At 49.5% G+C, this 143578-nt stretch overlaps 5 protein-coding genes and 1 non-coding gene across 6 annotated transcripts in view; 2 read left to right on the plus strand and 4 right to left on the minus strand.

Moving 5' to 3' along the window:
* The window catches only part of dcaf7 (ddb1 and cul4 associated factor 7), an 11017-nt gene extending 5682 nt beyond the window's left edge, over window positions 1–5335 (minus strand). Inside the window, exons 1-2 of the mRNA XM_042343296.1 lie at window positions 5036–5335; window positions 1132–1243 (exon numbers count right to left, since the gene is read on the minus strand). Of these exons, the coding sequence (XP_042199230.1) occupies window positions 1132–1243; window positions 5036–5332 (409 nt within the window). The 5' untranslated portion in view covers window positions 5333–5335. The remainder of the gene's footprint in view (window positions 1–1131; window positions 1244–5035) is intronic.
* A 1882-nt stretch (window positions 5336–7217) lies between these two features.
* Window positions 7218–11299, minus strand: LOC103171587 (translational activator of cytochrome c oxidase 1). Its single transcript, XM_042343235.1, has 6 exons — window positions 11280–11299; window positions 10088–10408; window positions 9595–9701; window positions 9117–9250; window positions 8311–8488; window positions 7218–7897 (listed from the first exon to the last, which is right to left on the minus strand). The coding sequence occupies exons 2-6, from the start codon at window positions 10398–10400 to the stop codon at window positions 7688–7690; spliced, it is 942 nt and encodes a 313-aa protein (XP_042199169.1). The 5' UTR covers window positions 10401–10408; window positions 11280–11299; the 3' UTR covers window positions 7218–7687.
* A 4403-nt stretch (window positions 11300–15702) lies between these two features.
* dnajc7 (DnaJ (Hsp40) homolog, subfamily C, member 7) lies at window positions 15703–29311 on the minus strand. Its single transcript, XM_042343229.1, has 14 exons — window positions 29185–29311; window positions 25399–25487; window positions 25024–25148; window positions 23338–23451; window positions 22990–23064; window positions 22153–22271; window positions 21613–21766; window positions 21100–21264; window positions 20579–20670; window positions 19426–19499; window positions 18772–18918; window positions 17957–18109; window positions 17777–17839; window positions 15703–16915 (listed from the first exon to the last, which is right to left on the minus strand). The coding sequence occupies exons 1-14, from the start codon at window positions 29253–29255 to the stop codon at window positions 16878–16880; spliced, it is 1479 nt and encodes a 492-aa protein (XP_042199163.1). The 5' UTR covers window positions 29256–29311; the 3' UTR covers window positions 15703–16877.
* A 1741-nt stretch (window positions 29312–31052) lies between these two features.
* On the plus strand, window positions 31053–35840 carry nkiras2 (NF-kappa-B inhibitor-interacting Ras-like protein 2). The gene is given in 4 exon segments (NM_001292986.1): window positions 31053–31117; window positions 33264–33408; window positions 34428–34669; window positions 35275–35840. Coding segments are annotated over 3 exon segments (573 nt in total). The 5' UTR covers window positions 31053–31117; window positions 33264–33314; the 3' UTR covers window positions 35512–35840.
* On the plus strand, window positions 33614–33682 carry trnav-uac. The gene has a single exon. It is a non-coding gene; the product is annotated as a tRNA-Val (tRNA).
* A 10063-nt stretch (window positions 35841–45903) lies between the features above and the next one.
* On the minus strand, window positions 45904–81048 carry LOC103191532 (zinc finger protein 385D-like). Its single transcript, XM_042343450.1, has 8 exons — window positions 81001–81048; window positions 63087–63229; window positions 55800–55910; window positions 51985–52141; window positions 49624–49962; window positions 48735–48922; window positions 47166–47264; window positions 45904–46574 (listed from the first exon to the last, which is right to left on the minus strand). Exons 2-8 carry the CDS (start codon window positions 63171–63173, stop codon window positions 46356–46358), a joined length of 1200 nt encoding a protein of 399 aa, XP_042199384.1. The 5' UTR covers window positions 63174–63229; window positions 81001–81048; the 3' UTR covers window positions 45904–46355.
* Window positions 81049–143578: the final 62530 nt, after the last annotated feature.

Raw genomic sequence — 143578 nt, forward strand, 5'->3', positions numbered from 1 at the left:
ACTAGCCTTAAATGAGCATAGCCTGAAACCCATCTCGTACAGGGCCTCTTACTCAAGAGTCTGGAAGATACAGTTGGAACAGAAGGTACATTTCCTTCTCACCAGTCTTCACATGAGCGCACAACACACAAAATTGGTTTAATTCAGTGAATTCTAATCTGAGGGCTTGGATATCGGCTGCTATTCCTGAAACATTCTGTATTTGCAATAACGTTGACTCTTTAATGCAGATATATACTCTCGCTGGATTTGCACTGGTAATCCCAATGAGATCAGCAGTCTCTACATGGTTTACACAATGATAATCCGCCTCAAGGTCCAAAGGAGTGTGTTGTGGTTCGGGTGGGAGGGGGTGGGGGTTAAAAACACAGGGAATATAGCACCTGGCATTCGTCACAAACTTACATGTGCTTCAAAGCACTTTAAAAATAGATAATAATAATTTGGTCACTCAATCCACGACTGTTTGTGGGACACTGCTGTGCGTAATTGGCTGCCACAAGTACCATTTATTATCAGGATTGTGTGGGGATGGCTGATCTTCAGAGAGTTTGGTGCTGTGGTGCTGATACCGTACAACTCCTGAGTGATTCACTCACATTGGGTTAACAGTAACCCTTTGAGGCAGTCAACAAGGACAGAACAGTAACAAGACTAGATTGCTGGCAGTTGCTTCTGGGAGCTATTGGCTCGTCTGTTACAAGAGGTAGGAGGGTGAAACCCCCAACCCCTTCCCCCCCCCAAATAGCACCACTCCGACACACTAAGCCTTTGCTTGAACAAACCAACTTATCCATTTCTCATTGTTCATTCCTGCACAGTCATATTTGCTTTTCTTAAGCCGGTCAGTTTGCCATAAGCTAATAAACTAACACTCATACAAAGTGACTTCCCCCCTCCCCAGTGAGCCACTCTTTCCACGCTGCCAACGCAACTTGGCATCGTTACAAGTCTCAAACAGAAAATATTTGCATCCAGGTATCCTGGGGGAAGGGGGGGGGGGGGGGGGGGCGGGAGAGACAATTGAGGAATCATCTGCATGGAATAGGATCTGAATATTTGTTTCTGCAAATAACATGGTAATTAGCCCAGAGAGCCAGCGGCTGCCTGAGGCTGAGAGCTCCTCCTCACCCAAGAGATTTGGATCCACTTCGTTCCAGTCAAAGGAAGTAAGAGGGGCACAGAAGTCGGAGTTCTTGTTATTGTTCAGCAGGCACTCAAGCCGGGTTTCTGTATCGCTGACCTGCACCAGGACGCAAAGGAGTTTTGTTAGTAACGTGCAGAAAAATTGTTATCGCTCCCACTTTCCTTTCACGCCCGCTTTGTCCCCCCCTCGCCTACCAGAGAGACAAGCAGCGCCCGCCCGCTATCCGCTGATTAAGTGCCTCTCTTCACAGATGCTCCAGTCAGTTCAATCGAAACCAAATAAAGGAAAATAAATCCTTCAAACTTTCACATCAACAAATTGCAAATTTCTGAAGTCGGTCTCGTTACTGTCGGGAATAAAGGTCAGGCAGGCACGTGACTTCACACCCAGGTTAACAACAACAACTTGCATTTATATAGCGCCCCTCGCGCAGGGTAGCATCCCAGAGCGCGGTGCACGATGCCAAGTCGGGGGGAGGTGACCGAAAGCAGGGTCGAAGTATAATCGAGCAGTAAGAGGTTTTTGCCTGCAGCAGGTCCAGACGACAGGCCTTGGGATTGAAATCCGCTCCCCCAGTAGGTTTACACAATTTCCGATCCCAGACATCCTGCTCCAGTACAGGGCTGGAGCTGAGTAGCACTTTGTTCAGGTAAATTTAATTGCAATGCCTCAACAAGGCTTAGCCATTCACTGTCAGATTAAAGCATTCTGCAATCTGTTCTCAAGAACTAAACAGAAATATGTACTCTTGCTCCAGGAGAGGCAGGCTCTGTACCTTAAACAGCTAAATTAAGATGGGAATTCAAATTGTTCTTCTGGGAACATCGAAGACCTTTTAAGCTTAAACTCTCCCAAGTGGCCGCTGCTATGTACACAAATGCCACAACACGTCACTTGCTAACTCGCCGGGAAGAGAAAATGATGACTTGAATAGGAACAAAATATGAGTGACCCACTGGGTGAAAAATGTTTAAACTTTAAAGAACGAGGACTCCAATGACTTTATGGCTCATTTAAAAGCAATTTCCTCTCTTCTCGGGCTCCCTAATGGAGGCACACACAGCTGCTGCTGTCACAGTCTCTGATAGTACCCCTGGCGTCTCTGTAGATAATTGGGGGGTGGGAGAAATTTTCCTTTTCTCATTTATCAGTTGCTTATCTATGCGTGCAAGTACATACAATACACAGATGAGGGACTGATGAATAAGAAAAAGCCATTTGGCCTATTAAGTCCACTAGTGGACAGACAGTCAGCCAACAACCAACCCATTATAGACTTGACCTATGGGATCTCCTGGGAAAAAGGATTGTACAGACAAGAGACTCCCTGAAGCTTAAAAGTAATCAACCAAAACCTACGGAATATTCCCCTACATCAACTATTCAGCAGCGATCCCCTTCTCTCCATAGACATACGTTCCGCTCCAGTTCTGTTCCCCACTAGATGGTTCTCAGCTACAGCTTAATGCTGCTAATCAACACATCATCCAATGCTTTTCTTTCCACAGATCAATAGGTTAGAGTAACTTTCTTCCAACTGACAGCCAAATGTCAAAATGTAACATTGTACTTGATCAGGCTCATTGATAACAGCTTGATATTGATTAGAAACTCTCAGTGGAATGATCGATCAATAATCCCACGCCAATCCCTCAGCTCGGTCGACATTCGTCGCATGCGTTTTAACAGTTTGTTTGGTTAAATTAGGTATCCACTTACATGAATTAACCCTTCATATTTCCAAGGGGAATAGACAAGCACATCTTTGATGTGTGCGTGGTACGTGTGTAGGGGATGGGGGGGGGAAGAAAGAGGAGGAACTGGAAAATACGTAAAGTGCTCGCCGTACTTGGACACTCCTGGCTTTCAGCCACCGAAAAAAGGTCAACAACAACCATTCCCAATAGTCATTTCTGCTTACTGGAGACTAACCTCGACACTGGGGCTGTTATTCTTACCACCTGCTCCATTTTTCCAGAGGTCCCGGAACACTATTTAATTTTGCTTAAAAATATCCACACCGGGAGAAACAGTGACCAGACTGCCGAGAAGCAACAGGCAGACAGACGGGTGAATTCATCAGCGGCTCAAACATTAGTCTAAATTAGTGACAATCCCAAACACGTTTCAGAAGCTAAGCGCCTGCAGGCATTGTAAACGGTCATGGCGGTGAATCTGGGACATCTTGCACCAGAGACTCAGCGTTGCAATGAGGACAGACTGGTTTGTGAACATTGATCATGACTATTATCAGTATAAGCAAGCAACAACAACAACACAGCGCCCCTCACACAGGGTAGCGTCCCAGAGAGCTTGACAGTGGCGGAGCATGACGCCGAGCCACAGGAAGAGGGGGGGAGGTGACCGCATGCATGGTCAAAGAGGAAGGTTTCCAGACGAATACTTCAACCCACTGGACTCGGAGATCGAAGAATAAAGAGGCAAATAAGCAAATCCTCAGTGAAGCCGTTCCATTAGACTGAGCTCTTCCCATCACGAACTCACTTAAGACCTACTGCCGAAAATAAATGATCTGTTCTCGATTCAAGCTTTCCAACCTTGCAAAAAAAAGTGTGCATCAAGGATATGGGGCGAGAGCGGGTAATTGGAGTTGGGGTACAGATCAGTCGTGATCTCATAGAATGGCAGAACAGGCTCGAGGGGCTGAAATGGCCTATCTCTGTTTCTATGGGATTTGTGGTTCAAGCTTCGGCGACTTCGGACTATTTTAGTTCCTATCCCGGAGAATTCCTCTTTTCACGCGTGGCAATGAACAACCAGAATAGTCGAGACTTGCAAACATTCCTGGACATTCAGTACGGAATTCTGGATTTCCGACATTTGTGCTTTGATGCGGTTGGGCATTGAGAGGGTATCAGTTGAACAGACGTGAAATTATCCTTGGAGGTTCATTTACAGGTCTACTTCCTGCAAAGGGGGGAGGGGGTGGAAACAGTTAATTAAAGGAAAAATGTGTGAAAAACATCCCAAGGGAAAATAATATAAATCACTATCAACATCAGGCACTGTTTTGACGCAAATACTTGTGGGCGTGAATGAGGGGGGGGGGGGGGGGGTTGGGGGGGGGGAATTAACCACTTGTGGAAAAAAAAAGCCTTCTACAATCAAGTAAAAATTCCTTCACTGACAGAATTTCCATTCACATCGCCCGTTTACAGACAGAAAGAAAGAAATAACCCGAGACAGCAGAATCATAACGTACCGTAACGCTACCCCTACCCCCCCCTACCCCCCCACCACCCCCCTACCACCCCCCCCCCCTCACCCCCTCCCCTCCCTAAACCTTCAATGGTGTGTTTTCACGGTCTGCATTCTGCACCGAGCAATTAGTTTTCCGCACTCTCTGGACTTCCTTTGCTGTTATTGTCTCGCGGATCATTCGGTTTTGCAAACCCCAGTCACCAGTCAGATTTAATCACCACACACACACACACACACACACACACCTCGTGAGTGTGCGATCTGTACCCCCTCTCTATGCCACTACCACTGCCCCCTCTTCTCGTGCCGTTCCCAGGGCCCTGACGCCGCTCACTCCCCCCCATCACTCCCGCGGTCTCTCACTCCCTCCCCCCCCCCAACCCTTTTCCACCCCTCCTCACAACTGCTGCCAGTCTCCGGGCCCCCCCGGTGCCAGTCTCCACCCCCCCCGGTGCCAGTCTCTGCCCCCCCCCCGGTGCCAGTCTCCCCCCCCCGGTGCCAGTCTCCCCCCCCGTGCCAGTCTCCGGATCCCCGGTGCCAGTCTCCGCCCCCCCCCGGTGCCAGTCTCTCTCCCTCCCTCACACCAGAGAGGCTGGAAAGCCCCCCCTCCCATACCTTTTTTTCCCGCCCCCCCCCCCAGGCCCCAGGCCCCGGGCCCCGGCTCACCCTCCAGACGCGCAGGTAGTCCCCGGAGGTGGCGAGCAGGTCCGGGTAGACGCCCTTGGTGTCGGGGATCCACATGATCTTGGTGGTGGGGTACGGGTGGTCGAAGGTGTTCCGGGAGATGAACTCGGAGCTCTCCTCGTCCAGGCCCACCAGCTGCACCTTGTTGTTGTACTCCTCCACGAAGCTGCCGAGGGCCAGGCGGAACCGCTTGTCGGGCCTCACGCTCCAGTTCATGGCGTAGACCGTCCATGGCGCCTCGTACTTGTAGATCTCCTTCCTCTTGCCGTGCATGCTCATGTTTGAGGGGAGGACGGGGGGGGAGGGAGGGAGGGAAGGCCGTGGGTGTGTGGGTGGGTGTGTGTGTGTGTGTGTGGGTGTGTGAGGCGACCCCCCCGCCACCACCACCTCAAAGCCGGCGGCTCGAGCTCGAGCGGACAACAATACCCGCCGCTCGAAGCGCCAACCGGAAACCGGCCGCCCGCCCGCCGACTGAGCGACAGGGACGGCTCGGCCAATCGGGCCGCGGCCGGCCGCGGATGGACGGCGCCCGCAGCCAATGGCGGGCCGCGCTTTGGGAGGGAAGGGGGCGGGATGATGGCGCGCCACCCACCCCGTCCAATGGGAAGTGACGTATTCTCCCCTCCCCTTCCTCCGAGAGGGCGGGACTCCTGCCAACTGCTCGCTCCCAACTGACAAGCGAGAACGGGCGGAGTGAGGAGGCGGGGCTGCTGCCGATGACGGTGATGATCGACAGATCCCTCGGCCAATCGGCGAGGAGAGGCCTGGGAAAGGGTGGGCGGGAGCTTAGCGACCTGGGAGCCCGGTGATTGACAGCTGTTTGCATCTAATAATAATAATAATAATAATCCTCGCATTTGATATAGCGCTTTTCACGTCGGGAGGACGTCCCAAAGCGCTTCACAGAACACACTGTAAAGTGAATTGACTGTATATATTTGTGGGCGAACGCGGCGGCCAATTGCGCACAGCAATGTCCCACAAAGTGTCGTAGATTGAAAATGACCAATTTATTATTGTTTTTGGTTTTGGAGGAATTATTATTAGGGCTCTGTGTGGAGTAAGGAAACTTACAATCGTTAGGTATTTAACTGTGTTCACATAACATAACATGTAGGAGCAGGAGGAGGCCATTCGGCCCTTCGAGCCTCTGCCCCGCCATTCAATCATGGCTGATCTTCTAATCTAACTCCAGCTAATAATCTAACCCTGCCTTATCCCCATATCCCTTAATCCCTTTTGCAATAAGAAATTATCTGTCTTGAATATGTTCAAAGACTGAACGTCAACAGCCCTTTGGGGTAGCGAGTTCCATACATTCACTGCCCTTTGAGTGAAGAAGTTCAGTGCGAAAGGGCTGCCTCTGATTTTAAGGTTGTGACCCCTGGTTTTAGCTTCTCCAACCAGGGGAAACCATCTCCTACTATCTACTGTATCATACCCTTTGATGATCTTATAGGCTTCTATAAGATCCCCTCTAATTCTTCTCTATTCTAGAGAATATAGGCCCAAATTGGTCAGCCTATCCTCGTAACTCAACCCTTTCATCCCTGGTACTAACCGAGAAAATCTACGCTGCACCCCCTCCAAGTACATCCTTCCTTAAATAAGGAGACCAAAACTGCACACAGTATTCCAGGTGTGGTCTCACCAGGGCCCTATACTACTACTAATAATAATAATTCTTGCGTTCGATACAGGGTTTCCATCACGTGGTCACGAAGTCTCAGAGCGCTTCACAGACCAGGCTGTAAAGTGGATCGACTAGTATATTTTGGTGGGTGAAACGCGCAGCCAATTGCGCACAGCGCGGCGTCCCACACGAACGGGCGTGGATCGAGTATAGAAAATTTACATCGTGTTTTGAGTTGGTCAGATTCCCAAGGAGCTGAAGGTACACATACATTATTATTTGTTTTATAATTAAATGTTGCATTTGATGCAGCACCTGCAAGGGCATTAAACAGGGAACGTCTCTCAAGCCATTTGTAGCGCAGCAGCCCTTTTTCCCACAGCATTATATTCTACAAACCATCATGAAGTGAATGACCAGCTGGTTCAGAGAAATGTTTGCCAAGATACTGGAGGAAAGTATTTTTCAAATAGCATCACTGTTTTTTTTATCTACTTGAACAGGCAGATGAGAACTCTGACAAAGCCCCAATTTAAGGGAAAAATTGTTTTATTTGTACTATAATATGTACTATTCCCCAAGTCAGCTTTCATCTGATGTTCTTACATAATTTGAGATGTCAACCATGTACGTGAAATATTATAACTTTATCTACCAACCACAATGATCACACACAGGGAGGGTGGAGGTGTTCAGGTTATATTTTACAGTTGGTTTCGAGCAGTGCATTTCTGAAGATCCAGGAATCGCTCAAATGATCACAGTTCATGATTTTATGATTTGGCTGAGATGGGGGGCAGCAATAAAATGTATTGACACAGCTCACTTAATCCCAACCAGACCTTTTGGTTGGTGAATGACTTCTGCCAGTTTCATCCGAGTTCGGCAGACTTACTTGCATGGTATACATCCTCTCCGATAGCAGATAATTCTCCACAAAGTCCAGCTAGCCCGCCAGGCTCTCTCTCTCTCTCTCTCTGTGTCTCTGTCCCACAGCGATGTCAGCTCTGTGACTCAATGTTGTCGTACACTCTAACCACAGAGTTATTGCTGTTCAGCACTTGAATTAACTTAAACGCTGTTTCCAGATCAGCGTCAGCCAGCTGGACAATCCTAGTAGCGATGAATTCGGGACCGGCAGAGAGCGTCAGCAGTCCCATCGCACTCAACCTCTCCCGCACCTCCCGCAGAGAGGCTAGATCAGAGATGAACTGGGAAAGAATTTGACAAAGAACTTTAGACAGTATATGTTGCACTTAAATCGAGGGGTTTATTTCAAGCGATTGCAAACATGCATGTGCCCCGATTGTGGGATGTTTTATGGTGCAGATGAGCTGCCATGTTTGCCTGCATAACAAGTCACTATTCTTCAAACAAACAAACAACTTAACTTGCATATATATATATTATACGGCTGATCTAATCAACCGCCTTTGCCCCATATCATTGATACCCTATGTCGCTCTGTGAAGCGTTTTGAGAACAAGGGAGTGAGTGAGCGCATTCCTGATGTCACCCCCGACATATCCTCTCTATCCGCAATATTGCTGATGGATGGGCTTGAAACCAGGATTATCCCATCGCCCACCTTGGGAACTATACAGAGCTGAGGATGGCTACTCACCTTAAGGATCACCTTGTCCTCTTCATCCACAGAATGCTGAATGTCTTCTGCCCCAGCTTCGATTGCCAACTCGAGAGCCTGCTCCAGCTCAATCTCACAGTTGTCCTTATCCAGACCGTTGACAGTCACCACTCCTTTCCTCTCGAAGCAATGCCGTGCTCCGTCACTCAGCAACCCCCTGACAACAAAATAACCAACAAGTAAAACCCACCAGAAAACAGGCAGATTTCAGGCTTGTAGAGCTTGTCATGACGTTCACATTTGTTGTTCACTAGGTATAGAGAGGGAGGGATTAGGGCACCAGCTTGTCTCAGCTGGTAACACTCTCGCCTCAGGATCAGAAGCTTGTGAGTTCAGTAACACATCCAGACTTCACATCAGAATCTAGGATGACATTTCAGAGTAATGTGGGGTGGGGGGGGAGAGGGGAGAAGCCCTGCATTGTCAGAGGTGCCATCCTTTGGATGAGATGCTACGAGGACCTGCCTGCCGGTTTCTGTGAACGTTAAAAATGCCCAAGACCCCACTCGAAAAGAGAAAAAAGGAGTTTCTTCCAATATCCTGGCCAAAAAGTCCCCCAGGTAAATTGGTCAGTCTCTTAACGGCTGTACGCAGGATCCTGCTGTGTGCAAACTGGCTGCCAGGTTTGGCAACAAATAGTCACAGCACATGATAGCTATTACCTGTGAAGGACTTTTGTGACATTTGGACTTTATAATCAGAAGCAAAGTTCCTCAGCGCTCACTGCTCCACTATCCCGCAAGTTATTGTTGTATCATTCATTTTGTGCCCCCACTGATGCGTACCCATTTTTATTCATGATGCTCTTTAGTTCCTGATGGGACCGGGTGTTGTTGTCTGTGAGAAGTTCAATGAGTAAAAATGATCCTCCGGGGCCTCTGGCTTCATACAGGCAATAAGATGTGGCTTTTCCTTTCTCCTGTAAAAGCAGATACGGCATAGGGTCAACGTAGGGGCAGCATTTCCAATTAAATGCACGACAGTGGAGACATCTGACCCAGAATCACAAAGCGCCCAGGGACTGGGGAAGGTCTACAAGCCTGAGAGCAGGATTACCACAAACTCTCTCCGCTCCAGGAGGTACGTGACTCAGGCAGACCTCCGAGGGGAAAGGATACAAAACATGTAGTCGTATGGCAAAAATGCATCAAGCGGTGCGCTGCACTTTAATCCACCGTCATGTGCAAATCTGCCAAACCATCACCCACGCCCCACCAACAATTCCACACACTTTGCAGAGATCAAGGAAGTTCCCACACTTACTGCGCCTTTGATGGCAGCTTCGATGGACATTTTGGGCATGTTCTTAGCTCGGCACTGCTCTATGAGGTTTGCCAGCTGAGTGTTACCTTCGGGGTTGGAGCCTCCCTCTGCAGAAAGAAAAGTAGGAGCGAGAACAATCAGCTGATAAGACTGCTCGCTAGGTACCGATCAGCAGCATGAACCATGACTAATTTTTACCTGGGATATTAAAACATCTTCAAGTGCTTTTGCAGTACACAAAATATACGTTTCCCCCCCCCCCCCCACCCACCCCTCCCGGCAAAACATACAGTCAATTCACTTTACAGTCTATTCTGTGAAGCGCTTTGAGACGTCTCGAAGACGTGATGAGGCGCCGTATCAAACGCAAGGATTATTATTATTACAGTAACTGTCAAACACAGCGTATTTTTACAGGCAAAGACTGAAATGGAGCCCCCCCCCCCCCCCACCCCACCCCACCACACAAACTCCCCCCATCTCCCTGCGGTACCTTTCACGGCGTATCTGATCATAGCTGCAAACTTGGCAAACATTGTACTCTTTTCCGCATCTTTTGGTCCTTTAATGTGCTTGACTTTCGACCACTTGTTGTGACCTGCCCAGCGAGCCGCGGACGTGTGGACGCCGGCGCCCTGCGGGCAGCGAGGGGGGAGCCGGGCCCCGGCCGGGAGAGCCGGGCCGTTCGCCGACGCTGGCACCGCGGCTCCGGGCCAGCCCGTCAGCTCCGCGCGACTCCGCAACCAGGGCAGGAGGCGGCTCCTGTTCCACGAGCCAGCGCTTCGGACTGCCCCGGCGACAGCCATCCCGCAACCTGGAGAGAGAAGGAAGGAGGGCCCAGGGTGGAGGGGAGTGAGGGGGGGGGCGGTGGGGGGGGGGGGGAGAGGGCAGGGGAGGAAGGGGGAATAACCCGTAAAGTAGGTACAGTGAGCGTCTGTAGAGCAACAGAACGAGGAGGAAACTCTCGACGCTTAGACCAACCGACAACTTGCGTCCACACGGCGCCCCCTCCTCCCGCGGTGGGGGGGTCCCAGGACCGCGGCGGAGCACGACACCCAGCGCGGGGGGGGGGGGGGAATGGGGGGGAGGGGGGGGGGTGTGACCATAGGCACGGGGTCGAACAGGATGGTCTTCAGGCGCGACCTGAAGATAGGGAGGGAGAGAGGGAGGAAAGACCCTCTCCCCTCCCACTACTTCTCCCCACCGCCTCCCTCCCTCCTCTCCCTTCTCCCCCCTTCCCCCTCCCTCCCCTCTCTCCTTTCTCCCCCTCAACTCCCTCTCTCCCCCTTCTCCCCCCCTCTCCCTCTCTCCCCCCCTCCCCCCCTCCCTCTCTCCCCCCCTCCCCCCTTCTCTCCCCTCTCTCCCCCCTCTCTCCTCCCCCCTCTCCCCCCTCCCCCTTCTCTCCCCTCTCTCCTCCCTCCCCCCCCTCCCCCCTTCTCTCTCCCTCTCTCCCCCTCTCTCTCCCTCTCTCCCCCCTCTCTCCTCCCTCCCCCCCTCTCCCTTCTCCCCCCTCCCCCTTCTCTCTCCCCCTTCTCTCCCCTCTCTCCTCCCTCCCCCCCTTCTCTCCCCCCCTCCCCCTTCTCTCTCCCCCCTCTCCCCCTCTCTCCCCCCCTCTCTCCTCCCTCCCCCCTCTCCCTGGTTGCTCTCCCCCTCCCCCCCCCCCCACTCCTTTACCCCCCACTCACCTGCAGCTCCGTCCGCCCGCCCACCCACACCGTTTCCGGTTGAGCCGTGACCGCCTTCCGGTCCCGCCGTAGACCCGCCCCCCCCGGGGCTCCCTCCCTGCGCGTGCGCACAGGGCATCAGCCTGGACCACACCACAGAGAGATGATAATAATAATAATAATAATAATAATAATCTTTGCATTTGATATAGCGCTTTTCACGTCGGGAGGACGTCCCAAAGCGCTTCACAGAACACACTGTAGAGTGAATTGACTGTATATTTGTGGGCGGACGCGGCAGCCAATTGCGCACAGCAATGTCCCACAAACAGTCGTAGATTGAAAATGACCAATTTATTTTTGTTTTTTTTGGAGGGATCATTATTAGGCTCTGTGTGGAGTAAGGAAACTTGCCCGAGGTTTCGCCCTCTGCCTGGAATTGAACTCAGGTCTCTCACTTGCAAAGCGAGTGCTCTAACCACTGAGCTACAGGACTCCAAAGAGATAGACAGAGAGAGGGAGAGATACCGAGAGGGATGGATGGAGGGAGGGAGAGAGAGAGAGAGATAGATAGATATAGAGAGAGAGTGTTAAAGGAAAGTTAAAGGGAGAATGAAGAAAAAGAGAGTTAAAGGGAGAATAATAATAATAATAATAATAATCCTTGCATTTGATACAATAATGTATCAATAATGTATTCTTGCTCTCGGGACAGCTACAGAGCTATCGTTTTGTTTGACGCTTGCAATATTTCTGCTCAGGCTTTTGTTTCAATACTAAGTGTGGGATAAAGCTCAGCGGGGAAGAAAGGGGGGGATGATCAGTGGGAGTTACTGAACCAAACCATTGTGGAGTCCTGTAGCTCAGTGGTTAGAGCATTCGCTTTGCGAGTGAGACCTGAGTTCAATTCCAGGCAGAGGGCGAAACCTCGGGCAAGTTTCCTTACTCCACACAGAGCCTAATAATAATCCCTCCAAAACCAAAAATAATAATAAATTGGTCATTTTCAATCTATGACTGTTTGTGGGACATTGCTGTGCGCAATTGGCTGCCGCGTTCGCCCACAAATATATACAGTCAATTCACTTTACAGTGTGTTCTGTGAAGCGCGTTGGGACGTCCTCCCGACGTGAAAAGCGCTATATCAAATGCGAGGATTATTATTATTATTAGGTGTGTGATGAGCGAGAGAAGTTTAATTCGCGTCAGATGCTGGCTTGATCTCAGCTCCTCCGAATGAGATTAGTTCAAATCGCTCCCACTTTACCTTATAGCTTCAGTAATTCCTCCTATTTAAGCAAAAACGTTGTGAAAGTAAACCATTGCCACGGGAAAAATACACTTCGTTTCAAGGGTACCGTTTTTTTTTATTATGCCGATTTTTTAAGCAATAAAGAGAAGCAACGGAGAATTAAAAACAGGCAATCCTACGCATTAGCAATTTAAGAATGTATTTCGCAAAGCAGGTTCTGCGTAAAGCTATATGCAGAGCCATTCTATCTCCTTCCCCCCCCCTACCACCACCATAATTATTGTTGGTCCTGCAGCAAATAATTCTGATGATCCACCGCAAAGGCAGGCAGCCAGACAGACTTGCCTGCATCAGTGAAACTATCGCGCACTACTCATTACATTAGATATGGACATACTTTAATCCTCTTCTTTTCCACAAATATATAGTCAATTCACTTTACAGTGTGTTCTGTGAAGGGCTTCGGGACGTCCTCCCGACGTGAAAAGCGCTATATCAAATGCGAGGATTATTATTATCATTATTATTAGCTGAACGGAAGCCAATACTTTTTTGTGAAACTTGGCATTTCAGTTGCAAAAGATAATCCCCGTCTACGCATTTCACCCGACCTTTTTTTTTCCAAAAGCTTTGCATTCATTATTGACGTAACTCAAAAGTGTTTACTTTTTCTCTTTTGGTAATCCCCCCCACGCCCTCCGCAATCGCAAAATAAAAGATTGGTTTATCACCAGAGCAGCAGAAATTAAGTTTTCTCTCTCTCTCCCCCGTGTTCCCCCCCACCCAGTAGTAATTATTCTGATCCCAATTGCTCAATGGGTAACTGCATGGTGGGGGAACAGGCAATAAAATCACAAGGGTCCCAGGTTTAATTCCCAATTTGTGTTGGATTTCAATAGGGACAGCAAATAAATGCAGCGTTTAAATCTCTATGCAGTACTCCCTACTGGAAGCGCACGTGTAGACATCAAACCACACAGAATTGGGTCCAACCGCAACGCACAGCCCTCGCATTCAAACTGCGTGTTAATCAAAAAGGTTCGACTTGCTTTGAGATTTAAGCGAATTGTCTTTTTTTTCCTTCTTCCTTTCGCAAGTGATGGGAAAAATGGAATTACTCCTTAATATTTTCTCAGAAGTCGTGGTCGTTTTTTTTATTTCACACACACACACACACACACAGGGGAGAGGGACAAAATTGAACACTCGTGGACAGAATACTAAACCTTATTCGGGTCAAGTCGATCTGCCGAGCTTTTAAAAGCATTAATTCTTAGGCATAAACTTAAAAGTGAGCAATACAGGCTGCACCTCGAATAGCTTTTGCATCATTTTGACCCATATTTTCTTTAAAAAAAGGTCAATTTTTGATCCTTTTTACTTGTTTTTATTAATAAAGTTACACACACACACACCTCATCAATTTTCCTAGATTTTTGGGGGTATCTTTTTTTATCAGTGCTTCTCTGCAATATTCTCTGCAGAAGTTAATTTCGATGCAATTTATGACTCCCAGTGCCAAAGTGACGTTCCCCTAAACACAGAACCTTACACTCCCCCCCACCCCCCCCCCCCACACACACACAAGAAAACAGTAAGTAATACATGACAACCATCTTTATTAAGCCAAGTGTGGACTTGAAAATATACAAAGCATGGGTGCAAGGGATGCAACCATCAGGCCAGGGAGAGTAATGCATTGCTTTAAGTGTACGTTATAAATATTTACTCAATGCCATTATCCAAACGTCAATGATAAAAGGACAATTCATTTGGAATCCTGCATCTCTGGATGGGAAACCAGATTTGACGTTTTGTTTGGAACGATGCTGCTGAAATATAAGCATCCAGAAAGCAAAAAGGTACAATACAGTCGCCCAGGTATCTTACCTCCCGCCCCCCTCCCCCCCACCCACCCCCCACCCCGCTTTCCCCCTCCCCATGCAAATAATTCCTAAAAGACATTCAACCAAAATGTTTCTTACAATGTTGTATTGATACTACCCACCTCCCTCCCTCCCTCCCAAACCTTAAAAATGCCTCACTTTCTTTTAATATTTTTAATAATAATAATAATCCCGGCGTTTGACACAGCGCCTTATCACGTCTTCGAGACGTCTCAAAGAGCTTCACAGCATATACCTGTGAAGCGAATTGACTGTATATGGTGTGGGTGATAATTTTTGGGTATTTAACAGATGGGAATCTGCAAGAATGCTACCCTGTTGCAACAACGGTGGAATGGACAAAAGCAGGCAGTTTTAAGCAAGCCGAAGGATACCTCCCCATTCCCGACAGACTCGTATAACTGTACTCGACATTCATTCACATCACTTTAAATGGGAGTTGTCCATCTAAAGATGTTTCGAGGGAGCAGAAACTAACAATGTGCTTGGTTGTGAACTTGTGGGAAATGTCTATGTCTCCTCCTTCCTGTCGGAGTCATGACTTCCTTCACTGAAATGAGGTAAATAGGAATTGGAGTGGTTTTAAAACCACAGGACAAACAGAAAGCTGGATCGAGTTAGAGAGAGAGAGAGCGTTCAGCGCTAAAGAGACTCAAAAGTTTGTTCCGATTTTTTTTTTTTGCCGCACAGAATCAGTCGTGAAGCAACGAGTCAGTGGTCAGAATGTGGACGTAATCCTATTACGTACATTACTGTACAGTGTGGTTTAAACTAACGATATGAAATCTATCACTAACTGATCAGTCTAACTTTGGGCATTGTTCCACATGTTTACCAAAGTAATGATTTAAAAAACAAAAGGCTTCACAAGCTTAAATACAAAATACTTTTGGCCAGGCAAAACAAGACTAGTTTCCTTCAGATTTGTTTTAAATCTACTGTACAATACACACAAAGGCCAATACTTATTCTAAAGCTTCCCCTAGCATCCTTAACCCCTCGCCAAACGGACAACAGCTCAATCAAGCACATTTAAACAGAAAGGATGCGATCGGCCTGGAAATACACCTGTACAATTTCACTTAAAAGATTTAAATTCCTCCCTTCAGCCCATCCCCTTTAACCGGTTTCTCCAGCTCGGGAACCTTTCTCTGGGTGCGAGACCCCTCTCTCAGCAACGGACTGCTAAAGTGGTGCCCAAAGAGAACCAGTCCGGAGTAACCTCCCTAATTGTCCTCCGATAAACTGCCTGGTAAAGTTCATGTGACAAGCTTCCTTCCGCACGACAGAGATAATAGCACCCAATCCTGTCTCCAGGGTCTGCACAGAATGCAGTTTCCCAAATCCATTCCCACAGATTGTTGGTGCGTTTCCAAAGTACTTATTTACCCAAAGGGACATCGACAACAACTTACTGTTGAGCAGAAAATAAAATCCACTGCGCCCAGTTACCCGAACTTCACCAGTCAGTCCTGCTCCTGCGATCAGAAGGACTGACGTCACAGAGCTAATGTCGCTGTGATAGTCGAGGGGGGGGGAAAACAAGAGAAGGGAAAGAGTACAAGAAGAGGCCACGGAATGGCTCGACAGCAAATCACATCACCAATATGAAGTTTGCTGAGTGTCGCATTTACAAAGCACCGTCCTTATCTTCTATCTACAATGTGGCAGTCAATGCTTCCCCTCCCACCCCCCCACCCCTTTCCCACTCACAATCATTTAGTAACTTTTAACGGGTGCCTGTAACTAACATCATATAGTTGTGTAATAACCCCACATGTACACTGAAACTGCCGTGAGTTTCTTGAAAGCCTGGATTTTACGAGAGGTCTTGGATCTTTCTCTCTCTTTCTCTCCGCCTCCCCCCCCCTCCCAATCCACTCGTAAGTTAACCCTAGCAGCCGGTAACTGCCAGTACGCAGTACGTGCTCTTATTGTTCCAACTAGGAATTCAAAGCGGGAGTTATCACTCCAAAGAATATTGAACGGTGCGGAGAGGGTAGTTTGCGTAACTCTCCATGGAACATCTGGAAGTGGTTGGAACTCGTTTTATAAGCCTATTGATATTACGTACGGCTCTGCTGAGCAGCGCAGTACATCATTTGGGGAACAATAAACTAAGCAGTGTGGTGGGTTTACGTGTATGGTCCAAACGTTTCCGTTACCTCACTGAAGCTTGAGGGACTATATAGTTCAAAACAAAGTGATTGGTTTCATTTTAATATGATTATAAAACAAAGGTTCGACAGGCTTGCTTCACGTCCTGTGATAACGGCTGCTTTTTTTCCAACAAAACATACAAGTACATGAGGACAAGAGGTATTCAACTGAAACATGAAAGGTTCCCCCCCCCCCCCCCCGACCCCTCTAAATAGGTTAAACACAATAGGGAAACGAGGGCTTATTTCTTATTTTTTTTGCTTGAATTATACCCAATGACACTGAACAAAAGGTTGCAGGTTAGCCAAACTGGAAGAAAAAGTTGCCGGGACCAGAAGCTGAAAAACAAAAGAGTCAAATGTTACAACAGCAACAACAAACCTATTTATCCAGCGCTTCTCATGTAAAGCAAACACATCAAACCACTTTTGCAGAATGAGATTCTTTGGCAATTGATGCGCATGTAACAGAAGAGGGAATAGAGATGTACAGGAGAGGAGATGAGGAGAGGTGGAGGCTTGTGTGAAGCATAAACACTGGCACAGACCAGTTGAGCCAAATGGCCTGTTTCATGGGAACAGGAGGAGGCCATTCAGTCCCTCGAGCCTGTTCCGCCATTCTATGAGCTCATGGCTGATCTGTACCTCAACTCCAATTACCCGCCCTTGCCTCAATTCCCTTGATAGCCCTTCCTGTGCTGTATCACGCTGTGTAAATGAAGTGAATGCTATTATACAGGCAATCACAGCAGCTGTTAATACCAACAGCCACTTGTAAACTTGTACAAGTGGGTTCTGCACAATTTCTGCTTGCGATAAGAGACAATTTTACCAACAACTGATTTATTCTCCCTGCTGAGCTTTTTCCCACCCTCCTCCTCTCCTAATGCCTTTAAGGCTCATTTCCCTACTCTTCGGGTACAATTCCACAGGTGCCCCTCCCTGCATGTCGCTGTGTGGGGTTCGACAGGGAAATGTCAGCAGGGTATTTGACAGGTATCACAGCTGAGCCAAATCCTGCCCACATGACCTTCGGGGGAAGCTAGAAAATATCCGTACTTGTCCCATTACATAGCGAAAAGCGTTTTACAAATGTAATTTTGTATTGTGTTGAAAAGAAAAGCTTTGTTCGCTAAATTGCACGCTTCAGATTACCAATCAAAAATTTGTTTAAAAGCATTTCCATTCACTTCCACCTACCTTCGAAACTGAAGCTACCCGGACTACCAAAAAATGCCTTGAAAATATTATTAGCATCAAAATCTGCAAGGAGAAAGAAAACAAGGTTATTAAAGAGTTTTGAAAGAGAAATCGTGACCAGCCTCACACTCTTTACCCAGCGCAGCAAAGATACTGACGTACACCGAGAGAAACACTTACCACCAAAATTCATGCCATCATCTTCCAAATCTTGACCGCTATCGTAGCGTGCCTTCTTCTTCTGATCTGACAGGATGCTGAAAGCTTCTCCGACCTCTTTAAATTTCTTCTCCTCTTCTTTCTGCATCTCTGGACTGGAGCTACTGTGACGATCTATGCACGGGGGGGAGATGGGTTAACAGTCTGGGAGCTTATCAGGATATTGAAAGGCAGACTTGCTGTTTATTTCCCCACTTTAAGCAGAAGCTGCTAAACACACCTACCAACCAACAGTGCACGTACAAGCGGCTGTGTACTGCAGTAGTTAACTTCAACACTGAAGTGGTTAGTCCTATAGTGTCTGACAGTTGAATATGTCTATAAAATACTTATGTATTTATTATGTGGTCTGCAGCGTATTGGTTAGAGCACTCGCCTCGCAAGCAAGAGGACCTGGGTTCGATTCCCGGGCAGGACGAAACACTAGGCAAGTTTGCTTGCTCCACACGCCTCTGTTTACCTAGCATCAAATAGGAACCCGGTTGTTAGTCGATCGGCGGATCGCTTTTCCGAGGGAAACAATCCCTTCAATAAAATAATAATTCGGTCACTCAATCCACATGTTTGAGGGGACGCTGCTGTGCGCAACTGGCTGCCGAGTATCAACCCCAAAATATACAGTCAATTCACTTTCCTGTGAAGCGTTTTGAGATGTCTCGAAGACGTGATAAGGCGCTATATCAAATGCAAGCATAATTATTTGGTTACAGTAAGCTGCTGGCAGGAGAATAAACAGAGACTGCTGTACCCATGAGCCAACGGTGCCTTGTCTGTACCTGGATGATGCATCAGTGCCCTCTTCCTATAAGCTTTTTTAATCTCATCCTCTGAGGCATTTTTGTCCACGCCGAGAACTTTGTAATAATCTTTTCGTTTGCTCTTCTTCAGCTCCAACTGCGCATTCTTAAGCAGCTGTTTGTGTTCTAGTAACGGAAAGAAAGAAAGCAAGGCAGAAATAAAGACTGATATACTCACTGAACAAGACTGCCAAATAGCTCATCAACTCATTTACCCAAAAAGCATGCAGTGGAACTTCATTGAAGCCAGTGACCGGACATGATATTATTAGCAACATAGGGTAACAGGAACCCAGCGAGTAGATTGCACCCAACACACAAAAACACAAGTCACTCCACTTTGCAGCAGATCCGTGAAGCGCTTTTGAGACGTCTTCCCAATGTGAAAGACGCTAGACCAAATGTAAGGATTATTATTACGTCTTCGCAGAATTTTTTTTATCCCAATGCCCTGTCCTTTCACCATATCTAATATAATACTATTTGTAGTATTATATAGGATATGACAGACAATAATACAATAGGCTAAAAATATGCAATACTGGTTTACTGCTAAAACATTTATTCGAGTTGGTGGATTTTTGAAACATGACACATTAAGACAGTCTTATCCATTGAAAGCTCTTTTTTCACCTTTTGTTTTTTCCGCCTGGTAAATTTTTTCATAATCCCTTGCGGCTTCCTCGTACTGTTCTGTATCCATATAACTGTGGGACAGAGAGGGGAAAAGTAATTACTACTTCTCAACTAAGTCATCCTGCTGCCCATCAGGGCCATGTGTGGGCCAAGGGTTTCCATAAAGAATCCATTCTTTACACTGCAAGGCATTGCAATGCTAGCCAAAGACAGGCACAGACTTGGCACTGTATCTCCTAGGAATTGGCTGCCATGTTTCCCCCACAAAATATTCAGTCAATTTACTTCACAGTATATCCCGTGACCCGCTTTGAGATGTCTTAAAGACGTATGAGGCGCTATATCAAAGACAAGGATTATTATCATATACTAAAAAGAACAGTACAGAGCAGAAGGCTACAAAGTGTTTTCCACTAGTTGTTGGCTTTATCTCCCTTCTCATGTTAAAGGATTGCATTGTCATACACAGCCACAGCCAAATGTTGATCCCATGAAGTAAAGTCCATGTTTTTTTTTAGAAAGCCTAAATAAAAGGCGGTATAAAGACTGAATGATGTAATGGGTTAGTAAATAGCATCCTTTCACCTCTGGAGCTGCCTTTGAAGTTAGTCAGCCTGGTAGGTCCTTGAATGATCCCATCTGAATTAAGTCTCAACTTAGTAGATGTGAACACGCACTCAAATGGCCCTATATGCCAATATTCTCAAAGTACAATACAATAGGCTAAAAATAACATCACTCCCAACAGTGAGTCACTAACTATAACCATAAGAACACAAGAATTTGTTGGCGAAAGAGGAACAAGGTCCATCTACTTCCCTTCCACCATCCTGGCAGTCGCTTGACATATCGACAGACTATATACTGTATCCTCAGATATTATTTTCTAGCAGAAATCTATCTAATTAGTTCTTGAAACAAACGTCACTTTCTCCTTCCACTGTCTCTCAAGGGAGCCTGCTCCAAAAGTTTACTACTCGCTCCCTGAAGTAGTGTTTACTGAGATTTGTTCAGAATTTATCCCCCCCACCCTTCAATCGCACGCCGTATCCTCTGGTGCTACTGTTCAGTACGTGATGAAACAGCTTACCAATGGTCTACATTATCCAAACCCTTCAAAATCTTAAATCTATAACCCAGCATTACTCACCACTGTGCTCGCCTCATGTACGCTTTGATATACGTCTCATCGAGTTTTATTGCATTCGTGCAGTCCTCTATTGCTTGTGGCATCTTATTAAGCTGGAAAATAGTTGCCGACATTACTGGCGTGGTCATCGAATAATTAGCTCCGAGAAACCTTTTCTCCCAATATTTGACTTGCCACCGCGTGAAGCTCCCCGATGGCAAGCTGTAATAACGTTAGCACGACTGAAGATGATTACTGCACTTCTATCTTCTCTGAACCGTGTGCATTCGACATTCACTCCCACGTTTTATATTAAAGGTCTAATTTGAAATGGTTTTAATTTAAAACAGATTTCTGACATCAGAAACGTGCAACCCTCATATTTGTAAGACACCAATAACTCCATCAGTAACTTATTATTAAATCGGTTCAAATCACCACAAATCAGACCCCCCCCTTCCCCCCCCACACCAACCCTATGTTTTCTGAAAATCATATTGAAATCTAAAATGATCAACAGTCACAAATTTCCGATGACTTGCCTTGGATCCAACCGTTCCACGATTACAGTACAATTTTGCGTTGGTTTTAATGTTATTCTGGTCTATTTTCAGGGCCTCTGTATAAAGTCCGTATGCCTTATCGAAGGAACCTTCTTTAAACGCGCTGTTGCCCTCTTCCTTTTTGGCTCGCAAAGCTTTGGCATTCTAATTGCAGGGAGACAAAACACACAAGCTATTATCCAGGACCGTGAAACTCCAGCCAGAAAGCAATACGATTCGGGGGCCGCTCAATTAAGCCCGAGAAATTTTCCTTCACATCGAAACCACCATTGTGTACAATTGAGGCAAGACTTTGCTGAAACGTAATCTGTGTAAAAAAAAAAGCATCGCCTCCTTTGTTGGGTTGAGTCTCCAAGTGCAATTCTCCAGCTTTGCTAAGTGCTTCCTGGGAAACATTCCAAGGTGACGAGACCTCTCCTCTCTCTCTCGCTCCAGTGTGGAAGAACTGCCCACTGTGCAACTCATCCTCATGCAAAGGGACAGGAGACTTACCCTACAAGCGAGCCGAGCCTTTTCGTGATCAGGTGCCATCCTCAAAGCCTGGACAAAGAACTGCACGGCCTTCTCGATACAGTCCTCGTAGTAAAGGCACAGACCCCTCACGTACAGGGCATCGGCATTAGTCGAGTCCATACGTAAAATATCACTGGTAGAAAATACAGAGAAATTAATAGCTGGAAGGATTGGAAATGATTTCAACCGCTAATAGCCTAGATAACTACTGTTAGCTGAGGCGGTGAAACACACACAAGGTATAATTACACAGCATACTTGTGATGTGGACAAGCTGTTCTCGTCAACATCACCGCTGAAATAGAAACCAGGGGGTGAGATCCTTGCATCGTCAGTAAGTTACAACGACGACTTGCATTTACACAGCGCCCCTCAGGCTGGGGAGGCATCCCAGGGCGCTTGACAGTGGCGGAGCATGACACTGAGCCGGTGGGGGGGAGTGACCATAGAGGAAGAGTGGCTGAAAGCGCTATTACTTAACACTCTCGCTATTGAAATGACAAAGGAATGAATATGTACCTGGCTACAGACTGGGCATCAGGATAGCGACCCAGCAGTGCTAAGCACTCAGCCTTCAGCATTTTGAAACGGTGGCAGGCGGGAGCAAACTCAAGGGCACGATCCATACAAAATACAACCTGGGAGGAGAAGAGGAATTTTTCTTTTTTTAAAAAAAAACCACAGGACAGTCAACGCTGTCCCATTCATCCGCAGGACAATTACCTCCCAGCCAGAAACGCTCTCAACGACTGAGATAATCACCCAAGATATCGCAAATTCATTCCATAGTCCTCGTAGTTTAAGCAAAATAAATGGACAACGCTAATTATTTATGATGTACTCTATATTGCAGTGGATAAAATATCACAGGAAGCAGGTTAGAGACTAATTCTCAATGGGGTCTATTGTGATCCAGGTGTAAACTCAAGTTGCAGTTGTCCTTAATTATGTAATTAACAATCTTTTTTTTATTAGTTGCGCATTACATGATTCAGAGAACCTCGCATATATTCTGTTAACCTAGAACCTTATACTTCCAACACCAACAACTTGTATTTATACAGCGCCCTTCAAGTTGGGTAAACATCCCGGAGCACTTGACAGTAGTGAAGTCTGACACCGAGCCAGGGGGGGAAGAGGGAGGTGACCGCAAGCACGATCAAAAAAAGGAAGGTCTTTAGGCGGGATTTGAAAGTGGGGAGGGAGGGGGGCAAGGCGGAGGGATGGATTACATATCTGATATTAGCTGCACTGGTACGGAGAGTCAGCGAGAGATGTTGCAAATTAATTGTTCTTTTAAAAAAAAAACTCCCGACGACGATTGATTTTGAAAGCGGCCCTCAGCGACCTCATTACCTTCCTGAAATCCCGCTTCTCAAAGTCAACCTCGGCCATTCTTTCATATTCTAGCAAAGCCTCTGCGTTCTTCAGCTGCCAAAAAAAAAATGAACAGGACGACAATTTAATACAATCTGTACATTTGATGCATTATCATGTCATCGAGACATCTCAAAGTGCTTCAGGATTTGCCTATAAAATGTAGCGACTGCGTATTTGTAGGGAAATGCAGCAGACGATCTAATGATAAAGAATGGCTGGAGGGGCTGAATGGCCTGCTCCTGTTCCTATGTGCTTTATCTGGAGGGGATTGTTGGCCAGGATTTAACGACGTGGGGTACGGTGGTGTCACTCACTGCTCCTTACCTCGTGAACTGCCTGAGTACTGCTGGGTTCCAGCTCCAGAACTCGTTGAAAGCAACGGCCAGCAGCCATGGCGTTTCCTAAAGAAAGGTGGCACTTCCCCTCTCGCAGGTGGCCCTGAAATTAAAACATATCAACATTATTTGCCAGTTGTTTCCCACCCCCACCCTCTATCAATTTCTTCCCCTCCAAATGTCACCCCAGCTCTCCTGTAGCTGTCTGATGAATCCAGATGCCCTCGCCTGTATTTCGCCGAGGTGGTTAAGACTGATGTGTGACCACCCCGCTATAATAAATAATCCTTTACATTTGATGCAGCGCATTATCACATCTTCAAGACGTCTCAAAGCGTTTCACAGGACATACTGTAAAGTGAATCGACTGTACAGTTTAGTGGGCAAAACATGGCAGCCAACCGCGCACAGCGGCGTCCCTACAAACAGTCACGGTCAAGTGTTGGGAGACGACGCTTAACATCAAGGGTGGGATGCTTGGATTCAACCTGAAGTCCACACATTCGAGCTGGAGGTCTCTGGATTGTGATCTGGAGCGGGAACACTCGCTGTTCTTTGCCTTCCCAAGCTAAGGGCTATTTATAGCATTCCAACTCCTGACCAAGCTGAGATAGTTAGCTCAGAACAATCTTGGATTCAAACCCGCAGCTTTGCAGCCTATATCCATTAAGGCTGCATACCAAGCCAATTAGAAGCATCACTTGATCAGATTTTTGTTTCACTTCGGCCTTCGCTGGTTTTATTATTTTCTAGAAAAGCACTGAAGTTGCAAATGGAAGAAGCGCAGGAAGCCACTAACTCACAGAGAGGGAACAGCAGAAGGAGATAATAAAAGGCAGCTACAGAGAGAGAGGGGGGAAGTACACAGCCAAAGGCAAACAGCAGCTAGTTTCTAGAAGGTGGTGTAACCCGCGATCCATTATCCAGCACTGACAGCTGAGCCTTTTTCACAGCTCCAAACACACAACAAAAGCTGAATGTTCTCTAAACCAGAGATTGTTTGCAATGATCAGCTACGACAGAATATGTCAGGTGCCTCTTTGGGCAGAAGTTAAAGGTTACTGCCGATCTCCTAAAGCAACCTCGGATTCACAACAGATCACGGACTTCTGCTCTACAGATCCACACATTCCCTGTCAATTGCATATTCAAAACGCCAGGATCTGAGGAGAGGACGATAATAATCGTTGCATTTGATACAGCGCCTTGTCACATCGTCAGGACATCTCAAAGCGCCTCACGGGATATACTGTAAAGTGAAGTGACTGTATATTTTGCGGGGCGAAACGCGGCAGCCAATTGCGCTCAGCAGGGTCCCGCTTGAGAGCAGTGGAGACAAACCATGCGAGATATCAAAGAACTCCTAAAGAGCGCTCGAGGGGCTGAATGGCCTCCTCCTGTTCCTGTGTTCCTACGCATGTTCCACTACCACTATTCGAGTTGATTTAAGAAAATGAGTGTCCTGGTAAGTCACGCTGCTTTTTATCTCGCGTTCTTTTAGAAGCAAACGAATCAAACGTGACCACAGCATAAAGAAGGATAAAGGGAGAGCGCCAGGGAAGCATTGATGGGGACAGGCTTTTGTTTGACAAACCCCCCCTCCCCCCGTCGTCCACCCATTGATAAAACTCAGGCTCAAGGCATAGCAAGATGGAGCGCCTCGCAAGCCACGTACCCTCATGAAGGTGTCGTCCAGCCTCACTGCTTGCTGTGCGTCTTCGAGAGCCTCCCGGAACCTGCACAGCATCATAAGAGTGGCTGCCCGGTTACCGTAGTAACTGGCACTTTTAGGGCACATATCTGAAAGAGTAAGAAATGGGCTGATTAGACGAAACACCGGGATATTCCATAAATTCAACCGCTTAAAATGAGAAAAACTATAGGTACGAGGCCCGAAAGGCAAGCGAAGCACCACTCATTCCCCACTCTCCCCCCAAACACGCTTAAAGCCACCCCCGACCACACCCGTGAGATTCTCTCTCTGCGTCCCACACAGCCAGCATCACCGCGAACTGGCATTTTGTTGAAACTCTTGCTGTCTGCTTCTTACCTATGGCTTTTGTGTAATAATTATATGCTTCATTGTAGTCCTTCTTGGCATAAAATGCGTTGCCTTGTTCCTTGAATAATTCAGCCTCTCTGTAGAATTGAAAAACAGTGTTATTGCTTCTGCAACCAATTACATCAATCCTTTATTTCTAATATATATATAGTCTTGAATTTTTTTTCAGTCTATTTAAAGAATTCGAAATGATAAGATTGCGGTGAAATGACGCAAGAGAAAAAAAAAGTACAGTGCATTTCAGTGTTGGCACTTTCTCGACGTACAGAGGAGTACATCACAAGAGACTGAATGAAGAAGGCTCTTTGGTCTATTATATCCAACGTTTCCAATCCTAGTGACTTTCCATTACAATATCAAAATGATTCCTGATCTGTCAACTTAGCTTTACGATCAAAAATAATAATAATCCTTGCATTTGACATAGCGCCTTATCTAGTTAATTGAAAGAGGGCAACTTCAAGTCAACTGTGGATTTTGTATTCCAGATCAAACGCAACCGAAAATTAGAAATCTTCTCCAGCTCACACACATTCCAGTTCAATTCAATCCACATGATCTTCCTACTGATACCGATTCAACCATGGATTAGTTAACTGCAAAAGTGAAAGATTGCTGCCATGCCCGAAACATTTACTATCAAGTAAGATTAGCCACCGTATTTTGCTTAGTTTTTGAAAGAAATTACCGGTTCTGCAGTCGACATGGCAACATAATAAGGATTTCAATAAACATTTGAAGAATGATGAATAAAATGACTTGGTAAAATAAACAAGGGGCAGATGGAGGGGAGAAACACTGAACGCTGGAGTTCCCACAGCAGTGTATGAATCAAAACTCAGGCTAATATTGTAGGGATGACCCCCAGGAGCAGTGACCCATCCTTCCCTTTCAGACACTGATCGCCCATCTATGGATCGCCAACTATTTCTGGTTTTATTTCAACGATGGAAAGGGATTTGAGAAGGAATTAAACCAACTAGAGAAGGCTTCGTGCGTATGAAGACGTAACTTTGCTGTCATACTGGGAACCCGCTGAAAGGTCCTCTTGAAATGCTACTGAATGCCACTGGCTCACAGCCTGCACTGACACTTTGCAGTCAAGTGAACAGAGCTTTAAACAAATACTATTACGTATGACTATCACTGACAAGCGCATGAAATATCGAAATGCTTAGATCTATACATAGGCACAGTAACTGTAGATCACAGTATTGCTGAAGCCACCACGAGTCACGGATTCCCAAAAGAAACTGCAGATGTTAAGAGCGTAAGCCAGACTGTCAGCGAAGGTTCTGAGAGCAAAAAGTACTATTCCTAGAAGCCTCAACATAATGTGGGAGCAACTGCGAGTCCAAAAATATTCCTGGATATCTAATTCAATTTTAGACATAGTTTCTTAAAAGGGCAAAAGGGCACTCAATTTTAATTTGCTTTCCAATTGCTGTAGCCAGTTAAACTCACAAGATGGCAGGACTGAAGAAGATTCGGAACCTCATCAGAAGAGGTTATACAATTTACACTCCATAATCCCAAGGTACCAGATTCAATTTAAATTTAGTACTGCCTCAGGTTTTTCTAACTCTATTACTGTATGTCACACTTTTTTTTTTTTACCAGTTACTTACAATAAGGTCCATGTATTTTCTGTAAAATTTCACCAATATTATGTGAGCGGTTGCCTTCCTTTCGAGGTGCCACCTGCCTGTTTGATGGGGACGTTAAAAGATCCCACGGAGCTATTGGAAAAGAAAAGGGAATTTCTCCCAGTGTCCTGGCCTACAATCCGCCAAATAAATTTATCACAGCCGAGCTACACCTGGCCTGAGAAGACTTACTGAAAAACACAAAGTATCTCAACGATTGTGATGAGACGCTATATCAAATGCGAGGATTTTTATTATTAAATTGCAAAACAAATTCATTGAACAGAACCAATTTGGACTCAAAAAAAATCCACCGAAACATTCCAGATGCGAGAAATTCAAAGTAATAGCTCCAACGACCGAATGCAGTGCGCTGAGCGTCAGGTTTGCTACAACAACGTAGTGACGGAGCTAAGATTTTCAAAACAATCACCGCGATTTTAACAGGGTACGCAAATTATTCTTCCAACGGACACTACGTTTTTAGTTGATGTTCACTAAAGCAAATTATTCTTCTGTAAAATGCATTGAAAAAGCAGGAGCTGAGTCGGTGCGAAATAGTAACGCAACCATATATCCGCCTTCAGAATCTATTTCCCCTCAGCAGTGCCCTTATTACGAGAAACTGGGGCCTCGAACTCGCATGGCAATTAACAGTCTACTTTGATCTGAAAAATGTGGGGTCAAAACTCGAGGATTTACAGATCGCGAAAGGCGGAAAAACAAAACAAAAAAGCTCTGCCAAACGAACTGCAAAGCCACCGAAACTTGTCGGCCAACACGAAAGCTGCACAGGAAACCCAAAGCATTTCAAGGCCTCGATTCAAGGGACGATGCAGTCAAACCCGGCGCAATTATTTCTTTGGATTGGGGGGGGGGGTGGGTAAGCTTTTATGAAGCGAAGCGGAGGAGTGAGGGCAAAGCTTTGAGGCCAGGATGGAAAGGGGAGGGGGGGGTAAAGTCCTGCGTGGAAGGTTCTAGATCTCAAATAGCGAGAGAGAGAGAGAGAGAGAGGGGAGAGAGACTTTTTTTGGCTCTTCCACCAACACATGTGAGGCTGGGAGTTTCTGGGGGAACTCGATACTCGACTGAAGACAATTTAAACAAATGCCTTCAGTGTATATATATATATGTATATTATATAATAATATATATTATTTACAGCTCAGGGCTAAATAATCCTTCTAGACATCAAATAAAACACCTAAAACCCACATGGTAGACACTTAACAGCCCCGATGGGCCTCATCCACCAACACCAAACACAACTGAGACAACCCTGGGAGATGCTGCCCCCCCCTCCTCACCCCCCACCCCCCCCCCCCACCCCCCCCCCCCCCCCCCCTCCTCACCCCCCACCCCCACCCCACCCTCCTCACCCCCACCACCAACCCACCCCTCATCCCCACCCAACGACAGAGAGAGTGAAAGGAGGGAAGGAAATCGAAGTTGAATTGAACAGAGAACCGATTTTTTTTAAAAAAAAGAAAACATATATTTACTGTTTAATCAAATGGATTTTTTTTGAATCAAACGAATTCTAACCCCCCGAACCCCCCCCCCCAACCCCCACCTCACAACCCCCAACTCCCCCCACAACCCCACCTCACAACCCCCGACTCCCCCCCACAACCCCCAACCCCCACCTCACAACCCCCGACCCCCACCTCACAACCCCCCCCCCCCCCCCACCCCCCGGGATATGCTGTAGTGAGAGTATATATACAAACAAACAAATGGATAAATAGTTTGGTTTGATGTTAAGATTCGAACCTTTGTTCGGCCTCTTTGTCCGAGAGCCGTGGACTAACAGTCGTCGTCCTCTCCCCCCCCCTCAGCCCCCACCACACACCCCCCACCACCACCGCCACCACCGGGTGGGGATCAAACTCCTACCTCGAGGCTTCATTTAAGGCCTCAAAGCCTAACTCTCCCCTCCCCCCCGCGCTCTCCCTCCCTCTCTCTCTCTACCCGCCTTTGTCTGCCCTCAGCCCGGCCTGAGCTGCTACTCGAGCCCGAGGCTTTGCGGCCTAGGGCTGAGGTGTCGGTGTGAGGCCGCCCCGCTCCCTCCCTCCCTCCGGGACCGACTCCCCCTCTCCTCTCCTCTCCCTCAGCCCCGGGTACCGACCTCTCCATGTCCGCCTCCTCCTCCGAGCTCACTTCTGGGGCCATCGTCACGTCGCAATCACCGGCCGCCATTTCCCGCCACCTGCAGCAGCTCCGGCGCCGACGCCGCTTCCGGTGCCCGCGGCCGCCAGAGGGGGCGCCAGAGAGTCACTGGCACCGACACCCACTGCCTCCTACACTGGCACCTACAGCCACTGGCACCTACACTGCCTCCTACAGCCACTGGCACCTACACTGCCACCTACACTGGCACCTACAGCCACTGCCTCCTACACTGGCACCTACAGCCACTGGCACCTACACTGGCACCTACAGCCACTGGCACCTACACTGGCAACTACAGCCACTGGCACCTACAGCCACTGGCACCTACAGCCACTGGCACCTACACTGCCACCTACAGCCACTGGCACCTACACTGCCACCTACAGCCACTGGCACCTACAGCCACTGGCACCTACACTGGCACCTACAGCCACTGGCACCTACACTGGCACCTACAGCCACTGGCACCTACACTGCCACCTACACTGGCACCTACAGCCACTGGCACCTACAGCCACTGGCACCTACACTGGCACCTACAGCCACTGGCACCTACAGCCACTGGCACCTACACTGGCACCTACAGCCACTGGCACCTACACTGGCACCTACAGCCACTGGCATCTACAGCAACTGGCACCTACACTGCCACCTACAGCCACTGGCACCTACACTGCCACCTACACTGGCACCTACAGCCACTGGCACCTACAGCCACTGGCACCTACACTGCCACCTACACCCACTGGCATCTACAACAACCAACAAATTGTTGGGGTCAGGATGGGTGGAGGGCATGGGAGGGTGGCCGAAAGCAAGGTCGAAGAGGAAGGTCTTTAGACTGGACTTGAGAGGGTGTGGCGGGGGGTGGGGAGGTGGGGGCGAGGCAGAGGGACTGAGGGATGGAGTTCCAGAGGGTGGGGGCAGAGCTACTGGCACATACACTGATACCCAAAGCCTGAGACCCTCACTGGCACTGACTGAGCCCGGGCAGCAGGGTTGGGAGGGGTGGAGACTGGCACTGGCTCCAATTCAGGTTTATTCGGTGACCTTATCTGCAGTTTAACTGCCACTGGTTGTCTTGAATCCAAAGGCAATAATGGTGCAGCGGATTGTCACAGTGGAAGCCGCGTACGAGAGGCTGCGATGGTGGGTCCTCCCCAAGTATTTCTCTCTTAAGTATTTCAATTTACGCGTCTCTGTGCCTGTCCCTCTGTACCTGTGTGTGTGTCACTGTATGTGTCCCTGTGCCTGTCCCTCTGTACCTGTGTGTCACTGTATGTGTCCCTGTGCCTGTCCCTCTGTACCTGTGTGTCACTGTATGTGTCCCTGTGCCTGTCCCTCTGTACCTGTGTGTGTCACTGTATGTGTCCCTGTGCCTGTGTCCCTGTGCGTGTGTCCCTGTGTGTGTGTGTGTGTCCCTGTGTGTGTGCGTGTGTGTGTCCCTGTGTGTGTGTGTGTGTCCCTGTGTGTGTCCCTGTGCGTGTGTCCCTGTGCGTGTCCCTGTGTGTGTGTGTGTCCCTGTGTGTGTGTGACCCTGTGTGTGTGTCCCTGTGTGTGTGTGTCCCTGTGTGTGTGTCCCTGTGTGTGTGTGTGTCCCTGTGTGTGTGTGTGTCCCTGTGTGTGTGTCCCTGTGTGTGTGTGTGTCCCTGTGTGTGTGTGTGTGTCCCTGTGTGGGTCTGTCTGTCGATGGTCTATGTGTCATGTGTTTGTCTGACTGTCCCTGTGTCTGTGTGTGTGACTGTGAGGGCCTCCGGGCTGTGGGGGGCGCTGTCTGAGGAGGACACACACTCACACACACACACGGAGCGGCTGCGGTGTGGTATTGCCGCGGGTCGGACCAGTTTAGAGCGGAGACACAGACACAGACAGTCTCCCTGTCCCCTGAGGTGGGGAACCGGGGGGGGAGGAGGGTGTGGGGGGGGGTTCAGGGTGTGTGTGTGTGGGGGGGGGTTCAGGGGTGTGTGGGGGGGTTCAGGGTGTGTGTGTGTGGGGGGGGGGTTCAGGGGGTGTGTGGGGGGGTTCAGGGTGTGTGTGTGGGGGGGTTCAGGGTGTGTGTGGGGGGTTCAGGGTGTGTGGGGGGGGTTCAGTGTGTGTGTGGGGGGTTCAGTGTGTGTGGGGGGGGGTTCAGTGTGTGTGTGGGGGGTTCAGTGTGTGTGGGGGGGGGTTCAGTGTGTGTGTGGGGGGTTCAGTGTGTGTGGGGGGGGGGTTCAGTGTGTGTGTGGGGGGTGGTTCAGTGTGTGTGTGGGGGGGGGGTTCAGTGTGTGTGTGGGGGGTTCAGTGTGTGTGGGGGGGGGGTTCAGTGTGTGTGGGGGGGGGGTTCAGTGTGTGTGTGGGGGGGTGGTTCAGTGTGTGTGTGGGGGGGGGTTCAGTGTGTGTGTGTGTGGGGGGGGGGTTCAGTGTGTGTGTGTGGGGGGGGGGTTCAGTGTGTGTGGGGGAGGGGTTCAGTGTGTGTGGGGGGGGGGGTTCAGTGTGTGTGTGTGTGGGGGGGTTCAGTGTGTGTGTGTGGGGGGGGGGGGTTCAGTGTGTGTGTGTGGGGGGGGCTCAGTGTGTGTGTGTGTGTGGGGAGGGGTTCAGTGTGTGTGTGTGGGGGGGGTTCAGTGTGTGTGTGGGGGGGGGGTTCAGTGTGTGTGTGTGTGTGGGGGAGGGGTTCAGTGTGTGTGTGGGGGGGGGGGTCGCCTCAGCCCCACATTAACCAGAGAGATGGCGGCCTGGTTTGTGTGTGTGGGGGGGGGGGGGGGGGGGGGGGGTGAGGCCTAAAGGCTCTGGGGGTTTGGTGGCTGTGAACTATTATTATTATTATTGTTGTTGTTATTGTTGTTGTTGTTGTTATTATTACTGTTCTCCGCCGCCGCCCCTTCCTGTCCAGTTGTGGGCGTTAAAAGAGCCCTCACAAGGCATTCGGCAAAGGAGAAAGAGTTTCTATCTCTCTCCTCTCTCTCTCTCACTCCTTCTCTCTCTTTCTCTCACACTCTCTCTCTCCCTCCTCTATCTCTCCCTCCTTCTCTATCTCTCTCCTATCTCTCTCCCTCCTTCTTTCTCTCTCTCCCTCCTTCTCTCTCTCTCCCTCCTTCTCTCTCTCTCTCTCCCTCCTTCTCTCTCTCTCTCTCACTCACTCCTCTCTCTGGGTGTCCAGGCTGTCTCTCTTCCTCCTTCTATCTCTCACCCTCCTTCTCTCTATTTCTCTCCCTCCTTCTCTCTATCTCCCTCCTCTCTCTCACTCCTCTCTCTCTCTCTCACTCACTCCTCTCTCTCTGGGTGTCCAGGCTGCCTCTCTTCCTCCTTCTATCTCTCACCCTCTCTCTGGGTGTGAAGGCTGTCTCTCTCTATCTCTCTCTCTCCCCCTCTCTCTCTCCCTCCCCCCCCCCAACACCAACAGTTGTGTCCGTCTTGTCCCCTCTTCCTTCCCCATCTTCAGGTCGGGCATTGAGACCTTCCTCTTCGACTGTGCTTACGGTCACCTCCCACCTTCTCTACCCCCCCCCCGCCCCCCACCCACCCACACTCTCCCCCCCAGTTCAGCATCGTTCTCCACCACTGTCGAGCTTCATCCAATTGAGCGCTTTTTAAGACACTACCGTCTGCAAGTAACTTTATCACGTTGTTGTTCTTGTGGCGATGCTGTTTCGATCCACCGCCGGGCAAACGTCACTTCATTATTTTGACGTGCACGAGGCCGGGCAAAGGTTGTACAAAACCGTTACGATTTACGGGATCCAATGTTTCTCTTCTTTAAACCTTTCAAAGTCCGGCTGAGCCCCAATAACAACAGCAGCAGCAACAGCAACTTGCATTTATATAGCAACTTATATAGCCCCCTCACGCAGGGTTGCGTCCCAGAGCACTTGAGCGCATTCATTAATTGATTGATTGATTGATTGATTAAACAATCAAACAAAATAAACAAACAAATAAGAAAAAGGAATCCAACTGCTTTGGGTGGGGATAAGATCTCACTGCCTTCTGTTAGTTCGCTTTGTGCGATGGTCTTTCAGTTGCTGTGCGCTCACACCTCGTCTTGTTTGCGTCCTCAAGGCAGTCCTCCGGCGTTGGGATTCTCTTGGCCTGCGTTAGCACCGGCTTCAGATGGGCAAGAGCTGCAAAGTGGTGGTTTGCGGCCTGGCGTCCGTTGGGAAAACCGCCATTCTGGAACAGCTCCTGTACGGAAACCACTCCGTCGGTAGGTGTTTCGCCCACAAAATACGCAGTCACTCCACTTTACAATATATTCCGTGAAGCGCTTTGAGACGTCGCGACGACGTGATGAGGAGCTGTATCAAAGGCAAGGATTATTATTATTGTAACTGTTAAAGCACGAGCTCGGTTTTCCTCCTCTGCTCTGCCACAGCTCGTTGGTTTTGTGCACAAGATGGTACATATGGAATCCCGTAGCTCAGTGGTTAGAGCACTCGCCTTACAAGCGAGACACCTGGGTTCGATTCCCGGCAGAGGGCGAAACCTCGGGCAAGTTTCCTTACTGCACACAGAGCCTAATAATAATCCCTCCAAAACAAAACAATGCTCATTTTCAATCCACGACTGTCTGTGGGACGCTGCTGTGCGCAATTGGCTGCCGCCTTTCGCCCACAAACGTATGGTCAATTCACTTTACAGTCTATTCTGTGATGCGCTTTGAGACGTCGAGAAGACGTGAAAAGCGCTATATCAAAATGAAAGGATTACTACTACATTAAGTGCTTCACCTGTCAGTGATACGGGAGCCAAGCGTTCTCTTAGTCTCGTTCTCAACGGTGACGTCTGTGAATCCTGGCCTGACATAATGTACGTTTCAGTCAATGGGACTCTTCCCTGTAGGTTACAAGGTTGTGGGTTCAAATCTCAAGCCACGCCCTGATCTCATAATACTGGGCGGGGGGGTGGGGGGGAACCACTATATTTTGAGAGGTGCCGTCTTTTGAATGAAACGTAAAACCGAGACCCAGTCTGCTTATTCAGGCGGATGTTTTAAGCTCCCTGGCACCCTGAGTGAGGGGGTGCTACATAAAGGTAAGTTGCTCTTGTTTAAAATTCCCGCAGCACTAATTGAAAACAGAAGGGGCGGTCCCCCCTCCTGACCAACAGTCGCTCCAGATACATTGGGTCCATCGTGGAGTATTTATCACTAAAAACACAAAATGGTGTTGCTTTCACCAAGCTCCGACTGATGCGACTGTGAACCTTTCTGCTCCGTCCCTGAAGGCTCTGAAACAAATGAAACGCTGGAGGATATTTACGTGGGCTCCGTAGAGACGGACCGCGGTGTCCGGGAGCAGGTGCGTTTCTACGACACCAGAGGCCTGAGGGAAGGCTCGGAGCTTCCCAAGCATTACTACTCCTTCGCTGACGGCTTCGTGCTGGTGTACAGCATCGACAGTCGGGAATCCTTCAAGCGAGTCGAAGCCCTCAAGAAGGAGATCGACCGATCCCGGGACAAGAAAGAGGTAGCGTATCCGACACTGCGCGCACGCTGCGTACGGTAACCCGTCGAGCGTAATGTACGTTTGACCCGAACCGATGAGATTAGTTGGGTCAACCATCTATCGTGCAAGAACTGCCTGAGCCCCTGATCTGACCCACTTTGGAATCAAGCTCACAAATTGTACAGTCAATTCAATTTACAGCGTATCCCGTGAAGCGCTTTGAGACGTCTCGAAGACGTGATGAGGAGCCGTATCTATCAAATGCAAGGATTATTGATGGTTGTTGTTACGATAACTGAGTTCAACCCAGTGAGGACCATTGTGCACCACAAATGCTGTGCTGCGGGGTAGATGGTGTCACTCCCCGAGCCAGGGGGAGAGGGAGTGGGCTGGGGTGGTGACCGTAAGCACGATCACAAGGGAGGTCGTTTGGCGGGAGTTGAAAGTGGGGAGTGAGGGAGGTGGGGGGCGAGGCGGAGGAGGGATTGAGGGAAGGAATTCCAGAGCTGGACGTCTCGGAAGACGTGATAACAAGGCGTCGGTATCAAATGCAAGGAGCGTTGCTTCTGGGCTGAACGAGCTCCCTGAGGTTTTACCCTCCCCCCCCCCCCCCCTCCTCCTCACAGGTGACGATCGTGGTCCTGGGGAACAAGTGTGACCTTCAGGAGCAGCGGAGGGTGGATCAAGAAGTGGCCCAGCACTGGGCCAAGACGGAGAAGGTGAAACTGTGGGAGAGCTCGGTGGCAGAACGCAAGACTCTGATCGAGCCCTTCGTGCACCTGGCCAGCAAGATGACACAACCTCAGAGCAAGTCCACCTTCCCTCTCAGCCGCAAGAAGGGCAGCGGCTCGATCGACACCTGAAGCCTGAGTTTTGAGACCTCCCGACGTCGCAAAGCCGTAGCCATTCCTCTACATCCTTTCTCCCTCTGAGGGCTTTGTACGTTCTACACATGTGCTGTGTATATATATACCCGTTTGTTTCGCCCACAAGATGTACAGCCACTTCACTTGACAGCGTATTTCTGTGAAGCACTTTGAGACGTCTCGAAGACATGATAGGGCTCTGTAGCAAATGCAAGGATTATTATTATTTATTATTGATACCCTCCGCACAGCTCCCAGGAACTGGGCGAAGTTCCGGGGGCTTGCGGCTGAGGAATTTCCTGAATGTTATTAAACCCGTCGACGTTAAACGTTTAAGCTTCTTTCTGTACGGAATACGTCTTTACCCCAAGAGGGAATTCCGTGGCTGAGCGCAGTATCGGTACAGCACTTTGTAAAGTGGTGGGGGGGTGGGAGGGCGGTGAAGTACGTGTTTAATCCACAAGTGGGCAATATTGCTCTGTGTTTGGCTGCTTAAAGATCGTTGCTAACAGCTTCGGAGAGGGCTCAGAGCTCCTCCATCACTTGCCGCTCCACTTAAAAGCAAGTTACTGACAGCTTTAATCATGCACGGCTGCTAATGTCAGTAAGAATCCAGCACAGGGGCCAGCGGAGAGATTAGACTGATGTGCGCATTACTGTCAGTCTTACACATCCAGGTGCAGCCTCAAGGAGAACGTTGACTCTTCCGATTAAGCCCGAGTGGCCTGTGCATATAAAGCGATCTGTCTTTACCAAGGAAGCAGCGAAGAGATTCCCCGCCTGCGATGACCTAGTTAGTAAAGACGTCACCTTGTTTAGTGCTGGTCTATACAGGCCGCCGGTTAGACTCCCCGCGGGGCTCTGTGCTCAATTAGGAGATCGCACTGAGGGTATGGGGTAGCCCCCAACCCCAGGGAATGGGATTAGGAGCTATATTACCCTCTGCCCCCCACCCCCAACCCCACCACCTACCTATTTTAGGGAAGGGAAAAAGAACCAGGATCCTGCCCTGCTCTGCATCTAAATACTCCCCGCGGGAAGGAGCAGGAATCTGGTCGTTGAGTAAGAACAACGACAACATAAACTATATTTGTGTATCGCCTTTCTCGTCATCAGGCGTTCGATTTGGTTTGGCCTTTTTGGCAACACTCACCATCCAGGCTCCCACACGAACAAAGGCCACTTGATGTCCACTGTGCCAAGTGACAGTCCATCCACTAGTACAGTACATATAATATACAATATATACAGTCAATCCACTTCACAATATTTCCTGTGAAGCACCTCGAGATGTTCCAGTGCATCGAAACGCAAGTATTATTACCAATCAATGCTACAGGTGTCACTAGACCCTGGGCACTGCCCAGATCGTGTTGAGACAACTACAACAACTCGCACTCACATAGCGCCCCTCAAGCAGGTTGGCGTTTCAGAGAGCTCGACGTGGCGGAGCCCGGCGAGTGCTTTATCGGTCGATTTAAATGCTGAACGTGCTGCTGTCCCTGGGATTTGTATGTTGGAAAAGGGAATGACTTTTATTTTACACACATTCACACACACACACACACACACCAGGTTTACAGAGCAAAAGTTCAGCTTTTAATTCCACACGACACAGATCGTGGGTTTGACGGGTTTGGAAGCTAAAAGCGAGAGCAGGAAGAAATATGACAAAAATGTCATCGTGTGGGTTTAAATATACTCCTGGTACCTTTCACGGGCAATGCAGTATTGACTGTTTTACAACCTTTCACTCTCGTTTTATTTATGAAGGTATAACAACTTTAATAGCATTTTCTGTTGCTCCCACAAAATGCTCAAGTCACTCCGCTTTACAGTGTATCCTGTGAAGTGCTTTGAGACGTCTCGAAGACCTGATAAGGCACTGTATCAAATGGCATTGTTATTATTAACACAGAGAAGCAGCACTGGTGAAAACTGTTCAGACCCACTCACTCACTGTGAAATATCGACACTGTAAACTACATTTTACTGAAATGATTTTCGTTTAAAGGTTTATGAAAAAGGAGGTTCCCAATGTTTCTTAATAATAATGACAATAATAATGATGCAAGGATTATTATCAGGCAGATAAATAATAAGAGTATCTCTAATTGTGAGCCAAGACTTTCATTAATAAAGGTGAACGAGCTTCTTAATGAAGGTGGTATTTCATCAATGGGGACACAGCAGTCCCAGCTCGCTGTCTGCCCGCAACAACAACTTGCATTTATATAGCACGCTTCATACGAGGTAATGTCTCGGAGCACTTAAAGCAAACCCCAGGGATATAAGGCAGTCCCTTAAAAGAGGATGGGGTGGGGAATAGCAAGGGGTGGGGGATAGCAAGGGGTGGGGGATAGCAAGCTAGCAGTCACGCAGGGGCCACTGGCAAACTTTACAGGACTTGGAAAAGTTTGATTTTGATCCTGTTTGCTAGCAATCAGAGCCTGAATGTAGGCAACACTAATGCTAGTGTACAGCGCCTGTAAACATCTCAACTCTTCACAGATAATTTCTCTGTCATGTGAAGTGACGTACTGCTAATAGTGTAGTGCAGAACGCAGTGATGATGATGTGGATTGAGCATAGGGTGCGTGGGGTGGAGTTGGGGGGGGGGGCAAGAGATTATAGTCTGAATAGGGCATTATAAAGCAAAGAACAGCCGGGATTAAATAAATAATAATTATGATAATCCTTGCATTGAACAGCCTGGGATTACGTGGATCTATTGAGCACTCAGGGCTTAGCTCAGTTGGTTGACTTTGGAAAGCTCTGGTTCAAAGCTTAACCAGTCAGTGTAACTCTTCCCCCTTTTATTGATCGATCAAACGCCACGTCTACGTTAGCAGATTCCTTCAACACATGGATCCCACCCACCTTAACCATCCCAAAATCCAAAGCCTTGTTGACGGGTGACCAGCCATTTTAAGGTGGTGACATATCTCGTAGAGTCATAGAATCCCACAGCGCAGGAGGACATTCGGACCATTGTGCCCGTGTCGGCGCTTTGGGAAGAGTTATCCAATTAGTCCCGCTCCATCGCTCTCTCCCCCGTAGCCTTGCAGATCATGGCTCTGTGAGCTGAAGGTCGGAGGGAGTGGGCAAGGTGGGCCGAGCTGGACACAGGCAGTCAAAGGTTCATAGCGTAAGGTGCGTGGCTACAAATCGTGAGATGCGGAGCAGGATTAGGGCTACTTGTGGCTAAACAGCTTTTAATTGTAAGGGCATAAATCCTGACCAGGGAGTGGTTGACGCTCACTCTTGTCAGGAAGATTGAGAGGAAAATTTTGTTTCGAACCAATTAAAAGGTCCGCGGTGAGCAAACAGCTGCCAATTAATCGTCCGACGAATACTGTTTAAGAGGAGCTTCCAGGCTATCGACTAGAGGCAGCTGGAACTGGGTGATTACTGCCCTCTCCTACGTGTCAATTGGCATAAATCAGCACGAATGTAATGTTCAAAAGCAAATACGTTGCCGGGGAGAGAAAAAAAAAGGCTTCCCTTGGTTCTGCCCCAGAGAGACGGGACTTCTGAACTTCTGAACTTATCTCAGCCACCTCTTTCGTCGAGCGCAAATTAAAAGATTCAGGAGAATTCACGGCAAAATAAAAAAGCTGCGATAGTGATTGTCACCTGTGTGCATCTGTGAAGTCTTAAAATAATTAAACCCCGTAGAAAGAATCACCTCATCCGTACCCTCGTGTCGAACGGTTTGCGAAAGGGAGTGCTGGTGGGACACTGAATGCCGCGTTTCGCCCACAAACATACACGGTCGGTTCACTTTGCAGTACATTCTGTGAAGCGCTTTGAGACGGCTCGAAGACGTGATCACGACCACAACAAATGACATTGCTATTAAGCTATTCCCCACCTCCAAATGTTCTTGTCTGTCACTGAACGGTTCCTATTAAATAAAGACTGGGGAACACAATTGCAAATGTCTCTGCTTTCTCCACCCATGACTTATTTCTGGGCAGATCACCAACGTTTAAGCACACACTGTCACTTGCTCTCGAGATGTCAGCTGGGAGATACAATATTGACATAAAGATGTACAGGGCCGAAAAAAAAACCTATCATGGTCCATCTGGCTGGCTGGCCCCAAAAGTTAAACCAGAATCATATATTTCTCAATCTCCGCAATCCTCTGCTTCCCCTATTAATTTCTCTGCCAAATCGCTATCTAATTGCCTCTCAAATTTGCTGACACATTTCTTGCCTCCTTCCCTGTGTCTTCCACCCACTGTCCTCTGTGTAAATCTGCTTCTGAGGCTAAAGGCCATGTCCACTTGGTGTTGAGACTGCGAACGTTAAACATTGATATAAATTGAATTTATCCATATTTTGTACCGTTTAAGATCTTGAATGTTCGAACAAGAATCTCCCGGAGTCTTCTCTTCTCCGGGGAAACCATTCCCTTGTCCTTGCGATCCAAATGCCTAACTCCAATAATAAAAAAAGAAAAAATAATAATAATTCGGTCGCTCAATCCACGACCGTTTGTGGGGGACGCTGCCGTGCGCAATCGGCTGCCGCGTTCCGCCCACAAAATACGCAGTCACTCCACTTTACGATACATCCTGTGGAGCGCTTTGAGACTTCTCGACGACGTCTTAAGGCGCTGCATCGAACCCAAGGGTTATTATTATTATTTTAAAAGGCCGAACGGCTTTTGCCCTGTCGAGGGACGTCTCGACCTTCGGGGAAACGCTAACGTGGCGACAAGCTAGTAACAAGCAGGGAAAGAGTTACACAAAAACAAGACCTTGTTGGTTGCCTTTTGTGTGAGGAAGGCAAAGCCTTTAATTCCCAGGGGTTGCGGGCAAGCCATTCAGAGCTCTCCTCTTTCTTCTTTCGACATTTAATTACAGCCATTGCCTCCCACTTATTTGCCTCTTAAACCCTCTGGTCACACCGTTCTTTGCTCACTTATTTAAGGCACCTGGGTTGCCATGGAACCATCCATCCCAAGCATTATGGGGTTAAAGCACACCGTTTGACTGAACGGTTTCCTCATAATTCGCGGACGGGAAACAATGCCATGACAACCATCACACCAGCCTGTCCTCGTGTCCGGCCGTGTACAAAGCTGTCCCGAAATGTCTAAATATTGTTTAAAAGTTGGACAGCGAAAACGTCCATTTTCAAGTGAGACGAGAGATTTTCTTCGAATGTATTTTGTAGGGAGCGCGCAGGATTAGAAAGGCCTGCACTGTCAGAGTCCTTTCTCCTCTGCGAGATACTTGCGCTATTTTCCATTAAATGCCCTCCACGATCTCCCTGGTGATTTATTCTGACAACCCTTCGGGAGACGTTCTTCTGAACCTCACCTTTCCGTCAGTCCCTTTCGCGAACCTCGCAAATCAGAGCGGTGCATTAACAATTTCTCAATGGATTCCCGAACGCACGCGAGGTTTAAAATCTCCCCCCAACGTTCAACCCGACTCCCACCAGGAGTGCCTTCAGGGCAGGAACTCGAGATTCGAGCACAGAGGACAGAGCGAGAAAAAGGGCAGGGATTAAGTAAGAACCGACAACACAATGAGAGGAATGGCCCTGGAGCTAAATCCAGTTTTGTTTGTCATAGGTGAGGGATTAAATTGCCACAGGATTCAGAAAAAAACTTGTCTTGGACTGACTTTTGACTCTTAATCAGATAATGCCGGTATAAAAGGATAGGCACGCAACGTATAAGAAACTTGCTTCAAATCAAACAAGATCTATTATTATCTTTCTTTTAAAAAAAAGTGCTGATTCAATTGCATTAGATCGAATGGAAGCATAATTATGAGTAGTATTATTCAGTAAAAAAGACGCACATCAGAAAGAAGGGATGTGGGTGGATCCTTTGAAGGAAGGGAGGATTATTGAGAGATTCTTTTGAGGGAAACCTGGAGAGAATTGCTTTGTAAGAGAATGAAAAGACACAGGAAAGATTCTGTGGAGATACCTGATTGTTACTTAGGGTGAAATTACCCGACTCCACCCTCAAGGGACAAAGCTTCTTTGAAAGCTCTGGTTACTTTTGACTAGTTTTAAGCAGTCTGTTGACCTGGCAGTAAGTAGGAACCCGGTCGTTAGTCAATTGGTGGATCCGGGGGTAAGAATTCCCCCCCCCACTCCCCAAAAATTAATTCCACGACTGTTTGTGGGACACTGTCGATGAGACGTCTCAAAGCGCTTCCCAGAATAAACTGCAAAGTGAGCGTATGTTTTGAGGGCGAAACCCGGCAAGCGATCGCACACAGCGGTTGACCGACAACCGGGTTCCTATTTACTGCTCGGTAAACAGAGGCGGGCGGGAGCAAGGGAAGAAGCGTAGGGCGCTTTCAAACACTCCGCCACCATGAAAGGGCGCTGCGTCAACTGCAAGTTGTACTCGAGAGCACTTGAACATCTTGTTGCCCGGCTCGTCTTCCACTGGGTTCACATCAAAGCGAAGGAATAAGCACAGGGCCTGATCGACAGCGATGGGTGGTGAATAAAGCGAGCACTCACGACCCTTTGCGTGGCATCTGAAGGGAACAGATTCGCCTCTGTAAACAAAGGGCATCCATTTCATGGGCCATTAAAGAACACCAGATCTCTGTCAGGCTCATCTAACTATAAAAGCCAATTCGCAATTTCTAGAGGTTCATCGACCTTTATTTACCCTCTCCAAATAATAGGTTTCATAATGTTTGACAGGGAGTACGTGTGTGTGTCGGGTGTGTGTGTGGGGGGGGAACATTTCTCACAATATATTCACATCCTCTCTTGACTGACAAAGGGATTTTTTTTTATATATAGCTCTCTGTGAGAATTGCTGTGAAAGTCTGCATGGTATTCGGGCTCACAGCTTCACACAAATAGCACCAGCAGCGGTCGTCAAACAGAAAGAGGTTCGAGAAACACTTTTCGTGACAGGCGTTTGAACGCCAAAGATGTTTTTTCGACTAAAGACCTCGTTTCAAAATTGTTTCGCTTCAAATGCCTCCAAAGGCTTGAAATTCTGTCCCCGACTCTTAAGAGTATGATTGTCTCGAGTTGAAACCACTCAATCCACGGCTGTTCGAGGGGACGCTGCTGCGCGCCATTGGCTGCTGTGTTTCGCCCACAAGACAGACATTTTACGGTTCACTTTACAGTATATTCAGTGAAAATCCTTGAATCCAGCGAAGCCAAAACATTTCACTTTGGTCGAAAAAAAAAAAAAACGCGTGCGTGTTCCTTTCGACCCGTTGCGATGGCACCGTGAATGAAACATCTTGCGATGGATTGCAATCGGAAGTGCGTGGAATTGGGATTGGAGTCCGGAGTTCCTCCAGCAAAGGAAACGTGAGAACTGCCACCCGAGCCCGGGTTTGACTGGCTTTTCCTCCGTGCTAATAATTGCTATCGTAATAGGCTTGACATTGATAACTGCTCATCGTTTAGATCACAGCATGTGCGGGCGCGCGCGCGTGGGTGTGCTTTTGAGTGCTGCAAAAAAAGGACAGTGTTAACTAACGGATGCTTCCGACGAGTGCGTTTCTGGCCCCAACGCAAAAAAATAACGGCGATTTGATTGGTTTTGTGGAAGACCAGCATTTGATTTATTAAATTTGAAATATTATACATTTTTTTTAATCCAAGTGCTTGCTCACCCGTCCCCCCGCCACCCTGTTTTTTTTTTCCACGAGGGAGATGGGGGTCACTGGTGACAAAAAATAGCTATTATCAAAATACTTTTCAACACTTATTCCGTGTGTTGTTTTTTTTCTCTCTCTCTCTCTCTCTCTCTCTCTCGAGATATAATGTCAACGACTACCCTTAAGGGAGATATGTCACCCTTTCGATTCCCGATACCTGGCTTGTTATTTGAACCGTGTGGATGTAAGTGGTCACACAACACCATTACGTAACCACAGCCACACATGAAAAACTACTATATGACCTCCTGACGGTAACATCGCGAGGTCCCGGAGGTCAACAAGATGATATTCACAGTGTTTTATTTCAATCTCACGTTAAGGAAGGAAGCGACTGGTACATCTGGAGCTGCGGAAGGGAGTTTTGGTTAAAAAAGTCACTAAAGATCATAAAGAAGTGCTTTGAAGGGTGGTGGGGTGGGTGGGCGAAGGGGTTGGGTAGGTGGGGGGGGTTCGGGAGGGCCCATTTTATTTTGGTCAGCCGGGTGTCTGACACACACACGGAAACCCATCACCGTGCTTAAGAGTCTCCGTGGCAAACAGAGTCACGCACATGTGTGCGTGTGGGGGATGCGTGGGACTCCGTTTGGAAAATTCCCGTGTATTGGAATGGAATACGCACTCACTCTCTCTCTCTCTCTTTCTCTCGCTCCCAAGAGGAATGCACCCTGCTCACCTGGTTCCAGAGGTTCCAGGGTGCAGGCTGACAAAGGGTCTCTATCGACACAGTCGCGTGGTATAATATATTCCTTTCGCTCGAATGTTATCGACAAAACTAAAACAGACTCGCACGAGAACCGTGGCTGCACAGGGAGAGGGTTTGTGTAGAACCAACGGCCGGGTTAACTTCACAACATATTTAGACGAGTGTGGGGAAGAAACTAAACGCAGCAACAATTTAGCTTTCTAGCGTTCCACTAGCGACGAGACAGACCCAACGTTTTAGTACTTTTTCTTAGCAGAGGGGAAGAAAAAAAAAGGCCCCGATGAGGACACCAAAAAAACACCTTCGAAACACAACAGCGCAAGTAAGACTTGGTCGTGAATTTCTGCGTATTTTTCCCTGTTCTCGCCTCTGAATTTTTCTCCTCTCATTCCCTGTGGTACAGCTCCGAGCACTAGGTACCTGCCCCCCACCCCACCCCACCCCTCCCCAACCAGGAGGGCCTCTTTTCACTCGCTAGCCTAGAAAGTAAGTCGTCAGTAGGACGGGAATCGAAGCCAAGCCTTGACCTGACCTCCTCCGCACCCCTTGCATCTTCCACCGCTGGTGCCTTCCCCATCCTCCTGATCCCAGCCACCAGCTCGGGTGCAGATCCAGCGCCTTGGGACGTCCTCCTGAGGTGAAAGGCGTTGTGCGTAAATGTCATTTGTTGTTGTTGTTGTTGTTGCTTGGCTCAACTGTAGCTCCAATTGGGCTTAGACAAGGCTGTGACCTGCTGGTCTGCTTGTTCCAGTGTTTCCTTTACCCAAGATGTCCAGAAGGGCTCCTGTAGCAATACCTTCCTCCAGGTTTTTGTCCTCTCGAGGCCCACGTGTAAGTGCAGATCTGGCCGAATGACTCTCGTGTCACATCAGAGGCCTGTGATACCCTCGTGGCAAAGTGGGCACAGTAAGACAAGTCAAAGCCCTGTAGCTTTGCCCCGCGCCTTAAACCTCCATCCAGTAGAGAAGCCAAGTGTTGAAACGGATCCAGTTGAAAGACATTGGAACGATTATAAAAAAGTAGAATGCATATAGTATTTGTGGCCTTAGACACTCGTATTGCTTGGAACAGGAGGAGGCCATTCAGCCCCTCGAGCCTGTCCTGATAGTCTTAGATCACAACAGAAGATCTTTTAATCCCATTTATTCCCTGCTTTTTTACCCCGAACGCTTTTAATCCCCGCGCTCCCCCCACCCCCTCACCCCCCTCCCACCACCCCAAAACTCCCTTTTAAACACCCCGATTGATTCCGTCGACTCAACCTTCGGACGGAGCAAAAATAACAGTGAAGGGAAGAAAAGTGTACAGCCACGAGCTGAGGTACGAAACATCGCTCTGCGATGGAGGCTTTCAGAAGTTTGTAAATGAATCCAACGTCAAAGCACACACAGGCCCCTGAACAATAATGGGCTGAACATATTTAACTATGTTTTAACCGAACCAAACGATTAGCTTTGAAAGTTATTCCAGATCAAATGTATCCGAGAACCTGTTAGTATTATCTCTCCCCCCACGACCCCCTCCCTTTCCCCCCAATCTAAATCCAAGGAGCCGGTTTGGTCGTGCGGTAAAGTAACCCAATGTATTTGAGAGGAGACGGCAGAACCAACTCCATACAAAGAGTCCCTCGAAATTGGTTTTAATATTTCTTTCAATAGTTTTTCCTTTTTATTTCTCGGGAACTTCTCGTTATTTTGTTTAATCAGTCTGGTGAAGCGGGGCAGGTTGTGGTGGTGGTGGTGGTGGGTGGGGGGGTGGGGTATGTGTGGGGGGGGTATGTGGGGGAGAAGGAGGTGGGAGGGTGGGCTGGTAAGGGAGAAGAAGGGGGCGCCTTTGTGTCCTGTTCTACGCTCAGCATTTGTCTCATCCCGGCTCACCGCAAAGCCGATATTTTTTCCCCGTCACCGCGGCAAAAACATTTGGGTTTTAAAAATACTTTTCCTTAGTTTTTTTCTTTGATATTTCCCCCCTTTCTGTTCTTTCCCCCCACCCCCACCCTCTCCTTCTCTCTCTCTCTCTCTCTCTCTATATATATATATAGATATAAACACCTCTCACACAGAATACCTCGCCCAGCCAGTGACTGACGCACATTAAAGATATCACAAAAATATTGTGCAAAAAAAAGAGACTGGGGGTCTCTTATGGTTCTACTGCAAATCTAAGTATGTCTACATCAGTTCTGTAACAGTGTCTTTTCTTCTCTTCACTGAAACCATATTGTTATAATACAAGGTTCGTCTAAATAGATCCGCAGTATAAAAACTGCTAAATAATAATAATACCATTTTTTTTCTTTTATATAAGCGAGGAGGCAGAATTCTCTGCCCTGCATAACTTAGAGATGTTCTCGTGAACAACTGCATAGTTCCCTTTCCTGTAGCTGTTGCTTGTATTTTTTGTGTCTCTCTCCCCAGAAAAAATGTCTCAACGAACTGAACCCTGAAAATCAGAGAGATGAGTCAATACGGCGCGAACAGGAAGGAGGTGGGAGCGGTCCTCAGAGGTCCTGGGGCGGCTCTGAAGAAGGCTGGTCCCAGGATGGGGGTCTGGAAGAGGGTGGTGGTTGGCCTGAGCGTGAGGCCGTTTGGCAAAGCGCAGACCGCGGCGGCCGTCAGAGGGTTCGGTAAGAAACCGGTGGCCATCGGCTTTGCCAGGTGTTTCTGAAAAGCCAGCTTCGTCTGAAAGCAAAGAGGGAGAGAGAGATAGAGAGAGAGAGAGAGATAGAGAGAGAGAGAGAGAGTGAGAAAAAAGCAGCGTTAGGGTTTTGCAGGTCGTGTGGTGGAGCTCAAGGGAACCTTTGCCTCAATGGCAATGGCAATGGTAAGCCGTGAGGGTTTAGCTGGTTGAATTTCAGCAGTTATTCCGCCCCCCGGCCCCCCCCCACCCCCCCCACCCCACACTCTGGGAGTCTGCACACCTTGTTGGCTCTACACGCACTCGCACACCCACTCTCTGACTCTCACTCTCTCTCTCACACTCACGCACTCTCACACGCGCACTCTCACACACCTACACTCACACACACGTACTCTCATACACACACTCTCTCTCACACACACACTCTCTCACACACACACACACACACACTCCCTCACACACTCCCTCTCTCTCACACACTCTCACACACACATTCTCTCACACACACTCACACAGACACTCACACACACTCCCTCATACACACACACACTCTCTCTCTCACACACACACATACCCTCCCAGTTACACGAAGGACGTTTACACGTGAACGACGCCCGGACCAGAGGACTCACCACCAATGCCGCTGTCTGCTGGAGCTTTGTGTAGGGACTAAACTTGGGTTTGGATGGCCTCCCAGTCAGCCTCTCCTTGTGTCGCCTACTGGTCATGTGCTGAGGATCAAACACAACTGATTATAAACTTGAAGGAAGGGTAGCTCTCGGTTGGGTAATGCTCTCGCCTCTGAGGCAGAAAGTTGGGGGTCAACGCCTCCATCCCCAATGACGATATAAGCTCAAATAATAATAATAATAATCCTGGCATTTGATACAGCGCCTTATCACGTCTTTGAGAGAAGTCTCAAAGCGCTTCACGGGAATATACCGTCAAGTGAATTGACTGTATATGTCGTGGGCGAAACACGGCAGCCATTTTGTTGTTGTTGTTGTCGTCGTCGTTGTTATAAACGAGGATGAAGCTCCAGGGCAAACCAGAGTGAACTCCGGATTATTGGAAGTAGAGGTTTAAGATCCAATGGAGGTAATTGTGAAGAGAGGCAAATTTCTCCAGATTAACTCTCCAGATTAATTAATTAACGTGCGAGATTAACGTCAACTGGTTCACACCTCCTTTGGGGGCGCGGGGGCGGCGGCGGGGGGGAGCTTAACGTGCGTAAAACGGCTGTTGCGTCTATGTTAACAAAAAAGCCACTTTGGACCACTTGAAGTGGTATCAACGTCAGGCACATCCAAGCCATCCACCTGCGTTCTATCAAAGAGCATTGTCAATGATGACCTGTAAGAGGTTTGTGTGTCCCAGAAGTATTGCACATTGATCTTTCTTTGACATATATTACTGCGCTTTGGGAACAATCCGACAGAACAGAACATCAATGCCTCAGAGACCTTAACGGTTCACTTTACATACCCCCACTTCCCGCCTCCCGCCCCCCCCCCCCCCCCACCCCAGCCCACGCTCTTGGGGTCCCCACCCCTTGTGGCTCTCTAGAGAGACTGCTCAATCCATTCCAGACACAGGGAAGAGTGGCAAACACACCTGGGAACTCTCGGTCAGGTAGGTTCAGGTAGGTTCGGAAACCCTCAAACGCAGGGAAGATCGCACAAGAAAAAAAGCTCAGAGGGGTCGGGTTGCAAGTCTTCGGACGTAAGAAACACCATTCGGGCTAAACCCACCAATTAGCACCTATCAGGAGGGTGTGAGGAGACTCTTAACCTTCTCACGGCTCAAAGTGCTTCACGGTGCAAAACAGCAAGGGTTGCATTCCTACAAACAGCTGTGGTGAGATCACTGAGGGATCAGCCTGGATTGCTGTCCGGGGCATCAGGAAGAACGTGCTATCTTGTCCCCCCTCAACCCTACCCCCACCCCCACAATGGTGTCACGGGTGCATTAATATCCCTTCCGAACGGGCGAAGGGTCAAACCCCTCATCTAAGCAATATCAGCGAGCTGGGGTGGGGGGGGGGGGGGGGAGGGGGAGGTGACCGTAGGCACGGTCGAATGGACGGTGGGGGTCGGGGAAAGGAGGGGCAAGGCGGAGGCGAGAGAGGGAGAGGGTAGCAGAGTTTCGGGGCGCAGTGGCTGATGGTGGAACGGAGGGCACGAGGGACAAGCGAGACTCACCTGTTTGAGTTGGGTTTCGGAGTTGACGTATATCTCACAGATGTTACAGTGGAAGGCTTTGCTCTGCAACCCGACGCTCCCTTTATTGCCAATGCGTTTGGTTTTGTACAAAGTCCGAGGGAACAGTTTCAAGCGGTTCCTTCGGTGGTGACTGTTCTGACCCTCGAGCATCGACTTGTGTTTGGACCCTGGAATGCAGGCGCAGGAGCAAATCAGTAACACTGACACAGGCGGAAACCGGGTGTCTGAGAACACCCGGAACCCCAACACCGCGATCGGTGGGGTGTCTTGACAACAACCACCACCACCACAACAACAAGAGACTCTATTTACACAGCGCCCTTTCACGTCGGGAGGACTTCCCAACGGCGTTGGACTGCCAGGGATTTGGACCTGGACTGGGGGTTGGGACCGGGAAGGGGTGGAGGACACGGAGGGTATCAAGGGGTAGGACACACGTGGAAACCCGTCGCCGTGATCGGCCGGGTGTCAGACACACACACGCGCGCCCAGAAACCCATCGCCACGATCGGCCGGGCTGAAACGGGTCCGTTCTCTCGTGAAAACGTCTGAGATTGGTGGGGGCGGTTTTTAGGTCCAGCTCGCAGGCTCTCCTCTTTGTTTGGTTGCCTGCTTCCGTACAGTCGTTCCCTTCTTTCCCCTGCACTCACATGTGTGTGTGTGTGGGTGTGGGTGTGCATGTGTAGTAAGGAAACACGCCTAAGGGGTTTCGCCCGAGAATCAAAGCCGGGGATGGGGTGGTGGGGGGTGGGTGGGGGGAGGGTTATAACCTTCTCGCTTGCGAGGCGAGAGCGCGCTGACCACTTGGCCACGGGAGCCCCCGCGATCGGCCAGCGACCGGCGTAAAGCCACGAGGGCCGGGACCTACCGTTGTTGTGCGCTTCGAGCTGCGAGACGGAATTGACGGTCACTTTGCAGACCCCGCAGTAGAGCTGCCGCTTGGGTTTGTCACCCTCCTTCTCGCCCTCGGGGGGCGAAGCCACTCCCACCTCGCCGCTTTCGCCCGCGGCGGTCTCCGCGACGGCCGGAACCGCGGCCGGGAGCTCCGGCCCCCCGTCCTCCGGAGCCCCGCAGGCGGCTTCCGAGCGGGAGGAGGCCGAGGACGAGGAAGGGGCGGCGGGCTCCTCCGTCGACACCTCGGAGCCCGGTCTCGGGGACGGAGAGCCGCCCGTCGTTTCGTCCGTGGCTTTCCCCGCCGGGCAATCGTCTGCGGAGATCGGCGAGCGTCAGTCACTCGGCCGCGCGGTGGTTAACCGGAACAACGGGAGACGCCTCGAAGAGCTTCCCCGTAAAGCGCAGCGACTGTATGTTTGGCGGGCAAGTCCGTTAACAACCGGCTCTGAGTTTGTACCGGTGTAATTGGCCCCGAGCTCCTTCCTTTACTCTCTCTCTCTCTCTCTTCTTTATTTCAATCGACTTAACCCACCACGCGATAAACAGAGAACGTGGAGGGGGTTGAGTGGAGGTTGGTGGTGGGCGAGGGAAATAAACACAAGCCTGGGTTTAAACCCCCTCTCCCCCCCCCCCCCCCCCCGCCACCACCTCCTCGCTGTTATCCAGTCCCCTCTCGCACAGGGCAGAGTCCCAATCCAATCGGGACTGTCCTATCCTGGAGTGTCCGGGCGTAGCGATCGTTAGCGCGCATCAGGCCCGGCTTCACCACGTGTCGGGAGCAACTGAGGCAAGAAGCCCCACGCGTTCCCACGTCAGTGAAAATGGATGGGGTCGGGTTTAGTTTCCAATGTAAAGCAGCTGTCCACTGTTCTAACGTGACGCTGTAATTGCACTTGCAGATTAGCATCTCGCCTTAATACCTGCGGTATTTGCTCGTCGTTCTGAGTTGGACCCCCCCCCCCCACCCCTCCACCACCCCGAGAAGGAGCGAGGCCAGCAACGACTCGCATTTATATCGCGTTCCCAAAGCACTCGATGTCACCCAATAACCCCAGCGGTATCAGGCGGTCACCCCCTCACCCGTGGCAGCTGCCCTGACAAGAGTTTGGAGAAACCTTCGGCAAAGCCTCCAGTGACACTGCGCTCCTGGTCCTCCGGGGCCAAAGGGATATCTTTCTGATCTTATTTGCTGACGTTGAATTTCCAGAGATCGTTCCCTTGATTTGGATCCCGTAACTGGCTGCCGCATTTCAAACAAATATGGGGTGATAATCTCTCCGCACACACCCCCCTCCACCACCACCACCACCACCACCCCTCAATCCCCGCTCCGCCCACCAAAAAATGTGGTCGCTCGATCCACGGCTGTTTGCGGGGGCCGCCGCTGCGCGCAATCGGCTGCCGCGTTTCACCCACAAAATATACAGTCAATTCACTTAACGGTGTATCCGGTGGAAGCGCTTTGAGACGTCTCGAGGACGCGATGAGGCGCTGTGTCAAACGTGAGGATTATTATTATTGTTGTTATTATTATTCTAACGCGAAGCCAACTTCGCAGCTGAATTCCTGCCGGCGTGGATATAAACTCTGACAAGGAAATGCTGGCTGAGCGGAGAGGCAAACATGCACGATTGCCTGGTTGTGTAGGAGTGAAGGACCTCGACACCTTTCACTGTGATTTCCCTGAAATCCTGAGTCAGGGAAAAAGTGACAGCAAAGGTCACCCTCCCACCAAACTGGGTGAGCCACAGCGAGACACGACGGACAAGGGCCGCGGGGAGACTCTGGCCCGTGCACTCGCGCTCGTCCAATTGCCGGAAGGTTTTTGTGGAGGTGAGAGGGACGCAGGGAGAGAGAGAGAGAGAGAGAGAGAGAGGCGAGTGATTTGTGACGCTTAAAAAAATTGCCGCGTTGTGAATCGGGCTGCTCAACCTACTACAAGCACGGTCACTTCAGCTTACACTAAACCCTGTGAATCACTTTGTATTCCACCGTGCAGATTTACAGCACCGAAGTAGGTCATTCAGCCCATCGTGTTTTGTATGCGGGATCTGTGTAAGGTCTCAACGATTAGTCCCATTCTCCTGCTTTCCCTCTCCGATTCACTTTACGGTGTATCCGGTGGAAGCGCTTTGAGACGTCTCGAAGACGTGATAAGGCGCTGTATCAAATGTAAGGAGTATTATTATTATTATTATTGGATACCCTGCCTCAGCATGTTGTCGAGTATCTCGGGCTGCGACTGTGTGTTTACGGCAATTCTACCCACCCGCCCCCGCCCCCCCCCTCTCCGCGCTGACAGAGCCAGTACAGGCACGAAGGCTAACGCGCTCACCTGTCTTCTCTGGATCGCTCATAGCGTCCTCGAGACTGTGGTCGGGTTGAGTGGCTGTGTCCTCTTTGGCCGACGCTTTCTGCTTGTTTTTCAACGCCTCCAGTGCTTTGAGCTTCCGGGCGTGCTTATGGCCTCTATAGTGAGCCTCCGCTTGGTTCTACGGAAAGGAAAACAAGGCAAACAGATCAGTCAAAGGACAGAAGCCGCGGTCGTCCTAACCGGCGTATAACATCACCACGCACTCGTCTGTTTCAACTTCGTATGTGTTGTCTATTTTTCCTGATAATAATAATAATAAGAATAATAATAATCCTGGCATTTGATGCAGCGCCTCATCGCGTCCTTCGAGAGACGTCTCAAAGCGCTTCGCGGGATATAGCGTCAAGTGGAACGACTGTGTATTTTGCGCGGGAGAACGGCCGCAGCCTAATCGCGCCCGCAAACAGTCGGGGATCGAAGCGGCCAAATTATCCTCACCGACTCGCACGCAGGGAACACGTAATAAAGTACGGGAGCATTCACCACAAACAGCAAGAACCTCCTCTCCGCCCCCTCTCCCCACCCCCCCCCCCCCCGCCACCGTCCCCCAATCTCCCAGCTTCACCATCCCAGCGAATCGCATTCGAACCTAAATATTGCTCCCGAAGAAAAATAATAAAACCCTCCGTTTTGCACAAGCATCGAAACTCTACAATTCCACCGACGACACAGCGTTGGTGGAATTGTAGAGTGATATAACAGAGGACTGGGGATGATCCGCTACACACAACCCGTCGGTGGGGATGTTTTTACAGTCGGCGCTCAGCCTTTGCCAGAACCCGCAATGGATCGCTGACGTGTGAAAAATAATTGAACTGACATTTTATCCCACGGACTGTAGCCCCTGAGTGTGATTTGTATGCAAGGGGCCATGCTGGTCGATCGAGAGAGAAAGAGAAAGAGAAAGAGAAAGAGAAAGAGAGGCAGAACTCACTGCGAGTAGAAAGGGATGGTTTAAAAACCCCGCTGTAATGTTTTGAGGGCAGACTGCGTATTACTCAAGCAAACAACAACAGCAACTTGTGTTGCACGGTCGAAGAGGGAGGTCTTCGGGCACGACCTGAAGATGGGGAAGGAAGGAAAGAAGGAAGGAAGGAAGGGGGGGGGCAAGGCAGAGGAAAAAAACCAGAGCAAAGCACCCAATGAAGAGGGTACGGGGGGAAAGGCACAGCAGTGGGTCTCCACGCACAGCTCTTAGTGGAGGGCAGGACAGTCAGAATTAGCCAAATAGCCTTCTTCTGCACCAAATTAGTCACTGATTCTTTCTGCTGTTGGCTACATTATGTAATATAGATATATAAACCATTTTGGTGGTGGGGGTGTGTGTGTGTAAGTGGGTGTGTGGGGGCTCACAGTGGACTTGCACCCCATAATAACCCTTGCATTTGATAAAGAGTCTTATCGCGTCGTTTCGAGACGTCTCGGAACGTGTCACGGGATGTACCGCGGAGCGGATCGACTGATTTGTGTTTGGCGGCCGAAACATTCCTCAAGTGCTTGGCCCCGGGGCCCGTTAAGCTTCGGGAAAAACCCCATAACATGCTCCTCCCGGTGTTTTAGGTCCCGTTGGCCTTTCCGTGCACCTGACCATCAGAGGGTTACAGCAGGAGCGGGTTCCGCTGGGGAGCAAGAATAAACCTTGGTAGACTGACAAGGATTACGTACAAAAGGCTCCCCCCGAGGTATTTATTTTCAAGCCCCCGATCGTGATTTGGAACTGTTTTTGCGGAAGCGAACGTGTTATTAGTCGCAGCGTATGACAGTCGCTGGGGATGGGTTATTTATCACCGGACGCTGAGGGTTTTGGGGGGGGGTCGGGATTCCCCTTTTGGGATTTCCCAGCGATGCTCAAGAGATTCCATTATCCCGGGGTGTGTGGCTGAGTGTTGGTCCCACACCACCCAGACATCGCTCAAATCATCTGCAACAGAGACATGTAGAAGGTCGTGTGTGTGTGTGTGTGTGTGTGTGTTTCTCCACCCCCCCCCACCCCCCCACCCCACCCCACCACCACCCCGACCCTCAGCTCGGATCCGTAACTCTGTCTGTCCAGTGCCTTGGGACGTCCTCCCGACTTGAAAGGCGCTTTACAAATGTAATGTTGTTGTTGTTGTTTGTGTGTGTGTGTGTGTGTGGGAGTGTAGGGAAAGGGAAGGCTTAAGAACCAACACAGCCGCGATGGCTCACGCAACCTCCTCCTCTTCGACCGCACCTTCTGTCACCCTCCTACCCCCTAACCCCCTAACCCCCCAACCCCTACCCTCCCTGCCCCCCACCTCTCCTGATCCCAACCCCCTGCTCGGGTCCAAATCCCTGACTGTCCAGCTCGACGTGGAAGACGCTGTGTAAGAGTAATTGGCATTACCCTGAAGTTTCCACGCTGTTAGGACCGGATCAAAAGTTGAAAGAAATCGGGGGTAATAATTGCTCCCCCCCACCTCCTCCCCCCACCCCCCCAAAAAAAAGAATCACGTGGTCACTCAATTCCACGACTGCTTGTGGGGACGCTGCTGTGCCGCCGCGTTTCGCCCGCAAAATACACAGTCAGTTCGCTTCACAATATATTCCCGTGAAGCGCTTTGAGACGTTTCAACCACGTGATGAGGAGCTACATCAAGTGCGAGAATTATTATTATTACTATTATTATTAATAATTGCTCACATATCAGGTCTGGTTGGTCTGCGTTGGCTTTTTGGACTCAGAAATGTCGGATTGCTGACCGTAAAATGATGAGGCGATTCTCTTAGGCCACATCATTCAGCCGTTAAAAGCTTAAATCGCCACCTTTAGGAAATCAGTGGACTCCTGTCCCTCCTCTGACTGAGAGACGGAATCTATTAATGCCTTTCTCATCATTCATTGTCATTAAATTGGCTTCGGTTTCAACGAAACAGATCTCTGGCGTTTTTTTATTGCATCAGTCGCTGATTCCTTTATCATGGAGCTCCTTCACAGTTCATTAGGACGCCATAAAATACCATTCCGGCCATAAAAATGCTAATTATCTGGCGGGTTTAACCGTGGAAATTCAACGAGGAGGGAAAGACAGAAAAAAAAGGATTGAGCGATACGAGGATATTTCCGCCGCGTTGCTGTTCCGAAGGTGATTTCAGTGAATGAATGAAATTAGCTGCAGAGAAAGCGTTAACGTAAATTCGATCTGTGATCACTCTACGTCAAGTACCGAAGTTACGACGCTTTCCGATGAGAACAGAGAGAGAGAGAGAGAGAGAGAGAGAGAGAGAAAGGAATGGCTGTTCAAACAAAAAGCGAGAGGACCCGGGTTCGATTCCTGAGCGTGTGGGGGCGAAATGTTGGGCAAGTTTCCTTACTCCACACACACACACACACACACACACACGCGTGCGCGCCTCTTTTTACCGAGCAGGAACCCGGTTGTCAGTCGATTGGGGAATCGCTTTTCCGGGGGTAATAATCCCTCCAAAAAAAGATAATTATAATAATTTGCTCGCTTCGATCCACGGCTGTTTGTGTGTGTGTGGGGGGGGGACGCCGCTGTGCGCAATTGGCTGCCGCGTTTCGCCCACCAAATATACAGTCACTCCGCTTTACGGTGTATCCTGCGAAGCGCTTTGAGAACGTCTCGAAGATGTGATAAGGCGCTGGAACAAAATGCAAGGATTATTATTGTTTATTGTCGCCTGCTATTGATATCCGATGGATTTGGTCCCGGGGTGGGTGGGAGGGTGGGTGGGTGGGTGGGTGGGTGGGTGGGGGGGGGAAGAGATGGTCCCGAGAGAATGGAAGACCTCACCTCGGAGTTGAACCTCAAGTGGCAGACATTGCAAGAGATGACCTGTTTCTTTTTCGGAGGTAACGCCATGCCGAAGGTGTGATTTATTACGGCCTTTTGCACCGGATCCATCTGCAGTGAAAGGGGGAGCAAATAGAATAACACAACACCGTTCCACAAGTGCAATCGAGCGCAACTTTACTAAATTGCCAGAGACGGATGGAAAACGTATTATAATAATAATAATAATAATAATAATCCTTGCCTCTGATATAAGCGCTTCGCGGGACACGCTGCGAATTGAATTGACCGTGCGTTTCGTGGGTGAAACGCGGCAGCCGACTGCGCACAGCGGCGTACCCGACAACAGTCGTGGTGTCGACCTTATTAGCCTCCCGTGGAAAAACTGGAAATGTCAACGATTCGGATCGAGGAGGTTTGTTCCCGTGTCTCATCCGTGCGTTGCGAGTATCTCTCCGTCCCCCCCATCCCCCCCCTCTCTCTCTCTCTCTCTCTCCCTTTCAACGTCGGGTCCAAATGAGTTAAATTGGACGGTTAGGCGTAAGGTGGAAGAATCGCGGCGGGAGTTTACGTGTCACTGTTGAGGTTTTTGTCTGTTTGACCTTTTTTTTCAGGTGAGGGAGGAATTGTTTCTCTATTGACTATCTCTAACCTTCCCTCCCTTCCTCCTCCAGCCCCCCACCCATCCTCAGTCGCGCCCGAAGACCCTCAACAACAACTTGCATTCACCCAGCGCCCTTCACGTGGCTCAGCGTCCTACGCGTCGCTGTGTAAACGCGAGCTGTGGTCGGCTGTGCATCTTTTTAAGAGCCACAGGTTGGAGGGGAGAGTGAGCTGCGGGTCTTCGTACAGGGCTCGAAATGTTGCGGCGCAGAGGGTGAGAGCGCGAGCGACTGAACCAGGCCAACAGCGGCAAAACAGGGAAGCAAAAACATCAAAAGCTGTAGGATAGGAGGGCAGAGAATTAGCATTATCTGGCTCTGAGCACTACTGGTGCTTTGCTTTGCAGAGCTCAGCATATACTCAGGGCACAAAAGCCATTTAACGCCTCATAAATTCGCTGCCGCTCTTAAAATTTATCTCCGAATTAATCTTTCCGCTCTCGCTTAATCTAAAGCACTGCGAGTATCAGGGCCAGGGCTCTCAGCTGTCAAACACCCCGGCCTGGCAATATGTAAACGCCGAGAGATGTTCGGAGGGTTTCACTGGTGAACTCAAGAGACGCTGCAAAAACAGCCCTATCCGTCCTTCAAACACGTCAGCTCACGTCCACCGTACTGGCTTTGTGTTTCCAGCTATCGGTGCGCGGCGATTGAGTTATTAACGCCTAATTAGTGGGACCTTTGGTTACCGATGATGATCTGAGGGCAAATTTTTAACCCTTTCTTCGCCCGACATTAGCTAATTGTTTGGGGCGAGAGCTCGGGGGAGTGGGATTGATTTGGGTAGTTCTTCTCAGAGAGGGCCGAATGGCCTCATTCTGTGCTGTGTAATCCTATGATTCCTCAAGCGCCTTAACCCCCTCCCCCCCCCCCCCAACCACACCCCCCACCACCAGAGCCCATTCCGGCTTCAAGTCTTTTGCCTTCGGAAGAGAGTCGGCCTTTCGCGAAAGTTCTTCAAAAAAAAAGAATTAACCGGATTCTCAATTAAGATTGGATGACTGAAGAATTTTTGCACAGCGATGATAATAATCCTGGCATTTGCCGCAGCGCCTCGGCACGTGGTTGAGAACGTCTCAAAGCCCTTCACAGCTGTAAAGCGGAGTGACTGTGTATTTCGTGGGCGGAAACGACAGCTGTGAAGTGAGTGGCCAGTTTTATTGGGAGGGGTGGTGACAGAGACTGGGAGAAAGAGAGAGAGAGAGAGAGACAAAATGATCTTACAAAAAGCAAGAGACCATGAGGGATTTGAGCTCGAGAGATCTTTGTGAAGGTTTCTCATTAACCATCAAAGTGCAGCCGCCCTCCGCCCTCTGGCCTCCTACAACCTGACCCTTTCATCTGTCATCAAATTATGGAACCGCTAATCCTGACCTTGTCACGAATGATCTATTCGAAGCTCCAAGGCGAAGGGAATCAGGAGAACGGGGAAGGCTAATCCTGGAGGCAAGCAGCAAGAAACCACATGACGTTCACCAAATGTTTCGCCCACAAAATACACAGTCGATTCGCTTTGCAGGATATTCTGTGAAGCGCTTTGAGACGTTTCAACAACGTGATAAGGCGCTAAATCAAATGCAAGGATTATCAGCATTATTATTATTATTATTCAGTCTCTCCCTTTCCTCTCCTACCAGACACACTATGTCCCTTAAGACGTAACCACATGAGTAAACACAGGAAAGGGATTAAAATAATATAGCATTTCCAATGAAAATAAATCATCTGCGTTTGACACACAAACTCATCGCACCGAAGCGTCTCAAATCGCTCCATGGGGTAAAGCGAAAAACGTGGCAGACAATTTCACAGAAACTTTTTCTGAGAGGAGAATAACAGTAATAACCCTGGCATTTGATACGGGGCCTGATCACGTCTTCGAGACGTCTCAAAGCGCTTCGCGGGATACGCTGCAAGGTGAATCGACTGTGTGTTTTGTGGGCGAAACACGGCGGCGTCCCCCACCAACAGCTGTGGATTGAGTGACCAAGTTATTATTCTTATTATTTATTGAAGGGATTATTAGCCCCCGGAAAAGCCATCCGCCAATCGACTGACGACCGGGTTCCTACTCGCTGCTGGGAAAACAGAGACGTGCGGAGTGAGGAAACTCAAGTTTCGCCCTGACCCGCCCGGGAATCGAACCCAGGTCCTCTCGCTTGCGAGCCGAGCGCTCTAAGCAACTGAGCTACAGAAATCCACTGAAGGTCACCGGCGATCAAAGCTCGGGTTCTGTTACTAACCCCATCCTGCGTGTGGTCACCCTGCGAGCCTCAGCCAAAGGGAGTTTACAGAGAGCACAAAGGCAGCCTTCACCCCCAGTGGCAATTGCCAGTCACAATGCAGTCAGTATCTTGTTCTCGTTAGGAACACTGGAGGTATCTGTCTGTATTTCACTCCCCTCCTCACCTCCTCCTCCCCCCCCCCTTCGCGTTCCCCTGAACACGAGCGCACAGTATCAAATGGCTTTGAGGTTGGTATTTAATTCTAAAGGTAGATGGGTCGGTTTCTTAGACACACATCTGCCCTTTGGTGGTGGTGGTGGTAGTGGGGGAAGGAGGGAGGGGGCGGGGGGGGTTAGAAGCCCCATTGTTAAACCTCTATAATCCTTCGCTGGACCGAGCAGATGGATGACCGCAGAATTATCAACTCACATTCTGTCCGAGTCCCAAACCTCCCCACTCCCCGGCCTTCCTTTCTGACGCTCAAGAGGGAACAGCAAAGGCCAACGCAAACTAATCCCACCGCCCCTCTCCACCTCTGGCACTCTCCCTCAATCAATTTCTTCACTAAGTACAGCGGCTATCAGATTCCCACGTGAATTTGCTGAGCTAATCTGCCTCCATCGCTCGCCACGTTAACTGCATAAAGGAACCCAATTCAGTCTCAACTCTCTGTGCGCCTTCCCTCGTCTCGGTCCAAGTCTGTACCTTGTCGGTCACAGAAGCAGAATCCCTTTAACCTCGGTCACTTTCTCCTGTGTGTTTCTCTCTCTCTCTCTTGGCTTTGGTCAACTGAGGCCAACCCATATATTCTTAGCTGGAGCGTTCTGGGACGCAATCCTGGGTGAAGGGCTCTACGTAAATGCAAGTTGTTGTTGGGATTTGATACGGTAGCTACAGAGAAACTATTTCCTCTGGTGGGTGGGTGGGCGGGTGGGTGCCGGGGTGGGGGGGGGCAAGTATTAAAATCAGAGCCGGGCCATATAGGAGTGAAATCAGGAAGCCGTTTTTTTCACAACGTAGGGTCGTGGAGATATGGAACTCTCTCCTTTTACCCCCAAAAGGTTGTGGATTATGGGCTGGATCCGTCTATTCACATTTTCAAGACTGAGGTGGATGGACGTTGGTCAGATCAGGGCATCAAGGGATATGGTGCAAAGGCGGGTATTTGGAGTTGAGCTCCAAATCGGCCAGGAATGGCGGAACAGGCCCGAGGGGCTGAATGGCCTCTTCCTGGACCTTGTTCCACGTTACTTCCGTGTCAAGGAACTTCCGAGCGCCGCACTCACGCAAACAAGCCTTGCTCTGTTTCCCCCTGGGCCTGATTGCTTCTGGTGATGCCTCAGTCTCTCCTCCCGACTCTCCACCAGCCTGGAGCCCAGCGCTGTGTACGACACCGTGTTATTAATTTGAATACATTAGAGTGACATTTGCATGCAATTTAAATACCATTTGCGATCAGTCAGTGCGAGAGGAAAAAAAAACCGCCTCAACACAGGGAGCAGAATATCTCTACTGAGGCAGCACCGAGATGCTGTGGGGGGAAAAAAAAATAATAATGCATCATTGCACAAGTGAACGCTGAGATTAATGCCATGGAAATGAAGGAGGTTTTAAGCCCAAGACTGCACGAGCAGGGTCTAGCCTCGTTGGATTTCTGCCGCTGAGCGGCCTTGCCAGGAAAAAAAAAAGGTCATTCCGAGAATTTGCTCCTGATCTGGAACGCGTTCAGTCAGAAATCTCGGAGTCCAAATTGGAATGCAAATGCGGGAAGGATTTTATCAAGATCACTGGGATTTGGACAAATTGGGATTTCTGTTTGCACCTCATGGTTTTTCCCCACACCGCGCACCCCCCCCCCCACCCTCCTACACCCCCACCCACCACCGATTAATTTTTCTCTCAGGCTCACTGGTTTTGCTGGAACTCGATGCACAATTTTAACCCTCAGCGGCTCTCAGTGAGGAGAAAACACGGCAAAACCTCCAAAAGCAAGTAATTACTGTCAGGTGCAGTGACTGTCATTCTTGTGAGGGGAAAGGGAGTCCCACCAACATCCATAAGGTCCACGACCAAATGAATCGGGAGGATCACTGATAATAACATTAGTAATAATAATCCTTGCATTTGATACAGCGCCTGATTCGCGACCACAGCTGTTTCAGGCTACTTGTGTTTCCCGTTCCTGTTCACTTGCGCCCCAGTCCCTTTGAAGTTCTGAGGCTGCAAAGTCAGATATCAGGAGATCAAAGGCACGATCGGAATTCGACCGCCCGGCGGCGCCTGTGCTGAAACGGCCTTTGTGCGCGGGTCTACTACCGCGAAGGGGTTGATTAGAAGGATTCCAAGGCATTAGCGCCACATTAAACTGTGCTCTCGCTCAGCGTCGGCTTTTAAAGCTAAGTGCCGGGAGCGTTCGCTCCAGATCGGAACAGTTTGGTCATCAGTTTTCTCCGATTGAGTTTGGGTTTCCGCGTTCTAAAAATACAGGACGTGCGGTAATTTGCTTCGCAGGGAGCAACCTCGTTCCGCTGCATTGCCCGTGAACAGATGGCTGAGCCACAGACTCAAAAAATAGTCCTCTCTCCCAGTGCCGAACCGAGCAACCAAACAGGATTTTTTTTTTTACCAGTAACGATAACAATGCTTGGATTTGATATAGTACCTTATCACGTCGTCGACACATCTCACAGGATGTACTGTAAAGTGAATTGACTGTATATTTTGCGGGCGAAACGCGACAGCCAATTGCGCACAGCAGCGTCCCCCACAAACAGCCGTGGATTGAGTGACCAAATTATTATTATTTATTTTTTTGGAGGGATTATTGCCCCCGGAAAGCATTGCGCCAATCGACTAACAACCGGGTTCCTACTCACTGCCGGGTAAACAGAGGCGCGCACGCGCGTGTGTGTGTGTGGAGTAAGGAAACTTGCCCAACATTTCGCCCTACCTGCCCGGGCATCGGACCCTTGCGAGGCGAGTGCTCTAACTGCTGAGCTACAGGACACCACTTAGCACTTGGAGAGCATCTGGTACTCGGGCAGACTACTGCGGTCAAGAGATAAGGACAAAGCGCTTTGACCCTCTGGATAACGCAGGTGGACAGGGAGGAATATGTCCAGGAAATGTCCATCGAAAGGTTGTACAGGTAACAGCACTGAGTGGACAGGGAACAGTGTTGCAGTACCAGGCAGTGCAAAGCTGGGTAGTGAATGAATTGGAAAGGGTGGGGGGGGGAACGGGGACGGGGGGACGGGGGGACGGGGGGAGGGGGTGGGGAACGAGCACTGAATTTCGTCAATAGCCTCGCTGATGATTGACAGATCGGATCTAAAGTAATAACCTCGGGTGAAGCCACCGTTTCAATCAGACCCTTATTTCAAAGCTTTGGCTTTCTGTGCCCCCACCGCCTAACCCGTTCTGACCCTCCTCAGTAACCTCAGTAACAGTAACTGTTCCTTGTGAAGTTCCCCCATTGCCGTCGCCTTTGAGCGAGAGGTCGGCCTATTGTGCAGTCAGATCGGAGACTGAAGATGGTCCAACACAGAGGCAACTATACAACTGCGCGTTTCGCCCACAAGGAATATTAAGCTGAAAGGAATTCGAGTGATGGGCGATTAGCACCTGGTCAAACGCAGCGCATTCTGAGAGGGCGCGAAGGCGTGATGAGGCGACCATATCACATGCAAGGATTATTATTATTATCATCATCCTCCTCCTCCTGCTCAGCAGCAGCAGCAGTTTGCAAGCCGAGATAGAGAGAGAGAGGAAATAGTTAACTAGCGACTGGAATAAGTGACTTCGATGGAAAAACAATGGCAGATGTGTTCCAGGACACGGACACAGCCCCTGGGTTGAATGTGCATTCGCTTGGCATAAATGCGCCGAAAAATGAGCGCATCTTCTCACCTCCTCCCCATTGCCCCGCTGGTTTAGATTAGTTTGACATCGCTCATGCCTATTGAGGAGCAAGGAATCAGACCCGCTCAGAGCTTGGTCGTCAGAGAGCGACTGGCGAGAGCTGCTACTCGACTCGCTCGAGACTCAGCCGGGTGCCCCGCAGATCGACGAGGGAGAACTTTGCCATCCCTCGAAATGAGCGAACCTGGCGTTTGACGCCGCGCTCTCTCATTTTGGGACGACTTCTCGAAGCGCTTCGCGGGATTTTAACTGTGAAGCCCGGTGACTGTGCGTTCGGTAGATGTTCAGGGCTGTCAGTCAACGTCGCCGAGAACGGCCGCAAAGCAAATGACCGATGTTATTTGGGGGGAATTGTGTCGTCCAACCCAATCAGGCCGAGAGCAAACCAATGGATCTAGTCTTTTTGTCGCTTTATACAGTTTCTACTCCGCACATCCGTCAACAGTGGAACAACAGCAAACAGATAGCAGAGCACTTACTGTGTTGAAGTTGGGGAATAATCCAATGGGCGAAGGTGTGTTTAGTCGATAGGGCAGAAAGTGTTTGATATCAAGTGCTGGCTGCATAACTCTTCCCGGCAGCTGAAGAGATGCTAAAAGGCTGCTGGTTTGGCCCAGGGAACCTGCGGAAGCACAGAAGGAATGCACAGTGATTAAACCAGTGATTAACTAGTGGGTAACTAGTGATTAACCAGCGGTGCCAGCCTTCCAAAGACACCCAGAGCCCGGCCGCCCTCTGACGGCTGCAGCTCTTTTATTTGGCGCGACAGCTCTCGTCAAAAGGAAACCCCAGAATGGGTCAGAAATGGGTCGACAACAACAACAAGAACTGCAACTATACAGCATTTTCCACGTGGGGAACAGTGGTGGAGTCTGACAAGGAGCCAGTGGGGGATCAGGGAGGTGGTTGGGGGGTGGGTGGGGGGGGGTGGGGCGGTGGAGATGATCTTAAGGTCTTAAGAAGATCCTCTTAAAGCTGGTGCCTCTTGAAGTAGAGGACGGTCAACAGCTGGAAGGAGTCAGCAGGAAGAGGGTTCGAGGATGAGGGATTGGGGAGGTGCAACAGCAACAGCAACAGCAACAACGACAACAAAACCCAAGTTGTCGCCGTCCCAATGGATTGGACCCTTTCCGCGCTCGCGGTGGATCTTTCACTCGATTGCCCGCCACCGAAAAAAACAGTCAAACCCCTTTACAACGTATTCCGCGAAGCGCTTTGATACGTCTCAACGGCGCGATAAGGCGCTGTATCGGAAGCAAGGATTATTATTATTATTATTATCTAATTCCCGTGGCTGGGTGGGTAGCTTGTCCTCAAAGTCTCTGACGTTCTTCCCCTCCCCTGCCACCCCCCCCCACCCTCCCCAAAGCTTGACTGGCTGTGTGCGTTAGGCGGGATGGGAAGAAGCAGCCCCTCTAGGGTTTGCGTTGGTGTAAAGCCAGCTCAGCATAATAGGATTGCGAGCCTTCACACTGAGCACTTGTGCTGTACAATGCGCTCCCAATCTAAAAAGCCTACACTGTGGCAGCAAGCTTCGAACTGTCATAAAGGCTTTAGAAAACACGAGCAACTTAAAAGGCCCTTAGAAAACCGGCGCTATAAAATTAATTCCCTGCCTTCGCCCCACACCCCCCACCCCCTCCACCCTCCATCCACCTCAGGCTTGAAAATTGGGGGGTGTCGATCGTGCGATCAGAACAGAACAGACCAGGACAATGGTAATAATAATAATAATAATAATAATATTCATTTTAATAGACCCTGGCATTTGACACAGCGCCTTATCACGTCGTCGAGACGTCTCAAAGCTCTTCACCTTAAAGCGAATTGACAGCGTATTCTGTGGGCGAAACGCGGCAGCCGACTGCGCGCGCAGCAGCGTCCCCCACAAACAGTGGTGGGTTGAGCGCTCGCATTTTTTTTTATAAGGGTTTATTACTTCCGGAAAGTGATCCGTCAATCGACTCGCAACCGGGTTCCTGCTTACTGCTGGGTAAACAGAGGCGTGCGGAGGTAGGTAAGGTTTCGCCCGGCTCGGGAATCGCGAGGCGAGGGCTCTAACCACCTCACAATAAATGCTTGTTCTGAATTAAAATGTTGGCAAGAAAGAATCGGCCACACACACACTCACGGCCACACACACACACATGCACCTGCATGAACTCACTCACTCACGCACGCACGCAAGCGCGCTCGCACACAAGCACGTTACATACCCAGACAGACACACCCGCGCACAAACGCACACACACACACACATGAACACACGCTCTCGCACATACACACACACACACACACAAGCACACACACACACAAGCACGTACATACACAGACAGACACACGCGCGCACAAACACACACACACACACACGCGCACGAACACACGCTCTCGCACACACACAAGCGCACACACACAAGCACGTACATACACAGAGACACACGCGCGCACAAACACACACACACACGCGCACGAACACACGCTCTCGCACACACACACAAGCGCACACACACAAGCGCGTACATACCCAGCCAGACACACGCGCGCACAAACACACACACATACAAGCACACACACACACACCTCTACTGAGGCTCTCTGAGACACTGCCGTGCTTGTGGGTCCGCTGGATTAGACGAACATTATTTATGGACCCCAAACGTCTCCCCGGGAACTCAAGTTCAACACAGCTGTCATGTTGTGTGAGTGAGATCCGCTGTGTGCTGAACATGTTGCCTTCCCCTATAATCTGCGTGAGAGGAATTGTTGAATAAGCTCGAAGAGTGCGGTGTAGCAATTTATTTCGAGCTATATTTAAACCCAGCGGCGCGTTTCCCCACAAGCCACAAGTTCGCCTGCGGAATACGCAATCGCTCACACGTTGAGGCGTGTCCGGCGAAGCGTTCCGAGAGGCCAGGTGAAAAATCCCCGTGCCGGACGCAAGGATTGCTATTCACGTTTTTTTTAAAGACCCCACTGTGGCGGAGGTGGGGGGTGGGTGGGTGGGTGGGGGGGCTTCGAATTTTGTCTTAAAACCGTGCGGGATTTCGGCCAGAAAACACATCAGTCAATTCGCTTCGCAGCGTTACCCGCGATAAGGCGCGACGTGAAATGCGAGGGTACCCCAGCAATGCATAGCACTGCAATTGACACCCCCACCCCTCCCCCCACCCCCCCGCGCACACACCCACCCACCCACAACAACCCTGTGCGACGTTTGTAAGGGACGTTACATTTGTAAGGCTCCCCGCCATACGACTGGTTTGCACGCCGGATCTTTTTGCTTTGTTTCACCGAGGACAACTATTTCGCTCCTTATTAACGCGAAACAGTTATCGAGATTGACCCTCAGGACTGAGGAGCGGGCAAAAAAAAAAAAGAAAAAGCAAAACAACTGATATAATGCGAAGGAATAGGGCCTGATCTGAACATCCTTAAGACCGCCGCCTCATGGAATCAGAGAGATCACAGCCCAGAAAGCTCATTCGGGCTAAGTAGACGTCAACTCCCACTCCCGTGCGGCTAACTCCATTATCGTCCCCCCATTAAAACAATAATAATCCTTGCTTTTGACTCGTGCTGTCGAGATGCCTCAAAGCCCTCTGCAGGATTTTGACGACCAAGTGTAGTGACTGAGTGTCGGGAGCGTTTGCACACGGCAACGTCCGACTACAAACTCCCTGCTCTTTCCCCATTACCCTGCAATAAGGTTCCCCTTCAAACGCTCATCCAATTCCCTTCAGACGCTCAGCTTTGCAATGGTCCCTTGAAGTTCCAAGTTCTTGGGCAAAGAGGTTCCAAGTCCCAACCCCCTCTTGCCTACAGGTACCCCAGCAATGCATAGCACTGCAATTGCACCCCCCCCCCCCAACCCCACACACATCCCCCCCCCCCCACACACACACACACACCCACACACACCCTCCGCTGACCTTTATCTCGGTGATCCCAAAGCAAATCAAATGAGGAAAAAAGATATAAAGTGAATCCTACGCCTGTTTTCATCACTCACTCCACTCCGTTGAAACCTTTGTACAAAGGAAACGACACGGTCGCAGCACTTTGCAGTAAATCCCGCGAAGCGCTTTATAATCCTTGTATTGGATACAGCGCCTTCTCACGTCATCGAGACGTCTCAAAGCGCTTCACAGGCTGCGCTGTGAAGTGTAGCGACTGTGTATTTTATGGGCGAAAGGCAGCAGCCAAAGTTTTGCTCGTAATTGTTTTTTTACGGGGCTGGTGGTGGGGGGGGGAGTATAGGGGGAATTTTTTTCGGCGCAATAGTTTGGGAACTTACCTCATTCCTTCTGAAAAACAAACATTCGCCCCCCCAACCCCAACCAACCCCCCTCCCCCCCACCCCCTTCCTCCACCCCCTCCCCGAGCAAGGACTTTCCGAATCCGAATCCCATCGCGCCCGGTCAAGGGAATTTAGTATTCCAGACGTATTTTCTCATCCCTTCCCTTCGAGTTTACTGCGTGAATCGCTTAACGATTCGGGAAGATCAGCCAAGGACCATATTCACAAAAGGCATTTGTGCAAATAGTTGTGTGTGTGACGGCCAAAGCCCTCCCTACCCCCACACACCCCACGGAATTGGGTCTTATTCACAGCTTGCGACCTCCGCCAGGCTTTACGAGTACCAGAGAGAGAGAGAGAGAGAGAGAGAGAGAGCATGATTCTCCGCGCTACCCTCTACCCAGTCCTCCGCCAGTTTCCCGGCATTCCCTTGTTTATTGTTCGACGCAGGGAATCCGAAGCCGCGACAGATCGTAACGGTCGTTTGCAAGGCTTTCCGTTCGCCCGGACATCCGGGCAAAGAGTTTTCGAAGTCAGATAAAGAAAAAAAAAAGAAAAACCCGAAAGAAAAACAAAAGGGACTTTTTTTCTTTGTTTCTCGACTGATTGGCGCGAGAGCGATGGAATGAGGAGCCATTCGTTCCGGGCGGGAAATGACTTATGTTTCTCCGTGATGCTCGGAGTTTTCTAAGCAGAGGCTTATTCTACGTTCGTCCTCTCCCTGGGGGTGGGCAGGATTCTTTCGTCACGTGTTTTCTCGACACGTACGACACCAAAATCGTGCGCTGTGTCCCCCGAAAGCCACGCGGTTTTGCGTGGGCGACTGTGGGCCCCAGGACACTCATTCCCTTCTCTTTTCGAGTGCTGCCGCAAGGAATCCTTTGACCTCCACTTGAACGGGTATCTCCTCTGAAGGAAGGCACCTCCAGCAATTAGATTGTGTCCGCTGTTCCCCTTTCCCACCCCCCCCCCCCCCGTCACTGCGCCACCCCCCCACCGCCCGCCACCACCACCCCCTGCACTGTTGAGTCTCCCTCACACAGGGGCTTGAACCCACAACCTTCTGACTCCGATTCAACCCTCCGCCAACCGCCGATTTTCTCCGCCTGGCCGCGGCCAGAGACTGGGAGGGAGCGGTGGACGCTTCTAAGACCGGACCGTGATCACGATCCCAAGCGCCCGCGCCCCGACAATCTTTTTTTTTAAGGGCGGTTTCTCCGCCCCCATTTTGGTGGCGGCTATTTCGTTCCCCGAAAGCAGCAGATGCTGATGCTTTGGCAGGAGTTCTGCCGAGTTTCTCAGCCCAGCGCCCGAGCCTACTGATCCGTGAACGCTCTTTCCCTGGCAGCTGCCGGACAGAATCAATGGTTTTGCTGAAATTAAACCCCCCCACCCCCCCCCCCGCCCCCACCCCGCAACCTTTAACCATTTCGCTGCCGCTAACGTGGATTAAGTCCCGGCTCAACAAGCTTCCGGAGGTTATTGGTCACTCAACGCACTCCTGTCTGCGGGATCTTTTGTTGCGCGGAAAGTGGCTGTGGCATCGTTATTTCCATCCGTGATCATAACCCAACGGGCGATGGCAAGACGGTTAAGACTCCGGCAGTTGCTCCAACGCACACTCTGGGCTCCCCCCCCCCACCCCACCACCACCCTCCCCCCAAACCCTCGGCTCTCGCCAACCTGCGCCTAGTACTGTCCGGAATTGGGTAACGCAGGGTGCGTCCCTCCAGGGAGATGGAGAGAAAGAGAGAGAGAGAGAGAGAGCGCATTCCATTCCAACCACCTACCTCTGGGATTTCCGTGCGCAGGCGGGAGGTGGGAGGCGCGGAACGCTCAGTGTGGTGTCGATGCTCTTAAGCAACTGTGATGGGGTTTCCGCGTGTGACCCCCTCTCCCCCCGCCGCCGCGCCCCCGCCCCCCAAAAAAACACACACACAGCGGGAAACGCGGGAACGCCCGGGAGGTGACGTTCTTTAACGAGTGTACGTCTCTGCAAGCGGTGGGATCTTTCCGCACCGAATTCGCCGCCGCGGTCTGCGGCTGAGAACCCTCTCCAGTTATTATAATTTTTTTTTTAGCAGGGGTTCGACGTGGGTCACAGGTGAGTTGGGTCAGGTTACAGCGAGCACATTCCTCTCGCTGTGCGCCAGCTTCGAAAAGAACCGTTCGTTTCACTGCTTTCTCTCCCCTCCCCTGACCCCCCCTTCTTGTTTTCTCGGCGCAGGGATAAAGTTACATGGATCAGGAAGAATTTGCTTCATGGTCAGTCGTTAAAGGGCTTGACCGGACTGGACTCGGCTCGACGTTTACCTGGAGTCAGTCGCTTTTTCCAAGCATTAAATGCTCAGCAAATGGCGACTTTCATTCCTTACACACACACACCACACAAACACCACACACACACACGCGTCACCCAGACACATCTCACACACACACACACCACACACACACATGTCACCCAGACACATCTCACACACACACACATATACACACACACACACACAACATACACATACATTACACACACCACACACACCACACACACACACACAACATACACATACATTACACACACCACACACACCACACACACACACACACACAACATACACATACATTACACACACCACACACACACACACAACATACACATACATTACACACACCACACACACACACACACAACATACACATACATTACACACACACACACACACACACAACATACACATTACACACACCACACACACACACCACACAAACATCTATCTACCTCTTGAAGCAAAAGTAATTCTCACTAGATGTTTTCGCAAACTGTTTACGTTGACGTCAACATCCCTGGTTGTAATAATAATAATAATATAATAATATAATATTAATCCTGGCATCCGACACAGCGCCTTATCACGTCCTCACGACGTCTCAAAGCGCTTCGCGGGACACACCGTGGCACGAATCAGGCTGCACGTTTGGTGGGCGACATTCCGCGCCGAAAAGAAGATTAAAAACGTCCTGAGATCAGGGAATCGGACGCAATATCTCGAGTTTGTCTCACAGGCAAAAATGACCTCTTTCAGGGAGAATGCACAAATTCTTGCGGGAAGCGTCCTACAGACAGATAAATCCACAGGGGGACGGGGGGGGGGGGGGGGGTGAAAAATCACAGCACGCTTCATCCAGCATGTGACAATCAAATTAGTTTTGAACACCCCAGAGGGCACGGGCAGAAATGTGAAAATAGTGAAAACTCCATAAATTTTGAAATAATATATAATTAACCTTCTGCGAGCTACATCGCAAGGCTCTGCCTCGAATCATTAAATATGACAAGGTTACCAATGGAAAGCAAATTCAGCCCCTCGGGGGGGGAAATAAATGCCTCGGACTCGCCTTGCAATTACAACGCTGTCATCGTCGCAACAACTGAAACAAGACAAGTTATTTGCCATTTGCTCAAATCGCTGAACGTTTCGGACGTCGTCGCGGCTGACGAGACACTCGGCCACGCGGCAGGATCCACCCGACACGGTTCGAAACGCAACCTATCTCTCGCGTACACGTCGGGGCTTGAACCCACATAGTCTAAGCTGATGCTCCAACGTAACGCAGGGGGCAGGGGGCAGGGGGCAGGGAGAGGACTTTGTGAAGAGCCTTGGCTGCGAACCGAATGGCTGAAACGCGACACGGTGAGGGACCTGGATTCTCCCCTTGCGAGGTCTGGTGGAGCCTGGGGAGCGAGCCGGGTGTGAGCAGCGAAGGGGGTCTGCAAGGTCAGGCTGTGCGTCAGCACCTCACCTGCGGGCAAAGGCAGAGGCAGAGCCAAACCAAACCGTTCGACGCATTCGCTGGCAACATCACGAGGCTGGGAGAGAATGGCATTTGCTGTAACCTTTTGCTGCCTTCATTACGTTCTGCTAAAGGGCGGAAACACGGGTCAGCGGCTTTCCCTTCGCACAAGGAAATAAAAGATTGCGCAACTCCCTCCCCCCCCCCCCCCTTCCTCTGCGCGTGACTCGTGTTCAGCATCCAGACGGGGAGAACGGCACTCGCATACATCGACCTTCCACAAATCATTCAGCCTTAAACCACCATGTAATTCCCCGGCAGCGAAGGCAACAGTGGTTTTGATGAAAACCCAAAGAGATGTACGGCAATGATTACACTTTTCCGCACGTGGAACAGAGCGAAATGTTGCTCCGAGGTGCTGGACAGTCAGGGATTTGGACCCGAGTGGGGGTGGGGGGGGGGGTGGTGGGGGGGGTTGGTTAGGAGGGAGGTTCGAAAATTGCATCTTATTCAACTATTATTATTATTATTATTATTCATCCATCACCTCCTGGCTTCCCGGACAAGGGCTTGAACGAACGACCTCAACTGCAATCGTCCGGGAAACAGTGGCTTTCAGTCTTTAAAGGGATGTGGGGGGAAGTGGGGGTGGTGGGGGGGGGGGGGCGGGGGAGAGCAAAGGGTAGTGATGGGATTTGAGCAGAGGCAGCGGGATTGGTACCCAATCTTTCCAGCCCCGCACGTGACCGACGAGACCACCTGGATCCGTCTTAAGCATCGGCGCGCCAAACCCCCGCAGTGAACCCCTTGTTGGGGGGGGGGAAACGCGCATCTTTGCAGAGTCTCTGAATGACGCCAGCGTCTAAAGCTGCTAACTGCTCCCCAGCGAGCTGCGCACGAGAGAGATTAGACATGAAACCATGAGCCCTCGAGGGAACGCTCTGAAGTGCGAGTTGACAGGCACGTGATAGCCGGCTGATAGATGGGTACGTCCACAGGGGAATATTTGCGCCGATTCTAACAGTTTAATGAGAGTAAAGCAAAGGGGTGGATTTACGCCCTCTTCCTTCCTCCACCCCACCCCACCCCACCCCGTCCAACAACACCTCCCCACCTGCTTCCACCCCCAAAGCCCCCCCCCCCCACCACCAAACACCCCACCACCACCCACCCACCCCCAGGGGGAGTGGATTTAATTAAAAAAAAGAGGGAATTTCTTTTTTGTTTTCGCCCTCCACACAGTTTTCTTCCATTTAAGTGTAACGTCGAGACCCATTTTTTTTTTTTTTGCATTAAGAGCCCGAGTTTGATCTCCGCGCCTCCCGCCACATCTACTTTGGGTTCCCATCAGCCGCTGGTGGATCCATACTTAACCCAATTCAAGCCACTCTCCCTCGATCCCTCTCCGCCTTGACACCCCCCCCCCACCCCACCCCACCCCCCACTCTCTCCCCTTCTTCAAGTCCCGCCTGAAAACCTTCCTGTTTAGACCGTGCTTGGGGTTATCCTCCCTCTCCCACCCGCTCGGAGTCTTTCAAGATCGCTCAACAGCTTGAGAGAGTTTGGTCGCGTGCTGGTGTGTGCCTCTGTTTAATGTTTATTGCGACGCTGCGCCGAAATTGCTGCGAGGGTTTAAAATGTTAATAATAACGCAATTTGCTCTCAACACAGCAGCACTCAGGAGCAGAAAGCTAACAATCTGGTAGCGGTTGCAGTCTTAAACGCTATTCATTAGTCATTTAGTGAATATTTGTGCCTTTTGCAGTTCAAATGTGTAAAAACGCTGCTCTTTCCCCATCGCTCTCAGTGGTGAGTAATAATCTTCCCACGGCTTAAACGACAGGGTTAAACACTGGAGGTTTATTTTGGGATTTTAAGCTACATTAACATGTCGTTCACTCTGCGTCCCAACCAAATCCTTTGAGGAATTGGGGCAGAGGGATCCAGACAATCCGTGGAACGATTTACATCGATGCGCTTCGAGCTACTGAAGGCCGGACTAATCCGCTCTTGTGAGTTGATCAGTCAGAATAGCAATTCCAAAGCAAAAAAAAAAAAATAATAATTGTGAAACGTTCCCACCAAGAAAGGAGGCGGGATTATGGCTCGTTCTGACACTAGGATTTGAAATACCGAAGGCACTGCTGATGCGGTTTAACCCGGGCTGTAATTTGCCAAAAGAAAATTAGCATTTGAGAACTATAATTGCGTCATTGGTTTTTTTTTTTGCTCTGCGTTTTTGCTCTGGATCACGGTTGACTTTCAAGCGAACATCTCAAAGCTTTTGATGCTGACACGCAGCAGAAGTCTCAGTTGATAATAACAATAATAATGACAATAACAATAATAATAATAATAATCCTTGCATTTGATGCAGCGCCTTTTCACGTCGTTGAGACGTCTCAAAGCGCTTCGCAGGGTACACCGTGAAGTGTACTGACTGTCCGTTTTGATCCGGTTTGGGAGTAAGACCGCACTTCGCGGAAACGCACGGGATCAGGAAGATTAAGTCGGTTCACACGTCTCTGCGCGAAGGGGCGTGACATAAGTACAAGTTGTCGCTGCCGTTGTTGGTATCAGGAATTCGGAAAGCAAAGTTGCAGAGCTTTGCGAATGTCGTCGGTAGCCCTGAGATTGCCTTACGCCCATGAAAGTCATGTCCTTTCTGTCCTCGTTGAGAGAGCTCGTGACATTTCTTGCTCGCTGCCGTTACGTTTCCACTGGGCTCTCTCGTGCCTGGAGGCCAAAGTGGAGGAAGGGGATCGAGGAATATGCTTCGCAAGAGCTGTCGTCGATGGATTTTTTCTGCAGATCTGGTTCCTCTGCTCTCTCTCTCTCTTTCTCCCTCTCTCTCTCTCTCTCTCTCTCGTTGGCAACTGTGATAAAACTGGGATGACAGACTCTCAGATCTTCTTTGTCTCCTCTTCTGGCGTGCAATGTTTTGCTCATCAGTGACCTCCTGGACTCCTTATATTGTAGGACGTTTCCATTCCCTTATTTATTCAAGTCCATCCTTCATTGCTCTCTCCCCCAGAATGGCAGAACAGGTTCAAGGGGCTGAATGGCCTCCTCCTGTTCCTAGGTTCCTTGCTCAAGTTACGGCGCTATATCAAATGCAAGGGTTATCATTATCATTATTATCATTATTATTATTATTAACTGAACACCATCTGTCAGTAATTCCTCGCGCAAGTTGGTTTGATGTGAAAAAACAAGAGGAATTAAACCAAGTAGGTGTTTACCTATTGAAAGAGGTGAATATTTAGGAGCTGTGTGGACGTTACCGACTTCTCCCTTGTTTAAAATCCGGTGGAATGTCCCGAGCGGATCATTGTAAATCTAGAAGCTGTATCGAGGGAAAGTGGCACGCACATACACACACACGCACACACACACAACACACAACACACGCGCACACTCAACACACGCACGCACACACACACACACACGCTCACACGGAGATTTTTAGGCTCCCGTCCAAGGATATAAAGCTTTATAAAAATTACCCGAACTGTTCCAATGCCACGCAGGCTAATGTGTTTGCCTCGTAATGAAGTGTTCATAAGTTTCCTCTTGGCAGCATTACGCTCCCTGCCTGACGTGTAATGAATGGTTTCTGTTGTCCTGCCAGATTGGGGGGGGGGGAGAGGAATGGGGGAGAGGGATGGGGGGGAGAGGTGTGGGCGGGCGGGGGTGGGGGAGAGACATCATTCTGCACTTGATCCATTTCCAACTGTGTGCGGATAGCAACAGGGGCTGAGTTTGGGCCATTTGTACCACAGACGCCTTATCTCAACAGCCAGGTTCGACCGTAAGGTTTGTTCATCAATTGCGCACCAATTTTCTTTTTTTTCGAAGGAATTATTCCTAATGGAACGGCTATGTTTTCTGGGGGGGAGGGGGGGAGGGGGGGTACCTGTCAATAAAAAAACCTGACCTCGCCACTGCCTCTTACGTTCATTACCTCCAAAAGACGAACACAATAATAAATTGGTCATTTTCAATCCACGGCTGTTTGTGGGCGACGCTGCTGTGCGCAATCGGCCGCCGCGTTTCGCCCACAACTATACGGTCAATTCACTTGACAGCGTATTCCGCGAAGCGCTTTGAGACGTCGAGAAGACTTGAGAAGCGCTATACCAAATGCAAGGATTATTATTATTAATATTATCATTATTATCATTATTATTATTACCAGAGATGTAGAGTAATAACAGGCCATTATCTGCGGGGATGTTCGTGGAGTCCTGAGTTGGACTCCACCATCACGTATCGTGAAAATTCAGGTCGCGGCCAGCAGAGAAAAAAGCGCCAGTATTTTCAATCAATTTTTATTCCCCAGTAAAATGGGTCTCTTCGAGAGAAAAGTGCGCCTGCCCACCGAGCAGCTGCCAAATGAAATGCAGTGAGGCTGAGTTATTGATCCAACACCAGAATACATTATTCTAATCACACTCTCTGTCTTACTTCGCTCTCGCGTCCTATTAACAGTAAGTGAATTTGGATTGATTCTGTACCCGATGAACTTGGTTCCCAGCAGAGGAACAACAGTTGTAAAACTTAGCAATCAACCAGGACAAGTAGTCAATAGACGGTCAATTTATTGCAATTTCTATTGCATTTCTTTTGATTATTGGTCCTCTGTTTTATGCGCTGGGTGTTTTGTCGGTGAGGTCAAACCGCCAGAGTAAATCTTTCACTCCTCTTCAATCAGCCGCAGTCCAGAAATACAGAACTTCACTCCTAATTGCTCCTTTATAGGAAACCGTGTCCCAGGAACACACACTGTGCTCTCCAGTTACTTTATGGTTTCAAGGTGGTTAAAGTGGAGATAATGATACTACTAATAACAATAATCTTTGCATTTGATGCAGAGACCTATCGCGTCTTCGAGACGTCTCAAAACGTTTCACAGGATATACTGTAAAGTCAGTCAGTGGTATATTTTGTGGGCGAAACGCGGCAGCCAATTGCGCACAGCAGCGTCCCCACAAACAGCCGTGGATTGAGTGACCAATTTGTTGTTGTCATAATTTTTTTTTGAAGGGATTATTACCCCCGGAAAAGCGATCCGCCAACCGACTAACAACCGCGTTCCTGCGTACTGCTAGTTTAACAGAGGCGTGTGGAGTAAGGAAAGCTTGCTCAAGGTCTCGCCCTGCCCGGGAATCGAACCCAAGTCCTCTCGCTTGCGAGGCGAGTGCTCCAACCACTGAGCTACAGGACTCCAGATACCTGGCTCTTGAGGCCAACCTCTGATACGTGTCTGGCACGCGTAGAAACCCATCGTCGTGCTAAACGTTATCCCAACCAGGCTGAGATTTCCACACACGTGGAACACGGCTGCCAAAGAACAGCGTGACTGGTGACGCCCTGAGGACATGACTACCTTCCGCCAAAGTGTCATTTCGTCCGCATTTTGTGCCTGCAAAGCTACACCTCGTTAGGGGCGCCGTATAAACCCGAGTTCTCGTTGGCGGTGCTCCTCACAATATGACTGAAGATCGATAGCGAGCATCAGACCGCTGGTTAGGGTAACACACAAAGGCTGCACAGTATTAGGATTCCACAGCCATGCCGTTGCCAGCAAAATCCTGGAAGATTACCTGATACATTATCCCTTCGCTCTTGCAAGAAAATCAAACAGGGCCCCAAAACAGAGTGGCTGCAAAGACAATTTCTGCCGTTGCGAAGGTACAACGGGGTCGAATTTGGCGGCACTTCTTAATTAGATCCCTTAATAGGCAATCTAAGACTTGCAGATAGTTCTCTGAAAGCACAGCCCACGCGGGAACAGAAAGCTGGAGAGGTGGAATCAATAGGGGTATTTCAAGGAGACACAGACAGATACTTAGTGGGGGAGGTATTAAAGGACGCCGTGAAACAGCAAAGCGCCAGGATTAAAAGATCTGCCAAGATATGTAACTGGGACGCAACCCTGCGTGAGGGGTGCTATGCAAATGCAAGTTGTCGTTGTTGTTGGAACAGGCTCGACGGTGGGGGGGGGGTGGTGGGGGTTGGCGGGGGGGGCGGGAAGGGGGGATGTAGAGAAGAGAGGAATAACGAATGGGATTCCTTATCAAAGGACCCTTAAAAGCTATTTACACACCTGCGAGGCAAGCAATCATTCCCGTACAATTACTTCACGGATCGCACAGACGTGTGAGGACTGGCGCACACTCACCCCAAACATGGCAACTGGACGCCAAAAGTCTCACCATTCTTCGCACGGTCTCAGGTTCACTCAGTAATTTTGGTTGTGGGGAAACCAACACTCTCCCGTCGGCGCCTCCGAACTGTTTCAAAAACGTGAACCCATAATGGGGTCAGCGCAGAGCCCGGAGGACACGTACGTAGAGAGCAAAGGTACTTGCAGGAGAAGGGGAGCGCCATCAGAGCTCCAGATGCGTGTGGACTCCTGCGGCGTAGTGATTAAGAGCGCTCTAAACTTGCAAGCGAGAGGACCCGGGTTCGATTCCCGGTTAGGGCGAAACTTTTTCTTATCAATAATTCCCCCGCAGACCCCCCCACCCCCACCGCCCCACCTCCCCAAAAAAATGATAAAAGATGTTGTGATCGCTCTATCCTTGCGTTTGACACCGCGCCTTAGCTCATCGTTGAGACGTCCCAAAGCGGTCCACAGGATACAGCGTAAAGTGAATTGATCGTACATTCTGTAGGTGACACGCGGCAGCCAATTGCGCACAAACAATCTGACAGGCTATGGTCGAGGTCAGTTTACGAGCCTACTTTTCCCAAACTGGTCATCGTATGAATGAATGCGTCAATATCCGAGCTGGATGACGCAGACAAGAGACGTTGGGCTCAACAATTGGAAGATTTAACGGCCTCGTTTCTTTTTTCTAACATCCAAACATCGCAGCGAGGGACATCGCAACGTGATTTACAATACAGTTCGCATATATACAGGGCCTTTCATTCACGTCGGGAGGACATGACCCTTAGCAATACACATTGAACCCCCCCCCCATTCCCCTCCGCTCCAAAAAAGAACAAACACCTCTAATCTAAAAGGCACAGAGCTCTGTACCCCCTATTGCTCGGGAAAGAGTAACAATCCTTACGTCTACTACAGTCAGCCCAATTGTCCTATAATGTTGAAACATCGCACAAGTAATTGCTGAGAATTGTGTGTTTTATTGGCAAACGTGCCAACAACCGTGTGGTGAGTCACTAATTGGTCTGGAGGGTTGTTGGCCTGGACGCCGGGGGGGGGGGACTCTGTTCTCTCGTTGAATGGATGGAGCCGTGGGATCTTAAACACACACCCGACGAGATGGACGGACGGACGGACGGATCGTCCGGTTTAACGTTTCATCCCCAAAGGAAGACAATTCTGAAACAAACCAGTGCGTTTCCGCTGCCCCAGAACCTGGACCTCGAGCTCAAATTCCAACGTCGACTCGAATTGACTTGAACCCGTAACCTTCTAACCCGGAGGCGAGGGCGCTACCAAATACAGCCACACGAAGGAATCTAACCCGCAGTACCTCTTAACCACGGATGACGTTTAAATTTCCTCCAAACGTGCGCCACCCCCCCACCCCCCCCCCCTCCCTAAAATCAGTCCGTAGCTAACGCAGCGATTTGGAGTCGGGGGCGGAGGTGGTGTGCGAAAGAGTTAATGAAGTTTCCTAAAGAAATATATATAGTTCATTGTTTCCAATGAAATCCCTGCCATTGAAAACTTGCTCCGCAACACAAACCCCCCCCCACCCCCAACCCCCACCGCCCCCCCCTACAAACAGCCACAGTTCAGTAACTCAACCTTCTTGTCTGAGAGACATGTGCCTTGCAGCTATGCGACTTGAGACCTCGCTGCGATGCCTGACTCAGCTCAGTCGGACATTAATCGCAGATCGTGTGTCAATGAAGATCGCAGCCCCAACCATTCGAGTGAAAAGCTCATTCGGTATCGGGGGTATTTTTTTTTGTTTTGTTTTGTTCTGTTCGTGGACCGAGACTTTTTTAGTCCGTGCCTTTGGGTGTCACGTCAGCGGAACTCAAAGCCGTCACGTCACGACCCGCGGCGATGCCTTGAGATGCAAAGATGACAATACTAATACCTTGCGTTTCGCGCGGCGCCTGATCGCGCCTGAAAGCGCTTCGCGGGATACGGCTGTCAAGTGGAGTGACTGTGCGTTTTACAAATAAAAATAAAAATGTTAAGGCGAGGTTTTCACAGGATGGGCCGCGTCAGTAAAGCTCTTTTCGGAGGACGCCTTAAACCAAGATTCCTGGCTGACAATTCCCCCCACCGCCGCCGCCGCTAATTCCCCCACCCCCCGTAAAAAAAAAAACCATGGCCGTTTGCGGGCTACGTCTGCGTGCAAATTGGCCGTCACAAGCGCACAGTAACCCCTGACGTGAAAGACACACTACAAATGTAATTTTGTTGTTGTTGTTTGACCACACGATCGAAGGCGCAGTAACAAACACAAGCGTCAGTGTCGTATCGTGTACCGGTGCGGGAGGCGAATTACATTCGCACAGCGCCTTCCACGTCGGGAGGATGTCCCAAAGCTCCGGGCACTCAGAAGACAGATCACCACCCCCCCCATCCCTCCTCCCTCCCCACCCCACCCCACCCCTTACTAACTCCCTCCACCCCACACATAAAAACCCCCACTCCCCACCCCACCACCGCCACCATCTCCCTCCGCCCGGGTCCAGTCGGTCTACCAACAGCATTAAAAACATCCTATTTAAAAAAAAAGGAAGCATGCAGCAGAATTTCAGAGGTGATTGAACAGCTACTTTAAGTGATTATCACATATTTCATGCACCATTAACCACAGCACTCTTAACAGTCAGCAGCCGGCTTATATATTGCGGCGCGTTAAAAAAACACACACACACACACACATTCTCGGTGTGACGTTATCCTAACAAGTAGTTGAGATAACTGCTTCAGCTCCTGCCCAGATATCTGCCCACAACAAAATGCCTCTGGCAAAAAAAAAAAGAGAGAGGGAGGGATTCCGAGCTGCCGTGAAATATCACAGAGGCAAAACAAAATAAAAATAAAAGGTATTTCGCACCGGACGAGGTTGTGCTCGAAACCCTTTTGGCAAAGCAATCTTCTTTGCGCTCCTGCTGACCGGAACAAAGACGATGATGATAATAATAATAATCCTCGCATTTGATACGTACGGCGCCTCATCCCGTCTTCGAGACGTCTCAAAGCGCTTCGCGGGGATACACGGTAAAGCGAATTGACTGCGTATTTTGTGGGCGAAACGCGGCAGCCGATTGCGCGCAGCGGAGTCCCCCCCCCCCCCCCACCCCCCACACACACAGTCGTGGGTCGAGTGACCAATTTATTATCTTTTTTGAAGGACTATATACCATATATTGACGCGATAAGGCACGGTATCAAAAAAATGCAAGGATTATTATTATACCGTCCACAGTATTGGTGGACGGTATAATAATTGCTATCGCCTTTGGGACTGACAAGCCGGAGGGAGAGGGGGTGGAGAGTGGGAGGGGAGGGAGAGGAAAGGAGGGAGGAGGTGAGGAGGGGGGTTTGAGAGGTTGGGGGTGGTGGGGGGGGGGGGGGTGGAAAGGAGAGAAGAAATTCCGAAACACTTGCTTTAAAGTTCTCTCTCTCTCTTTCTCTCTCTGTCTCTCTGCAACACACTTACCCAGCAACATCTTTGCAAAAAAAAGACCGAGGCCGTTTATAATCCGCTCTGGTTCTGGTTCTGGTTCGGTTCGGTTCGGTTAGAGAGCGACGTGGGGGGGGGGGGGGTGGGGATGGGGGGGAAACCGGCCAAAAAAAAAAAGGACAAAGACTTTGCTGAGAGAGGAATACCAACTTAATTCCGAGCCTCCTCCGAATTACACCTTAAACCCTCAGCTCGGCGCTCCAGTGCTTGTGTGTGTGTGTGTTTTTTTTTTGCCTTCAGGGAAAAGTGTCGTCCCCCCCCTCCGCAAATCCTCCTTGTTTAACCCAATCGCACGAAGGAAAGCGGCATTAACAGCCGTAGCCTTTTCCAGCAAAGGTCCCGCAGACAAAAGACGGTGATGATGGTGGTGGTGGAGGGTGGAGGGTGGTGGTGGGGGGGGGGGGGGGATTAGCTCGGGGGCTGGCGTGGGAATTAGCATGAGAATCGGTAGGGGAGGGGACACAAAGTGACTGAAGTTGGGCTATCTTTCTTCGCGAAGCGTTAAAAAGCACAGCGCAAGCAATTACACACACACACTCGCTCGCTCCCTCCTCTCTCCCCCCACCCCCCGCCCCCCGCCCCCCGCACACCCCCCCCCCCGACTGGCTTGCTCACCGCTGCTACCTCTCCTCCTCACACAAGGAGCTCGCAGTAGTAAGTCATCTTTGGAGATGCCGGGGGTGGGTGGTGGGGGGGGGGGGGGGTTTGGGGCGCAGATGAGAAGCCTCCAGAATGAGACAGGGAGGAGGTAGAGGTGGGGAGTGGGAGGTGGTAGAGATGAGGAGGGTGTGGGGTGTGTGGGGGTGGTGGGGAAGGGGGGAAAGAAACCACCGCAGCATTAATCACAGCTCGAGAAGACCCTCTGCCTTTTCTTTTCTTTCCCTCTCCCCCACCCCACCCCATCCCACCCCACCCCCAGCCCCCCCGTGTCCGCGTTAATATGTGAGACAACACCTTCGGAAACCAGGAACTTAAATAGAGTTATTCATCTTTTCCGTATCAGACAGATGGCATCTCTCGTTTCGACTCTCTACCCCCTCCTCGCTCCCTCCCTTCCCTCCCCTCACCCTGACCATTTCCCCCCTCCTCGCTCCCTCCCTTCCCTCCCCTCTCGCTGACCATTTCCCCCCTGTGCTCGGGTCTTGACCCAACTGTACAGCGCCTTGGGACGTCCTCGCGATGTGAAAGGCGCTCTATAAATGGAGTTGTTGTTGTTGTTGTTCCTCCAGTTCCGTGCGCCCAGGCTGGGGAGGGAGGTCACAGGATGGGTGACGGGGAGGTTGAAAGAAACATGAACAGAAACTCGTCAATTTATATTTCTCTCTCTCTCTCTCTCTCTCTCTCTGTGCGAGACCCAAAACGTAACGTTCCTCCCAAAATGAAAGATTTTTGTGTGTGTGTTTGCGTGTGTGGTATGTATGTGCTTGTGTATGTGCGTGCTGTGCGCGTGTGTATGTGTGTGGTTATACATGTGTGGTGTGTGTGTGTGTGTGGTGTATGCGTGTGTGTATGTACGGTGTGTGGTGGTGTGTGTGTGGTGCGCGCGTGCGTGGGTATATGTATGCGTGTGTGGTGTGTGTGTGTGTGTGTGTGTGTTGTGTGGTGTGTGTATACGTATGTGTGTGGTGTGTGTGTAGGTGTGTAGTGTGGTAGGTGTGTGGTGTGTATGTATGTGTGTGGTGTGTGCGCGTCTGTGTGGTATATGTGTGTGGGTTGCATGTATGTGTGCGCGTGCGTGTGCCGCTCTATGTGCACGCGGACTGAGTTACCGCGTGTCTGCAGGTTTCCAGTGCTGTTGTGCCATCGCTCACGGAGCTTCCCTGACTTGACTCAGTGTGTTTCACTGAATGGATCTCAGTGCTGGACCGGTTTGTCCTCTCGAGCCTGTGTGAGCGTCCGGGTGAAGAAAGCTCCCGTCTTATTGACCGGGCAACTGTTACAAGTCACTTGCTGGGAGGGCAGGGAGGGTGGTGGCGGCGGGGGGTGGGGGGGCGTGGGGTTGGGTGGGGGAGGTTTAGGAAGGTGACCTAAGGCGCGGTCGAAGAGGAACGAGGGGCCTTGGAGGGCTTTGAAAGCGATGACGAGGATTTTGAACTGTATCCTCTGGGGAGATGGGGAGCTAGTGGAGCCGGGCGAGTGGTGGGTGGGTGGTGGTGGGGGGTGGGTGGGTGGCGGTGGCGGTGGGGGGGTGGGGAGGTTGGTGGTGGTGATTGGGTCATAGACAGGAAGGAAGATGAAGGAAAACCCAGACGTAATGATTGTCCAAGGAGGGAAGGTCAGTGAGTGAAGAGACAATAATCAAAGTGAACAGCAACGAGACTGACCCCAGCGTTAGAGGGATTGAGCCCTGAGGATAAACTTGGGCTCTTCAGCCTCGAAAAGAAATCCCAGCAGGATCCTTATATATATATATCTCTTTGTGTTTGATATAGCGCCTTATCACATCCTCGAGGCGTCTCAAAGCGCTTCACGGAATACACCGTAAAGTGAATCGTCCGTATATTTTGTGGGCGAAACGAGTATATAATAATAATAATAATAATCCTCGCATTTGATATAGCGCTTTTCACGTCGGGAGGACGTCCCAAAGCGCTTCACAGAACACACTGTAAAGTGAATTGACTGTATATTTGTGGGCGAACGCGGCAGCCAATTGCGCACAGCAATGTCCCACAAAGTGTCGTAGATTGAAAATGACCAATTTAATTATTGTTTTGTTTTGGAGGGATTATTATTAGGCTCTGTGTGGAGTAAGGAAACTTGCCCGAGGTTTCGCCCTCTGCCTGGAATTGAACTCAGGTCTCTCACTTGCAAAGCGAGTGCTCTAACCACTGAGCTACAGGACTCCATATATATATATATATATAGAGAGAGAGAGAGAGAGAGAGAGACGCACATTTAGTTAAACGGGACAGAGAAAGTGAACTCAGAACAATACCCGCGACCGCGATAATTTGGTCACTCAATCCACAACTGTTTGTGGGTGGGTGGGGGGGGAACGCTGCTGTGCGCAATTGGCCACCGCGTTTCGCCCACAGAAAGCACAGTCACTCCACTTCGCAACGCGTTATCTGTGAAGCGCTGTGAGACGTCTCAAGGGGGGCGCGATAAGGCTCAAATGCAAGGATTATTATCATCATCGTGTCATGGCTTCCACGAGTAACGTCGTCTCAATAGGAAAGGCAGAATTCTTGTGAAACGGTTTCTATTTGACCCTTTTTTTTTTATCCCTCTCCTGTGAAAACACAACCTTTAGCCCGACTTCGCTGCGTCCTGTGTACATGCCTCACCCTCGTGCCGAAAAAAAAAAGGCTCCGAAGGTCTCGCACACCCGTGCGACTCAAACCCAGATGGTCAGCCCTTCCGTAGCTGCTTCAGAAGAGGTCAACCAAAGCGCACGGCCTCCAGTCAACGCGTTTTAGCTCCGAGTACACGTGTAACAAGAGCCGGTTACGGGCATATTCACGAACACCCCCTTGAAAAAAATAATAATAGTAAATTGGTCGCTCAATCCACGGCTGTTTGGGGGGGGGGGGGAGGACGCTGCTGTGCGCAATTGGCTGCCGAGTTTCGCCCACAAACTATCCAGTCGATTCACTTTGCAGCGTATCCCGTGAAGCGCTTTGAGACGTCATCTGAGTCCCCCACCCACACCCCTTCCCCCCCCCCCCCCCACGCCGCCTTCCCCCACCTCACCCACGAAGAAATGATCATCATTATTTTCTCAACGGGGTTCGCACTCTTCGTAAACAGCTGCCGCAGGAGCTCTGATGTGGCACAAATCAGCAGGCCACTCCTCACTCCCAAAGCTTGACCCAGTTTCCTTGACAAGCATCAGTTCCCTCCGTCAAACCTGCTCGACTGAACGACTTGTGATAAACCTGACCTTGGCAACAGCGCTCACCGGCAAGGCTGTAACCCTAATATAACCGGGAGAAAGTAATAAATCCTATTATGGGTTTGAAGTTTCTCTCTCTCTGTCTCTCTTTCCACTACCTATCCACCCACCTACACACCCACCTACCCACCCACCTACCCACCCATCTACCCACCCATCTACACAGCCACCTACCCACCCACCTACCCAACTATCTTCCCACCCACCTACCCACCCATCTACCACCCATCTACACAGCCACCTACCCACCCATCTACACACCCACCTACCCACCCACCTACCCACCCATCTACCCACCCATCTACCCACCCATCTACCCACCCATCTACCCACCCATCTACCCACCCACCTACACACCCACCTACCCACCCACCTACCTATCTATCCCTGTCCCGAAGACGTGATAAGGCGCTATATCAAATGTAAGGATTATAACCCAAACTATCCCCTTCCCCCACCAAAAAAAGACATTTCATGAATAAGGCTCACGAATTTGGCCCCCGTGCTTTGATCGAGGCATTCCATAGAGATATGGGTGCGGAGGTCAAACTGCACCCTGGGCCACTTGTGTGTATGTGCGTAGGCGTGTGCGCGCGTGTGTGTGTGGGGGGGGGGCGCGTGCGCGTGTGTATGTGCACGTGTGTCTTCTCATGCCTTAAAACCTTCCGACATTTCGTGCCGCCGTTTACCCGCGGCCCGGTAAAACGAAATGCCAACGGGAAACCAAACCTCGAGCGCGCCCGCAAGTCACAGTTAAATCACGCCGCGCAGAAACCTTTCCCCTGACGCTGTATCCCCTTTCCAGCTCTGTCCCAGTCCAAACAACCTACTGCGTCCTTTAGCGAACACTCAGGAGATGGATCGGTCAGTAAAACGGGAAGAGATCGGTAATGGCACCATTACGACAATTGGAAGAAAGTTAATCCGCCTGAAACTGCTTTCTACGCACATCAGAAGAGATAAAACTGCATCCTCAGCTGAATATATTCCCCCTGTGTTCACCTCTCGCGCGTTTGGCAGCGAATCTGGAACAAGGAGGGGTGAGTAAAATAAAACCATTCCAAGGTCGTTACTCCGGTTGAGGGTTTGGTAATTCATACGGATACACGACTCTTACACGTGACACAGCAGCTTCCGCTTCCCAAACGGGATTCACAACTAAAAGAGCGACAACAGCTCCGCGTTCAAATAACGCCCTTCACGTCCGCGAGCGAGAGCGAGAGAGAGAGCGAGAGAGAGAGAGTAAGAGAGTGAGAAAGAGAGAGTGTGTGAGCGAGAGCGAGTGAGAGAGAGAGAGAGAGAGAGGGAGAGAGAGAGATTGGACACGTGTTGGAAGCGGAGAAGATGAAAGGGTAAAAATGATCTCTTCTCGATAGGAATCTCCCCAGATTGTTAATATGTTAATCCGCGTAAGCAACATTTTTACAGATTGTACCCTGGGGACCGCAGACAAATGAACCGTCAGACTGTTGATATTTTTGTGTCGCAGCCAACAAAGTAGGACTGGATTTTAACATCTGTTCCTATCTTTGCGGTTTTCCTGAAACCCTTAGATCCGAAGCCTCTGAGCGCAGTCGTTGGAGCCAGATTGACACGTGGGGGGGGGGGGGGGGGGATCTTGAATATTTTAAAGCTGTTGTATTTTAAAACGCTTAGCCTAACTTTTATTTTATTTTTCCACGATAAAAGGCACAGAATAAATACCCAGACACCTCGTCGGGAAATAAGTGATGCTTTCAAGGTCTAACGAGTCTAGAAGACGTCAGAAGGCACGATATCAAATGCAAGGATTATTATTATGGTTGTTGTTGTGATTATATTGGAACAATCCTTGACTTGTGCCAGGAGGGTGTCTCAAAACGATTGCTGGCAAAGTGTCGTGACTTGTGTATGTATTCCGCGGGGGGGGAAATAGAACAATAATAATATTAATAACAATCCTTGCGTTTGATGAGAGTGCCATTGAGACGTCTCAAAGCGCTTGACGGGACACACTGTAAGGGGAATCGACTGCGTGTTCCGCGAAGCGCTTTGAGGCGACTGGGAGAGGCGTCGAGGCTCCCGATCCGAGCGCGAGGGTTAATATTATTCCTACCCACCACGCCGACACTCGCCCCCTCCAGTAACGTCTCGTAACTTGACAGCTCCGATGTCGAGCCGGCCCCGATTCAACTGAGACCTGGCTGTGAGCGCAATCGTCGCTTTAAACTGTTGTGTCACCTTGTCCCCTTGGTTCAGGCGAAGACGGACACAAATAAAGACCAATATTGCAGCCCCCCCCCCCCCCACCCCCCGTGCTGCTAACCCAGCTCGCGACAATCTGGGCGACTAACACCGCCACATGCCCCCGGGGCGACGGGAAGAAAATATTCCCATTGATACACCGGGACATCTCCGTCTGCGGCTCTCTTGTCATCGGGCTTTAGGTTTCCTCGCACATAGGATAACAGGCAACGCGCAAACACCGCAGCTCTGCGGGACCGATGCCGTCTCACACAGAGACAACGGTGAGGTCACTGGTTTCGGCTTTGTGGAGTCCTGTAGCTCAGTGGTTAGAGCACTCGCTTTGCAAGTGAGAGACCTGAGTTCAATTCCAGGCAGAGGGCGAAACCTTGGGCAAGTTTCCTTACTCCACACAGAGCCTAATAATAATCCTCCAAAACCCAAAACAATAATAAATTGGTCATTTTCAATCTACGACTGTTTGTGGGACATTGCTGTGCGCAATTGGCTGCCGCGTTCGCCCACAAATATACAGTCCATTCACTTTACAGTGTGTTCTGTGAAGCGCTTTGGGACGTCCTCCCGACGTGAAAAGCGCTATATCAAATGCGAGGATTTATTATTATTATTATTATCAGAGACACAGAGTCTTAAGGAGCGCGAGTGGGGACCATCGATTGCAGGTTCGCGGTTGCCGCTTCCCCTTAACTATTCAATGTGGGGGATTTAACCCTCTTCAACCCTCACTTCAGAACAAAAAGGCCAAACACCGCAGCGGCCGGGAATCTGCAAGAAAAGCGGAAGTCGCTGGGAACACCGCAGCAGGTCGGGACGGGACGGGACGGGACGAAACATTAACTCGCTTTCTTCTCTCTCCGCAGAGGTGCTGCCTGACCCGCCGAGTGTTCCCCGGCGACGTTTCTATCACCTCGAGAACCAAGCTCCCTCTCCGATGCATTTAAGGCTAAGAGCGGCAAAGAGAACGTTAAACTCTTAAAATGATTACGACCTTCCGTTAGTTTTAGCCGTTCGAAAATAAAAGGTAACTGCAAAAGGGGTTTGGTTGGAGGAACATAAATATTCAATCCATAATAATAATAAATCGGTCACTTCAATCCGCGACGGTTTTGTGGAGACGCCGCCGGGCGCAATTGGCTGCCGCGTTTCGCCCGCACAATACACAGTCACTACGCTTTGAAGTATGCCCCGCGAAGCGCTTCGAGACGTCCCAGCGACGTGATAAGGCGCTGCATCAAACGCCAGGATTGTTAGTGAGCTCGTGCTCGGTATTTGCGTGCAGAAAGCGTATCCCTGGATTCCCAGGCGTGTAAACACAAGCACACTCGGGCGCGCGGGCGCGCGCACGGGCGCACACGCCCTCAGGCGAGCGCGCGCACAAGATGCGAGGCTCCTTCTGGTTGACGCGCGGACAATGCAGGGCTCCCTTATTCGGAGCTGCTGAGCTCGTCGGGGACCATTCTCAACGCCACGTTAATCCGGGACGGCTCAACCATCCCGGGTCCCGTTTAACAAGCGCGGGCGACGGAACTGCGCCCGGCGCAGGCGGTCGGATTTGATCGCGGTCCGCAGTCGGCGAAAATAACCCATTTGCCCCCACCCACGGCCGAATTTCCATGTCGGCTTCACACTCCACTACGCGCTCTGTCACATTAACTGAATCACCCGCTCCATTTCTCCAGACTCTTCAGGGTCCGTCGTGCAGAGGTCGAGGAATAAACAACATTTGGGGCGGGGGGGTGATGAGTGGTGGTGGGGGGGTGGGGGGTTGGGGCGGGGTTTGGGGGAAAAGACCCTGTAAAGATTTATCCAGTTTTTAACTTCTGTTTTTGTTTAAAATAAATCACAAATGAAAACGAAACACTCAAAAGTCTTCAGATTGTTTCGAATTAATTTTTTTCTGCGTATATTCTGCGCCCGGATGACGTGATGAGGCTCTATATCAAATGCAAGTGTTATTATTATTGTTATTATTAATATTAACAGCATTGTAACACTCCCTCCGCCGGCCCAGGAATGTACTCTCCCTAAAGTGCTGCTTTCGCCGTCGAAACCTCGGATCCCCGCAGTTACACGTTGGAGCAAAAAGGGTGTGTTTGTCATTCCCATTCATTTTTATTGGTTTTATTCCATATGTATCGGACTCTATCGTGTGAACACACGACGAGCAATTTTTCACGGGATTTCGTGATAATAATAACAACATTAATACTAATAATAATCCTTGCATTTGATGCAGCGCCTTATCACGTCTTCGAGCCGTCTCAAAGCGCTTCGCGGGAGTCGAGTGAATTGACTGCGTGACTTTGTGGGCGACGCGGAGCGGGTGTGCGTTCAGCCAGCCTTCGCGAGCAAAGCGCAGCGGACGGTTGGATCGCTCGCGCGCAAGACTCCTGCTGAGGTTTCCTGATCGGAGAACAAGGGATCCCTTCAATTATTGACGTCCTTGACGCTCAGAGGCCCCGTTGCGTTTAGCTCAGCGCTTGCCACGGCTGGCACGTCAACAGCTTCCCGTCAGAGATCAGATACTGCCTAACAAACCGTTTCAATTTGGCTTCAGTTTGCATCCCTGGACCCCGGCTGCAAGGTGTGGGGGGGGGGGGGGGGAGTGTGGGGGAGGGAAGGGAGAGGAAAATATGACCGAAGGCGTGGGCGAAGGAGGAGGGTCTTTACACGGACCTAAACCTAAATTTGAAACGCATTAAACCCCCCCCCCCCCCCCACCCCGCACCCACCAAAATGTTCAGCAATAAATCCTGCAGGACACGGACGCGAGAGAGGTATCGATTGGCAATCCAGTCACCGGTTTATTAAGTCGTACGTGAACCAGAGGCAAAAAAACCATAAAACAGGCTCCGCTTTCGACGACACGGCAAATAAAACGGGGAGAGACAATTTCAACCGTGAGGCGTGTTCCCCCACCCCCCCTCCCCCCCCCACCCCCCACTCCCAAAACACCCAAAGGGGCACAGAAAAACCTTAGCGCAAAGTCTTGGCGTTGGCTCTTGCGTTACTTGTAGCAGACAGCAGTCCTTTGACGTTTAGCCTATTCCTTGCGCTTCAGAGTAATCTCAACAACACAAACGATCTCTGTGTGTTAAAAGCTTAGCTGCAGGGAATCACGATGAAAGGATCAGCTGCTATTTTACCACCGAACCCGGTGGCTTCACAGCAGGATATTCAATTTGGCCTCAAGTTTTGCCAACCCAGTTTCGCTTATCTTATCTGGATCTTTCACCTCTTGTATTGCGGTCACAAAATCCCTTTCCCTTTACTTTTGCCCCCGACCGAGACAAAACCCTGGCCGGGGAAAGGATATACTCTCTCTCTCTCTCTCTCTCTCTCTCGGATTTCGAAACCGAAACACTTCGAAGGCAACGGAGCTGTTAATTGGACTGATTTAAGACACACAAAAAAAAAATCGCAAAGAAAGAAAGGTCTCCTCCCGTCATCACCTCCGCTCGAATCTGTTTCACAAGAGCAAAGGATTGCCAACCTGCGCCTCGAACTCTTCGGAATTAGGTAAAGCGGGTGAGGGTGGGGGTGGGGGGTGGGAGAGAGAGAGAGAGAGAGAGAGAGAGAGGGGGGGGGAGAGAGCATTCCATCCCAATAAGCTATCTCTGGCATTTCCAAGGTGGGAGGCAGGGAATTCTCAGCTTGGTTTGGAGACTCCTTAAGCCACGGTGACGGGTTTCCACACGTGTGATGGCTTTCCGCACGTGTGTCAGACACCCGGTCGACCCGAAAAAGAAAAGGAAGATCACCCGAGCGAGCCTCGGGTACCATGGTACGCGGCGCAAAGCATTCTCGCAAGAGGCGAGAAGCCAACCACTCCAATAACCCGGTCAAACAAGACTCCACATACCTCTCTTTAGGAGTCCTGCCCACATGATAGACAGCGTTGGGTTTCCGGTCCGGGTTCTCTACGGACAAAGAGCGTCTTCTAAAGCGTCCTTCCAGCCAAAAGGCAAGAGGCAGAGAAGGGAGGATGTTCTACTCCGCGAGGGACTCGGGGAATGAGAGCGAGAGCGTACGCACGGGCTTCGATACCCATCGTACACTGTGCCACAGCGTGTTATGTTCACAGAGTCATTCAGCTGTTCTGGGCAAATGAGGCCTGGCAGCAAGAACAGCTGTGATCTCGCTCTCACACACATACACGGACACTCACACACACTCACACACACTCACATGGACACTCACATAGACATCCACACAGACACTCACACACACTCACATGGACACTCACACACACACACTCACATGGACACTCACATAGACATCCACACAGACACTCACACATACTCACATGGACACTCACACACACTCACATAGACACTCACACACACACACTCACACACACTCACATGGACACTCACATAGACATCCACACAGACACTCACACACACTCACATGGACACTCACACACACTCACATAGACACTCACACACACACACTCACATGGACACTCACATAGACATCCATACAGATACTCACACACACTCTCATCTATACACTCACACACACACTCACACACACCCACACAGACACACACACAACTCAGACCGACACTCACAGACGCACACACGCGCACACACACACACAGATACACACAACAGCGGCCAACTGTAGCAAGAAACCCACCGCCCAACTGGGATCGCCAATGATTATTTGATCAAAGAGGTGCATCATTAATTGGTCCTTACCAATCGCTGGCTGTCTGCCGATATTATTGATCTGTCCAGTGGGGAGGAGAGAGGAGAGAGAGAGAAAGAGAGGAGGTGGAGGAAGTTATTTGCGTTGGCTGGAAGAACCTGGTATTACACAAGGACTTCAAATCAGAGCCAAGGAGCTCAGAAGTGAAACTAGAAATCGTTCCTTCACACACGTGTTGAGGGATGGGGTGTGGTGGGGGGGGGGGGAACGAAGATTATTACCCCCGGAATAGCGATCCCCCAATCAACGAACAACCGCCAATGCTCGGTAAACCTGAGCCTGTGGAGTAAGGAGATTTGCCTAAGGTTTCGCCCGGTGCCGGGAATCGAACCCGGGTCCTCTCGCTTGCGAGGCGAGCGCTCCATCGAACCCACTGAGCCACACAGGGACTCCGCGACGCGGTACCCTTGACACGGGTGTTTCTGGTCAACGTAACGCCCCTTTGAGACGTGCGCCCTAAGGGCAAGCTCACGCTTTGGCCGTCCGTCCGCAGCAGATGGAAAGGCAGACTTTCAAACTCCCGATAAGTTCAAGAGTCCATCCGCGGCCCAATCCACTGCCGTTAATGTGAGATAACTATCAGCTCCCCCCACCCCCCCACCACCCCCCTCCCCACCCCCCCACCACCCCCTCCCCACCCCCCACCACACCCCTCCCACCCCTCCCCACCGCCGCCCGCTTGCTCTTTGATCCGTCACAAATATCAACTTAAAATCTGACGGTGAGAATTCAGTTGAAATCTATCTCGTTTGCTCTCGAAAGAACCACACACTTTCTGTTTGCTCTGTCTGTCTGTCTGTCTGTCTGTCTGTCTGTCTGTCTGTCTGTCTGTCTGTCTGTCTGTCTGTCTGTCTGTCTGTCTGTCTGTCTGTCTGTCTGTCTGTCTGTCTGTCTGTCTGTCTGTCTGTCTGTCTGTCTCCCTCCCTCCCGAGGGAGCCTGCACCATACGTTCGCTATTTGTCCGCTGAAGTCTCCACAGATTTCTTCTGAGTGACCGATTTATTTATTATTATTATTATTTTATTGCTCTCAACAAATTAGGGCGCAAGCACACGCGCGCACACAAATACACACTAACGCGGACACACACACACACGCACAGACACGCACACACACACCAGCGCACTCGCAGCACACACGTACACGTACACACACACACGTGCACACACAACACACACACACGCACACACAACAAAACAGTCAAAGAATGGCAGCTGTTACAGCAACAATACAGGACAATTCCTGCCCCGGAGCTATCATTGTCCACATTAAATGGAAATAAATTGAAGCAGAAACACAACTCGCCCCTGAAGCCAATCTGTGGTGGTAGCAACATCGCAATGTTAATAAGAAACATTCATGTTTGGTTTTTAATCATTCCATCCCACAGGTTTCTTTTTTTTTGGGGGGGTGTGGGGGGGGGGGTGGGGGGGCGGGAAGAGGGGAAAAAAAATAGATTTATTAAAGATGCGAGGGGAGGTAGGCGAAGCTTTTTTTTTTGTTTCTTCACCTAAGGTTACGCAGTCAATTTGTACGCAGTTGTTTCTGACCACAACCCTGGGGATAATGTTCCACAAAGGAGTTGTCGTTTCATTTAAGTCGGATTAAATTATGGTTCATCGCACTTTTTCTCGTCGAATTTAATTTCTCTCGCTTTCTTTTTCCTCCCCCGGACGATTTTAATAAGCAGTGTTTGTCAGAAGAAAACAACATATATATATATATATATATGTGTGTGTATATATATATAAAACGCCAAGAATTTTTATTGCACGCTCAAAAAACAATTGCTCTTAGGCTTAAGTCCCAGTTCCCCCCACAAGCGAGAGGAAGCGGGTTCGATTCCCAGTCGTGGCGAAACCTGAGGCGAGTTTCCTTACGCCACACGCCTCCGGAGACACGGCCTGAAGATGGGCGAGGGAGGCAGAGGCGAGGCAAGGCGGAGGGGTAGAGGAAGAGTGTTATAATGAATAATAATAACCCTCGCATTTGATACAGCGCCTCATCCCGTCTTTGCGACGTCTCAAAGCGCTTCACGGGACGCGCTGTAAAGCGCATCGACTGCAAACAGCCGTGGATTGAAGTGACCGGTTTATTAGGATTTATTATTATTGGGAGTGTTATGGTTCCAGGGTTTTCGGGATCAGCCTTTACTCCAGGATTTCAGTGCCTGGGAAATTCTGGGAAAGCAGTTCACTGAAAATCTTGCCGACCGTGACCGATCGAGCGCGAGTTCTGTTCGCGCGACTGACGAGGAAAGACTCCCACCCGCAGCGCTCAAGCGGCTCCCCGAGCCGGCGTGCGGCCCGCGACACAGGGGGTCGGAGGAAACGCATCTCGTGGCGCGTTCCCCATAATCGATAACCTCGGTTGATTGAACTGAGACGGCGAACGGCGAACGGCGAGCGCGCGGAGAGCCGGATCAGGCTGATAAGACGGAGCTTCGGGAGAAAGCGTATGTGAGGGTTGGTGTTTTTTTTTGACCCAAACAGATATAAACGAAAAGTTTGTTTTGTTGCGGGTTTAAGAGAGAAAAAGAAGTTCATCGCGTTTCTAAGCTGGTTCTCTGTTTGTTGTTGCTGACCGGACCCTTTGCTGTGGTAAATCTCCCAAAGCGAACGCTGTGCGATTGGGGTAATTGAATTTGGATCATTCATTTAAACATTTCCCCCACAAAATACACAGTCAATTCACTTCTCCTGTGAAGCGCTTTGAGACGTCTCGAAGACGTGATAAGGGGCTGTGCCAAGTGCAAGGATTATTATCATTAAGACGTCTGCTATGTTTTGTATCGCTTCCTAATTTATCCCCTAATGGACATCTTTAGTCTTTAACGCACCGAACGTAATGAATCATCGACTTGCATTGCGACTTGCTATTTCCACTGTATTTTTTTTTACACTGACTTCTTACTTCTTACTCCGCACGTCTCTGGTTTACCGAGCTATGAGTAGGAACCCGGTTCTTAGTCGATTGGCAGATCGTTTTAATAATAATAATAATAATAATAATAAAAATAATGATAACAATTACGCAATTTCACTTTCCCTCTCCCATCTGCTCATTCAACCCGGACACCTCATTGCAAAATCACCACAGTCGTAATATTCCCAAATAACAGTACATCCCTCCTCAAAATCTACCGGGTTAATCGACTAACCGTCTCATCAATTGTGTGGCAATACTCATTTGATCAGACGTGTGTGTGTGTGTGTATAAGATAAATGTCGTCCTGAGGTCCTGATGAACAGCTATCACGAAGCGACTTGCTTTATTCCACTGGTTTTCGCCTGTGACCGTCTTTGCGCCCTCTTTTTTTTTTCTCTTTGGTTTGCGCCGTTACTCCGAGTGGTAAATTCAATTTCCTGAAGTCTATTAAAAATCCAATTATTTCTGCTGATCGTGATGTAAATGGATCCTTTCTGGATTCTTTTGAAACAGGAAGAAATAAAAAAAAAGGACTGAAAAAAAAAGGACTAAAAAAAAAAAATGCATTCACCTTCGGGATCTGTTAATTCGAACGCACTGAAAACGGGACGAAAAGCGGGGGGTGTGGAGGCGGTGGTGGGGGTGTGTGTGTGTGGGGGTGGGGGGTGGGGGGTGGGGGGGGGGGGGAACAGTCCAAAAGTCAACTTTCAAACCTAAAAGCACGTCACTCCGGTTTGCAAAACGTTCGCGAAATCCGGGTGCAATCGGCAGGATTTCTTAATTCGGCTTTCGCAGACAGATTGGGACGAAGAAGGTCCTTCGACCCGTTTGGAGCTAATCTGGTTTCCGGGTTTCATTAGCATTTTATTCGACGGTAAGCGAACCCCGTAGGCGAAACCCGGCAGCCAATCGTGCACAGCTGCGTCCCCCAAACAGTCGTGGATCGAATGACCGTATTTTTTTAAGAGGGATTATTACTCCCGGAAAGCGATCCACCGATCGACTAGCGACGGGGTTCCTACTCTCGCTGCTGGGTAAGCAGAGACGTGCGGAGTCAGGAAACGTCTCTCTCTCTCTCTCTGTTTGACCTCAGCCCTGACAGTAAATCCCCTCCTCTCTCTTTTCACAGTAGCCTTTTGATTCCCTGGACGAGGCAAACACTGCGTACCAGACCTCCCCTTACGACCTCCCCGCCTGTCTGCCTTCGTGAAGGGTAGCGATATAAATGCCCGTTCTTTGCTTTCCGCCTTCAAGAGCCGGTTCGACCGTTCCGAAAACCTCTCGCTTTGCCGCTCGACGCCCAAACACTTCCTTCGAGGTGTTTCTTTCCCGTGAAGGTTTAACAATCCCTTAATCAAAAAAAAAATCTATAATGCGGTCACTTCAACCCACGGCGGTTGGAAGGACGCCGCTGTGCGCAATTGGCTGCCGCGTTTCGCCCGGAAAATATACAATCGATTGACTTTGCGGTGCGTCCCGTGAGGCGCTTTGAGACGTCTCGAAGGCGTGATGAGGCGCTGCATCAATTGCGAGGGTTATTATTATTAGTAGTAGTAGTAATTATTATTATTAACGGTGCTTTTTTATAAAGGAATAAATGCAGGTTGTGGTTGTGGGTTAAAACTCCGGTGACACTGGGAGCTCTAGGTGGCAGCAACCATCCACGTTCGATCTCCCTCCTCCTCGGCAGAAATGCGGCACAAAAAGCCTTGCCTAGAAATAACACTCATTATTTTAATGACGGCGATTAATGCGGAAGATTACCAAAAACAATTTTCGTAGCTTTCTATTCCGCAGGCGATCGACAAAAAAAAAAAAAGAAAAGCCATCACAAGGGTTCGTTCGCACGTTGCACAAGGCAATGTGCTGTTGCTGTGGTCACCTTCTCCCCCTCCCCTCTTCTCTCCGTCCGTCAAGCTCTCTGGGACACGACCCTCTGCGTGAGAGGCGTTATATAATAATAATAATAATAATAATCCTTGCATTTGATATAGCGCCTTATCACGTCTTCTAAAAACGTCTCAAAGCGTCTTTGAGTTTCTGCTACAGAATATACAGTCAATTCACTTTACGGTATATTCCCGCGAAGCGCTTTGAGACGTCTCGAAGACGTGATGAGGCGCTGTATCAAACGCCAGGATTATTATTATTATTATTATTATTATTACGCGCTTCTGCTTCTGCAAGTTGACGTTCAAGGCAATCGATGGGATTGTCAGCGTCTTTGTATACGCGCACGCACACGCACACACACAGGCGCACAACGCGCGTGTACACGCACGCACGCACGCTCGCGCACGGACACACACGCGCACGCACACCCGGGCGCAAAAAAAAAGAAAGACACAGAGAAGACACGTTCCGATCAACAGCAGCTACAAAAATTGAGCGACGGCAACCACACGGGCAAAAAAAAAAAAAGCAGCAATTTTTTTTCGGAGCCGTCTTCCCGGCGTGAAGCATTAAATTGGAACGTTTCTAGGGTTGACATCACTGTGATCCCGATTGTGACGTTCCCTCCCCTGCCCATAAGCTAGCAATTACTTTCTTCCTTTTTATTTATTGAGCGTTTTACACTGCAAAGCTCCCCCGTCACCCCACCCCTCCCCCTCCCCTCTCTCTCTCTCTCTCTCTCTCTCTCTGTCTTTAAACCCCAATTTAAAACCTATCTCTTTGATCGCACCTATATATATATAGTATGGCTTCCCCCACACCCTCACCCCTTCTCTCTCACCGACCCCACCACCACTACCACCACCACCATCATCATCATCACCGCAATAATAATAATAATAATAATAACAATAACGATCATCCTTGCTTTTGATATAGGAGAGCGTCTCATCACATCGATGCGACATCCCACAGCGCCGCGCAGAGTAAAGCGGATTGACGGCGTATTTCATTGCGCGCGGCGGCACTCTGACACGTTAACAGTCAATTGATGAGTGCCCGACAACCAGTGTTTCGCCCACAAAATATACAGTCCCTACACAATACAGTGTATCCCGTGAAGCGCATTGAGACGTCTCGAAGACCTGATAAGGCGCTGTATCATTATTATTATTATTATTAATATTATTATTATTATTGCCCAGCTTCAAATTCCCAGAATTTGAACCTGTAAAATTTCTGCCCTGTGCTGCCTATTTCCCCCCTTTCCTGTTCCCTCCGCACATGTTGTCTTTGACCCCCGGGGCGGAGGGGAGGAATAGGGGGGGTGGGGGGGAGAGAGAGGGCAGGAGTTTGTTCTCCAGGGTTAACGGTGACGCGGAAACGAAACACACTGCTGCGAAACACAGTCGTCGCAGCCTCAAATATTTCCAGCTACGCGAAGATTACTGAGAGCGGGTTGGCCTACCCCAATTGGTGGCAAACTGTCTTGTGAGCCCCCCCACCACCCACCAACCACCCGCGCCCACCCCCGCCACCACCACCCCCGAGAATAACAGTCAAGGAGGAAGTAAAACTATCTCCAACCGATCCCCTGAGGGCTCGGGAGCATTGCCTGCTCCCTGTTAAAAGAGGCTTCGCTCTGCGTTGAGAGATTCTCACTCTGGGGCTATTTGTTTCGCCCGCGAGCCGTGCGCCCGGTTTTGAAGTGACTTGAGAGGAGAAACTCTCAGACGGTCAGAGCGTTATTTAATTCTGGTGGCAACTTCAGCTGCCAAGGCACCAAATCTGTCCCGAGTCCGGCTGCACTACAAACTACGACCATGATCCTATCGTTGGAAAGGATTGTGGCGCAGTGGAGAATTCTCAGGACATACGTTCAATTGAATCGACCGTATATTTTAAGAACATAAGAACATAAGAACACAAGAATGAGGAGCAGGAGTAGGCCATTTGGCCCCTCGAGCCCTGCCCCGCCGTTCGATAAGATCATGGCTGATCTTCAGACCTAACTCTAATTACCTGCCCTCTCCCCATATCCCCTAATTTTTTAAAAAATATCTATCAGTCTCAGCCTTGAAGATGTTCAAGGACTGAGCATCGACAGCCTTCTGGGGGAGTGAATTCCGTAAGTTCAATACCCTCTGAGTGAAGAAATGTTTCCTCAACTCTGGTCTAAAAGGCTGACCCTTAATTTTAAGACTGTGACCCCTGGTTATAGATTCTCCCACCGGGGAAACAGACCCTCTGTGTCTACTTTATCAGCCCTTTAAGAATCTTATAAGTTTCAATACGATCTCCCCTATTTCTTGCCAATTCGCAATTGCGCACAGCAGCGTTCCCCCCGCAATCAGTCACGGATTGAATGACCAACTTATTATTTTAACCAAAGGTTTTTATATTTCCGAGCCTTAAAGGCTCGAGTTCACAACCTGTCGAACCCAGAGATTGGTAAAATGACACACACACACACACACACACACACCCTCCTCTGTTTTGTGCTGTTTGTACTGTGTTGACCTAATGCTGAAACCGTGTTAAGACTCTCCTCGGATTTTGAGGCTCAGTTTACAGCAGATGAAAACGTCATCGCTCTCTCTCGCCTCCGCTTTCGTGCTTGCAATGGTTTCTGCTTGAATCCCTTAATCCGCGCCCGTGGTCGGAGACACGAGGGCCAAAGCTGCGTTCATTCCCCGGCGAACGCCGATGCAATGATGTGAAAAAGAAAGCACCGCATCTTGTCATCTGGAAGTGCGGAACGCAGTTACATCGCAGAGAGATCTACACAGCCCCCAACCCTCCTCACATGGACTAACTCATTTACAAAGGGGGACGAGGGTTAAAGACTCTGGCGACCAAAGGGGTTGTTGGTTGATGATCAAATAACCTGAAGAACACATCGATTCCATTCGGATGTTGTCTCCCGTCACACCCCAACATTATGCCAATTAAATAACCCATTGAACGGTTCAAACGGTCCCCTGTAAGCAGATTATCCCAGGTTCCCAGCGTTTGAAAGATCTTGGCTCCTGTTGTTGTTTCGTGCAGCTCATCCAACACCTCAATGTCCTTTTTGCGAGCCGGGCAAAAGGATCATTAAACTCCCGGCTTCTTAAAAGAGTTCCAGTCCAACACTGGCACCCATTGAAACGCCACCCGTCGGCAGTGCCGCAACACATTATTGCAGAGATTAAGAGTTGTCGGCTCAACAGTCTGTGTGGTTTAAGAACACTTTTACTGCTGTCAAAAACACAACTCTCCGTGTTACCAATAATGTTTCATCCACGAAACACACTCCACTTTACGGTGTGTCCTGTGAAGCGCTTTGAGACGTCTCAACGACCCGATAAGTCGTTGTATCAAATGCGAAGATTCATGAATGAATGAATGAGTGAATGAAGGGCACTATTGATTCCGATACGATCCAAAACCTCCCTCCTACGGCTCAGGCCTTATGTATTTATTGTGCCTCGATTGCAATTGGACAATTAAGCCATTCCAAACAGTAAACTTTTCATGAACAAACACTGGAGTTCTCTTTCCTCCCTGAGAAATACAGTGTTATCTCCTACGACCATATAACTTCAGCTTGTCCTGATCCAATTTTTGATTGCCTTCGTGTGGCCGAACAAGTAATTTTCCATTCTGTCCTTGTAATATTGATTTAGATTTAATCACTGGCAGAATGTGAGTAACTGGATTAATGGGTAGAAGTCATTATTTCTATTTTTTCAACTGGTTTGAAACCCGTGAACCCCAAAACCATTAGGGGCAAACATATTTATTTTCCTTTTTCCACCTTTCCCACTAGGATCTCAGGGCGTAACGTCAAAGCCGGTAAAGTCACTTCCTTTACAATCCGGTGATGTGATTTGCGAGTGTGTTTTTTTTTTGTTCTGTGGATCTTAGGGGTTTGTTTTTTTTTGAACGAGTGTTTGCTTTTTCCGAAGAAATTTCCCTTTCGTGAGTGGTTTGATCTTACCTGACGGTGACGTGTTGCTTTATTGCAGAACTCCTGCGTTTTATAGTGCGTGCGAGAAAGTAAAGCTGTAACATGTCCACGTGTCGAAACCACTGACGCCACAGATGTCTCAGACAGAATTGTGGAGTCCCGTGGCGTAGGGGGTTAGACTGTTCGCCTCGCAAGCCAGAGGACCCGGGTTCGATTCCCGGAGGGAAACCTTAGGCAAGTTTCCTTACTCCGCACACACACACACACACACAGACATATGCCTCTGCTCACCCAGCACCTAAGTAGGAACCTGGAACCCAATTGCGCGCGGCAGTGTCCCGCAAACAGTCGTAATTTAGTGACCCATTTATTGTTATTATTATTAATATTTTTGTTAGGCGCTATTATCCCCGGAAACACGATCCGCACAATCGACTAACAACCGGGTTCCTACTCGCTGCTGGGTAAACCGAGGCGTGTGGGTAAGGAAACTTCCCCAACGTTTCTCCCCGGCCCGGGAATCGAACCCACGTCTCTCGCTGGCGAGACGAGCGCTCAAACCACTGAGCTACGGGACTCCACTGTTTTGAGTGTATATTAACGTACAACGTGTTCATTTGAAGGGCATTCTGTCCGTGACATTCGCATTAGAAACCCGTCGCAAATTGGTTACCTTGGGGCTGGGAACAATCATAACACTCAAAAAAACATTTGTTATTACAACTGTATTATTAATTTATGCCATTTTATAATAGCGTTATTTATCAAACGTTGCGGACTGCTGCCACGATCAAACGGGAAAGTATTTGATGGGATCGGGTTAGCACTCTTTTTTTCTGAACTGTTTGAATTGCGTAATTGAACCTAAAACTGAATGCCTCTGGTTTGAAACTTCTGTGCAAACCATTGAATTGAATGTGTTTTTGTGTGCGCGTGTGGTGTGTGTGTGTGTGTGTGGCTCGTGTGTGTGTGGTGTGTGTGTGTATGTGGTGTGCGTGTGTATGTGGTGGGTGTGCGGTGTGTGGTGTGTATGTATGTGGTGTGTGTGTGTGTGTGTGGTATGTGTGTGTGTGGTGTGTGTGGTGTGGGTGTGTGTGTGGTGGGTGTGTGTGTATGTGGTGTGGGTGTGTGTGTGTGTGTGTGTATGTGGTGTGTGTGTGTTGTGTGTATGTAGTATGTGTGTGCATGTGGTGGGTGTATGTGGTGTGTATGTAGTATGTGTGTGCATGTGGTGGGTGTGTGTGGTGTGTATGTGTGTGTGTATGCGGTGAACGGTGTGCATGTATGTGGTGTGTGTATATGTGGTGTGTGTGTGTGTGTGGTGGGTGTGTATGTGTATGTGTGTGTATATATGTGTGTGTATGTGGTGTGTGTGGTGTGTGTGTGGTGTGTATGTGGTGTGTGTGTATATATGTGTGTGTATGTGACGTGTGTGCGTGTGTGTATGTGACGTGTGCGTGTGTGTGTGTGTGTGTGATCGTTCTCCCATCGTGTGGAGTTCCTCTCCTCGCTGAAAGCTCATGCCAAGATCTGCAGGTTCACCGAGACAGGATGACTGGCAATTCAGTGAGAAGCAGCTAATAGGAAGAATCGTACAGCGCAGGAGGTGAGTGAGGGTTTCCACTCAAGAGACGTCATCGAGTTGCTCCAATCTGGGTACGCAACTCAAACAAAATACCTTCTCACTCCCATCACATTGGTGCTCGATAGGTGACCTCCTGGGTTATTCACGACAGTGAGCCCCGGGCCATCGTGTTAATAAAATAAACCCGTGTCAAGCACAGCTTCAGCCGTTAACTCTATCGGCAATTCTGCGCTGACCATTTCGGTTACGCGTTCTGTCAATTCTGAAACACTGAACGACCTGAAACGTTAAATCGCTTTCGGCTCTCCATAGATGCTGCCTGATCTGCTGAGTGAGTGAGAGAGAGAGAGTGAGTGAGTGAGTGAGAGAGAGAGTGAATGAGAGAGTGAGAGAGAGTGTGAGAGAGAATGAGTGAGTGAGTGAGTGAGTGAGTGAGTGAGAGAGAGTGTGAGAGTGAGTAAGTAAGTGAGTGAGTGAGAGAGTGTGAAAGTGAGTGAGTGAGTGAGTGAGTGAGTGAGTGAGTGAGTGAGTAAGTGAGTGAGTGAGAGAGTGTGAGAGTGAGTGAGTGAGTGAGTGAGTGAGTGAGTGAGAGAGCCGGCAAGTCAACTCGGGCAATAATAAACATTTGATACAGCGTCTTATCATGTCTTCGAGACGCAAGATATACTGTAAAGTGACTTGACTGTATATTTTGTGCTGTGGTCCGAGCTTTAAAACCAAGTCACTGGGGCCGTGTTCATTAATAATAGTAATAATAATCCTTGCATTTGACATAGCGCTTTTCACGTCGGGAGGACGTCCCAAAGCGCTTCACAGAACACACTGTAAAGTGAATTGACTGTATATTTGTGGGCGAACGCGGCAGCCGATTGCGCACAGTAATGTCCCACAAAGTGTCGTAGATTGAAAATGACCAATTTATTATTGTTTTGGGTTTTGGAGGGATTATTATTAGGCTCTGTGTGGAGTAAGGAAACTTGCCCAAAGTTTGGCCCTCTGCCTGGGATTGAACTCAGGTCTCTCACTTGCAAAGCGAGTGCTCTAACCACTGAGCTACAGGACTCCAATCATTATTCAACAACAACATTGTTCGCGCTTCTCCAGGGCTAATAATATTTCCTTAAAAAAAACTGTCCATTTAAAAAAATAAGGATAATAAGTTGGTCACTTCTGGGACGCCGCTGTGACAAATTGTCTGCTGCGTTTCGCCCACTAAAGACACTTTACAGTACGTTCCGTGAAGCGCTTCGAGACGTCTCAAGGACGTCATAAGGCGTTAGATCAAATGCAAGGATTATTATTATTATTATTGTTATTTGTAGAACCCTTACCACGCTTTGAAGGCGCGCGCACGCATACACACACACACACACACGCACACGCACGCGCACAAAAAAACCTGCATCACTGTGATGTACGGATTCCGAGATTCCCCAGTAACCTCATCATTAATATCCCACGTCTCTCCCTCTCCCTCTCTCTCTGTCTCTCTCTGTCTCTGTCTCTCTCTCTGTCTCTCACGTCTCTCTGCGTTTGCGGTATTCCTCATGGCGCGCTCTCCCGCACACCGCGTCACTTTAAGACACGTTAATCCGCAGATATGAATCATGTGAGGTTGCAGCACATAATAAAACCGGTTACTTGAGCCCAGCAGCTTTGCCTTGAACATGTCACAATGAGATTCAACTCACTGACAGGTGAAATAACACGCTCCCTGGTTTTACTTGGCCTCGCGCCCGGTTATTAACGCTGGAGGCCGCGATCCACTAAGCAGACGGGCCTCGCGCGTGCGCCCTGTCGACAGCAGGAGTCGCTGGGACCCGAGAAAAGGGGGCAAAAGCCACAAAACACGGGGTCGCTCCCCTGGCGGGGTGATTACACCGCGGTCACGTTGGATTCTCCTCTCGGCGCCAGCTCCAAGGGAGCCGCGGCGCTGAGCTTCGCGAGGCGATGCGTTGCCAGCAGCAAACGCGCTCGCCCTTCGACGCAGCGCCTCTGCGCGATTTCACCGTGAAACCCGTTGACTCGTACGTTTCTGCGCAACGGTCTCGGGGGCTATCGAGAAGCATCCCCCACCCACAGGTTGAAAAGCTCCTTCGCCCTCTCCGCGCCCCCCCGCCTACCTCTGGAACTCCATCCCACAGTCCCTCCGCCTCGCTCCCTCCCCCTCGTCTCCTTCAAGGCCCATCATCTCTCAGCCAAGACACCGTTCACCATCTCTCCATCTCGCGCTTAAGGAAAAGCAATTGTCTTCCTGATTACATCCGATGTTCACAGTAAATTACTTTGCGTAAAAGTATAACCGCGGAATACTGAATCTGTTGCAATCTGTAGCCCAAACAAAACTACTCGTCCGCCCGTAAAAAGGTGGCGGAATGGGTTTCCCCTTCAGTGACAGTAAGCTGATAAATATTGCTCTCACACTGACCCAACTGCTGTACAGTGGCGATCGCATTTAATTGGAACATTTAAGCGTAATTCACAAATTATTTGCAGACACTGGGACCCAAGGCATAAAAAAATCTACCTGGTCTTTGCCAACCCGAAGAAGGTTCATCGCGCCTGGCATTTGATGCAGCGCCTCATCGCGTCTTCGAGACGTCTCAAAGCGCTTCACAGGATACGCCGCAAAGTGAATTGACTGTATAGTTGCGGGCGAAACGCGGCAGCCGATTGCGCACAGCGACGTCCCCCCCCCCCCCCAAACGGTCGTGAAGTGACCAATTTATTATTGTTTTTTTGTCTTGAGGGATTATTATCAGGCGGGTGTGCGGAGTGAGGAAACTTGTTCAAGGTTTTCGCCCGGCCGTGAATCAAACCCGCGAGCGAGGCGAGCGCTCTAACCACTGAGCTACAGCCCTCCTGAATAAGCAACTCAATAGTCTCCATGAGTCAAGGATGATATGATACATGTCGCCAAAAATATTCCTCTAGTCCCAGTAGAGATATCGTAGCAATTTCATCCATCCAATGCATCTGTTGCTGCATAACAATTCAAATGTTTGTACAAGGACTCAGACGTGCAAAGGGGAATGGGATGATCTTAGAAAGCAACTGCGTGCGGAGAGCCTTTGGGAATGAGCACATCCTCAACCTGGACCCATTATCTCAACCGTTTTAATCGAATCCTTGTGGGTTTACGCAACACTGGGGTTACAAAACAGACGCACAAAAGACATTTCAATCCAAACGAGTTGCTCCTGGAGCCTGGAAACTGAAGTATAAATTGCTGCCGGAATGAGGTGGATGCCACCGGGTAAAAGAATAAATTAAAGTTGAACGCTGCCTATAGAAATTAAGGGCATAGATTCCCATCTTGTCTTTTTCTCCCACCTCCGAGTGTTTCTGTTCCGGTGGGCAAGTGCTGTTACGTTACAACACCTTCGAAAACACTCTGTCTCACACTCAGCGGAGTCGAGCTTCGTGTCTTGAGTAACGCGACGGGTAAAAAAAGGTTGACGCCTGGAGTAGCCAGAGGAGTTGATGGACAGTGGACTCCGATGGTGTTTTAATGAGGCATCTTTTTCTCCAAAGATAATAACAACAGCCTCGCATTTGATCCAGCGGCTTATCAGCTCTTCGCGACGTCTCAAAGCGCTTCGCAGGATACGCCGTGTAGTGAATCGACCGTATATTTGTGGGCGAAACGCGGCAGCCGGTTGCGCACGGCCATGTCCCACAAAACGACCGTGGATTTGAGCGACCAAATCATTATTTCTTTTGCGAGGAAAAGACAATCATAATCCGACGCAGTGCACCGATATCTCCTGCCTCAGCCCACTGCAAACGTGGGCAATTAAATAACATTGGACCCTAAGTGTCATCCTAGTTTGAAATCTATAGAGTTAGGTGGGAACATTAAAGGGGGAGACAGAAGGTAGACATAGAACTATAGAAACTTACAGCACAGAAAGAGGCCATTCAGCCCATCGTGTCTGCGCCAAGAGCAGTCCTTTCACTATATTAACCTGCCCTTTCCTTATTCTCCTTTATAATAATAATATAATAATAATTATCTGTTTCTTGCAGCTGATTAAGTGCCCTGCAGCGTCAGATAATAACTGACAAATATTGGGGGGGGGGGAAACAGCAGAAATTATGGGATAAAGTATTGTTATTTGAAAAAATTGTACAGGTGCTTTCATTCCTAGTCCAAATACTCTCTCGTTCCTCGTTTTCCGTCCTTATTACCTCGACTTTCAGAAGGCGTTCGGTAAAGTAACCCACAAGACAAATCCCCACCGTCACCACCAACCCCACCCCCACCCGCCCCGACAAAAAAAAAACCCTGAAGCTTGTGGGATTCAAAATCAAATGACAAATTGGATTATTAATTGCTCGGATAATAAAGTACAGACGCTCATTATCAATGATAAGAGCTCTAATTGAGCAGCAGCAATGAGATCTCTCGCTCCCCCCCACCCTCCCCACCCCCTGAGATTGCAGTCTTGACGTCCAAAGATCTTTATTAACGACCTTGACAAAAACCGCTGGGAGGAAGAACGTCCAAGTCGAAAGGCTATCCCCCCCGATATCGCTGCACCCGGCGAAACAGCGTGTACTGAGGAGAGAGCGATCGCCGCTCGAATAGCTCCCACTCGGCAAAGTGAGCCGCAGACTCCGTTTCGTCCCAAGAACCGAAAGGGTTCAGGGACGCGCACTTAAAACGCCAAATACAATCCCCGGAATCGTACAGCACGGAAGGAGGCCATTCGGCCCGGCGAGCCGGTAGTTAACGCGGTGACAGCCTGACCCAACAAGTACGGAGAGCCGGGTGTGGGTACTGGAATGTTTAGACGCGTGGGTGGGGGTGTGGGGGGGGGGGGTGGGGGGTGGGTGGGTGGGTGGATGGGAGGGGGTTGAGGGAGGGGTGGGGAGGGAAGGGGGAGGCCGGGGAAGTTACTGTCCAGGGAATGAGCGTGTCTCAGGTGGACTGCAAATAACTAGACTGATTGCTTTCAGTGGGGAAACAGAACTGCTTCGTTGACGTACAGAAGCTCCATTCACAGTGCGTGTGTGTGTGTGTGTGTGTGTGACTTTGTGCGCCACATGTGCGCTCTGGCACCTGCGGATCAAAATACTGTGGGTTACTGTCACGTCTTCAGACAGCATATTGGCAATGCAGTTTCCAGTTGGGGAAGCGGAAGGAGGGGGGAGAAAGAGAGGGGAGAGAGAGAGAGAGAGAGAGAGAGAGAGAGAGAGCGCGCGCGCGCAGCGTAATCACGCAAATAAATTCTCCGGGAAGGTTACGGGATATTAACGGAACAACAGAAAGTACGAATGGAATAATAGTAACCCCCGCATTTGACCCAGCGCCCTATCGGGTCTTCGAGACGTCTCGAAGCGCTTCGCAGGACACGCTGTGAAGCGGAGCGACTGTAACCGCAACCGGCAATGGATCTGAAAGAGGTTTTTTTTTTATTTCGCGATCGAACCTTCGTATTAACTCACTGAGAGCTGAAACTCCGTACGGGATGAGGTGGCCCCTGCTATTGCCGCCCCCCCCCCCCCCCACCCCAAACACCCACATGCACCCCCACACGCGCACGTTAAGAATCTCTTTGCACGTGCGTTACAAGCGCGCCATAAAAATGGAACGTTTAAATGGAGAAGGGACGTCTCGGGGGAAACAAGAGTTGCTTTCAGTGCCGAGTGCTCGAGCTGCCAGCGTAACTGTGAAATATTTATGACGTTCTCATACCCGTGGGGGTTGGGCAGGGGGGGGGTAATGGGGTTGGGGGTGGGGTGGGGTGAAGGGAGGGAGGGAAGCGGAAGATATCATCACTTTATTTGCTTGCCCACCCGCAGAAGAGATGTCGAGCCTGTGGTTGCCCGCAGTCACTGTGACGATGTAACTGTGTCTAAAGCGTGGCTTCGGGTATGGCTCGGTCTGGCTCCGGAACACTCCCCCTCAATCCCTCCGCCTCTCGCCCTGCGCGGAAGGCGCTTATATATAAGTGCAAGCTGTTGCCGTCGTCGTCTAGACCTTCGACCGACCCAGATTGCTCAGTCCACTGAGCGGCGGAATGCGATCCTTTTCACGTAGCGTCAGGAGGATGTCTCGGAGTGCTTCGCGGGATACAGCATTATACTAATAAGCCTCGCACCGCGTCGCTGAGACGTCTCAAAGCGCTTCGCGGAATGCACTCTTAAAGTAGAGCGTCCGTATGTTTCGCGGCCGGACAACTTGCGCGCAGCGACATCCAACCAACCAACAACCCTGAAGCGACCGAGCGATCAAAACACTAGGGCTGGTGCAGTCCGGAGTTTACACCTCCGGAGTTTATTCAGGATTCTACGCTCAAATTCGACAGTCTTGCTCTGCAAATCTCTCTCTCTCGCTATCTCTCTCTCTCTCTCTCTGCGTACATACAAAACCTTCAACGCAGAACGCATCTGCACCCGTTTACAACGCCGAGCCACCGCCGATGACCGCATTTGTGTCGGATTTACACTGCCCCGTTTCCCAGCAATCGGGGTACAGTTCATGACACCGTTGCCATTCCCAACCCGTTGCTGTGAGCGGCAGGGCCAACTCGCCTGGAATCCTTTAGGAATCGGGCCGCGAGCGGAGGATAGAGTGATTGACGGAACTTCCGCTCGCTCACCTGACACTGATGGGCCAAGGATAACGCACAAACGAGCTCGAAAGGTTGCCCTCGGGTGCGTTCAGCGGACGAGAGGGAGGATTATTTGATGACTAAAACCCGATGCACGTGTGCTCCCTCGATCATTTACTCGCGTGTCTGTGACAGGCCATCGGCAGAGAATACTTGACCAATTCTAAATGCTAATTTCTTCCGATGTGTCCTGTGTTTTTGTTAAAACGACTGAAACAAATCTCCCGGCAAACACGAATCGGAACGGGCTCCGCACCCGTTGCAGTCGTCGTTCAAGGACTCTGTACAGGAGCCGAGGAAAGTACTTACGATAATTGTTTACCACTTTCGCTACTGTACTTTGCCGAAAGGCGCCTGAGCTCAAGATCGGACATTCATTTCACGGCCGTTCGTGGGAACGCACGGCGCTTCTGTGTGCGAGTACGTGCGTGCGCAAGGAGGGAGGGAGGGAGGGATGGAGAGAGAGAGAGAGAGAGAGAGAGGAAGCCAGCGTCATAGACCCGGCCTTCTCGCAAATTTATCTTTATTTCTGAATTAAACTCGTTTTTACCCTAAGTAACCCCCAAGGGGAGAACCGCAATGGTTCGGGCAACACATTAAGATTCACGTCTCCTGTAACGCTTTGTTTGCAGTCGGGCAAATTGGGATTGCGCGCAGAGACGAAAGTAAACATCTTTTGATTTTAATTAAGTGTCATTAAGAACGAGCAGATGGAGGGAGAGAAAAAAAAACGACTGGTTTCAGAAGAACCCACAGGTGTAGAATGAGAACGTTTATTATTCATTACGCACAGATTAATCACCTCCTCTAAAACAACAATATGCCGTCAAAAAATGATCACAAACTCAGAAAGTGCCGCAATATTAGTGGTGGGGCTTTGTGAGTAGCTGAGAAGCGAGTGGAAGCGAAGTAGATCCGGAGGTGGGGGTAAGATGGATTGTAGCTGCTCTTAAAAAAAAGGAAACAAAAGGCAAATAAAACAACCGGTGTGAAGATCCTGCTCGCAAAAGGGGAACGTGGGAAACCCAGCACTTTGGGGGTTCCGATTCCCGGCAGATAATAATTTATATTTATATAATTTGGCCACTCAATCCACTTGGACTGTTGGCGGGACACTGATGAGCGCCATTGGCTGACGTGTTTCTCCCAATAAAATGCAACAGTCACTACACTTTGCAGTGTATCCGGTGAAGCGCTTTGAGACGTCTCAACGAAGTAATAAGGCACTATATCAAATGCAAGGATTATTATTATTATTATTATTATTATTATTATTATTATAATCAATCGATAGGGACCACAGAAGTGGCTACTGAATATTGGCTAATCACAGTTCTCGCAATTCCGGGTGCGGCAAAGAAAAAGCAATCAACTGTTCACTTCACTTTCAATAACCTCGGAGAAAACGGTTCGTTTCCTAAACGCCAGCCACGTGTTTTTTGTGGGGAAATAAAAAGTTTCCATCTCCCGATGAATAGCCCATTGAAGGAGATATTTTTATTAGCCGGACAGAGAGGTTGGAAAGCAAAATCCCTACGCAGTCAATGTGTGGAACACACACACACACACACACACACACACACCACACAAAAAGAAATAAACAGCTGTCAGATGAGAACGTAGGGATAGGAGGAGGCCATTCAGCCCAACGAGCCCGTTCCTCGCCCGGTAGAATTTCTCTCCTAAGTATTGTTGCGCGGACCATCCAAGAACTTACTGAGTCCAATCACGGGTACGCACGCACGCACGTGATGTTGCTCGTTAGTTTCTAATCCGCGCTGGCTCCAAGGTGACGGGCTTGGCAGTAGCGTGTCGGAAAGGAGCCAAACCCCTGCGGTGGTCTCTCTAGTCCGGTTCCTGAGCCACGAAGGGGGCCGCGGTATTCCAGGGCACTCACTGCTGACGGCAGCCCAGCCCGGCCTATCGACCAGTTACTGGGGGGGGGGGGGGACGTGCGGTGGGCAAGGAATCCTCCCCCTTAGCTCCCTGGTAACCCCGCAAGCCAAAGCCTTAACGGGTGAGGGTGGCGCTAGCTGGACGAGCAGCGGGAAGGCTCGCCAGGCTAATCCACCGAGGTTTTTTTTAAACATATAAAGCCAGAAGTATTCTGCCGCAGGATTACTACAGCCGTCCTCATTGGCTAAACGGTTAACTAAGTATATTACATTCGCCGCCTATATATACATTTTGGACATTCTACCCTGCGAGATTAATCCGGGCATCAGCTCCGGATCCAATTCCAGAGTTTGTTAACCAGAGGTAGACCACTGGAGTCCGATATGCTTTGACTTACAGTGTAGTCTTTGCTGTATCGATTCATGTATAGACAGTGGAGCAGTGTCAGGAAAGGGTTACTAACAGCGAGTCCCAGTATAAGGAGGTCGAGATCAAAGAAGTATAGGAAGAGGCTGTTAAGCAGTCTATAGGAACGTCGCTGGTTATTCAGGATTTCACGCAAGGCTCCACGTTTGAACGTGAAGAGCGCGATATAAATGCGAGTCGTTGTTGTAAGGGCTCCATTTCCGAATAAGTTCTACAACCTTTCGTTTCGTCACGAGAGGCGCTCTCTTGCAGGCGGTAATCCATGGCTGAAAAACCATTGCTCTTCCCCCTGAATTTTCTCCCCTCCCTCTTAATAATGATAATTTTGGCATTTGACCCAACGCCTCATCGAGGCGTCTCAAGGCGCTTCGCAGGATACACCGTGAAGTCAATTGACTGTGTATTTTGTGGCGGAAAGTCATCTCACGGTGAGGATTTTTTATTTGCGCGTGTGTTGTGGTGGTGGTGGGTGGGGGGGGGGTGTGGGGTGTGTGGGTGGGGTGAGAGAGAGAAACAGTTTGAATTTGTACGCAAACTTTAACACTAAGTTACTTGTCCGTGAGTGACAGGACTGCCAAAGTCTAATCCTGTCATCATCTGATATGATATCCCATTCGCACACACTTTCCAGCAGCTGTCACAGAGATAGATGGTCCGAAAGGGACGCCAAGCTTCTCCGCAGGAATCTCTCGCACCAACATCTTCCATGCAATCCTGTCTCCAACACACTTAACATAAGCCATTAGAACTGACCTCCCACCCACCCACCCACCCACCCACCTCCTACTGTACACTGCCCCTCCTCAAATCAGGGAATACAGAAAGTCTGTCCCCACCTGGGAATAATACCTGGAATTATAATCCCGGTTGTTATCCAGGGGGGCAATAATCCTTTCAGTATCAATCAAACAATCAATCAATCGATCGATCGATCGATCAATCAATCAATCAATCAATCAATCAGTCAGCTTTGAGACATCTCGACGACGTGATAAGGGGCTACATCAAATGCAAGGATTATTATGATGAATTATCATTATTATTACCTAATGGCCAAGTATCAGGAGAAGCTCCGAAGGTGAAACCTACTGTTCCTCCAACCCCCGAACCAATTCCAAATCTGTCGCTTTAGTTATTTGTCGAATGTGAAGCCTCAGCACCGAAAAAACGTACTTTAAAATCGCTGAAGTCAAAGCCCAAGTGTTGAGAAGTGGAGGGTTTCATTCAGAGTGAAATAATACCATGGGAACAAAGTTAATACGCGCGTTTCATTCAACAGCTTTGTGGGACGCTAAATTGCGTGAGAGGCACTATATAAATGCAAGTTATACTTCTGAAACCTGACCCGAGTGGGCACATGAAAGACGATAGCGTTTCTTTCTTACCGCTCGCCCGGTTGGGCTGTGGGTTGAATTAATTGCACGAATTAATCAAAGCATCTAGACTTAATGCAATTTATGCACATACCTTCTTCAGAGCTAAAAGCCTAACAGTTTAAAAGCAACTTTGGATGGATTCCAATTGCTCTATTTCAAACAGACTATCCTAATTCTTTTTTATATCGAAAGAAAGACTCTTGTCCAGAATCCAATCTCCCATGAGTTTTGGCCAAATATGTCTCCAAAATGTCTTAGGTTTTGCGGTTTGCCTGCGAGCACTGCATCTGAACCCATTTTAGGTTCACAGCATAAACCGTTGTCTATTTCAGCCATGGAAACCGAGCCCCTTGCAAGTCCAATAACTCCAGCCAGTGTCTCTTTGGGAATTTTCCACTCATTTATAAATAATAAGCCTCGCATTTGATACGGTGTTTTATCACATCTTCGAGACGTCGCAAAGCCCTTCGCAGAATATACTGCAAAGCGAATTGACAGTATATTTTGCGGGCGAAACGCGGCGGCCAATTGCGCACAGCAGCGTCCCCACAAACAGCCGTGGATTGAAGTGACCAATCCATAATCTTTTTTTTGGAAGGAATTATTACCCCCCCCCCTGGGTTCCTACTTATCGCTGGGAAACCAGAGGCGTAATGAAACTTGCCCAACGTTTCGCCCTGACCCGCCCGGGAACCGAACCCAGGTCCTCTCGCTCACAAGGCGAGCGCTCTAACCGCCGAGCTGCGGGATCTCCAACCTGGGTCTCGAGCTGAAATTCCGGTCCCAGCGAAGGAGAAGGGGTTAAGCTTGAAGCTTTAGGTGTGAGAGAGCGAAAGCTTGGAAGTCAATGGGTCCTCTCAATGAAAAGGTCTGAGAAGGCTTGTTTGCTTTGGAAGCCATTGCGTGGTGGTGGCACAAGGATGAAAGCAGCTGTTGTAAACCCTGAACCGGGAGGACAGAGACGTCTGTATCTCCACTTGGCAGTGGTTGTCTCTGCATATAATTACCCCACCCGGTTACACAGACGTCTTCCTGTGCTAAGGCGTGGTGAGCAGGTTGAAAGCGACACGCATACTATTCCGCACTACAGACTCCACATTGTCTGTTCGCTTGACCAACCCTTGGAGCGGCCAAGATCAGCTCTGCGCACAGTTCCACTCTTCAACGGCGTATATATATCTATATATATATATATAAAAGAGGGTTCTTGATGAGCAGCGGGGCTCGCTCGCTCATGAAACCGACTCATTTATCCGAAGCGAAAAAAAAGAAAAAAAAACGGTTTGAAAAAAAAAATCTCCGGTTACTTCGATGCAAAGGCGAGGCTTAAAAAAAAAATTCAAGCGCATTCCTCGACCGTTTTGTGTGTAGAAACCTTCATTCATTTATTCATTCGTTCGCTCGTCCGTTCGTTCGTTCAGTCGGAACCTCTTTAATTAGGACGCGCAGACGTCTGCCAAAACAAATTCGGATCCCTTTGCCTCCCAGTAGCTGAATGTCTCCCTCTCTTCCAACCCGTTAGCAAATACCGAGAACAAATATGTGTCCAAAGGGTTCGGCTCTCAAATTGAGAATTGAGGAGTTTTCCAGAGGGAAATTCTGCACCGACTGAAAAGGCCGACCGTACGATCTACACGTGTACGCAAATTACGTACATGTCACTCAATCCACGGCTGCTTGTGGGGGGGGGGGGGGGGAGACGCTGCGGTGCGCAATCAGCTGCCGCGTTTCGCCCACAAGGCACACAGTCGATTCACTTTGCAGCGTATTCTGTGAAGCGCTTTGAGGCGTCCCAAAAAACGACAATTATTATCGTCATCCCGACCGATCGTGCGATACTCCGAGAGGATGCGGACGTTTTACGGCAATTACTTTACACCTTGTAATCAGTGGAAGCAAGGGTTTTGGTCCTAATTTCTTTCGAAGGGTAGAATTCCTCCGCAGCAACTCTCTGGAGGGAGAGATACTGTTAGCGATTGGAGTCAGTCACACGGAGCTCGGCTGTGATTCAATGTGCGGACGCAGGAGCCAGATAGTCGAACGCGTAGCCGAACTAGGTCAGACAGCAAAGTGCTCAACCTGTGCAGTCACTGCCATCCCTTCGAGCCCCTGATATTTTAAGACAAACTTATGGTGAAAGGTGACTGTAAGGTAATGCTCTTACAAGTTGTAAACCGTAAATGGAACAGATAGGCAGCTGACACGTTTTATAATTGATGTAACTGACGGCCGAGGGAAACGGCCGGACCCTCAGCGCAGTGATAAGGCTACTTTCTGTGCATTCGCTGCAACTTCTGGGCTCCCGAAAGAGAAATGGCACAGACCGTGCGACGCTGCCTTTCCAAAATAAAAACATGCCGCTCGCTCCGCGGTCGTTTGTTTGTTTGTTTGTTTACAGCGGATCCTGTGAAGCGCTTTGAGACGTCTCAGCGACGTGATAGGGCGCTGTGTCAAACGCAAGGCTAGTTATTATCAGAACGAATCAAGGATCGGTGCGGCATTAGAACGCGATTCAATTCCCGTTCATTAATTCCGACCACAGCAGAGGCAATAATAAATAATAATAATAATAATAATAATAATAATAATAATAGCCTGCATCACTCAGGGCCAGAAACCATTAACGCAAACAGCAGGCTTTTACAATGGCGTTGGTTTGCACGTGTGTAACAATTAATTCGAGGTGTGTTTGAGATGCTAATTCGCTCTCAATTCAATCAACATTACTGGTGCTTCAAGGAGCTGGCGGCTCCAGTAAATAACTGGATGCTCCCACATTTCTGCTTTGAGACATGCAATAGTACACGTAACCATTACTCACTCGGGCAAAGCAACGCAACGTTAATTTGCTTTCCCCCCCCCCAAAAAAAAACTCCTGCCTCGGTTGACTGAGAGGATGAACACCGAGAGATCAGTGCAACTGAAATTGTACTGACGGAAAGCAATTTAATTAATAACCTGAACTGACAGACAACTAAAATGTGTCTGGCTCACACATACTCACAGAGGTAGGTCCTGTTGGGAAAACTGCCAGTCTACCAAGTCTCCTGAATTATCTTATCCACGTTGGGGTACTTATTACACGCAAACACACCCACACACACACATGCACGCACACACAAATACACAACACGCACGCACACAAACACGCACACACAGCCTGCCACCCCACTCTTTGAAGGCGGTCAGGCCTTCAGCCTTTCCCGCCCCCGCCCTTTGGAACTCCATCCCATATTCCCTCCGCCTCGCTCCCTCCCTCGCCTCCTTCAAGGCTCGTCTCAAGACCCTCCTCTTCGACCGCGCCTTCGGTCACCCTCCTACCCCCGTACCCTCCCCGCCCGCCCTCCCCCCACACACCACCCCCACCTCCTGATCCCAACCACCAGCTCGGGGTCCAAATACCTGAGTGTCCAGCATCTTGGGACCTCCTCCCGACGTGAAATGCGCTGTGTAAATGTCACGTGTTGTTGTTATAGAGAGAAGTATAACAGGATTACACGTGGGGATGGACAAACCAATCTCATTCCTGATTTTCGATTTAATTTGATCTGCTTTTAGACTTAAGCTACTTAACTGTGAGAAAGGCTAACACTTGTGAACCCATCGTTAGTCCAAACTGTGCGTCGTCTGCCCAAACCCCGAAGCCCCCGATGGAGGAGAAGACAAAAGCGTTCGCGCAAATATCATCATTGCTTGCGCCGTCGCGTTTACAACAACCTCGGCCTTCGATACAACCCCTTATCAATGTGGTCGCGGCGTCTCAAAGCGCTTCACGGCATTTCAAACGTGAAGTGTGGTGACTGTGCGTGCTGTGCGCGAATGTGAAAAAAGCCCATTGGCACCCAGCAATAGCGCACCAACCGCAGTGAAGTGAATAATAATAATAATAATAATAATCCTCGCATTTGATATAGCGCTTTTCACGTCGGGAGGACGTCCCAAAGCGCTTCACAGAACACACTGTTAAGTGAATTGACTGTATATTTGTGGGCGAACGTGGCAGCCAATTAATAATAAATAATAATAACAATGTCCCACAAACAGTCGTAGATTGAAAATGACCAGAAAGGGGCCTCAGTTTAACAGTCTCATCTGAAGGACGTGTCTTAATCTACAGAGAATTCATCATCCTATTTCGACTGAGCCATTAAATTAAGTCCCGTCTTAAGCCTGTGATTTAAATGGATGTAAAAGGGCCAATTCCTCCTCTTCCTCCCCTCCCGCCTCACCGCACATCCACCAGCCCCTAACCAAAAAACAAATCTAATTAACGAGATACTCGTTTCATTACTGTTTGGGGGCCACTGCTGGCGTAGATTAGTTGGTTCGTTTGACGACATAACAGCAAATCACTTCATTTTTAATTAATTTTATTTTCTTACTTTTAAGAGCTTTTTGGGCAGTGAGACTGGAATACCTTTGCACCCGTCACAGTTACTCCGACAGATAAAAAAAAATAAATTATAATCCTCGCGTTCGCTGAGGGGGGGGTCTTTCAATTCGGGAGAACGATCTCAAAGTGCTTCACAGAATTTACTGTACAGAGTAGTGACCGTGCAGAGACAGTAAGGTCTCACAAACAGCCACATATATAATATATATATTACAATAATAATAATAATAAATTGCCCACTCAATCCACGACTTTATGGGACTCTGCTGTGCGCAATTGACTGCCGCGTTTCGCCCCAAAAATAAACAGTTAATTCTCTTTACAGTGGATTCCGTGAAGGGCTTTGAGACGTCTCAAAGACCTGATAAGGCGCTCTATCGAATGCAAAGAGTATTATGATATATATATATATTATATAAAATATATTTTAAAAAGCAAGTTCTTTCTTTCCAGGACCCAGCAACAGCAAAACCCAACGAAGAAATTCAAACGGCAAATCTGCCTGAAATGCAGTGTAGGAATAGATAAAACCTAATGATTTCACAGAGAGACAGAGAGAGAGAGAGAGAGATGGCAGACAGTGCAACCCGTTGCTACTCTGTGCCGTGTATTGGAATAACTGCAGCTAACGTTCCAGCTCAGACTACCTACCGGGTAACTAATAGTTCAGTTCATCTGAATCATCAGGTCCAGCGACACAAGGAGGGGGGGGTCAAGTGTCCAGTCAATGGGAAGGGTCAGCAGGTGGCTCTTTCCCTTGGGTTAAACTCCGACCCACCTCCTTCGGGACACTGGCAGAAGACAACAGCATCTCTCCCTGTCGATGCTCTCGCCCACCCACACAGCCGTGTCATTTACCGCACTCGAACCCACTGTGCCTCAAAGTGCTTGCGGTTTGGCCCATGTTCGTGCACCCGCTTACAATTTCTTTCCAGACAGCTTACCACCCCCTCTCCGGGCCCTCCCCCCACCCCACCCTCTGGAACTCCATCCTGCCACCCCTTTCGCCCTCGCACCCTCTCCCTCGCCTCCTCTTCGAACCTCCTTATCCCACCCCTCCTTATCTGCCCTTCCACACCCATTTCCTGATCCCAACCCCCAGCTCGGGACCAAATCCCCGAATGTCCAGCGCCTTGGGACGTCCTCCAGACGTGAAAGGCAAGGGCTGTGTAAGGGTCGTGAGTTGCTGTTACCGCTGAGCCACACATCCACGGATAAAAATCGGGGGGGGGCTCAGCGTTTGCGGAGGGGTCGATGTTTAATGCGCGTAAATTGCCGCGTTCGAGCGCGCCGCACTGCGACGCGGTGAATCCTGCGTTAAGTGCAAGTTGTTGTTGTATTTCGTTAGTGTCGTGGCTAAGGCCAGAACTGACTGAGGCTTTTGGCTGGTTTCAGAGTAAGTCACTTGAGCTGCTCATAAACTGAGCTTGAACTCAGCAGCATCTGGTCGTTAAGAGTCAGTCAAAGGCTCCCCTGTCACTCACACCTATTTATTTCGAGTGTGTGACTTGACTTGCTCACCAAACAGGAGTATCACATACAATGTCAAAGAGAGTAAAGCCTTTTCTATTCTCAGAATCGGAAGCCCAGGGTCTCGCCAGCTCCGAACAGTGACTCCAATGACTCCGGTCATGATGTCCCACACTCTTCCAACACTCCCCAACAGAGGAGAATAATAATAATAATAGTAATAACATCATCATCATCATCATCATCCTCGCATTGGATACAGCGCCTCATCGCGTCTTCGAGACGTCTCAAAGGCTTCACGGATCATTCCCGTAAAGTGAATCGACTGTACATTTTGCGGGCGAAACGCGGCAGCCAATTTGTGCACAGCAGCGTCCCCCCCACAAACAGCCGCGAGTAACCAAATTATTATTTTTTCATCAAGCGATTATTACCCTTAATAAAAAGCGATCCGCCAACCGACCGACAACCGGGTTCCTACTTACTGCTGGGTGTGCGTGCGGAGCAAGGAAACTTGCCCAGTGTTTCGCCCTGCCCGCCCGGGAATTGAACCGAGTTCTCTAACCACTGAGCAATGGGACTCCACCATAAGAATGCACAACAAAGTCGCTTTGATCAGGTCCTCCTGCTTGCGAAATGCCGATTTGACACTGCAACGGCCACTTGAACTTGCACCGTGTCTTTTCAACGTTATTACATTATCACTCCACTCTGATCCGGATCCATTCAAGTTTCACGACTGAGATGGATTTCCGTTAGGTCAGAGTATCAAGGGATACGGGGCAAGCAACGGCGAGCAATTGGGAGTCGAGGTAACCGGTCAGCCGCGATCTTATAGAGCAGGCCGGAACAGGCTCGAGGGGCTGAACGGCCTCCTCCTGTTCCTGTCTGGAGTGGGTTCAGCGCTAGAGTTCAAAAAAGAAAAGAAATGGCTTATCGAGCCATTAGAGAAATGAGAATGCAAATGGTCTACGACTGATCATGAGCCAATCCTAAAGTGCTAAAGTTGCTATCCTGCCATCGAAAGTGGATACGGTGCCAAAGTGCATTAAAAGCAATCAATCAGAATTCCTGAACATAATCAAAAGCCCACTTTTGGCTCAGTTTTTCCTCAAACTCGGGTCCACCTGGATTCGCTTTGAGCCGCGAGCGATCACTGTAGCCACTTCAATCAGGATATACTCCCGATTAAATCCCTCGCTCGGCCTCTTGGCGTGGCATCGGCTTTGCGATTTGGCACCAGGTCAGGACAAACGACGTTCAAACAGTGAGGTTTGAAACTGGCCATCCCAGTCCGCAAAGGAACCCCACGTAATATTCGGGTGAACGAGTGGCATAAAGTGAGGCATCATTCCCCTCTCACCTCCTACTGCTGTGTTGCCTCAAACCAAGCGCCAGACGAAAGCGTTTCCATATTACACACAGCTTTGAACGTACAGTCGTTCATTAGAAACCCAAGGTCTCTCATCCTTCAGGTTAAAAACTGAACTCTCAACTCCTCGGATCTGGCCTCCATCTGTGTCTCTCCGCCCTCAAGACCAACCCAAATACCTACTACCTTTATCCCTTTGCCAAAGGGTTCCAAACTCCATCCTCCCAAGTTCCCGTTTGCAACCAAACGGGAATCCTTTTTCACACTCATTGGTACCCAAAGACAAGGTAGTTCCAAAGGAATTTAAACAACACACAGAAGAAGTCCCTGTGAGTTTCCCAACAACTTGCCCCTATCTTACACAGTGAAGAATAACCCCTTTCCCCCCACCCCACCCACCCCCACAAGTCAATATGCTTTTCGCATTGATCACAGAGAATAATGTTCATTTTAGTCACACAACTACACCCAATGCTCATCACCGAGTGTTACAAACACCACTTAAGAACCACAGCCATTAAGGGGTACCATTTTTTCAAGGTTATGATAGCGAAACCAACCGAACGACGACAGGTTAGGGAATAGTTTCTCCCGTGCGTCTTTTCCTGGTAAAACTCTGCCGCTCTGCCACAAAACGGTCCCGACTCAAAACATTCAACTGAGACCAAGGAAGGATGTAGGAGTCTGACTTACCATTTGGATTCCGTGCCCCGCTGCGGACGTCCACTACGGTCAACGCAGACGCTGAGAACGTCAGCAGTCTCACCAGCTCCAGTAAACTCAACGGCAGAGGTTATCTGCACAAACCACAAAGAGAACGTAAGAAGATACACGAATCCACCGCGGCCGGCAACAACAACAACAACAGCAGCACATTACACTTACACGGCTCCCGCCCTTTCACATCGGGAGGACGTCCCGAGGCGCTGGGGCGGTCAGAGATTTGGACCCGAGCTGGGGGTTGGGATCAGGAGGGGGTGGAGGGCCGGGAGGGTGGGCATAAGAGGGCGATCGAAGGTTCGGTCGAAGAGGAGGGTCTTGAGACGGATACTTTTGGATAGACATTTCTGCATCGAGATATCTAAACCCCACCTCCACCCCCAAATCGAATCCCACTGTGATAATTAAAAGCATCGCTGAGAAAGTTTAGCCGCGCTGAGCCGAAGCGTATCATTATCCGGCGAAACACATGTTCTTTTATCCCGATCAGGGAATTTTCCAGCACAGCGCACTCTCTCACTGATGTCTGCTGAGTTCCTTTTCACGCTGGCGGCAACTTCTGGTGAGAGGTGGCAAAAAAAAAAACGTGGATTCACATCACAGCGAGTGGTGAGATCTTAGCTCTGCGTAAGGGCCGCGTTCGCCCACAAATATACAGTCAATTCACTTTACAGTGAAGCGCTTTGGGAGGTCCTCCCGACGTGAAAAGCGCTATATCAAATGCAAGGATTATTATTATTATTAAGGCGCTATATCAAATGCAAGTATCATCATCATTATTATTATTATTATTATTATTATTCTACAGTTAATGCACTGCGTCGCGTCGCGTCAGTGTCAGAGGCCACGCGAGAGAGGGAGGGAGAAAGGGAGGGAGGAAGAGAGAGAGAAAAATGACGGTGAAAATGCTATTATTTGGAACTGCCAATCTAATTGAACACGAAGGAACAGGGGCAGCATTTAGCCACTCAAACACGTGTCCTCTCTGGTGAGCTGGGAACAAATTCCCACAATATTCACACCTAGTTGCTTTTATTTCCCATTTGACAGCTGGGTTCAGAGCTTCTCAGGAAGCCAAGTTGACGAAATCTCGTGGGCAAGAAAAAAAATAAAGCTTTTTTTTTTAAGTCAGGGTGAAACCCACAGGCATTCTATTAACTCGCATGGGTATCCCAACGTGATATCCATTCTCCTCTTAGCATAATAATGATCCTTTCGTTTGATACAGAGCCTTAACACGTCCTCGAGATGTCCCAAAGCGCTTCACTGGATACGCTTAAAGTGAACTGACTGGATATTTTACCGACTGTACGTTTTATCTTCGCTCGTCGCAGATGAGCAAACACAACTGAATCTCTGCTTAGGAAGATTGGGAACTTAGTTCTCCTCCACACACACACACACACATTTGGGAATAACCCTACGTTAGGCAGAGGAGAGAGAGAGAGAGTGCGGAGTCTGAACCTGCACTCGGAAGAGGGTGAACCCAGAACGCGTTAGCCAATGCGAGAGGAAATTAAGACAGCCAACTTGGCAAAGGATTTGATTGAGGGTGAAGGGAAACACAGCAGTAGATGCCTTTATATACGCTGATGGCTTAAGCTCAGCAACAAGGAAAATGGAATTAATTATTTATAAGGTGTGACTTGCCATGTGCGATGGAGTCCATGTAAATCTGTGGATAAGGCAGGCACGAAAGATCCATTCGCAGTCATACTGTATTATATATATATATACATATAAAATTCTTAATGTAAATGTAGGGCCAGCCAAACTCCCATTAAAATAATGACCGACTTTTAAGAGGATTAAAAAACCCACTTAATTTGATTAAGAATCGAAATCAAGAGTTACTGTAAAGCATTTGACAAACTTTAAATCTTATCCGTTGTCGGTCGCTCGCGAGTCCCACCTGACTGGTGATCCGAACTCTGCTGTTTTTTTTATAAAAAAAAACTTGAGTTTTGCGGAGTCCAGGTTAAGAAATAGTGCGTCGTAACATTGAGAGTTTTTGCTCATCAACTCCAGGGGTAAAATGATCGAGTCAGAAATACGCAAGTCAGCTCCGAGCTTCAAGACAAGAGCTTTCGGCCTCTCTGCCCTCACCCCCCCCCACCAAACCTTTGGAATTCCACCTCACAGTCCCTCCACCTCCCTCCCTCTCTCGCCATTTGTTGTTGTAGACGGCGTTCGTTGTCGTTCTACGTATACAATTCCAAAGGTGCTTCGCGTTTACTCCCAGTGTCGGATCCAAGGCGGAGCGTTCAACTCCACAGGGTTCAAGCTGGACTCAAACAGCCCCAATCAGGTCACACCACCAGTTGCTCGCTGTACAACAACAGCTTCTGGCCTAAAGCCGGAACCTCGGGCACAAGTATAAGCGGCTTCATGTGGTTCGGTGGCAATTGAGCTCTGAAAGGCCTTTACGACTTCGGAAGTGGTCCATGGGATTCCTGATCCAAGCGTAACGTTTCTTCCCGGGCAGACCGGTCGTTCCGTTCCCCCGTGTTTACGGACGGCCATGCGTGAGGTTACCAGCAGGGATGCTCAAAGCTTAGAAACTAGGCCTGTGGGTACGCTGATATTTTTTGGGCTCTCACGAATGTATGGCAGCTGAGTCCCACCCATTGGCCTAGATTTCCCGGCCACTTTTCTGAATGTCTTTCTCTGATCTGTCTATCGCTGGGTGGTAATTGGCCAGGTTCTCTCTTTCTCTCTCTCGTCAACTCCTTCTCATTGCACTCCCTCTATTTCCCAATCTCTCTCTCTCTCTCTCTCCTCTCTCTCTCTGGCTCCAAGGTGACCCGTTTGTGAAGGTCTCCAGTTCGGTTCCCGAGCCAGGAGAGACTGCAGTATCCCAGGGCACTCATTGCTGATGCCAGACCAGCCCGGCCCGGCCCGTCGGCAGGACCTGGAAGGACCTGGAAGGGTCACTGGGGGCAGGGAATCCTCCCCCTCGGCTCCTGTTCACTCCGCAGCCAAAGCCCTGACGGAAAACCGGCTGGACAAGCAGCGGGGAAGGTTTGCCAGTCAGCGAGATCAATGGAAAGCTATACGGTTTCAGCTGGTCAGACATCTCTCTCCTCTCTCTCTCTCTCTCTCTCTCTCTCTCCCCCACCGCTAAATCTCCCGCCATGTACGCGTACAACACACAGTCACTACACGGCGAGGCCTCAAATACAGCAACAACCTCCCAGAGCGTTTGATAGTGGCGGGGTCAGGGGGGGACGGGGAGGACGGAGAGGGTGACTTTGAGCACAGAGGGCATCATGCTTTCTCACCCAACGAGAGAAGATGGGACTTCTTGAAGGAAGCCAACGGGAAATGTCGCTCCCCGTCAACTAATTTTCATCATTAATATTCCAGCGCTCTGTCATTAGCTCCGCGACTTGCCTTTTTCCTGACGCAAAACTGGCTACGATACTCATCACCGCAGTAGCCCAAAATCTAGAGTCAGGTTGTGACATTCGCGAGGGGATGATTCGGAGGGAAAGACACCGCTGCGTGGCCGGGAGGCCGGGAGTTTCCCCAATAGAAGTGCCCGTTGTCAAAATAATAACAACAATAATATTAATAATAGCAATCCTCGCGTTTGATACAGCGCCTCGTCATGTCGTTGAGGTATCTCGAAGCCCTTCACAGGACGTACTGTAGAGCGGATTGACTTATGTCTTGCGGGCGAAACGCGGCAGCCAATCGCGCACAGCGGCGTCCTACAAACGGTCGTGGATTCAGTGGCCAAATTATTATTATTATTATTATTGTGGGGACCTGTGCCAACACCACCAAATAAAATAGACATTGGAGCTTGACATCGACATTCCCCCGAACAAAACGTCACTCAACTTGGCACCATTTAACCGTGTCCATATATCTCACTGCATTGCCATCATCCTGATTTATTTAAGTTATTTATTTGTCTTCTGTCGTCCAATAGATTTCAAAACACTTATCACACGAACAAGTCCTTATTTACAGTAACTTTAGGAAGACGAGTGTAAATTCCGTAAACCCTCCGGTCTGGAAACCACCAATAAACCTCAAACCCCCCCAAAAAGTAAATAAAGCGAACGAAAAAATAAAGTGTTCGATCTGCCCACAATCCTTCCTATTCTCAGCCAGCGTCGACAGTAATAATAATCCCATCCAAAAAAATAACAATAATATAAGATAATAATGATTTGGTCGCTCGGTCCACGACTGTTTGCGTCGGACGCTGCTGTGCGCAATCGGCTGCCGCGGTTCGCCCACAGAATAGACGGTCAATTCACTTAACAGTGATAGTCTGACAAGTCACCATATCAAATGCAAGGATTATTATTATTATTTTTGTTATATATTTTTAATGACAAGTTAAATAATCTTGCGAGTGGCAATTTCCTTGGTGTTAGCACGAGTCACAACACAACCATAAATAGAATCAGCCTCTTTCCAATTAGCGCAGTTTTACGCACAGCGATTTATTTCAGGAAGACGATTAAGAAGGGTGGGGGGGGGAAGGGGGAGAGGAGGGGAGAGAGAGAGAGAGAGAGAGAGAGGGCGTACAGGAGACTTTCGCTTTCAAACCCGGCGATCGGAACGATGCTTTTACTCCAAATAATAAAATAAACAGAGCAACGGAGCCTTCGAAAGGCGAGTCATTCCCTTGAAATGAATTGACCGGAAACGGAGAGAGGAGAGAGAGAGAGAAAAAAAATGCCCAAAGCTTTGAGATGTTAAGAGTTGACTTTCTTCCGCCCCCCCCACACGCACACACACGCGCACACACGCACAATGCACACGCGACACGCGCACACACACGCACACGCACACACACAACACACATCCGCACGAGCATTTAGGATCCGAATCGATTTGACTTACTATCAGTGCAACGTAATTTCACCCCCAGCAATAAAACTTGGGCAACACCCGACACCGCGCTGTCCGCGGGCCGCGCGCAATTACAGCCACACAGTCACTTCGCTTTCCGATCTCGACCAAGCGAGCGCTTTGAAGCGCGTCACACCGATGCGATAAGGCGCCGTATCGGAGGCAAGGATCGTTATTATTATTTATTATTATTATTATTATTAACTATTAACACAGGTACATTCGCGCACACACACACACACAACACAACACAACACGGTCTCTCTCTGACCACACAGGTCAACGCACACAAATAACACGCGCGCACACTCACACACACGCGTGCAAATATATCTGTCTCTTTAAGGGGATATTTTTTGTGGGGGGGGGGGGGAGTGCAAAAAAAAACTTGGTGGGGGGGGGGTGGGGAAGGGGGGGAAACAGGTTAGTTGAAATGCAATTGATAAAAAAAATAATAATTATTAGGAATGCAAACCAGATATTGGCAGTAAACAGCACAAGTTTAGGGTTTGGGGAGATCCTGAGAGGTTTAGGTGTTTTTTTTGGGGGGGGGGAGTGGGGTGGGAGGTGTGAGAGGGGAGTGGGAGGTGGGGAGAGGGGAGTGGGAGGTGGGGAGAGGATTTTAATTGCAAAGGAGGTGGGGGGGGGGGGGGGGAGAATTCACTGAAGGATTATTTTAAAGGCATTTTATATGTTATTATTCTTTTCTTTCTGGAGAAAGAGTGTGGGGGGAAATCACTCCATAATCCACCCCCACCCCCCAAAAAAATGACTCATTAATAAAGCCATCTATCCCACAGCTGAATTCTCTCTCTCTCTCTCTCTCTCTTCTCCTTTCACATTCCCCACTTTTAAGCAAAGAAATACTTTCAAATATTTTCTCTTATTTCTCTGATTTCTGTTATTTCTCTTATTTCTGATATTTCTCTCATTACTGATATTTCTCTTATTACTGTTATTTCTCTTATTACTGATATTTCTGTTATTTCTCTTATTACTGTTATTTCTCTTATTACTGATATTTCTCTTTTTACTGTTATTTCTCTTATTACTGATATTTCTCTTATTACTGTTATTTCTCTCCCTCCTTTTCTCTCTCTCTCTCTCCTCTCCTTTCCTTCCACATTCACCACTTTAAAAGAAAGACATGTTTTTAAAAAAATCTTTTTTTCTCTCTCTTTCAGTTTAAGTTGTTTCTCTCCCCCTCTCCCTCTCCTTCTCTCTCTCCCTCTCCCCCTCTCTCTCTCTCCCCTTTCACATTCACTCCTTTCAAAGCATTTCCACCGTTTATCTTTTTTCCCTTTTACTTTACATTATCTTCCTCTGTGTGTGTGTGTGTCTGTCTGTCTGTCTCTATCTCTCTATCTCTGTCTCTCTCTCTCTATTTCCGTCTCTATCTCTCTATCTCTGTCTCTCTCTATATCTCTGTCTGTCTGTTTGTCTGTCTGTCTCTCTCAATTTCTGTCTCTCTCTCTATCTTTCTGTCTCTATCTCTCTCTCTCTATCTCTCTGTCTGTCTGTCTCTATCTCTGTCTGTCTCTCTCTGTCTGTCTCCCTCTATCTCTGTCAGTCTCTATCTCTCTATTTCTGTCTTTCTCTGTTTCTCTCTCTCTCTGTCTCCATGTCTGTCTCTCTCTGTTTCTCTCTGTGTGTCTCGCTCTGTGTCTGTGTGTGTGTCTCCCTGTGTCTGCGTGAGTGTGTGTGTCTCCCTGTCTGTCTGTGTGTCTGTCTGTGTGTGTGTGTCTGTGTCTCCCTGTGTCTGTGTGTGTGTGTCTGTGTCTCCCTGTGTCTGTGTGTGTGTGTCTCCCTGTGTCTGTGTGTGTGTGTGTGTGTGTGTCTCTCTCTCTGTCTCCCTGTCTCTGTGTGTGTCTCTGTGTGTGTGTGTGTGTGTGTCTCCCTGTGTGTGTGTGTGGGGGGGGGGGGGAGTGTGTCAGTGTGAGTGTCAGTGTTGGTGTGAGTGAGTGTGACAGTGTGAGTGTGACAGTGTGTGAGTGTGTGAGTGAGTGTTGGAGTCCGTACCTCTCACTCTGATCCGCGATGTCTCCTCTGACATTTCTCTCCATCCGACAGAGCGGCGGAGACGAGCACAGGGGCGGCACTGAGGGGATGGGGCGCGTACCCGAGGGTCACTCACACACACTCTCACTCACACACACAGTCACTCACACACACTCTCACTCACAGTCACTCACACACACTCTCACACACACTCTCACTCACAGTCACTCACTCACACTCACACACAGTCACTCACACAGTCACTCACACACACTCACACACAGTCACTCACACTCACGCACTCACACACACTCACAATCACTCATACACACAGTCACTCACACACACTCACACAGTCACTCACACACACTCACACACACTCACTCACAGTCACTCACACACTCACAGTCACTCACACACACTCACAGTCACTCACACACACAGACACAGACACACACACTCAGACACGGGGGGGGGGGGGGGGGGGTTAACCTCAGCGGAAACCCATCGCTGTGCTTAAGAGAACCAAACCAAACCCCTCTGAGATTTCCAGGTGTCCCAACTCCACATAATAATAATTACAACAACAATAATAATAATATTAATAACAACAATAATAATAATGGTTAATAATAATAACCCTCGCATTTGACCCGACGCCTCATCACCTCTTCGAGACGTCTCAAAGCGCTTCGCGGGACACGCTGTCAAGTGTAGTGACTGTGTATCTTGCGGGCGAAACGCGGCAGCCAATTGCGCCCAGCGGCGTTCCCCCCCCCCCACCACCCCCACCCCCCACTACAGAGCCCCCCACCTCCCCCCACACCCCCACAAACAGTCGTGGATCGAGCGACCGACTATTTTTTGAATTATTACCCCCCGGAAAAGCAAAATTCCAGAAATTTGTTGGAGCGCTCTCTCTCTCTCTCTCTCTCTCCCAAGGCTTGGGGTGGGTCGAGCCTAGAGTGTGCGTTGGGGTGGTGGGGGGGTGGGGGGGGGTAACCCCAGCGAGAATGTTTCAGGTGGACAGTGAAAAGTGGCGCTACTCGAAAAGAGAAAAGGGTTTCTCTCTCCTGATGTCGGGATCGACAATCCCCCAAATAAAATTGGTCGTTGGTGGGACATCACTGTGTGCAAACGATCTGCGCCTCTCTCTCTCTCTCTTTTCCCCCGCAGGCCCTCCCCACCCTCCCCTCACCCCACCACCACCCTCTCCGCTCTATTCCCCTTGAAGTCACCTACCCCCCCTCTCCCACCCACCCACCCCCCTCTCCCCCCCGTCCCCCCGGTTCGGCATCCGGCTCCGGGACTCTATATCAACACAAGTGATAGTGTTTTCACGGGTGAAATCTGTTGGTTCTCAACAGATTGAGCGTTACACCTCACGCGTTGCTGAAGGTTACTGGTGCCCGCGGGGCTTAAGAAGGCCAATTCCATTTCAGTCCCATAAATAGCCATTTCCCTCCAGATCAAACCTATTTTTCACGTAATCTTAATGCGGAGTGTTCCACATTTTTTTCTAGACCGTCGAGGCAATTAGTCCCACTTATTAAATAAGATTGCAGGAAGTGCGGACGAGCCGCGCTGGGGCTCAGCCAGTGCTTGACCGGGATCTCCTGCTTTGCCACCGCTCCCCGAAACGCTGGAATGTTCTCCCCCCACCCCACACCCCCCCCCACCACCCTCCACCTTGTCCCCTCGTTTCCCCATCTTCAGGTCACGTTTCAAGACCTCCCTCATCGACCAGTGCCTACGGTCACCTCTCGCAGCAGTTCAGCTGAATCCGTTTCGGGAGAAACTCCTCACTCCTTAAAAAAATCCTCCTTAAAAAAAGCTCCCCCCACCACCCCCCCCCCACACACCCACACACACACACCATGATTCCCTCCCCCCGCCCCCCCGCCCCCCACCCCCCAGCGCTGCATTGGAATATCAGCCCCGCACTGTGTTTCTGAGTCAGCTTCACCGTTCGTGTGTGGAACACCGCTGTGTGCGATCGGCTGCCTACATTTCGCCCCCAAAATCCACAGTCCATTCGCTGAGCAGCGAATAATACTAATAATATTAATATTATTAACAATAATCCTCGCATTTGATATATTCCGGGCAGAGCTTCGAGGCGTCTCCGAGACCCGATGAGACCTGATTTTTTTTTTAAACAATCAAATGCAACGATTGTCGTGAGCGATTAACAGTTAACGTAAATGCAACGATAATCGTTGCATGTGTGTTAACTGTAGAATGTTTGGTAACCAGATAGAAAGTGTGTCAGCACCCAGGGGCATGTTATACTGCACTGAGCGTATTCTCTATAACCTGGCTTTCTACTCTTACCAGTCAGGGAACAAATATGAATCATGTATAACATATTACAGACCGGCGCTGTGTGTCTGCGTCTGCGTCTGCGTGTCTGTGAGTGTACGTGTGCATGTCCTTGTTTATCATGGATGGTCTCAGACCCTTTGAGAAGCTAATATTCTCTCAGTGACATATCCAAAGCCTTGACCTTCCTTTTGCATTCTCCGCAGTGATCTGAGTTTCAAAATATCTTTAACGTTTAAGGAATCTTTAAGGTCAGTCAGTCTTTGCCTCCACACACCCCCCCCCCCCCCCTTCCCCCCACCCCCAAACCCACATCCGCATTCCTCAAGGTTTGCTTAACCATCGGGACATATTCCCTCCCTTTGATGCCTGGAAGTTGCTCGAGTTGTGTCCGCGCTGGGGCTCAAAATTCTTAAAGAGGAAATTTATTTCTCTCTTTCTCCGGTTAACGCAACTCTCATTCCCGTAACATTAGCTTTAGATGCTATTTGCGGTATTTTGCTGCCTATTTGCTTGGAGGCATTTACCATGTGCCAAAGGTCAAACAGCCCATTAACACGTGTTAATGTGATGAATTGCCATAACTTCATCCAATTTGCCAATTTATTGCCAGTGGTAAATCACCATTGAGAGACCCGTCACATCGAGTAAAGCAAAAATGTCCCGTTGTCGTGAATGCAGGATAACTTCCCCCTCATAAATATTGATCGTTACACTATTTGTTGGGCCGGCCGGCGTGTCTGACACGCACGGAAACCCATCACCGCTGCTTATGAGTCTCCAAACCCAACTGAGAATTAAATGCATCCCACCTACACGTTGAAATCCCAGAGATAGGTTGTTGGGAATGGAATGCGCTCTCTCTCTCTCTCTCTCTCTCTCTCTCTCGCTCTCCCCCTGGAGGGATTCAACCTAAACATTAAATAGACAGAGAAACAACCGTCAAAGATCACATTACGCTGTTCGTTCCCCTACCCTCGAAGGGAGTTTCCTGGCAATGTCCTGTTCTTCGACAATCCCCCACATAAAAAAAAGATCGGTCAAGCACCTCATGCCCCTTTCTCCTACCAACACGCAACCACTACACGTTAAGGTAACTTCTGGGACGCTCTTCGAGTCGGTTGGACGTGATGTTGTGACAAGGCACCACATCGAACCGCTTCCCAAGAGGAATCGAATCGTATCCAAGACAATGTGGCTTCGGTTCTGCAAGACACCGAAACCCAAACTGAGAGTAAAAACCCTGGCAATTTTAATTCAACCGCCGCGTATAAAACCAAACGGGACGGCGAGGCTAAAGAAATACAAATGCCTTCCTTCAAATTGACTTCAGGTATCATTGCTACTCATTATTGACTTAGGGGTTCGGTAACTCAGAGAGGCCTATTAACAAGTATCTGATTTTTCCTTTAGTAAGCTCTTATTATTGTTTCAGCACCCATTTATAGCAATTGTTTAATGCGCGATTAATAATTCAGTGGGACTGCAACGAACACTTAGACTAAAAGGGTAAGTCGCTGTGTGCTTTAACAGCAACTTTTCACCTCGGTATTTCGTATGGATGTAGATTGCACCTCTGTTTATTTGCTCTCGACCTCGCACACGCAATTTGAGTTCTCCTCCTCCGTTGTGAAGGACGGTGTTTAACGCGCGGACATTGTTTACGAGAGAACGAACGCAGGCGCTTGATTTCCGGTTTGCTCAGGAAACCGTGAGATCATAACAATAATGATTCTAATCGTAGTGATCACAATACTCCTCGCATTTGATGCAGCGCCTTTATCACGTCGTTGAGACGTCTCAAAGCGCTTCACGGGATACGCTGTAAAGTGCGTTCGCTGAGGATGTCGTTGGCGAAATCGTAAGGCAAATTATTAAAAAGAAAAGCACAGATAACCATCAGCCTCTCAAGGAGCCGTTTTGTCTGCAAAATACACACTCACTGCACTTTGCAGTATATCCTGTGAAGCGCTTTGAGACATCTGTAAGACGTGATGATAATAATAATAATAATAATAATAATCCTCACATTTGATACAGCGCTTTTCACGTTGGGAGGACGTCCCAAAGCGCTTCACGGAACGCACTGTAAAGTGAATTGACTGTATGTTTGTGGGCGAACGCGGCCACCAATTGCGCACAGCAATGTCCCACAAACAGTCGTGGATTGAAAACGACCAATTTATTATTGTTTGGGGGTTTTGGAGGGATTGTTATTAATAATAATAATTAATAACAATTATTATTATAATGATAAGGCGCTATATGAAATGCGAGGATTATTATGATGATTATTATGATGATGAGAGTGGTGTGTGAGGACAAAGTGTGAACCTAGAGTGTTATTCCTCTAAAAGCAATGTGTTTGGCTAAGATTTCTCAGGACTCTTCGGCTCTGGAAAGGGGATAGTTTGCTGACACAGGGCATACGGTGGAGAGGGACACTCACAGAGGCTGTCACAACACGGTGAGTGCGCTTTCTGACTCATCCCATAACCTTCACCTTCAAGGCTGGACGTAACGCGACTGGTTTCTGTGGATTTTTCACCCACGAAATACACCGTCAATTCACGGGGGAAGAAAGATTTCGCGCAGCGCTTCTCAACGAAAAAAAACAAAAAACCCACGGATTTTTTTTTTTTGCCCGGAATGAAAGCCAAGGGCAAAAAAAAGAGAGATTTCATTCAATTCCCCCGAAAGCAGTCGCAAAGGCTCGACGGAATCACTTCGCGCGCGACTTTAAACAGAAGTGTAAAGTACGACTCTCCAAACTCCCAGAAGTGGAAATTGATTAAAACGTCTTTAATAGGTTTCCCGGTGTCAGTGTCTCAGTCGGATCGCCCGTCAAATCCCAAATAGATTAAAAAAAAGGGCCAGAAAGTTTCCTTACTCCGCGCACCTCTGTTTCCCCAGCAGTACGGAGGAGCCCGGTGGTTAGTCGATTGGTGGCTCGCTTTTCCAGGGGCTAATAATCCCTTCGATCGTTTAAATTTAAAAGAAAACGGAGTCACTCAACCCAAGGCTGTTTGTGGGGACGTCGCTGTGCGCAATTGGCCGCCGCGCCTCGCCCTCAAAGTACGCGGTCAATCCACTTGACAGTATACTCGGTGCAGCGCTTTGAGACGTCTCGAAGATGTGACAAAGGCCGGGATTCGAATTACTGTCGTGCGTTTCATCAAAATCCCAAATAAAAAGAAAAGGAATAAAGATAACTAGGTTTTTTTTTAATGAAAGCACACACACGCGCACGCAGGCACACACACACACGCACGCGCGCGGGCGCGCAGCAATTTAAAGTGAAGTGCGCCGAAACACTCTGTGTCTGTCACAGCGCCGAATTTTTTAATTCATGATTTTTCACTCGTTTCAACCCCTGGAAATGCAGATAATGATTCGATCCAAACGGGTAGAAAAAGCATCTTATCCCCCGTGTGGGTGGCCAACTGGGGAAACATTAGCTAAGTCCCTTTAGTTGCTACGCTACACGATGACTTATGGAACCTATCCAAGCGACTGCACAGCAATACACGGATACGTTCCGTAGGAAATGAAGGGAAAACTCACAGCTCCTCACAACGAGAGGCTGACCCGAGACTATTGCGGTTAAGCAGAGAGGCAATTTCACAGCGGATTTGGTAATGTAAGCACTTTTGCAAACCAGCTTCGCTGACTGAACCGGCCCGCCCAGCGAGCTTTGGATCGCAAGCTTTGTGGACGGCCTTTGCCGCAATGCCTCGAAGCTCTTCAGAAGGTAATTTGCTGTCAAGGGTAGTGACTGCGCGTTTCTGTAGGAAAACGCAGCTGCCAGTTTGCGCTCAGCCACTATCAGTGCCAAGAGGCCTGTAACATGCACCCGGACTAGCAGACGAGACCATGGATTAATGTTCCAGCTGAAGGATGGCACCTCTATTATTATTATTATTATTATTACTGTTGGTAAAATTTACAGACCTACATTATAATTAATGGAAATGAACACAAATCATAGCAGAGCAATAATAATAATAATAATAATCCTCGCATTTGATATAGCGCTTTTCACGTCGGGAGGACGTCCCAAAGCGCTTCACAGAACACACTGTAAAGTGAATTGACTGTATATTTGTGGGCGGACGCAGCGGCCAATTGCGCACAGCAATGTCCCACAAAGTGTCGTAGATTGAAAATGACCAATTTATTATTGATGACCAATCATCGAGATACTCCTTTTATAATAATAATAATCCTCGCGTTGGACACGGCGCCTTGTCACGTCTTCAAGAGGCCTCAAAGCGCTTCACGGGGACACACTGTGAAGTGAATTGACCGTATACGACCGCGAAACGCGGCGGCCGATTGCGCACAGCAGCGTCCCCCACAAACAGCCGTGGATTGAGTGACCAAATTATTATTAGTGTTATTATTATTCATATGATACTCCAACAGTTGTTATAAAATCAACGGCAACAAGGCTGTTAAATTGGCCGCTCAGCAGAGAGTAAGTCCTCTGGTCTCTTAATGAGGATAAATAACTAATGGATTGTTGTAACTGTGATTAGGTGATCAGTATAGACAGGTGGGATTGAACAGCATTTTCACTGAGAGGCAACAAATCAGCGGCCGGTGGAAGAGGTCGTAAACTGCAACCACAAAAAAATAAGGAAAAGAGCAAGTTAGTCAGTGGAGGAGAATTGTTTTAGTAACTGGAGTGACTGGGGCATCTTTCTTTCGCCGGCCAATCCTAAAACAAAAACCGGCGAATAATTGCGACTGTTTCTTTTTACGCCAACTTTGAGACGTCTGGAAGACGTGAAAAGCGTTGTATCAAATGCAAGGATTATTATTATTATTATTATTATTATTATCATCATTAAACCGTCGTAACTTGCTCCTCAATAGGACTTGCTCATTGCTCCGAAAGATAACTCGGTGGAGACTTGCAGTCCGTCAACCGTTGATGACTGTGCGACTGACAATCGCACACTTTGTTCCTCGATGACAACCCTCATCGGTCTCTCTCTCTCTCTCTTCCGGCGGCCGCCAATTAAGGTGAACTGAAGTAATCGAAGTCTCTTTCACGTCCGGGAGTTGAGATTTGAGCTGAGCCCAGACACGTGGGATGAGAGTTCCTCTCTCCAAAAGCCACTGAACCGAAACCAAACGGTGTCATCTCCAGATGACAGTGAGTTCGGTAGCGAGTGGGACTCTTCAGAACCTTGACACGACGTGGATTTTGGAGGCAAATAGCCAGTTGCCGCGCCACTAACGTCTGGAATTCCCTGCCTCCACCACCCCACTCTGTCTTCAAGTCTCTTCGAACGTGCCCACAGGCTACCTCCCCCTCCTTCCCTTGCTCGGCGTCCGCCCTCCGCCCTCTGCCCTCCGCCCTCGCAAAGCGCTCTGAGACAATCCTACGCGAATGTTGTCATCGTCGTCGATTGTACCTGGCGCTCACCTGCGATCGCAAATGAGGCAATCAACCAGCCAGACGCTAAAGCTTCTATTTTCGGGCAATTTCGCGACGCACCTTAATTGGCATTCACTCCGAGAGAGAGAGAGCGAGAGAGGGGGAGAGGGAGAGAGACTGATGAGGTTGTCATTGAGGAACAGATGGGACAGTTGGTGGGATTATTTTCACGGTGCAGACATCTTCAGATAGTTATCAAATCTGGGATAGCCAGCGTTGACAGCGAGATCAATTCAACCTCCCCTTGTAAATTCAGCAGCCAAGATTCCTGCGATACGTTTAAAAATACACTTTTATTTACTTGCAGGTTTAGGGTCGGGAAGAGCATTTGTAGGACAGAGTTCGGGGAAGTATTATTATTAATAATAATAATAACAACAACCCTCGCATTTGACGGAGGTGCCTCATCGCGTCATCGAGACGTCTGAAAGCGCTTCACGGAGTGCACCGCAAAGTGAACTCGCTGTATATTTTAGGGGGCGAAGTATATTCCTTTACCCGGAGCGCGGTCGAAAAGGAAGGTCGTTAAGCGGGATTTGAAAGTGGGGGTGGTGGCAGTGGCAAGGCGGAGGGATTGAGGGAGAGAGTTCCAGGGTTTCGCCTTCCACCATCCTGGCAGTCGCTTGACATGTCGTGTCCGAAACTATCCACCGTCTCCCCAGATATTATTATTTTCTAGCAGAAATCTATCTTATTTGTTCTCGAAACTTGTCTCCCCTGGCCTGGATAATGGCGTGCGAGATGGAAACCGACAGACAGACAGACACACAGACAGACACACAGACAGACACACAGACAGACACACAGACACACAGAAGGTAGAGCGACAGATATTTAAGCGCGGAACGCTCACCTACCTAAGTAGATGCCTCAGCTACTTGGAGCTGATGGATTGCAGACATTTTTTTTTTTACCGTCAAGCATCCGTGTCTGTAAAGTGCCGACGGGCTCCTGAATCTCATGTTCCTCACCCAGCGCCGAAAGTGTAGGAGCGGTCCAAGAATTCTCACATCACTTTGATCCTTCAAGGCCAGGCAAGAGACCTGCACATTAAGTGTGAAGGATTTTATTGACACTTTCAATTACAAAGCGGAGACTCAGCAGAATCTTAATGCCTGATATTTGACGCGTGAAATTTCAGGTGTCCTATATATATATATTGTGCGCGTGTGCCTATAAATATACATATGTATTATATATATATTAAATAAAGATGTTCTACGCGAGGGGTCTAGTCTGCTTCTTGCTAATCTAATCAGAATTCTTAACCGATAATAACGTGAAACGGAATTGTGATTCAAAGGAACTCCAATTGCAATAACTCTTCGAATCTTTTTTGATGATTAGCAAATAAAATCAAGGTCACGTGCAGCGCAGGAGAGGGCCATCGAGCCCGGACTCCCAGAGCAAGTTTCGTTCAGTGTTCGTTCGATCCCACTGCCCTGCCTTTAACCTCCACTCGACCGACCGCTTCAAGCCTCTCTACATCAAGAACGACAGCTTCCATTCGCGTAGGGGCCTTCACGTGGGGTAGATTCCCGGAGCGCTTGACGTGACGGAGTCTGACACGCCAGTAGGAAGTGTGGACTTTAGTGGCAATTGATGTCTGTGCGCAATATTAAAGGACGAATTTTCCCGAGCGCGATAACTGTTGATCTGTTTAGATGTTTATCCCGACAACGTCGGGGCTCAGGTGGAGACGAGTAGGGCCGAACGGCCTGTTTCCGCGCTGTGTCTGTCCACGCAATTCTACGTGAAACATTGCTCCTTTTGTTCACCGAGGAAGAGTAGGGGATAAACTGCGACGTGGGACGAGATAATTGTCGCCCCAACGTGTTGCACACTCCCCACCAAACCCCACCCCATCCCCACCTTCCTGCAGCGTCGATGCCCGAACTGTTCAAAAACACATCGACTTTCAGCGACCTTCAGAAAGCAATAAGATGGGTTGCTGATAATTGCCACGAGACCGGCAGTTCAGCGCTATCTGGGCTCCCATCTCACAGCTTCAGTTCAGTTCAGTGTAATTGTTCCAGCGCCTGGAATCTCAACAACTTATCCCTCCGTCTTTGTATTATATATAAAGTCTTTCCTTTGGGAAATGAGTGCTGTTCGTTGTCAGCAACTGAATGGACATCAGCAAAAGGGGTTAAGGGGAACGTAATGAGGTGAGAAATCCGTTCATATACACCGCGAGTCGGATACAAACGCTGACCGGTGTCCTCTCTCTAATGCAACTTGTTACAATATTTTATTACATAATAATAATAATAAATATTATGAATAATAATAAATATTATTATGTATTATATATAACAAATAATAAATGATTATATAACAATAATCATCCTGAAGTTTGATACAGCGTCTCATCACACCTTCGAGACGTCTCAAAGCGCTTCACAGAACATAGCGTAAAGTGAATTGACCGTACGATCTGCCAATTGACTAATTATTGAATTATGAACGAACTTTACGAATTCTCGCGCAAGAATCTCAATTGCAAGACCGGAAGAAAAAAGATAAAAAGGTCTCGCGGGCTCGGACCAGGTAGAATTTCACGTCTCTCCTCTCCTCCGCCATCTCGGAGCATTGAGACGGGAAATCAGCATTTCGTCTGGGAATTTGCATGAGGCGAAAAAAAAAAGAATGAATTCAATCCCTCGCCTCCGCACTTTCTGCAACACAAAATAATAAATAGTCTTTCAAATGGTATCTGGATTATGGATTGCCCACCTGCGAAAAAAAAAGGCAAAAATCTATATCCCATTTGCTATTAAATATTGCGTGTTCGGAGATTGCAACACGCCATCAGCCAGATAAGTCCAAACACCCTTTGTTCTTATCTAATTACTTCTCCGAGTGGATTTGCAGCTCATAATGCGGTTCATCATGCATTAAGCGTTGGTTAATTTCATCACATAATATACCTTTCAGCGGTGAATGATGGCTGAACTTCTGCTAAATGAGGCGGAGGCTCACACACACACACACACACACACACACAAGGCTCGCGCAAACCTTCATGCACAAGTTTGGCAACTGACTGCAATCTATTTATATACACATATATATATATATTAATAATAATCCTTGCACTTGATGTAGCGCCTTATCACGTCATTGAAACGTCTCAAAGCGCTTCACCGATTACCCTGCCGAGTAAACCGACCCCATTTTGTGGGCGAAACGCGGCAGCTGATTGCGCACGGACAGCGTCCCTTAAACCGTCTTGGATTGGGTGACCGCATGATTATTATTATTATTATTAATTATTTTGAAGGGATCATTACCCCTAGAAAAACGATCCGCCAACCGACTAACAAATGGGTTCCTACTTACTGCTGGGTACATAACAAGAACGGCAACGTTCATTTATCTGCAGGACAGTGTCCCAGAGTACTTAACCGGAGGCGTGTGTGCGCGCGTGTGCGCGTGTGTGGAGTTAGGAAACTTGCCTAAGCGTTTCGCCCCTGTCCCACCCGGGTCCTCTCGCTTGCGGGGCGAGCCCTCTAACCAATACCCCACAGGAGGCCACTTCTGCTGCTCTGGGAATGTCCTCCTGGCATTGAATTCTCTCTCCTGCTTTTTCTTTTTAAAAAAAAACACATCCTTGACTTTGAAATAAGTCACGTTGGCTGATTGATGTTTGCACGGCTGGTTGATTCTGCTCATCGCTCTGCCTCTCAGGCTTAGATCTTTCGACATGCGGACTCTTAGCTTCCCCGCTCTCCACGTGTCTGCGGCCTCGCTGACACTCAGAAGAATTCAACGCACGCAAACCTTCTGCGCATGTTAATGCGCGAGTTTAGCTCAAAGGTTTGCTGTCAGCCCGCAGGCCGGCTGGGAAAGAGAGATAATAATAATAATAATAATAATAATAATCCTTGCATTTTCAAACGGCGCCTTATCACGTCTTCGCGACGTCTCAAAGCGATACACCGTAAAGTGATTCGACTGTGTATGTTTTGTGGGCGAAACGCGGCAGCCGATTGCGCACAGCGGCGTCCCACCGACGGTGGCGGATTGAAGTTTTTCTTTGAGTTCCTCCCCGAAATGAATGCCGTCGCCAGATGCTTTTTTTTATGAAAATAATGCTCGACTTTGATAGCGGCCGGCAGGAGATTATTTTGAGGCTGCTCTGCTCGCTCTTTGGGAAAATTGTTTTTATTTTAAGCCGCTCTATAATCCCTGGACCTCAAGGCGCACGTAGAGCGGAGATTAGCTGGGAGGAGGAATTGGTTTTAAAATCTCACGAGGAACATGTGGTCGGTGATGGGGGAGGTAGAGAGAGAGAGTAACGGAGGGGGAGTGGGGGAACTGAAGGACAAACAAAAAAAAGTCCTCACTCGCCTCGCAGGCAAAGGACTCGGGTTCGATTCCCCAGACAAGGTGTGTGACCTTAGCCAAGTTTCCTGACCCCACACTCCTCTGTCTACCCAGCTGTAAGTCGACCCGCGGATCGCTTTTCCGGGGGGTAACGACCCCTCCAAAAAATAAAACGTGGTCACTCAATCCGCGGCTGTTTGCGAGCCTCCGCCGTGCGCAATTTCGCCCACAAAGGTCTTCGAGACGTCTCAAGGGTGTGCGGAGCAAGGAAACCTGCCCAAGTGTTCAGCCCCGTTCGGGAATCGAACCCGGGTCCTTCCCGCCGGCGAGGAGAGTGCGCTGACGGACGGGACGCGCCGCCGTGCACGGACGGCCAACCCGGATTGCGTGACGCTTCAGGAGCTTCGGCAGGACAGTCGAGGCCTTTCCGTAGAGACACAAACGATGGCCGCCTCTTAAAGGTACTATCTTCCCGCGAATAAAAGCTCCGGTCAGCCCGACATCGGAAAGATGTCCATAATAATTAAACCCCCCCAAAAAAGTTTGCGGCGGCAAGCCGCGGTCGAAACAATTCCGGGTAATTGCACGCTAGGGCGGGTTACAAACGACCGGGTGCCCGGAACGGGGCTTCGAACGGGTTTTTTTCTTTTTTTCTTTTTCGCGCGTAAATTGTAAAGCTCCCCCTTTTTTTTTTAAAACGCATTTAAAAAAAAATAAGTTAAAAGTTAATCGCTCCCGTTGGGGTGAGGCTTCTAATCTGCCGGGTTTAGACGCCGAGGAGATGGGCACCAGCATCAAGGCTGTGGGCCATTACAAACAACAAGGAAAAGAATGATTCCCACCCGACCGGTACAATAATAATTATCTGCGGCTTTATTCGCCATGAAGTCCTCGGGTCGTTTTCAGTTAAGAGGCCGACTTATATAACCGCGAGCAGTTACATAATAATTTGCGACGTCAATGCAGTCAGTAAAGCTCCTTACTCAAAGCTCCTTAGCAAATGAACTTCCTCCATAAAGCCAGGAAAGGTTACACTACGGAAATAAATCGGAATAGAGGTCTGAGGGGAGGGGTGCGACTCCTGCCTTGACTGAGGTGCTGCCCTCGGGATGAGTAGATAACTCGAACCACCCCCCCCCCCCCCACACACTGTCTGCGCCTGTTCGGGGCTCGTTAAAAAAAAAAGAGAAGGGAATCACTCTCCGATAATAGCTTCGAATAGGGAATTGGACGGGGACTTGAGAAGGAAAAACGTGCAGGGCTTATTGGGGCAAGAGTGGGGTGGGGGTGGGGGTGGGGCAGGGTTGGGGGGGCTGCGAGGCCGGTCAAGGAGCCGGCACGGGCACGGCGGGCCGAATGGCCTCCTCCTGTGCTGTAAGATTCTCCGATCCTCCGAGGCCAGCGCGACAGCAGGTTCACCCCGACACAAAGGGTGCGGGTTACCCAATTGCTCCCAACGACCCAGGAGCTCATGGCTGACAAAGCGGGGTGGTGGGTGGGGGGGAGGGAGGGTGGGGGGGGCAACGGGGGCGGTGGGGGGGGGGTAATAGATAGCGTCGGTTTCCCAGTGGCAATCTCTCGCAGTGAGATATCAGGTTCGGATCAGCGACGAGAATGCTGACGAGGAATATTGTCTGAAACAATTTGACCGCAGCGAGCGGAATAAGATCTGCCCATCGATTTTCCATCAACTATCGCACGGTAAGAGTCTTTTTCCCCGGGAGTCAACAAGGCAACTTTTCACCCGAGAAGACACAAGAAACTTCCCCCCCCCCAAAAAAGGCGTTAAAGTTGACAAAGGACGTACAGCCTCACTCACTCACTCACTCACTCACTCACTCACTCACTCACTCACTCACTCACTCACTCACTCGTGTCGTACTCGAATGTTAAAGGATTATGAATTATTGCCGTCATCATTATTATTATTATTTTTATTATTATTATTGCACGTTTATTGCAGAGTCCGGAACAGGCAGCTGCTTGGAGTGAGCAAACATTGCCCAGAAAGGGACGTGTGGGGAGACGAGACGAGGCTCTCAAGGCCAAACCCAAGGAGTTTGAAAGCCGGTGGTGCAGTTTTTAAGGTATCAATCTTACGTTCCTGCCAGTGATTAATTGCTCAGCGCAAAACTTGGCAACGTGTGTCCTTTGCGTGAAGCTGCGGCTGCAGAGTTGCCGGATGGATTTGACTCACTTCGGGTCTACATTTGGTCCTTATTCCTGGCCAGAATTGACCGACGAGTGTCCGAGGACCGAAATTCCGCCTACACTTAGCCCCGAAAGGCCGTTTTTTGCCTTAAAGCGTCTCAGAGCACTTAAGGGTGGCGGAGCCTGACTCCGAGCGGGTGGGGACTGGGAGGTGGGGGGCGGGGGGGTTGGCGGAGGGGAGGGGATGGAGGGAGGGAGGGCGCCCTGAATTGGGTTAAGTCTGAAATTCCCTCCGTCGCCTTGGAATCCAGATGCGATTCGCATCATCGTCGAGTCACGAGTGTTCAGCCCTGAGACTGACGTACTCTGGACAGCGTTCAGTCCGACTTACTGACTGACTAACCGACTCTGACTGACTTACTACAGACGTGTGCTCGTGCGTTTCTCTGCTGATATCTTCCTTTCCGATCCCCCGCAGCGCAGGTAATCTCTGCAGATCAGTCCCTTGTCGTGGGGGAGTTGCACATCAAATTTGCGGTTGTTTCCTAACCGCTTCTTAATAAGAAATGCGGAAGATATCGAATTTCCAAACTGCCGCCTGAGGCGCAGCCCTTTCGGTCTCCGAGCGACGGAATTTCACCCATTCTTATCCCGTTTTAATAACAATAATATTAATAATAATATTAATAATCCTCGCATTTGATACACAGCGCCTTACCCCGTCTTCGCGACCTCTCAGAGCGCTTCACAGGTATAAACTGTAAGGTGGAGCGACAGTACATTTTGTGCGCGAAACACGGCAGCCGATCGCGCACAGCGGCGTCCCCGAACGCCGGGGTTGGGTGGATCGATTTATTATTATTTTTCATTTTGTATATTTTTAAAAGGGATTATTAACCCCTCGGAAAATGGATCCGCCAATCGACTAACAACCGGGCTCCCGCTCACTTTCGAGGCGAACGGAGGTCGTGCGTGTGCGCGCGTGGAGTAAGGAAACTCGACTCGCGTTTCTCCCTGCCCCGGGAACCGAACCCAGGTCCTCTCGCTCGCTCGCGAGGCGAGGGCTTTAACCACTGCGTTGCGGGGCATTACTTTGTTTAACTACCAGCCGTAGGCTCGTGAACCCAAAAGAAAAAAGAGAGGCTGTGAAACCAGTCGCGAACTTTCTTCCCCAATCCTCAACGCAACCAATCCTGGTCATCACCTTGACCAGAGAGAGAGAAGAGAGAGAGAGAGAGAGAGTGCAGGGGGTGGCAGGTGGTCAATAAAGCAGCTCGGTCCAGCCCATCAGTGTCCTCCGCCACGTTGCCTCGGAAATCAGCCTCCAAAGAAATCTAGGACATTTATCCGAACTCATTACTGTTGCCAGGGGAGTTGTGCGGGAGGAAGAAAGAGGAAGCGTAGAAATATTTCTAATCTCCAGCCCTAATCAAAGTGGCTATTTCTGTGAATTATTAATCGCGGGCTGTGAAACCGACGCCAGCGTTGGGGAGGGTTTTCTGGAGCTGTTTATGGATCAAAACTTCGCCCCGGCTCGCCGCGGTCAAAAGGGATCCAGTAAATTCCCGGCTTGGGCCTCCCGCAAAGCGGAAGGCGGCACGTCACGTTTGAGCGGGAAGGCTGGCGGGTTAGGAGCGGGTTCGGGCTGGCAGAGGCTGAGCAAATGCTCGCCACCGTGTTCGACCTCGCCACCTCTCTCCACCGCCGCCCCGATGCCGCTCTCAAGACCAAGAGAAAGGAGCTTCGCTCTCTCCCCCGGTTTTCCCGGCTCGCGATTCCGCTCCTATAAAATCGGTCGCTCGCCCCTCGGCTGTGACGGGACTTCGCCGCGCGCACATTGCTAACCCCGCGTTCGGCCCACGAAACACCGCGCAGTCAACCCCACTCCGCGGGAAAGCCCGTGAAGCGCTTTGAGACGTCCTCCTGACACCGTAGGCGCTGGTTGAATGATAATACTGATAATAAATCCTTGCCTCGGATTCGGAGCCCAATCACGTCTTCGGGACGTCCGCCAGCCAGCCAGCCCGCCCCCCCCAGCCAGCCCGCCCCCCCCCAGCCAGCCCCCCCAGCCAGCCCGCCCCCCAGCCAGCCCGCCCCCCCCAGCCAGCCCGCCCCCCCCAGCCAGCCCGCCCCCCCAGCCAGCCCCCCCCCCAGCCAGCCCGCCCGCCCGCCAGCCTGCCCGCCCGCCAGCCTGCCCGCCAGCCAGCCAGCCGGCCCGCCAGCCCGCCCCCCAGCCAGCCCGCCCACCCGCCAGCTCGCCAGCCAGCCCGCCCCCCAGCCAGCCAGCCAGCCAGCCGCTCACCTCGGCCAGACGCCGGCGCCCCCACGTGAATGGGCTCGGGAGATCTCCCCGGGGCACGGAAAGCCAGCCACCCGAACACCGCCAGCGCAGAACGGCGAACAGGAACGCTCATCGCAAGAGCGAAGCCCCTCGATAAATAGCAACGACAGCGATAATAATCCGCGAATTCGAGACGGCGCCTTTTATCGCGTCGTTGAGACGTCTCAACCACGGATCGACTGACCATTTTATTATTATTATTATTTTTTTTTTTTTCGAAGGGATAATTACCCCCGGAAAAACCATCC

This window comes from Callorhinchus milii, unplaced genomic scaffold, assembly GCF_018977255.1.
Source record: "Callorhinchus milii isolate IMCB2004 unplaced genomic scaffold, IMCB_Cmil_1.0 Scaffold23, whole genome shotgun sequence".
Taxonomy (NCBI): Eukaryota; Metazoa; Chordata; class Chondrichthyes; order Chimaeriformes; family Callorhinchidae; genus Callorhinchus; species Callorhinchus milii.

Excerpts from the sequence above, each read along its gene's own strand:
- LOC103171587 (XM_042343235.1), bottom strand. The coding sequence starts at position 10,400 with ATGGCTGTCGCCGGGGCAGTCCGAAGCGCTGGCTCGTGGAACAGGAGC. Across the intron at positions 9,251-9,594 it reads AAGCTGCCATCAAAGGCGCA|GAGAAAGGAAAAGCCACATC; the intron begins GTAAGTGTGGGA and ends CTGCTTTTACAG. Across the intron at positions 8,489-9,116 it reads AGCATCATGAATAAAAATGG|GGGGTTGCTGAGTGACGGAG; the intron begins GTACGCATCAGT and ends TTTTGTTGTCAG.
- dnajc7 (XM_042343229.1), bottom strand. The coding sequence starts at position 29,255 with ATGGCGGCCGGTGATTGCGACGTGACGATGGCCCCAGAAGTGAGCTCG. Across the intron at positions 23,452-25,023 it reads TGGACGACACCTTCATGAGG|GGCCACCTGCGAGAGGGGAA; the intron begins GTACGTGGCTTG and ends TTTTAATTTCAG. Across the intron at positions 17,840-17,956 it reads TGATGGCATGAATTTTGGTG|ATTTTGATGCTAATAATATT; the intron begins GTAAGTGTTTCT and ends TTCTCCTTGCAG.
- LOC103191532 (XM_042343450.1), bottom strand. The coding sequence starts at position 63,173 with ATGCAGCCAGCACTTGATATCAAACACTTTCTGCCCTATCGACTAAAC. Across the intron at positions 55,911-63,086 it reads TATTCCCCAACTTCAACACA|ATGGATCCGGTGCAAAAGGC; the intron begins GTAAGTGCTCTG and ends CTTTCACTGCAG. Across the intron at positions 46,575-47,165 it reads AGCAGACAGCGGCATTGGTG|ACGAAGCTGGCTTTTCAGAA; the intron begins GTGAGTCCTCTG and ends CTTTGCTTTCAG.